This window comes from Balaenoptera musculus, chromosome 4 (assembly GCF_009873245.2).
Source record: "Balaenoptera musculus isolate JJ_BM4_2016_0621 chromosome 4, mBalMus1.pri.v3, whole genome shotgun sequence".
In the NCBI taxonomy this organism is placed as follows: Eukaryota; Metazoa; Chordata; class Mammalia; order Artiodactyla; family Balaenopteridae; genus Balaenoptera; species Balaenoptera musculus.
In genome coordinates, this window is record NC_045788.1 from 141,352,485 (window position 1) to 141,493,997 (window position 141,513).

A 141,513-nucleotide genomic window follows, 5' to 3' on the forward strand; every position below is an offset into this window, starting at 1 on the left:
TCCCAAGCTGATTCCAGCATTAGGACAAACCCACTGTTTCTTATATAATCCTTTTGATGCCTTTGCTTCTTATGGGTAAATATCTAAGAGTGGGAGTTTGGCTCATGGGGTGGATGTACATTTAATTTTATAAGACACTGTTGGGCATCTTCCCAAAGTGGTTATACTGATTCACCTCCCAATGTATGAGAGCTCCAGTGGTCCCACATCTTTACCGACAACTGGTGTTGCCATCCTTTTAAATTTTAGCCGTTCTGGTGGGCGTGCAGTGATCTCTTGTGATTTATTTGGATTTTCCCAATGACTCATGCTAATGACTAATGACATTTTTTCATGTGCATTTTAGACCTTCATATATCTTCCTATATCAACTAAAAAAATAAGATGGATTTTTTTGCCAGGTAAATTTTTGTGTATCAACATTTATTTGTTTAGTCCGTAAGACTAAGGATTCAGTAGGGTGGATATTTTTTAATCCTGACACAATCAGTTACAAATAAACAGCTTTTTAAACACTTAACTTTACTGAGGTATAATTTACACAGCCAACAGTACACCTGATAAACGTGATTCAAGGTAAGGTTTGAGGTTCATTTTTTTCCCTCAGATGGACATCCTGTTGTCCCATCATCACTTGCTGGAAAGACTATCCCATCCCCCATTGAATTTCCTTGGCATCTTTGTTGAAAATTAATCGACTGAATATGTGAGGGTACATTATAGGCTCTGCATTCTGCTCCGTGAGTCTATGCCTGTCCTCATATCAACACAACTACAGTGTCCTGGTCACAGTGGCTTTTTAGTGAGTCTTACAATCAAGTAGTCTAAGTCCTCTGCTTTCATTCATTTAAAAAAATTTTTTTTTGGCTGTTCTAGGTGCTTTGCATTTCCTTATGACATTTTATAATCAGCTTGCCAATTTCTTCAAAAAAGACTGCTAGGAATTTTTGAAAGAGTTTATACAGAATTAATATTATTTCTTCCTAAAATGTTTAGTAGATTTCACTAATGAAGCCATCTGGGATTAGAGTTTTCTTTAAGGAAAGTTTTTTCACTACAAATTCAAGTTCTTTAATAGATATGAGACTATTCCGGTTATTTATTTACTTCGATAATTTGTATTTTTCAAGAAATCTGTTAAAGTAACTTATCAGTTGTGTTGGCATAAGTTGTTCATAACATTCCTATATTATTGTTTAGTGTTTGTAGTATTTATACTGATGTTCTCTTTATAATTCCTCATATTGGTGATTTATGTCTTTTCTCCTTTTTTATTTCTGATTTTTCTGGCTAGAGATTTATCAATTATACTGATGTCTTCAAAAAACTTACTTTTGCTCTCATTGAATTTTCTATTCTTTTTCTATTTGCGTTTCATTGATTTCCACCTATTATTTCCTTTCTTCTTAATTTGGGTTTAATACACTGTTGTCTTTCTAGTGTCTTGACTTGCAAACTTAGATCAATTATTTGAGGACTTTATTCTTTTCTTATAAAAGCCTTGAAAACTATAAACTTCCTTTTAGGCACTAATTAGGCTGCATCCTACAAATTTTGATATGCTATAATTTTATTTTCCTTCTATTTAAAATATTTTCTAATTTTCTCTGTGAGGTTTTCTTTGGCCCATGGGCTGTTTAGGAATGCATTATTAATTTCCAAATGTCTAGGAGCGTTTCTTTTTTTATTAGGAGAGTTTCTACATAGTTTTCTGTTATCGATTTCTAGTTTAATTCTTTTATGGTCAAAGGATGGACATTACCTAATTTGAACCACTACATTTATTATGACTTATGGCCTGGCACATGGTCTCTCTGGGCGAATGTTCCATGTGTACTTGAAAAGAATGCATATTGCAGTTGTTGGGTGGAGTGTCTGAAACTGTACATTAGGGAAGTGCATTGTTACTGTGTTCTGGAGCAAAGGTGATATTGTTGCGAATTTTCTCTCTACTTGTTCTATCAATTATTGAGAGAGAAACATTTAAATGTCCAACTATAATTGTTGGTTTGTCTGTGTTTCCTTTTAGGTCTGTCAGCTTTTCCTTTATGTATTTTTGAAGCTCTGTAATGAGGTATGTACACATTTAGAATTGTTATATCCTCATGATGAACTTATTCCATTATCGTTCTGAAATTTACCCTTCATGTCTGGTGACAGTCTTTGTTCTGAAGTCTAGTTTGTTCATATGAACATGGCTAGTTCAGCTAATCTCATGTATAGCATATGCATGGTATATCTTTTTCTATTCCTTTACATTTAATCTATCTATGTTGTTATATTTAAAACGGGTCTCTTGTAGAAACGTATATTCAGGTTCTGCTTTTTGGTTCACTTTGACAATATCTGCCTTTTTAAGTGGGAATGTTTTGCCCACTTATAGCTGAGATAATTTAGGATATGGTTGGGTTTAAATCTATCATCTTTTTCCTTTTTCTTTCTTTTTTTTTTCCTACCTTATTTGATCAGCTGAGCATTGGGTATTTTTTAAAAATTGTGGTAAATTATACATAACATTTTAAATTGAGTACTATTTAGAATTCCATTTGCTCTCCACTACTGGCTTTTTAGTTGTGCCCCCCTGTTTGTTCACGCTACTGTTTTTAGTGTTACACTCTCTTGTATCTCTAATCTGTCACTGTCTAACCTTCAGATAACATTACACCACTTTGCCCAGAGTGCGAGAACCTACAACTGTGTGTTTTCCTTTCCATGTCCCTTCCTCTGTAATAATACGGTTTTCATACCTTTAACTTGTATACATATTAGGAATCCCACAATAAGTGGTCATCATTTTTTAAAGCAGATCTTTTAAAATCACAATTTAAAGAAGAAAATACATTTCAAATAAAAATATCATTCGTGCAAAATGTCAAAATAACACAAGTGCATTGCTTCTTTTCTTGCTTCCAGAATGTACAGTTTGTGCTGTGATTGCAGTGTTTTTACACTGTTATTATTTATTTGTCCTTCTCCCACCTTAGGCAATAAAGTCCTTGAGAGCGGAAACAGTATCTGTTCATCTGGTAACCTTAGCATAGTGCCTGAGGCTTGGAGGAGTTCAACAAATGTTCTACCGCTCGCTAATTTCCCAGCTGACTTGCTGGATGAAGAAACGACAAGACGACTGACATACAGATACTGAACAGAGATGGAGCACACTTTAGCAAGCAGACAGGTGTGCACACCACCTTCTAACTACTTATACAGATACCTTCTCCCCTCTATCCTCACTCTCACCATCAGCCTCCCATTCAAAATTTGACAGGCGGGAAGAGGAAAACATGGATTTCCGAAGCTCGCTTCAAAAAGACATGACGTCCCAAACTCCCAATCTAGGAGTTTGTGATTGACATGTACACACTGCTATATTTAAAATAGATAACCAGCAAGGACCTACTGTATAGCACAGGGAACGCGGCTCAATATTCTGTAATAACCTAAATGGGAAAATAATTTGAAAAAGAATAGATACATGGGTATGTATAACTGGAAAAAAAACAAAAACGACAAAGAAAGTGTTCCCTCCACTTTTATTGTTTGGAAGAGATTATGAAGAGTCAGCATTCTTTCTTCCTTAAATATTTTGTAGAATTCACCAATAAAACCATTTGGGCTTGGTTAAAAAAAAACAAAAAACAAAAACGACAAAAAACAAAGAGACATGACCTTAACAGGTCTCAGGTCAGGGCTCAGGGTGGAATCAGGCTTTGGCTACCTTCCAGGACCCCCTTGGATACGTCATTGTGTCTGGAGGCCTCAGATGTGTTTGTGTTGTGAGCAAAGGTGCCTGTGGGTGCGTATGGGAAGGGAGAGTGGGTCACTTTGCGATGGGCTCTAGTCGGCCTGGGAAGTGGCCTGGAGGAAATGCCTGCTGCTCAAGTCTCTGTGGTCCTGAATGCTCCCAACTTCATTGGGGAAACTGAGGCCCAGAGCAGCTACATCAATGCAGAGAGTTCTCCGCAGCTGAGCTAGAGCAGAGGCTGCTTAACAGTGCGGATCGTCTAGTGGTCTGGGATGTGGAATCATACCTGCAGATTTGAAGTTGTATCCTGAGCGCTTGCCGAAGCGGCTGGGTGACCCAGGAACGGACAAAGCTGGCTCACAGGGAGTTCTTCCAAAAATGAGGGTGTGGAAATATTTCTCTGCTCACATTTTGAATTTCGAACAATCAGAGCATTATGGATTTTACCCTGTTTGCTGACCTTTCTGTTATTTTCTAATTCTTAAAATGTTGGGAGAATTATACAAATGTTAACAATGTGCTTAAAAAAATTTCCACATAAATAAATAAAACCCCTGAAATAATATTTCCCCCTTCCAGCTAGTTTTAACCTTCTAGGAAAAAAACTTATCTCCAAGAGGGATTTTTAATGCATACCTAAAATTTTTTATAAAGCTAAAGAATTCTCTTTCAAATGTGAAATTAAGTTCAACAAGCTTCCTAAAACAAAACAAAAGAGAAAAAACAGGCTTCCTGTTTCGTATTTTATTTAGCACATATGTACGAAGCACTCATGGATGGGGTGATGACATTACTGTGGAATCAGGCGGTCGTGTTTCAGGCCCAAAGACAGGCTGATCACCGACTCTCTCTGGATTGATTCTGTCTTCCGGTGCACTGACGGTTAAGCCGTCAGTTTCCCCACTCGCTGCATCACAGCCTGGAAAGGCCTTTGAGAATAATGTACTGTGAGGGATTGCAAACTGCTTTTAGCCCAGGAGCCCACTGTCCAGCGATTCTGGTGGAAGAGGAGCCGCCTGGCCGCAGAGGGGGGAGGAGACTTGCGGCTCTGCCCCCTGCCCTCCAGCCCGGTCACCCGGCCCCAGCCTTGGGCAGTGACTGTTTGAAAAGCGCTGACCTAGTCCAATTCCTCCACTTCGCCATGGGGAAGTTGTGGCCCAGAGAGGCTCAGTGACTTGTCCAAGGCTGCACAGCCCCCTGTGGCAGAGCTGGTCTGGATCTGGGGTCTGGTGACTCCTGCGCCACTCTTGCCTTGTTCTCAGAGCTTTCCGCCTGCTCCGAGAAAGTGAGCCAGGTGTTGTTCTAGAAGTTCCATCAACTCTTCCAAAGTGAGAAGGTACCATTTAGTAAATTACTACTCGCTAGTACTTAATGACATCCTAGCACCTGGGAAGATTGATTTCATCTCATAACACTCTCTAAGTGTGAGCGAGAGAGAGAGAGAGAGAGAGAGAGAGAGAGAAGGAGAGAGTGTTTGGGGAAATAATGTAGAGCGCAAAGGTTTATTTGTACGTCTAAAATGTAGAACATTCCTCTCTCTATGGCCTGAATTAACAGCCAGTTCTGATTCTATTTTGGGCCATTATTAGCTGTAATTTCCTTAAAATGCCATTTCAAAAGCTATGATCATAAAAGGCTGTATTACTCAGGGCTCTCTCTGAGCTGCGACCACCTCACACTAGCCTAAGCAAAACAGCGTGCTTCCTGGCTCCGTAAGTGGCAAGTCCAGGTGCACGCAGGGCCTGGGAGGGCTCTAATGATGTCCTCTCTCAAGGCCAGGCTGGGGCGAAGGCTGGCAGAGCCCGGGCTCATCATCAGGGCACACACAGACAGCTTTCCCACCGGCTCCAGGGGCAGAGGCCCAGGAGGGACTCTGATTGGCTGGGCTGAGTCACATGAGCACGTTCCAACCAATCACCGTGGCCGAGAGGTAGGGGCTCTGATTGCTCAGAGCTGGACCACACGCTTGCAAGAAGTCAGATGGAGGGACTCCTTTCAGGACAGGGGCTGGTAACCTGAAGGGAGGCAGGAAGGGTGCTGGACACACAAAGTCTGCCAGAGTTAGAGCCTGGTTGTCAGCCCCTGGTTTGTCTCTGAAATTACCTTAAGAGGCCCACAAATCGCACCGTTCACTTTCTGGAGCAAGTCTGGGTACCCATACACATGTGTGTAAATATACATTGTGTTTCCGGTAGGAACCTTGTTGCCTGCTGTCTTTGCTGCCGGTGCTTTAATCCTATTTCACTTTCAGTCTGGTTGCAGGTAGAGCCCGCTTGTTCTGGCCACACACTCTCAACCTTGATTTCGAGAATTCAGGGAGATGTAGCAAAACCTCCAAGGAGGGAGCTTTAGCTCTGGAATGTCTTTGCAACTTATACGTTTCCCCCTGCTACCCTTGGTTACCTGAATTCCCTGACACACCAACCTTCATCCTGCCAGGAAGGCCTTCTGCAGGAGAAGCTACATGGGTATACCTGCTCTTCCCGGTGTTGATGAAATTTCAATCAACTAACAAGTTAAGAAGAAAGAAAAGAGAATTTTATTTGAGCCAGACTGAGGATTATAAGTACAATCTCTGAGGACTGTTCTGTCTCTTAGAAGTCAAGGCACAGTCATAAACATTTTCGAGTCAAAGGATCGTCCATCAAAATGACATATTGATATTTTACATCAAGTTTACCAAGGATACATAGCCCAGGTAAACTCGTACCAAGAAAAAAGCAGGTCACCATGACCCCCTATGGCGTTGAGAAAGAACTCTATTCTTTCAAGAAGTTACATTGCTGGTGTCAGAAGAAAGGAAAAAAAGTGGATCTTTACAGTTGAGCAGACCTTCCTTGAGGAGGTCGGTCAATGTGTAATGCAGAGGAATCCTACACATTAGGGAGGGAGGGAGGACGCCCAAACAAACACAGAGAGAGAATTGTATGTTTAATTTTTCTCGTCCTGCTTTAAAATATAAATGTTATTTCATCACTGGCAATGTTCTGAAAAAGTCTATGTTTTTCTCGAAGCTGTCAAGCCCTTGCGTGCACCCCTTCATCCTGGGCCGTCTGCATGCTGCAGAGACCTTGTGATCACCTCCCCATCACAACTTCTCAGAGCTTCTTAGCTCCTTGTGCCTTCTCTTAGCTGCCATTTAGATATTTTAATCTGATGTGTTTTTATAAACAGTGACCTCAGTGGCAGTTTTTTTTTTTTTAACATCTTTATTGGAGTATAATTGCTTTACAATGGTGTGTTAGTTTCTGCTGTGTAACAAAGTGAATCAGCTATACATATACATATATCCCCATATCTCCTCCCTCTTGCTCTCCCTCCCTCCCACCCTCCCTATGCCACCCCTCTAGGTGGTCACAAAGCACCGAGCTGATCTCCCTGTGCTGTGCGTAAGATAGATGGCTAGTGGGAAGCAGCCGCATAGCTCAGTGGCAGTTGTGAAGTTGGCTTTGTAAAGCAGGGGTGAGCTACTCTAGATCCTCAAAGCCAGGGACCCTACCCTGTGTAGTTTGGTGACTCCGCCCAGAGCCTGCTTCCCTGCACACAATGGTTGTCTAACTCCTGCGAATTGAACTCCGATACACACCTGACACACTCCCACTTCTTTCTGGAAGCCATCCTGCAGCTCCACCTCACAGCAAGTACTTTCTTCTTTGGGCCTCTACAAAACATTGATGCTTGAGCAAAGGCGGGTTAAAAATTTGTTATGTTTTGGATGCATGTGGGCACGTGTGCATGTGTTTTCATATCTGTCACGTGTTTGGAGACAGTGAGCTTGTAAAACTCCAGGCTGGGGACCAAGCATCCCCCAGCTTGCTATCCTCACGGTGCCTGCCTTGGAAGACAACTTACATCAGAGCCGGTGCTTGAGAAGTGCTTTTAAATGAACTCAAGACCTAGTTCAGCATTTACTAATGCGTCTTTTCCTTCCCGTGTTCTGTTTGCCCGCTCTGCACGTCCCCATGACAGATCAGAGCCCACATTCCCCGTCCGTCAGGCTGCTCTCGTGCCCTCTCAGCCCCCAGAGCCGCACAGACACAGAGGGGCAACGATGGAACTGCTTTCGTGATTCTTTCTAGAACCCTGATGTGGCGCCAGCTTTAACGTCCAACATCTGAACGTACAAAACCCAAGGGTAGTGAGGTATCCATGCTCTGGAAGAGCTCAGGGTTACTGGTGCCTTTCCTCCCAGGGACACTATGCTCCCCCAAAGTAGAGAAAGATGACCAGGTAGCTGGGGAGACTCTCCAAAGTCTCCCCCGGAACTCACGGTGAAGCAGGAGAAATACCTCAGTGATGTTCCTTATCTGTAAGATAAAGAGCCCGGGCCAGAGGCTCCCCACATTCCTTCCAGCTAAAAAGCCTGACTCTCAGGAGCACAGTCTATGGGTGCAGGATCTGGGAAGATAACTCCTAAAAGGCGTCCCTTAGGTGACGCCCTTCACCCAAATCCAATTCGGCTTCTTAGAAACATGGATCTCCTCCAGCAAAACAGCCTTGGTTTCCTTTTAGAAAACAGGCCATTTTTTTAAGAGGTTAAAATGTTCTTGGAAACGTTTTCACATGATTGCACTGGATGCTTCCTGTCAGCATTAAAGCTAAAACTGCACCCACTGTTTTTTTTTTCTCCAGTTGCAATTTTGACATCTTTTATATTGACACACTATGTCAATACGATGGTTAGATCTTCTATTTGGATTAAACACTTTGGAAGTGTTTTTTGTTTGTTTGTTTGTTTGTTTTCTTTTTAAGTTATGAGACATGGTTAGAGTGAGCAAAAACCTTACCTTATTAAAATGTCCAAGTGTCATTAGACACTGATAACCACACAGGATGAACCCCTTGATTTGAGAGGCAGATGGTCTGATGGACAGAGCCTGGACCTGCCCTGAGCTGACCATGTACCTGGACCTTTAGCTTTAAAAGAGCCATGTTGTAGAGGACAGGCGTCTTCAAATTCACCAAATGCTGCCAATTCGCCCTGCAAAGTGGTCGTGCCATTTTATATCCCCATGAAAATGTGCTAGAAAACCTGTTTCTCCACATGCTTAGGGACACGTGTTATCTAAAGACTTAAAACATTTGTCAATCTGACGAGTGTGAAATGGTATTTCACTGTTTTACTTTCTAGTTCCATGTCGGCTGACAAATTTGAGCATCTTTTCGTATGTTTATCAGATGCTTGAGTTTCTTCTGTGAATTTCTTGTTCGTCTACTTTGCACATGTTAAATATTAGATTGGATTTTTTTTTGCTATTAGTTTGTAGGATTTCTTTATCTAGTCCATGTACTCTTTGTGGTTGAGTTGTATACGTATGTATTTTCCTAGTCTGATTTTATCAAACTTGTATCAGCATCTTAAAATGAACTGTATAGCACTCCCTCTTTTTCTATTGTTTGAAACAATTTGTATAAAGTGAAGATGATCTAGTTCTTGAATATTTGATAAACTTCACCTGAAAATCTGTCTGGGACCCCTGGGAAGGTGGGAAAATTTAACTACTGCCTCAATCTATGTAAGGGTTTATAGGTTTATTCAGGCTTTTGTTTTCTTCTTGATTCAATTTTGGTGATTTTTTGCTTTTCTAAAGATTATCCATTTTATTGCTGTTTTCAGATTCATTGGATAAAGTTATTCATAGTATTTCTTAAATGTGTTTTTAATTTGCACTACAATTAAATCCCACTTTTAATTCTTATGAGTCATAATTGGTTCTCCTCCCCCTTCTCTCCCTCCTCCCCCCTCCCTCGCTCACCTCCTCTTCTATAGCATTCGGGCTATAGGTTTCTCTGTTTTCTTAGTTTTTACAAAGAACCCACTTTTAAGTTTGTTGATTTGTTGTTGTTGCTTCTAGGGTTATTTGACTGTTATTGTAATAGGGAAGAACAAATCTGACTCCGTACTGGATCTGTTTCTTTTACTTTAACCTTTGTATTCTATCGCTTTTGCTACAAGTTAAGAATGTTGCCTAGAGCCTGAAATATACAGGGTAGACCATTCTAAAGGATCTGACCTTTAAGAGTATAACACTTTTCTATTCACATAGAGGTAAAAAGTTGCAGAGCAGAGAATAACATTTGTCTCCTTAGAGGTTTATAGAAACATCACAACCAGACCTACCTGAACAACTGCAAGAACAGAGGATTCTGACGCCAAGAAGTCTGCAACAATTAACCACACTCCCTCCTATTTTAGTATAAAAGAGGCCTGAATTCTAACTCCACTCTGGTAAGGTGGCTCTTTGGAACACGAGTCCACCATCTTCTCGGTCTGCTGGCTTTGCAAATAAAGTCACTATTCCTGCCCCAACACCTCGTGTCTAGATTTATTGGTTAGCAGTATGAGCTTGGACTGGATAACATGATGAAATCTTGTGTTCTTGCTAGCCATCCATTCCGGTGGAGCCAGCGTCTTACAATTTCTATTATAATTTCCTAACTCAAGAGTCATTTAGGAGAACACTGAAATTTTCTAAACATTTTTGAAGTGTTTGTATTGTTGATTTGTAATTTAATTGCATTGAGGTCTAAGAATGTGCTCTGGATGATGGCAATTTTAAAAACCTGTTGAAACTTAAAAAAAAAACACTTCACTTATTGTTAATTAACCTAGTTCCATGTGCACTTGAAGGAATGAACATTTTCTGGGGCCACTGCTATGGGCAACTGGGGCTTGGCCCATCTGGGACCTATTGAGATGGGTGTAGAATTCTCCCAGACTTTTTGAGACAGGCTGGGATCCGGGACTCTTTGCTGCAATGCTTGTACCTGGATAAACTGTCTCCTCCAGGAACAAAATACAAAGAAACATCATGGGACTAAAAATAACTGTGTAATGTGCAGTTGGGGGCAAATTCTGGATAAAAGATACAAAAAGACCAAAGAACCCCAAAAGATACAAAAAGACCAAAAAACCCCAGCTGCCACTTCTGAAGATCCGGAAGCAAAAACAGGGTACTGGGCATGGCCCCTGCACTCAACACCACCAAAGGGGTGGGCAAATCACCTAAGCCACCCCTCCGGCCGACCCCTGGACACACCCCTACCCTCAACCCAGCTCACCTCCCCTTAGGGATGGAGCGGGCGAGGGAACCTGTTACTTGTTTTCAGTGCCATCATTTTCTGCCCAAGAAATGAAGGACTGGGACTCCTGGTTCCCACAGGGGAAATTACTCCACAGGGCGGTAGCCTCCTGTACTTCCAAGATGAGTGCTGAGTGGGATCCTGATGGCATCAGAGAAGACACAAGAGGTGTAGGTCTGGGAAGGGATGAGGTGAGGGCCGTCAACAGGAAGCTGAGGCCACAGCTGGCATCAGACGGCGTCCAGGCTGAACTGAGCTGTGCATAAGGCATCTGATGCAATTTGTCTAATGATTTATTAATGTCTGCTCTGCATTTATTAGTTCCTTCCTTCTGTGTTCCTTGGGTTTATTTGCTTGTTCTTTTTCTAATCTCTTATGTTGGAAACATTTTATTATTATTTTAGCCTCTCCTTTTTTTCTAACATAAGCTTTGAGGAGATATCTATATATTGCCATGGAATACTTTCATGTGAGGAAAAATGTAATGTGTCTAGTATAGTTCCATATCTATTTAAAAGCAAACAAATACTTTACATAAATCATATACACAGGTGCACACAGACAATTGCTTATTTTATGACTAAAGAGAAAGTTATGGAAGGATATTGTCTTGGTCTGCTCAGGCTGCTGTAACATGATACCATAGACTGAGTGGCTTATAAAGAACAGAAATTTCTTTCTCACAGTTCTAGAGGCTGGAAGCCCAGGACCAGGGTGCTGGCATGGTCGGGTTCTGAGGACAGCCCTCTTCTGGTTTGCAGATGGCATCTTCTCACTGTGTCCACCCAAGGAAGAGGGAGAGAGACAGAGAGACTGAGAGGCAGAGAGAAAGGAGAAAGCTCTCTGGAGTATTTTCTTAGAAGGGCACTAATGTCACTATGAGCACCCCGCCCCCATGACCTAATTCCCTCCCAAAGCCTCACCTCCGAAACCATCACATGGGGGTTAGGGCTTCAACATATGAATGTTGGGGGGACACAATTCAGCCTATAGCTGATATACACCAACCTTTTTACACTGGTGTGTCGTGTGTGTGATGGAGGTAAAGAGGGGATAAGTATTTGTTCATCTATCTCTATTTTGTTATAATAAGTATGTATACTTTGTCTTAGTTTTAAAAGCGGGTCTTCCTCTTCCTTTCCCCTCCTGAAAAATTCTGCCCTAAAGTCCTCCAGTGGGCTGAGCAGGGCAGGTCCCCTGGAGTGGGGACAGTGCCAGGGTTCAGAAGGAGGGGCTGGGGCCTGAGCAGGACAAGGGCCATTCCCCGGGATGGGAGGCATGGGGTGGGGCGTGGGGGCCAGAGCAAGGTGTGGGAGTGTCCTCGGGGTGGGAGGCTGCACGTGCAGCTTCGGTCCATGCAGGTCCATCCCACTTTCTGCTCCTGTGTCTTCAGGATTAATTTAAGGCTTGGAAACAGACATTCTCAGCCCACTCTGAGTCTGAATCGTTAGGAAAGATGTTTTGATGGTTCTGTGTAAATAAGAACATGCCTGTGGTGGGTGGCCAGGAGCACAGACCGTGGCCTTGGGACCAACAGGATGAGGATCCCGCTGCCCCACACGCTGTGTGCCCTGGACAAGCCATGGGCTCCTCTGAGCCTCAGTTGCCCCATCCATAAAATGGGGCTAATATAGGGTGATCAATTCATGCTGGTTTTAGCACTGAAAGTCCCACGTCCCAGGAACTCCTCTCCCGTCCTCCCCCAGTCCTCGAAAAACCTGACAGCTGCTCACCCTAAATAATACCCCACCTCTAGGTTGTCCTAAAGAGTGAAGTGCAGAAAACATGGAACCAGCCCAGGAAATGCCAGGCATGTGTCAGACACTTGGTAAAAAGAAATTATTATTTTCGTAATAATGGAAACTGCAAACATCTTCTACTTGAGAGAAAGTGTGAAATATTAAGATCTAGTGTACCAAACAGATTAGGGATTATAAACAAGCCAGATGATCAGAAGTGCATGTTTATATGTTTATATTTTACTTCACTCTGCGGGCCAGTGTCAAGCCGACGACCAGGGCACACTCCTCCCCCGCCTCCGGGGTGAGTACCGCCAAGTCTGTTTTACACGCAGCAGCTGTAACGGGGATCGATGCAGCGGTGACAGTACTCCAGGAGGGCAACCTGCCCAGTCGTCTGCAGTCTGACACCACCAGGCTGCTGGAGGGCTCGGGGGCCTGACTGCCCACATCCTTCTCCCCCAGGTAGAGAGGCGCTGCAGGAGCCTTAGCAACAAGGCCAAAAAGAGAAACCAGGGTATTTACTGTGATCAACCCTCTCAGCTGAGGCCCTAACAACCAGGCAGTGAGGAGGAGCAGGGCAGCCAGTCCTTAATCAGTTGGCTCCAGAATGTGCAGAACGGATCTGTGACCAGGAAGAGCTTTGTCTTCAGCCCAGAATTCAGACCTCAGAGCAGAAGTCAAATAAAGTTTATCAAAAGGGGCTGAGCTCTGTGTTTACTCATTTAAAAATTTGTCTTACCTTCCAACTATCATATTTACCTCTGTGCAACTAAGTATCTATCTGTCTATCTATCTATCTATCTATCTATCTATCTATCTATCTATCTATCATCTCTGCCTTTATCATCGATTCATATCTATATCTATCTATCTTTCATTCATTCATTCAGAAAGGTGTCCTGAATGTGGTTGCTTCATATGGGTTGCACTCACTTACATTAATAAAAAGGCATCTTTTTAATTTAAAAAGCATGAAAGATTTGCAGTGGATTTCAGTGGAGAGCTGACCTCTGCAAGGGTCAGGGAGCTAGCCAGCGCTTCCCACCGGAAGCTCTGGGCCCAGCATGCGCAACTCTGCTGGAGGGCCTGGTCATAGGCCATATGATTGCCCATAAGTCAACAGTCCCTGGGCTGTGCTGGAGCAAACTCTCTCAGGGAGCATCATGAACATTGAAATCTCCCAAGCAGCCTCTGCTATCCCAGGATTGATGCCATGCTCCCCTTGAGGCCTGTAATCACCTACATAGTGTAAACACTACATCGGGAGAAGGTCCTGAGCCTACACGGAAACCTACCGTATGAGGGGTGATTGCAGGTGAAAAACATTTTAAAACCACAATAATAGAATTTTAGCATTTTAGAGATAAAGCATCATTTACATTATGTTGCAGAACAATCAATAAAATAGTATTTTACTTCCCCCAATATATTAATATACACATTTGAAGGAGCATAAAGTATGTGAAATAAAATTACAGTAAAAATTCAGGTACAATACACAGTGGCCACAAATGCACTACGTAACTAAGTTTTTCTGGATACTGAAGAAAGACACATACAATTTTCAACAGTACGGATATCAGTTATCCAGGTTACACTTAATTTTGTGTACCCAAAAGCAACACCTTTCCCCCAGAATGTGACCACTTTCTTTACGTTGCATAGACATCATTTGGTGTAGAACATTTTTAGATTTCTGTGCCCAAGTAATGCTTCTATTATGGACTTCTGAAAAAGATCCAAGGGTCTGCTTGTATGTAAGAGCAAATCTTTCCAGGGGGAGTTCTAGAAATATGGCAGGTACTGACTTTCCCAGGGTGAGGGTAGCCCTCGCGGCAGACTGTCCCTGCCCCTTGCCTTGGCAGACATCACTAATCGATCAAGGCACCAGGCTTGCTGAACCTGGACATGGTATGACACGGATTAAGGTAATGACAACTTTACTGATTGATCCAACTCAGCCTGTGACATAAGCCCTAACTGCCCTTCTCCAGGTTAAACCCTTTGTCCTGATGGGGAGGTCTGGCTGGATTCACTTCATCCGTCCTTGCTTGTGTGGGGTATCAGAAAATTTAGCAGGACATGTAAGGCTCCCCCTGCAGAAATTGCTGGACCAGCTGATATCCTTAACGTAGGAAAGGTTGCCTCAGTCTGGGGCTCAGCTCTTCCCATCTTTTCCTTCCCCAGTTCTCCTCCCTGGCCCTGGGGTTGACGCCATAGCCTTGGACCACCTTCTGGGTAATGCTGGCCACAGTGCCCATGCACTGACCCCCACCTGGACCAGGTGGGTGCCCCAGGACCTGTATCACCGAACCACACCTCCTGGAGGCCGAGGCTGAACTGGGGACATTTTCTGACGCAGCGTTGTAGAGCTCTCTATACTGAGAGTTCCACATTTCAGTACCGTGAAGAATTGCAGTAATGCAACTGATATACAAATGAAACAAAAACGGGCTTTTATGGACGGGCCTGGGAACCTAACCCCCGCGTCTATGGGAAAATGCATTTGCAATGCTCAACAATAAGCCGGAGAAAGCCCTGGCACGCCCTGCCTGGGGCTGCCAACACTCCGGATGCAGCGTGTCCCTCGTGGACCGGAGCTCAGAGCTGACGACCTGAGGGAGGGAGCTGGGCTTAGAAACCCTTTCTCCAGGGCTGCAGCAGGACTTTGTAAAGAGAGTGTAAGATTCAAAATCTTTAAGTGGGGATTCCTATGATTCCAAAAGGCAAAAAGCCTTTGGAAGTTGATGTCCTGATAAGGAGGGCACATTTTCGTTCTGGGTCCAGGGTGACGGAAAGAGCACGCCCGGGGCACAGGAAGGCTGATATTGAATCACACTGTTACCCCGCGGCTGCCCTTTCAGCTCTGTTGGAAGAGGACTGCTTGCTGCTTGATAGAATTTTCTCATCTGTTCAGTGATCAAGGCCGGTTCTCACGGGTTCCAGACATTGCACGATGCTTCTGTGGCCCTGTGCACAAGTTGTCCCGTGCTCTAGGTCACCTTGCACACCCTGCTTCACCCGGTCCAGCTGTCCAGACCCAGACCCCATCGTCATCGCCCAGAGACCTGACTGTGGCAAACCCCACCCACATTTGATGGTGACCGCGTGGGGACTTGCAGCACATTAGGTGAAGAGCACCTGCGCAGACCCCAGCCACCCGACCTTCCTGCCCTCAAAGTCCTCTGGCCCGGGGGAGGTACTTGCTAGCTCTGCTTTTACCTTTCCTCTTGGCTCCAGGGTCACAGACAGCCTTCCCCGTGGCCACTGGGATTGTCCCGGCCAAGTGGGCAGGATCCAGGCTGTCCTGGTGAGCGGATTTGAGGTTTGACCAACATGCTTGTGATTTATATCAACTCACAGCCCTCAACCTGTGCATGCATGTGTGTATGTATGTATGTATGTTTGTACGTATCTGGCTATCTATCATCTATCTATTTTTCAATCCCAACTGTGTGAGAGATTCTTATGTGGTTTTCCAGTTTCCACATGCAGAGCGATTCCATGGATAGAGGCGGCTACAAGAACCTGCTGCTCGCCCCTGGGAGCACCTTAGGATCCCTCCTTCCAGGTTGGGAGTAAAAGGCCCTGCCCCCAGCTTTCTTTGTCTTCTTGCTGTGGTGCCAGGAGTTCTTAAGCCATTTCACCTTTGGCACATAGAGAACATACTCCGGACATTTTTTTTGGAATTGCAAATAAGGCAGTTGACTGGGGCTCATGCTTTACTTCTCATTTCTTACCCTGTGGTTCATCAGGAAAAAAACCACCCTCATCCTCATGTCCTCATGGGCCTGAGCCCATACGCCACAATTCTGCCCTCGAGTGAGTGACCTCAGACCACACGGCCACGTGGGACAGGCAGCTGGACAGACTTAGGCCAACAGGCCAGGTTAGGGAAGGAGGAGAGCCACCTCCAGCAGGGGTGCAAAGCTACCAGGGGTGTGAGTGGGGAACTGGCGAAGGGCTGTGAGAAAGATGGGGTGTCAGGGGGCCTCCAGGCCTCCGTCTGCCTGGGCTGCTCGCATGGCTCAGGACGGGCCCTGAGGTGTGGCCATCAGAGTTCCCTTTCCTGGATCCCAGCCAGAGGTCCTGATTCATGAGTCTGGGGCGACCTGGAGGCATTACTGTTTTTCAGCAGCCCCTCCTCCAGGAGATTCTTCTGGGCAGCCTGTTTTGGGCACGACTCACTACATTGTGTGTGGTCACCAGGGCAAGGGACAGGAGGCCTGGTCATTCTGGGTATGAGTAGTGGCGAGGCTGGGGGTTTACGTACCAACGACACAACAGGGAAAGGAGTCCGCAAGCTCACCTCCAGGGCAGAATTCACGACGACGCTATATTCGCAGGGAGCGCGACGTGGGCACAGCTTCTTACAAGAGGCCTCGGAACCCAAGCACATCTGGAGCCCATATCGGGTGAGGGACAGGTGTTCAGGCTGGAGACGTGAAGGGCAGCGTGAGGATGATGGGATGCTGGTGCCTGGCCAGCAGGGGGCCAGCCTGGTGGGGATGAGGTTGACTGAGTAAGATGGGGCCAGAAAGGCCCCAGGGACAGTGGATATCACAGAGCAAACCGCAGGCAGTCCCCGGGTCCACGGGGCCCTCAGCACAGCGCTCATGGCCTTGGTTCCAGGTCTGAATCCTTGCCTGGCATGGTTTCCCCCTTTACTCCCTACCAAGCACTGCTGGCTGACAGCCCAAATAGCGCTTCTAACCTCTTGTGTGGTTAAGAGTTGAAAACTTGGTACAACTGAAATAATAAAGTATCTGCATTGTGTCAAACTCTAAACTGTGCAGCAACTGAGGCATAAAAACAGAAACACCCTCAAGTTTTCCACGTGAGATATTTATCACACAAATCTCAGTGCCCACGTGGGGGCTTGTCTCTAACTAATCACAAACCTTTAGAGAATCCCTCAGGATCCTCCATCAACAGAAGCAGACCAAACCCCAGTGAACCAGTTATGGGAACCATGAGGTCACTTTGTTTTTAAGAGAACAGGGTTTGTAATGTGCACAGCGTGCTATTTTAACTAAATTGCCATGAGCGTCAATTTTAGGACTTTTTGAAAAATAAAGAACATTTTACTCAGATGGTGGGTTGTAACTGGGAGCGTTGACAATCCTCAATGTGGATGGGCCAGTTCAAGGAAAATGGTGAAAATGGTTTTAATCTCTAGACCCTGTGTTGCCCAAGACAGCTACCCCAATAGTTTCGGGGAGGGAAAAATGCCTCCTGATGTCTGGTGACTCAACACGATTTGGGTTATTGCACTGGTGTTGTTACTGCAACATGCACCTCCTGGCTTGGTTCCTGGGGATGCGGTCATAGACTCTACGGCAAACCAACCCAGACATCCAAACTGGTAGGTGAAAGGTGACGAACGCAACAGCCAGTGCGCAGAAGTCAGGAGACGTGTTTCATTTCTTGTCTGTGGAAACGGCTGGTATGTTTAGAGGCCAAACTTCAGAGAATGACCAGAGAAGAGAGTTAGCAGTCAAGGACTTCAAAATAACTCTGACAAATATGTTAAAAAATAGAGTAAAACATAGACAAGTTTGGATGCAAAGAACGAGCGTTTCATTGGAGAATTAGAATCTACAAAAATCATCAAATGGACTTTTTGGAAGTGCAAATAAATATCAGAAATGAAGGTATTTCAGATGGCTTTGACAGCAGACTGAATACAGCTGGACACAAGATTAGTATGTTTGAAGACAGATCAAGAGAAAATATACAAAATGAATCACAGGGAGGAAAAAAACACCCATGAGAATAGCCACATTTAAAAAAAAAACCTGAAAATGCAAAGTGATGGCAAGGATGTGGACCAGCTGGAGCTCTCACATTGCTGGTGGGAATAGAAATTGGTATAAATATGGAAAACTGGTTGGTAATATCTACGCAAGTTAACCGTGTTCGTGTCCCCTAATCTATCAATTTCACTGCTACGTATACTCTCCAGAGAAATGAATATTTATGTCCACCAAGATACATTTACAAAAATGTTGATAGCGTCTTTATTTATAATAGCCCCAAACTGGAAACAACACAAGTGTCCATCAATAGGAATATGGAAAAGTAAACTGTGGCATAAAGGAATGAACTATGTGTACGTACAACATAGGTGAGTTTCAAAAACATAATGTTGAGTGAAAGAAGGAGTACACCTAGTAGTATGTACTATATTCCAATTATACGAATATCAAGAATAAACAAAACTAATCTATTGTGATCGAAGCCAGAATACTGTTTACCTCCAAAGACAAGAATTGATTGGGAAAGGGCACAAGAAACATTTTCATAGGTTGGAAATGTTCTATTTCGTGGTTGGTGAGTATACAGGTGTATAGATATGTGACTACAAGTGAATAGATATGTAAAATTCACCAAGGTTTACATTGAAATTTGTGTTCTTTACTTAAAAAAAGAAAAGAAAAAAATCCTTCTCATAGGAAAAAAAAATTTGCAATTTCTGGAACCAGACCTGACTATTTTGGATATGAGATTGGTACTTTTTTGCTGTGTGACCCCAGGCAAGTTACATAAGCTCTCTGTGCCTTATTTCCCCATTGTGAATAATAATAGTGTCTGGCTCATGGAGTTGTGATGAGGATTAAGTGAATTAATGGCTCTAAATTTCAAAGCACGGTGCTAGGCACCTAGTACGGCCTCCAAGGCTGGTAGTCCTTGTTACCAGGTGACGGCTAAGCTCTTTTCAAGCTCATAGGTCTCAGATACTTCCCCAGCTCACTTTTTCTCCACTTTGCAGCGATAATCACTGGCTAGAACTATCATGATATGATACTATATAAGTTATTCTAGACCTTCTACTAGGAAATACTCCGTTTACTTTTTTTTTTAACATCTTTATTGGAGTATAATTGCTTTACAATGGTGTGTTAGTTTCTGCTTTATAACAAAGTGAATCTGCTATACATATACATATATCCCCATATCTCCTCCCTCTTGCCTCTCCCTCCCACCCTCCCTATCCCATCCCTCTAGGTGGTCACAAAGCACCAAGCTGATCTCCCTGTGCTATGTGACTGCTTCCCACTAGCTATCTATCTCACATTTGGTAGTGTATATATGTCCATGCCACTCTCTCACTTCGTCCCAGCTTACCCTTCCCCCTCCCCGTGTCCTCAAGTCTGTTCTCTACGTCTGCGTCTTTATTCCTGTCCTGCCCCTAGGTTCATCAGAACCACTTTTTTTTTTAGATTCCATATATACGTGTTAGCATACGGTATTTGCTTTTCTCTTTCTAACTTCACTCTGTATGACAGACTCTAGGTCCATCCACCTCACTACAAATAACTCAATTTCATTTCTTTTTATGGCTGAGTAATATTCCATTGCATTCATGTGCCACATCTTCTTTATCCATTCATCTGTCGATGTACAGTTTGTATTTTTTACAGATTTTTTTTCCCTGTAATTGATATGTAGTCTCATAGCGTTGTGGTCGGAAAAGATACTTGATATGATTTCAATTTTCTTAAATTTACCAAGGCTTGATTTGTGACCCAAGATATGATCTATCCTGGAGAATGTTCCATGAGCACTTGAGAAGAAAGTGTATTCTGTTGTTTTTGGATGGAACGTCCTATAAATATCAATTAAGTCCATCTTGTTTAATGTATCATTTAAAGCTTGTGTTTCCTTATTTATTTTCATTTTGGATGATCTGTCCATTGGTGAAAGTAGGGTGTTAAAGTCCCCTACTATGATTGTGTTACTGTCAATTTCCCCTTTTATGGCTGTTAGCATTTGCCTTATGTATTGTGGTGCTCCTGTGTTGGGTGCATAAATATTTACAATTGTTATATCTTCTTCTTGGATTGATCCCTTGATCACTATGTAGTGTCCTTCTTTGTCTCTTGTAATAGTCTCTATTTTAAAGTCTATTTTGTCTGGTATGAGAATTGCTACTCCAGGTTTCTTTACTCCGTTTACTTTTATTATTATCCTGTAGACCTTGATGAATTACAGTTTTTGCTGTAATTGTGTTCAATGTGTGTTATTAAAAATTCCACCATGTTCACAAAGGCAAAATCTATCATCTGACTAAACGTGGGAAGTACCTAGATTTTACACTTGGTCAATCTGTAGACAGACAGGTAGTGGGTGCTTTTTTATGCCAGTAACCTGGGAGGGAGCAAAACTGCCCTTTAGTAACCTCACTCGCTTCCTGTTTTCTACAGTAACAATTACACTGGGCAATATTATTACACATATAATTGCATCATGCCTATTGTATAATAATTCTCCTTGTAGTATGAAATAGAAACTGAATCATGGTTTGGGGTTTGGGGCTTTTCACATGTCTACAGTGGTGACAGCTCAAACCTGCCCTACATAAGGCAGGGGCTTCTTCCCTTTATTAGTTGCAAGATAAATATACTTCACCTCAGAGGGGTCTGTTTTGCAGCAGAAGGGCTCCTTGGGAAGTGTTTATATCTAAGCTGTGGGTAAGTCACTGACAAAATGCATTTTACGAAAAAATGTTTAATATAAATTCATGGAGTAAATGTAACTAACTAGATGTGTATCAGGGAAAATATGTCATGTCTCCTAGTACACGCAGCCAACAGGAATTTGGAATTTAAACTTTGATGTAAAGTGTCTGCGACTTAAGTCAGCCAGTCAACAAATATTGGAGAGCCTCCTAGGAGGCAGGTATCTGCTAGATGTTGGGGACCAGTGAGAAACAGTCAGAGTGACTCCATCCTCTGGATCCAGAGACCAGTGGGGGACAGAACAAATGTGTAAATTCAGATGAGTTAAGAGTCAGCAAAAATATTTTTTTCCAGGTGTATTGAGAAATCATTGATATATAACATTATATTAGTTTAAGGTGAACAAGATAATGATTTGATATAGGTATAGACTGCAATATGATCACCACAATAAGTTTAGTTAACGTCAGTCACCTCGCATAGTTACAGATGCTTTTTCTTGTGATGAGACCTTTTAAGATTTATTCTCTTGTCAATTTTCAAATATACAATACAGTATTATTAACTCTAGTCACCATGCTGTACATTAGATCCCCAGGACTTATTTAACTTACAGCTGGAAGTTTTTACCTTTGTCCACCATATTGATGTCTTCATATTTAATACTGAAATGTGTCATTCTGAGGTTGGTGACAATGTTCCTTTGTACATTTATCCACATATTTTTTCTTTGCAGGATATCCCACACAGCAGTTCATCATAGGAGGCAAAGAAGAATAAAGCCACTTGGCCAGATGGTGAGCAGTGAAAGCAATGGAGGAGGGAGGAGGGAGAAGGGGGGGAGATGGAGGGTCAGGGTCTCAAGATGTGGAAAATGTTAGATGCATACGAAACACCCTCTCTTCTTGGCTCCCAGGCACCTTAACTACCCTATCTTATTTCTATTATTGCTTTTTAATTTTTTGGCCACACTGTGTGGCATATGGGATCTTAGTTCCCCGACCAGGGATTGAACCCGTGCCCCCTGCAGTGGAAGTGTGGAGTCTTAACCACTGTACCGCCAGGGAAATCCCCTTAACTACCCTATCTTATTCAACCACCACAGTGGTACCCTTTTTATTCCCATTTTACCGATGAAGATGAAGGCTTTGAGAGGTTAGGTACCAGCTCAGCACCACAGACAGCCAGTGATGGGGCTGCCATCCCACCCACCGCTGTCTGCCTGCAGATGCCTGGGCGTGGGTGCGCGTGTGCACGCGCACACACACACACACACACTCAGAGTTCTAGGGAGGGGGAAGAGCATCATCCCTGGTCTTCACCTTCTCAAGCTGACAGTTGACAAAGAATGGTCACAAACAGGCCCTTGCCCTGCAGACCAGTTGTCTGGTTCTGGGTGAGCTGAAGCCCTCTCATTCTGGGTCCTCTCCCTGTTCATCACCAAAGCTCCTCCATGCACTTTCTTCCTCCTCACACTCCATGTAAGTCCCCCCACTGCCAGAGTGGCCTCACTCAGGACTGTCCTGCGACTTGAAAAAATTAATGTTTGTACTTTGAGACAGTTGTAGTTGTAAGAAAGAACACAGAGAGATCCCAGGTAGCCTTTACCTTGTTTCCCCCAGTGGTAACACTTGTAACACTGTAGCACAGTTTTATCACAACTGGGATGCTGACCTTGATACAGCCCAGACACAGAACATTCCACGCCCACAGAGATGCCTCCTATGGCCCCCTTATAGTCACATCATCTGTGCTTCCACTCCAGCCCCTCCTTAACCTCTGACAGTCACTAACTTCTTCCCATTTGTATAATTTTGTCATTTCAAGAATCTTACATCAGTGGAACCACACAATGTATAACCTCTTGGGATTGGCTTTTCCATGAGAATTCTCTGGTGATCCATCCAGGTGGTTGCATGTGTCAATAGTTGATTCCTTTTTATGGCTGAGTAATGTTCCATGGTGTGGATGGACCAAACTTGGTTTAACCATTCACCTGTTGAAGGACATCTGGGTTGTTGGCAGGTTTTGGTTATTACACATAAAACTGCTGTAAACATCTGTGTACAGATTTTTGTGTGAATGTAAGTTTTTGTGTCTCTGGGATAAATGTCCAGTAGTGCAATGGCTGGGTCGAATGGTAGTTGAATGCTCAGTTTTTGAAGAAACTACCAGACTGCTTTCCAGAGTGGCTGTATATTTTACGTTCCCACCACCGTAAGGTACTGGTGATCCAGCTTATCTACATACTCCAATTTGGTGGTGTTGCACCATTTTTTATCTTAGCCATTCCTATAGGCGTGTAGTGTCATCTAATTGTGATTTTAACTTGCATTTCTTTGATGGTTAATGATGCTGAACTTCTGTTCATGTGCATATTTGCTGTATGTATATCTTTTTGGGTGAAAAGTCTATTCATGTCTTTTGCCCATTTTCTAATTGGATTGTTTGGGTTTTTTCACTGTTGAGTGTTGAGAGTGCTTTATACATTCTAGATACTAGTTCTTTGTTGGATATGAGGTTTAGACCTATTTTCTCCCAGGCTGTAGCTTGTCTTTTCATCTTTCTAACAGCGTCTTTGTCCAAATCAAGGTTTTTCATATTGATGTAGTTCAATTTACTAATATTTTATTCCATGGATCATGCTTTTGATATTTAAAACCTCCTTGCCTTGCCCTAGATCCCAGATTTTCTCCTACTTTTTTCTGAAAAGGTTTATTGTTTTACATTTAAATCTGTGATCCATTTTGAGTTAATTTTTACATAAGGCATGAGACTTAGACCCAGTTTCTTTTTCTTTCTGCCTATGGATGTCCAGTTGCTTCAGCACTATTTATTGAAAAAGCTGTCCTTCTTCCACTGAAGTGCTTTGAACCTATGTCAAAATCAGCTGGGCATGTCTGTGTGGGTACAGTTCCAGATTTCCTATTCTGCTCCATTGATCTTTGTGTCTCTCCCTTTGCCAATACCAAACAGTCTTGATTCCTGTAGCTATAATTAGTCTTGAAATCAGGTAGAACAATTTCCCCTACTTTATTCTTCTTCCGTAAAAAATGTTTTAACTATTCTAATTCTAAGGCAAAGTCTTTTCCAAAAATTTTAGACTACTCATATTTATGTCTACAAAAAAAATGTTGGGATTTTGATAGGAATTGTATCAAACCTATATATCAATCTGGGAATAACTGACATCTTTACTATGTTAAGTCTTCCAACCCATGAACATGATCTGTCTCTCCATTTTAAAAGATTTTCTTTGATTTCTTCCATTACCATTTTGTAGTTTTTAGTACACAAGCCCTCTACATGTTTTCATTAAGTTTATTCCTAAGTATTTACTTTTGTTTGAACAATTGTAAGTGACACACTATTGTTAATATCGGTGTCCATATGTTCATTGCTAGGATATAGAAATAAAATTTATTTTTGTACATTTATCTTATATCCTGCAAGCTTGCTGGTCTCACTTATTGTTCTAGGGGTGTTTTTGTTGATTCTTTAGAATTTCCTACGAAGACAAGGATGTCATTTGCAGATGGAGACAGTTTTATATTCTCCTTTCCAATCTGTATGCCTTTTACTTCTTTTTTCCTTACCACAGTGGCTAGAACTTCCAGTGCTGTGTTGAATAAGAGTGGTGATTGCATTATTCTTTTTTTTTTTTTTTTAAATTAATTAATTATTTTTATTTTTGGCTGTGTTGAGTCTTCGTTTCTGTGCGAGGGCTTTCTCTAGTTGCGGCAAGCGGGGGCCACTCTTCATCGCTGTGTGCGGGCCTCTCACTATCGTGGCCTCTCTTGTTGCGGAGCACAGGCTCCAGACACGCAGGCTCAGTAATTGTGGCTCACGGGCCCAGTTGCTCCGCGGCATGTGGGATCTTCCCAGACCAGGGCTCGAACCCGTGTCCCCTGCATTAGCAGGCAGATTCTCAACCACTGCGCCACCAGGGAAGCCCTGATTGCATTATTCTTGATCTTAAGGGGAAAGCATTCAGTCTTTCACCATTCATTAGAATGTTAGCTGTAGGTTTCTTATAGATGTCCTTTATCAAGTTAAGGAAGTTGCCCTCTATTCCTCTTTTCCTGATAGACTTTTTTAAAAAAATAATAAATGGGTGTTGAATTTTGCCAAGTGGTTTTTCTTCATCAAATGGCAAGATCATGTGATTTTTCTTCTTTACTCTGTTAATACAATGTACTACATTAAGTGACTTTCAAAAATTGAAGCAGCCTGGTATGCCTAGAATAAACCCCACTTGAGCATATACTTAAGTTTTAAAATATATTGTTGAATTCTACTTTCTAATATTTTGTTAAGGATTTTTGCATCTATATTTATAAGGGATATTGGTCTGTAGTTTTCTTTTTTTCATACTATAATTGTCTGGTGCCAGAGTAATACTAGCCAAATTAAATGAATTGGAAAATATTCCTTCCTAAGCCATCTGGGCCTGGAGAGTTCTTTATTTGGTGTTTTAAAATTATTAATTTAATTTCCTTAATAGTTATAGGGTTATTCAAATAACCTATTTTATGTTCAGTGAATTGTAGTTTTTTGAGGAATTGGTTCATTTCATCTAAGTTGTCAAAACTATGTGTGTAGAGTTATTGATACTCTTCCCTTATTACCCTTTGGATGCCTGTGGGATATGTAATGATATCCCCTGTTCCATCTTTAATATTGGTAATTTGTGTCCTCTCTCTCTCTCTCTTTTTTTTTTTGTCAGTCTTGATAAAGTTTTGTCAATTATATTGATCACTTCTAAGAACCAGCTTTGTGTTTCATTGACTTTCTTTAATGTTCTTCTATTTTTAATTTCATTGATTTCTGCTCTTATCTTTATTATTTTCTTTTGGCTTATTTAGCTCTTTTTTTTTCTACATTTCTGAGGTGGGAGTTTAGATTATTGATTTGAAACTTTCAGATTATTGATTTGAAACTTTTAGATTATTGATTTGAAAAAGTTTCATTTGGATCAGAGAACACACTCTGTATAATTTCAGTTCTTTTATGTTTGTTGAGGTTTGTCTTATGGCCCAGGATAGAGTCTGTCTTGCTATATGTTCTAGGAACATTTGAAAAGAATGTGTATTCTCCTGTTGTTGGGTGGAGTGTTCTATAAATGTTATTGGATCCTCTTGTCCAGTGGTGTTGTTGAGTACTTCTATATACTTGCTGATTTTCTGTCTAGTTGTTCTAGCAATTATTGAGAGAGAGGTGTTGAAATGTCCAACTGTAATTGTCGGTTTATCTATTTCTCTTTTCAGTTCTATCAGTTTTTGCTTCACATATTTTATAGTTGTTTGGTTCATGCATATTTAGAATTGCTATATTTTCATGGTGGATTGGTCATTTTATAATTATATAATGTCCCTTTCTATCTCTGGTAATTTTCTTTGCCTGAAGTCTACTTTATCTGGTATTAATATAGCCATCCCTGATTTCTTTTGATTAATATTTGCACGATACACCATTTCCATCTTTTTACTTTCAAGCTGCTTATAACATTATATTTGAAGTGAATTTCTTATAGATAGTATGTAGTTGGGACATGTTTTTAACACACTCTGCCAATCATTCTGTTTTTTTTTTTTTTTAAAGCAAGCAAATTTTTTTTTATTAAGTATAGTTGGTTTACATAAAGGGAACAATTTTTTTTTTTTTTTTGATGGACATAGTGGTTCTTTTTTATTTATTTATTTATTTTTGGCTGTGTTGGGTCTTCGTTTCTGTGCAAGGGCTTTCTCTGGTTGCGGCAAGCGGGGGCCACTCTTCATCGCGATGCGCAGGCCTCTCACTATCGTGGCCTCTCTTGTTGCGGAGCACAGGCTCCAGATGCGCAGGCTCAGTAGTTGTGGCTCACGGGCCTAGTTGCTCCGCGGCATGTGGGATCTTCCCACACCAGGGCTCGAACCCGTGTCCCCTGCATTAGCAGGCAGATTCTCAACCACTGTGCCACCAGGGAAGCCCCATTCTGTTTTTTTGATTGATGTAGTCTATTTACATTTAATGTAAGTACTAACACGGTACGCTTAGGTATGCATTTAAATTTTTGTTTTCCCTGTGTTCTCCCTTTTTCAATGCCCTGCTTTCTTTCTTATGCTCTCATGTTTATTGTTATCTATATAACTCCTTCTTGGGACTTGAACATTTTTAAAACTTCCATTTTGATTTATCTATAGTGTTTTTGAGTGTACCTCTTTGTATAGCTCTTTTACTGGTTTCTTGGTATTTTATTACATATACATGACTTATCAGTCTACTGGTGTTATAGTTTTATAAGTTTGAGTGCTGTGTAGAAATCTTACCTCCCTTTATATGTATTTACTCTCCTTTGTTTATAATATAATTGTCTTAACTATTTACACACATTTAGAAGCACATCAGAGAGTATTACACTTTTTGCTTTAACCAGCAAACAAAATTTGGAAAATTCAATAGCAGAAGGAAAATCCACCTTACTTACTCATTTTCATTTATAGTGTTCTCTCTTCCTCCTTGATGTGCAAAGTTTCCTTATTTTACCATTTTATTTATGTTTAAAGAACTTCCTTTAACTTTTCTTTTATGGTATGTCTACTGGTGACAAATTCTCTTAGTTTTCCTTCATCTGAGAATGTCTTGATTTCCCCTTCATTCCTGGATATTTTTCCTGGATATAGGAATCTGAGCTGGCAGGTTTTTTTCTTTCAACAGGTGAAAAGTGTTGCGCTAATTCCTTCTGACCTCTATTATTTTTAATGAGAAATCTGCTGTCATTGGAGTGGCTTTTCCCCTCTGGGTAAGATACCATGTCTCTCTCACTGCCTTCAAGACTACTTCTTTGTCTTTAGTTCTCAGAAGTTTGACTATAGTGTGTCTTGTTGTAGATTGCTTTAGGTTATCATGTTTGGAGTTCACCCAACTTCTTGAATCTGTAGGTTTCTGTCTTCTGCCAAATTTAGGAAGTTTTTTGCCATTATTTCTTTGAGTACATTTTCAGCCTCCCAACCCCCTTCTGGGACTGTCAGATCTTCTGTTAGATCTTCTGTTATGGTCCCACAGGTCCCTCAGACTCTGCTCAATTTTTGTACAGCCTATTTTCCCTATGTTATTCAGACTGGGTAATTTATATTGTTCTACTTTCCAATTCATCGATTCTTTCCTTTCTCCCCTCCATTCTGCTGTTGAGCCCATCCACTGAGTTTTTCATTTTGGTTATTGTATTTTTCAGTTCTAAAATTTCCATTTTATTCTTCTTTACATCTTCTATTTCTCTGCTGAGACTTTCTATTTTTTCATTTGTTTCAAGTGTGTTCCCAATTGCTCACTAAAGCATTTTTATGATGGCTGCTTTTAAATCTTTGTTGGGTAATTGTGACATTTTTTCATCTTGGTGTTGGTGTCTATTGATTGGCTTTTATTTTTTTTCATTTAAATTGTGATTCTCTCTCTCTCTTTTTTTTAATGTTTCTGAAAAGATCTTTAGTCCAACAGGGCTCTTTATAGCAGTTAATTTTTTTTTAACATCTTTATTGGAGTATAATTGCTTTACAATGGTGTGTTAGTTTCTGCTTTACAACAAAGTGAATCAGCTATACATATACATATATCCCCATATCTCCTCCCTCTTGCATCTCCCTCCCATCCTCCAAATCCCATCCTTCTAGGTGGTCACAAAGCACTGAGCTGATCTCCCTGTGCTATGCAGCTGCTTCCTACTAGCTGTCTATTTTACATTTGGTAGTGTATATATGTCCATGCCACTCTCTCACTTCGTCCCAGCTTACCCTTCCCCCTCCCCGTGTCCTCAAGTCCATTTTCTACATCTGTCTTTATACCTGTCCTGCCCCGAGGTTCTACAGAACCATTTTTTTTTTTTTTTTTAGATTCCATATATATGTGTTATCATACGGTATTTGCATTTCTCTTTCTGACTTACTTCACTCTGTGTGACAGACTCTAGGTCCATCCACCTCACTACAACTAACTCAATTTTGTTTCTTTTTATGGCTGAGTAATATTCCATTGTATATATGTTCCACATCTTCTTTATCCATTCATCTGTCGATGGACACTTAGGTTGCTTCCATGTCCTGGCTATTGTAAATAGAGCTGCAATGAACATTTTGGTACATGACTCTTTTTGAATTATAGTTTTCTCAGGGTATATGCCCAGTAGTGGGATTTCTGGGTCATATGGTAGTTCTATTTTTAGTTTTTTAAGGAACCTCCATACTGTTCTCCATAGTGGCTGTATCAATTTACATTCCCACCAACAGTGCAAGAGGGTTCCCTTTTCTCCACACCCTCTCCAGCATTTATTGTTTGTAGATTTTTTGATGATGGCCATTTTGACTGGTGTGAGGTGATACCTCATTGTAGTTTTGATTTGCATTTCTGTAATAATTTGTGATGTTGAGCATCCTTTCATGTGTTTGTTGGCCATCTGTATATCTTCTTTGGAGAAATGTCTATTTAGGTCTTCTGCCCATTTTTGGATTGGGTTGTTTTTTTTTTGATATTGATATAGCAGTTAATTTTAGAATTAAAATGAGCAAAAATTCAAAGAGTCATGCTCCAATTATAAATCTCTGTTATCTAAATTGTGATTCCCTTGGGTTTTAGATGATGAATGATTTTTTATGGAAACCTAGATATTTTTGGTATTATGTTACAAGACGCTAGATCTTATTTAAGCCTTCTGTTTTAGCTGGCTTCTTCTGACATCACTAGGGCAGGGGAGGGAGAAGGAGCACTGCCTCATTACTGACAGGTGAGGATAGAAGTCCAGGCTCCCTGTTCAGCCTTTTTTGACATCCAAGGGAGGGACTCCTCGTTACTGCTGGGAAGGGCTGGAGTCCTGGCTCTCCACCTGGTCACCACCCACACCTCCCTGGCTGCGAGAGGTGGACCTCATTACTGCTCCCCACATGCTATCCACTGGCATCATGGCTTGGGGGGTAGTATTGTGTTCTTGTTACTACTGAATGGTGGTGAGAGTCCTAACTCTGCTGGGTCTCCTCAGCCACCACCCCCGTGAGAAGGGGAGGGGCTCCTCATTCCTGCCAGTAGGGGTGTGGTCCAGACTCCCTGTTTGGCCTGCTCTGACACCATTTTAACTGGGGATGGGGCAGGTTTTGGTGCCTCATTACAGCTTGAGGAGGGTGGACATCTAAACTCCCCCTTCATCTTTGCTGGTGTGGGTGGTGTGGGGAGTTTATTGCATGGTATTTGGCTGGAATAGAGCAGTAATTGGCTACCAATTTTCTATAGTGCTAGGCTGCTCCTTTTCTATTCCCGTGGTGAGAGAGGACAGTCTTTTGTGGGGGCTTTTGTTGTTCGTGTCCATTGGCACTTCCAGGTTATTGCTTTCTTCAGCGGAAATTCTGAAGACTATCTATGTGGCAAAAAGAAAACCCGGGACCTCATCATCGTGTGCTTCCTTGGGTCCCAGGGTCCTGACCACCCTGCCTTCTCCTCTCCACCTTTCAGAGTCTCCTTGGGTTTGCTTGGCATAATGTCCAGAGTTTTTAGTTGTGTTGGGGGGAAGAAGAGAGAAAAGCATGTCTACTCCATCTCCCTACTAGCTTGCCTGTGACTTTTAAAAGATTGAACTTGGACTTCTTGTAGCTGCCTCTCTTTTTGAAATAGGTTTGGGTTATTCTCAACAAACGTTTGGCAGCTGTAAAAAAGTGGAAAATGTGCTCAGCTGGAGTCGGGAGAGCTGGGTCCTTGCCTGGGCATCATGGCCCTGGGCAGGTTTCAAACCTTATGCTCCATCTCCTTATTTTCTGTGGCAGGAAATAATTTGCTGAAATAATCTCTGACACTGATTTCCCTGCTCAAGCTATTTTCCCTTCCCCTCCCTTAAAAAGTAGCCAAGACTTTTTTTTTTTAAATTAAATTGATTCTCTCTCACCCTGGGGACTTTTGAGTTGCAGGGCTCTGCCCAGAAGTTTCCAAGCATGCAGAAGATAATCTCCCTAACCAGACTTTTGCTTTCAAAAGCCAGGGCTCAGCAAAGTGACCGCCAGGTCTTCCTGGAGGGGAGGGGATGGGATGGAGCTGGGGCTCTGGAGGGGAGAGGCAGGAGGTAGAGGAAGCATTTTCCAGGCCTGGAGAGGGGAGAGGTGGGTGGGCAGACGCCAGGAGAGCTCAGTTGTCTTGTGGAGGCAAGAGGGCTTCTGCCCGTGGCCAGGATGCTGAGCACACTGGACTTGAGCTGTGGTCTTTGGAGGCGTGGAGAGTCTCTTTGTGTCCCAGGGGGCATGGCCTGTGCTGCATCTGTGGCTTGGGAATCAAATTCACACGTGTTCCGGTGATGGCATCTGCCCTCCGATCCCGCAGGGGTAATGCATGTTACAGCGTTTTTCAAACCATTAGATGGCATCATCCAAAGGATCTGGGTAGGGGTTGCTTTGTAGGATTGAGCACATGGAGTCTGAGAGGGCAGCTTCCCAGAGGACAAGTGGGTGCCCAGTGGCCTGGGGGTTCCAGCTATGTCCCAGCTGGGACCTTTTGTGGGGGATGGGAGGCCTCTGGTAATTTTCCAGGGTCCACCTCTGAGACTTCTCTCCTAATCTTCAGCTTTGAAGGTCATCTCATTGCCAGATGCTATTCCCTCTTCATTTGTCTCCTGCATCTTTCCCACCACTCTGTGTTTCATGCTAACAGAAGAAAGCAGAAATAATCTGTTTGCAATGGTGAACTTGCCTCTTGCTAACCTAGCTTATGAAATACTTACTTGCCTTGTCCTCTCCCTCATTCATCTCAACCTTCCTTCTTACCTTCTGGGCTCTTCCCTCTCTCTCCTTCCACTCTGCGCTGCATTCTCAGCCAATGGCCCCTCCTCTGCCCCCACCTCCGGGCAGGCTGGGGAGGGAGGGGCCCCTCTCTGGAGCTGGGCCGGCGCCCACACGTGATGGAAGCAACTGGGTGGAGACAGAAGCTGGAGGAGTCAGGAGGGCCAGCAAACTAGGGATCAAGCAAACCACAGAGAGGGAAATAACGTTACTTTAAATTACGCCAATTTACAGAGTCCCCATTTAGTGTGTGACTTGACCTCAGGCTGTCACCCTCCCTGACGGACTGTCTCTGCGTCTGTCTGCTCAGCTGCTCCGCTTTCTACCCTTTCCCCGTCAAGGGCTAAGGCACCTATTCTTACCACTTAAGGGTCTTTTTTCTCTCCCTCCCCTCTCTTCCTTCTTTCCTGTATTCCTCCCTCCCTCCCTCCCTCCCTCCCTCCCACCTCCTCTCTCTGTCTTTCTCATTCTCTCTCTCTCTTCCTTTTTAAAAGTGGAGGCAGTGGCTTCTTTGTGAGCAGAGCTAGAAAGGGCCTGATGGCCACTAATTCTCTGCTAACACAAGCAAAGTATCAGAGAAGCCGAGAAGGCAGGGGCCATGACCCGAAGGCAGGTCTCCAGCCCAGATAAGGGCAAGTGTCCCCCAGCGAAGCCTCTGGTACCTGTTGTGTTGTCGTGAGCCTGGGGATATAATAGGGCAGGGTTCCTCCCCACCCCCACACCTCCCAGGAGTCCCCACCATGTCTCCCACCACTGCCAGCCTGGGGAAGGGACTAGCCCCTCTTTATTACTGGCTGTGGCGGCACCAGATTTTGCTTTCATTTGACTGAAAACATTTACTTTCAGAGTCAGAGCTTTGGGTTGGGGTCGACGTGGTGAGAGGAGCTGGGGACGGGGCAGGGGGACCAGGCTTCTGTGGGTTTTTATTTTCCTCTGGGAAATGGTGGGGTACCAGAGAAGTTCCCCTGAGGGAACATTGCAGGGCAGGCACTTTCCACACTGGGGGCTTCATGCACACTGGAAACAGCCAGACTGGGGGACCCAAAGGGATGGGGGTGGGAGGTATCAACCAAATAGCTGATGAGCCAGGACAAAATCCCTTACCAGGCACCGTTCTTGGGGCTGGAGATCCATCAGTGGATGGACATTCCTGCCGGTGTGGAGCTTACATTCTCAAGGGGTATGGTGGGCAGTAAGCACAATCAATAGTAAATTAATTATGTGATATGTGATGCCTAGATTACAAGGGGGCATAGCATTGGGGATGAGGCAGTTTGGGGGGATGCAACTGCAGATATCAAGTCTCTAGGGTGGGACACCTGAAAGGCTGACTCCAAAAGGGCTGGACCGCGGTAAACCAAGAGGCCCCTGTGGCACCAGTTTACCTCTGGCAGGGTCTCCCTTAAACTACACAGCGAGAGTTCCTCTAACGATTTACAAAATACGTTGAGCTCATGGAACAAGTTAAAAACATACCCAATTTAGATAAGAATGTCAGCTTTCCAATCTCTCCCCGTTACTGTCTGACCACACCTGAGGCCTGGTTTCCCCCATCTCGTCCACCCTGGGTTCCCAGCGTTGAGGCCAGATGCCAGTGAAGCAGGTATTTCTGTCTGCTGAAAGGCATGGCTGAAATCGTAGGTCTTGGAAGGAAAACAAAGCTGAGGTTGGTGGAGCTCTGCAGTCGAACAGAAGAAAGTCAGCCGAGCAGGGTCCACTTAGGTTAATCACTTAGGTTAATTCAGAGCTGGCCACCCTGTAATCAAATAAGGCTCAAGGTCAAATTATCGAAAGCCAGATCACCCAGATGTGAAGAAGACTGTGTTCATTAGATTTCTTCCTAGCCAGCTGGGAGCGGGGAGGCCGGAAAGCCATGGGATGTGCCCAAAGGTTCCTCTGGAGGGATCAGAGACCTTTTGTTCTGGACCTCCAGTGCTGGGGCCATCCAAGATGCCAAGCCATGCTCACCCCCTGTGGCCAGCTCCCTGCAGAAGTACACCTGGGTCAATCCACAGACCTGCCGCAAGGCCACCTGGACATCTGATTTACCTGAACCCGCCACCCCTCCCCAGGCACCAAGAGCAGAATCCTTGCACCAGAGACGAAGTCCTCAGGGTGTCCCCTCCATTTCCCAGCCTCGGGGGCTGTATGTCTGGCATAGATAAATTGGACACTCCTTAACATGGGATTTGGGGGATAAAGTGCAAACCAGGCAACTGAAACTACACAATTACAAGGAAAGTGAATTGAGTTGGCTGCTGATTGAGTCCACTGACCTGCTTGCTCCCAGGACATCAGGCAGTTGGTTCTGCAGCATGGAAGCAGGTCCTTACCAACAATTTGAGGGAGCAAATGCTCATTAGCGAGGGGAGGAGTTACCTGGAGTAGGTGCTTGGTTGTGGACCCCAAGTTTCACAGGGGACACTGAGAAAACGAACTCACAGAGAGAAAGGTGAACAGGAAGAAGGGGCGTCTTCTACAGAACAATGTCGGAGGGACCAGGCACGATCTGTCCAGGGAAGCTAAGGCCTGGAGAGAAATATGGCGCCATGATTGAAGAGCTCAAGGCCTGTTGTGTGGAGGCAGGGCTCACTGACACGGTGGAACACAGAGCCCTCGGGGCGACAGGGAGTCCCATTAGGCACAGGGACCGCTCCCGGCAATGACAACTACTTCAAACTGGTACGGGCTGCCCTTTGAGGCAGAAAGTGCTTTCCCACTGGACATTCTCAAGCCCAGCCTGGTCCACCTGCCTGTGATGTCCTGTCGAAATTCCTGTTGGGGTTGGGGTCTGGACTGGGCAGTCCTGTGATGAGGCCCTCTTATGTTTGCCTGCTTGGCACCCACATTGGGCTCTGAGTTCCCCAAAATGGTCTTGAGGAAGCACCCATGTCCCAATCTTTCTGCATGTTTCCATTAGGGCCGGCATTCCCTTTGGCCTGTTTGGTTCCCTGGGATTCAAGCCAGGCCAGTCAGTGTTTGGTTCCCCCTCACTGGGCATCGTGGCTGGTTGCCAGCTGATGAAACCCAGTTCCCTAAAACCAAGTTCCTTTACCAAGTTTAGGATTCATCTCTCTATCCAAAACTTTATCTCCTTTCTGTCCCCTCTGACCTCAAGCCTGGGCTAGCAACACTGGTCACCAGAGTCAGATGCTTAAGGTTACTGTTGCCCATAACATCGTTAACGTACTTAAATTGCTATTACAGATTTGTCATTAATGTAGAAACTCAGGTTGTTTCTCCAGGGCAAGGTGAGCTCACAGACCCCTGAGCCGGGGACCACCTGGGACACCCTGACTCCCAAAACCATGATTCAGAAATGTCACAAGAAGAGGATTCACCCCAGTTTCTTTGTTCTTCCCCTTAAACACATCCCCTAACCCAAAGACCAGGTGGGAGTGGCTCTGAGGCTTGTCTCCCCTTCCCTCGCTCGATGCCCTGCAATTAATGCTGTACTTTCCTTCACCACAACCCAGTGTCAGTAGATTGGCTTTGCTGTGTGGCAGGCGAGTGGACCCGAATTTGGTTTGGTAACACTGATGGGATGCAGGCTTGGAGCTGCCAGGAGGGCCATGGTGACAGCCTCGCGGAGCAGAAAGCCAGCAGATGGAAGGCAGAGCCATGGAGAGAGCTAGAGATCAAGGGATGAAAACCCAGAATGGGTGCTTGGTCCTGGCAGGCCTGAAACCAGTGCACCCTGAGCCTTCCCTTTAGCCATTTGGAGCAGAGTTTTGGTCACTTACAACCAAAAGTTCCAATAGCAATGTCACAGATCCGACCTACTTTACCATTTGCTTATTCTCAGCTTTGGCGCAAGGGGGATAACATTGGTAAGGATTGGAACTGGAGTGCTAGCTATGTGCCTTGCACAGCGCAGAGCACTTGACAGGCACTATTTCCCACGTGGCTGAGATGATTATTACCCCAACGTATAGATGTATAAGTGGGACTCTTTCCATGCCTGTAAGTGGAAAGCCAGCAGCTCAAGCCACGGCAATAAGGACCCACTTTATCACTGTCTGCCCTCTCTGGCTTCATCCTAGGCTCTACGTATTGTCCCCCTGGCTATTCCCAGGAGCCCGGCAAGCATCGCCTTACACTTCTGGTTCCTGACCAACCACTGAACAGATCACATGGTGTAGAACTGGGGGCAAGGGGAGTTCCAGAAGGAAATTCTGAACACATTCCTAGCAGCATGGAGAATGGATATTGGGCAGAGAATAGATGCCAGTGCAACAGGACCACACTGTCACTTGTCCCAGCCACACAGCTGGGCAGTGACCAGCCGGGTTCTCATAGAGAATCTCTCCCCGGCCGTGTTCTGTGTCTTTCTCCCCTGCTTTATGTCCCATCTGCCCCTGGAGCAAGTGGTGGGCTTCAGTGCCGGCCACCAATCCTGGGTCCCAGAGATGAGGCACCTCTGTCTCTGCCTTTTGGCCTAAACTCTCCCAGGGAGGTTTGTGGATTTGAATCCTCTTTCCAGAACACTCAGAGTTTGTTGGCCTCCCTGTTCAGCATGTTTAAGGCACCACACAGCCCCGTGGGCCCAGCATGTAGAGGGTGGCACCTGGAAATGCAGCAGTCAGATTTCCTAACAATAGAATAGAGGTAATGCGTGGACTCTTCAAGTGAACTATGCAGACAAAAGCAGGGCCCTCTCCCCCTTGAAATCATTCATTATACTTCCTTGCCCTCCTTTGATTTGAGGGGAGAATTTGCCTGTGGTCATCAGGCTGTGGTGTGAAGTCCTCCTGCCTGGCATGAAAAGCCGTGCTCTCTTTCTAGGTGAGGAGAAGGACAGGGGCTTTGCTCATCTGAGGGGTAGTGGGGAGGGGCGATCCAGGTGTGCTGGAGGGGAGAAGAGATGCATTCCTACCTGCGGTCCCCACATGCAAACCACTGAATAAAAGCATTAGCCTCTGAGATTGGGAGTAAGGAATGTCTTATCACCATGGTTACCGGGAAATGGTCCCACTTATATATAATAAGGGCTTTAGCAGAGGCCAGGCCATCTGATGCTCCCATCTGGGGCCAAATGACAGGGTGCCTGAAGTGTCACTCCTTCTGAAGTTACATGAACACAGCTCTGGGCCAGGTGCTGGGCCACGTACTGGGAACATCGTGTCTGAAAAAAAAAAAAAAAAGGCTTTTCTCTTTTTGTTGGGGTCGGGGGGTGGGAGCCAGGGGAGGACAGAGGCCTGGGCATCTTCACCTAGTCACCCCTTTGCTACGCAGCACTTGGCTCTGCGTCTGGCACACAGCAATGCTGCATTAATGAGTGAGTGTGCTGCCTCAGTATGGGGGTACCACCCCAGATATGGAGCTGCAGTGGCGGGGGAGGGGGCGTTGGAGCGGCCATCTCTCCTTTAGTTCTCACGCTCCTACGTGGCAGAGAGATGCCCAACAAGGAAAAATGTGCCCCTCCACCCTCCCCCGCCAGACGCCTCCCCTGGCCCCCCCTGGCCCAGCACTGCAGGCTTTGAGGTAGCAGTTCTGGAGGGGGACCCCCACTGACTGACCGCAGGGGGCCCGGGGTCGCTGGCCCAGGCCCCGCGAGTTTCCGAGCTCGGCGCCTCCGGGGCCGGGGCGGACCCTCGGCACCTGCCAGGCCAGGGGCGCGGGCAGCGGGAGGAGCGGGACTGCCTGGAACTGGGGCAGCCGCGCCGCACAGGAGCAAAACAAGAGCACGCGCACCTGCCGGCTCCGCCCCGCCCCTGCGCGCCGGCCAATCGCGGGTCGTGGGCGGGTCCGACGCGGGCGGGTCGTGGGCGGGGCCGGGGCCCCAGCTGCGGCCGGTGCCGGAGCCGGAGCCGGAGCCCGCGTCGGGCGCAGCCGCCGAGCCTGGGGCGAGCGCAGCCTCTTGCCCGCCGCCCGTCCCCGCCGCCCGCAGCCTCGTCCCCGCCGCCGCCGCCCCCGGGGCATGGCCTGTCTGACGGCCGCTTTCTCGGTCGGCACCGCCATGGTGAGTGAGCGCATCCTTCGGCCCCGGGGCTTGGTTCTGTTCTCTAGAAGAATAAGAAACGCACAAAGACCCGCACCCGCACCCTGACACCTGTCCCCCGAGCCCCGGGAGAGGCGCCCGGCTCCCATCGCCCCCCGCCCTGGCTACCTGGCTCCTCGGGATGCCCCTTGCAGCCGAGGATGCGGGGAAGGCGGAGGGGCCAGGAGAGGCAGGGAGGAAGGAGGCCAGCAGCCTCACAAGTGTACTGATGGCCTTGACCTCGTCTGCCTCCGGGTGAGGGGCCTGGGGACCCGGAGTGTACAGGCGCGGGGCGGCAGCCTGGGCCAGAGGGAAAGGGGGCCCCATCCCTCTGCCGGCGCGAGCGGCCAGAGCCTGGGGAGCGGGCGCCTCTCGCGCTACTCTCCGGAGCACCGGCACTGTCTCCCCAGAACAAAAGAGAGAGGCGGTGGAGAGCCGGAGTCCGCGCTGCCCCTTCGCCCTCGGGGACAGCCTCTCCCGGACCTGCTCAGGAGGGGGCGGCGGAGTCATGGGGAGGCACATGAGGGGCGAGCCTGGGTACCTCTGGCCACATTTCTGCACCCTGTAGAGAGAATAGGGTGGGGACAGAGGCACGCATCTCACTTCTCCCAAGGGTGCCAGCTCCGTAGGGGGACCACCGGCTGCAGGCGCATTCTTTGCTAGACACTCTTACAGTAAGTGCTATTCCTCTGAGTGGTCAAGAGTCTCCTCTTGCCCCTTTAAAATAGCTCCATAAAGTCACATTAGGGGAAAAAAAAAAAAACTAACCATCTTCTCACCCATCCTAGGGCCTTTCTATGCCTAGCACGCCGACAGTGCAGTTAGGCACCTCTGGACTGATTTCAGGTCATCTAAAGTACAAATAGAAAGCATTCCGTATTCCAAGCCCTCTCGCCCTCCCTATCCATCCCCCTTCTATCCTTTGTCTATGTATTTACTATCCTGCTAGTCACTTCCCATGAGCTGTAACCCCACCATGCACATCGGGTTTTCACCTCCACCCCTCGCCTTTATTTCATTTTTAGCATCCTGTATTTGAAGTCAGCAGGGCTCAGCAGGATTTGACCGACAGTTACCTCTTGCCTTGAGCTCAAGAAAAAAAAAAAGTAGCCGGGTTTCTGCGCATGCTCTGCTCTGACAACTGCATCCTATGATTCCAAACAGGTTACTGTAGAACATACCGAGCCTCGGCAGCTCATTATATAATGATTTTGTGTAAACCGATAGAATGGGGCCTCGGACACATTAAGGAGGTTGGTAGAGCAGGAAAAAGCCAGGGGCAGGGGGACCCACAGGCCGGGTCCCATCTCTGGGCATGTTGTGCCTTTATGACTTAGCTTCTTCCATATAAGAGGGATCAAAAAATAAAAGAGGCAGTCCCCTCCTCATGACATTTGCTTTTATCTGGTTTCATGTTTGGGTAACACTTGGCCATTCTTCATTTTACCCGTGTTCATTTCTTTGGGATTCCTAAATGATGGTGGTAATGGAAAATGAAGGAGGTTAGTATTGTTAGTTGTGGGTAAAGAAAGTTTCAGGTCTTGGAGGTACTGGTAACTAACTCTTGAAGCCCTTTCAAAGCTGCAAAAGTAGCTCATAGATGTGGGACAATAATGAAGCAGAATGTTTTAAGGTACAGGTGTTTCTATGTCAAGATATTTTGGATGTTACGTTATGGTTTGAGACAGCCCCAGAACTCAGGTGTTTCGTTCGTGTGGAGGTGCTAATGGCTGAGCTCATTTTTTCAGAGAATGTTGTTTTGTGTGAAAACCATTCTCCCTGAAAACCTTGTGCTTTTTTTTTTTTTTAAACAGAAAGCCTTATTTCTTTTTTTTTTTTTTTTAATTAATTAATTAATTTATTTTTGGCTGTGTTGGGTCTTCGTTTCTGTGCGAGGGCTTTCTCTAGTTGCGGCAAGCGGGGGCCACTCTTCATCGCGGTGCGCGGGCCTCTCACTATCGCGGCCTCTCTTGTTGCGGAGCACAGGCTCCAGACGCGCAGGCTCAGTAATTGTGGCTCACGGGCCCAGTTGCTCCGCGGCATGTGGGATCTTCCCAGACCAGAGCTCGAACCCGTGTCCCCTGCATTAGCAGGCAGATTCTCAACCACTGCGCCACCAAGGAAGCCCTGCTTTTTTGTTTTTAATTTAAAAAATTCTACCTAAGTCATAAACAGAGCCCTTGGGAGATACCCAGGATCCTAAACTTTGCTCTGCGGTCCAGCCCGGGGCTGGCTGCCGGGTGTGAGTCTGGAGAAGGTGCCTTGGAGGATGGAAGAAGCACCCACATGGTGTTTCGGAATCCCTGAGCTGGGCCGGGCAGGGCAGGCAAGGGCTCCCAATGGGACTGTATTTGGGGCTGTTAGAAGCCAGATTTTGGAGACAATGAGGTTGGCATTCTGAGTGACCATGCCAGTGACACCTACCCTTTGCTTAGTTAAGGGCGTGACGTTTGGGTTCTTTTCCCTTAGGCGGTGGCCTTGAGGATTCTGGACCAGTATGTTTTCCTCTCATGTGCCCAGGGTCCCAGGGAGGGATCTGCCCTTCAACTGCAGGGTCCGCTGGTCTAGGTGGGCACCGTGGCTGGCAGCAGTGAGAGAAGTGAGAGAGAGCGCATGCCTGGAGCCTGTGAGTTCCCCTTGGCTCTCCTCCCTTCCCCAAGATGCTGTGGGGAAAGTTTCTATCTCCAACTGGACTTCCCTGGGTAAAGGAGAGTGAAGCAGCCTCACAATGGCTCAGGGGCTCTCTGACCATTAGAGACCCTCCCCAGCTAAACAAGCATCTCAACATATTAGCATTCAAATTGAAATCAGTGCCCAAGAAAATATTCTTAACAACAGCAGGCAGAAACAGTCCAGATAGGGTCTCCTCTGCATTCAACACCTATGAATGGACTCACTAGTATTTACCACTTAATATGCAGCACAAATTGTGTGTGGAAGGGGAGGTCAAAGAGAATGCTTCAGCAAGATAGGGAAGCAAACAAAGAAAGGGAATGAATGGGGAGGGAGGGTGTATTTGTTTCATCTTTAATGAGCTCAGGAGGCTGAGGACAAGCTAGCTGTAACCTGCATCGCCAGCGGCTCTCATCTGAGGATGTGTTTCCAGAGAGCTGGTCTATTTTGGGGTGACAGCCACTGCCACCCATCAGACAGGATTTCAGGATTTTATTAATTGTACACCCATGGCGGAAAGGTGGGTGATGGCATGCACCGCTTTGGTGTCGGTTGCTTTGCGGGTATAGGGTTGTGTGGTTTCCCCATTCTCTTGTGGATTTCCCTGTAAGGGCTGGGGGCTGGGGTGACTCAGGGTCCACTACAGCTTGCCTACAGAAAGCCAAGCAACGTCCCGGCGCTGCTGGGGACTGTTTGGGAGGACCCGTGCCGGCAGGGAAGCCGCACAGAGCTGGACCCCAGCTTGGCTACTCCTTAACGGTGGGGTCTCAGGCAGGCGAGGTGGTCTCCTTGTGAAATGGAGCGGAAGAGGGTCATACCCCACCCGGCCCCCTCCCACGGAGAGCTGTGGAGACAGAGGAGGAGTAACCTGTGTAGTCTGGAGTTTAATGAGCGCATTGTAATTGTGCGTTGCTGAATGAATAGTCGCTACTGTTCATAATTGCTTACCTACTACGCGGGAGGTATTATAATGCAAAACTGTAAATATAAGTACGGGCCTCTGGCTTCACTCTCTCGCTTCCAAATCAGTTTACTCCCCCAGCTTTGTCCCACTGGCCCGTCCACTTGTCTCCCTCCCCACTGCCCCCCGCTGGTGAAGGCCACGCACCCTCCCCACTGCAGGCTGCTGCAGGAGACGGTTCTCACCGGCCCGCTGGTCTGCTACTTCCGCCTTGAGATGCCTCCGCGGCCCCGCAGAGACCTCGGGATAAAGTGCACATCCCCTAACAAGCTTTGCAAGCCCTCCACGGTGCGGACCCCGTGTGCCTCGCTAGTCCCACCTTGTTCCAAAAGCCCCTCCCCCCCGCCCCAAATCAGAGCTCCAGCCCCTGAATTTCAGATCTCCAGCTGTTCCGCTCTCTTGCTGCCGAGCCTTTGCACATGCTGTTCCCTCGCAGGGAATGTCGGTCGTGAACGAGCACCCCTTCCCCACCCCACCTCGCTAAGCTCAGCTTACAGTTTATTTCCGCAGAAACACCGTGTATCCCCACCCAGGGCCCCCACTGCATTGCGTGACCCTCGTGGGTCCCTGCATCGTCTTGTTCTAGCTCTTGCCCCTTGGTATTGAAATTGCTTGCGGCCCAATCTTGGACTTGAGCTTGCTGAGGCCACAGGCCAGGTCTGTCTGGCTGACTACTGATCCCCAGGGCTTTATCTGGGCTGTGAGTGAGTGAGTGAGAGGATAGATAGGCTTGGAGTCTAGACGGGCAAGTCAGACCCTCTTCATAATCCAGGTCTGGCATCTGCTCCAGCTGGCAGGTGGGTGGAGTCATGGCTGTTCGTCCCTGTATTCGTGTAGGTTTCATTAAAGAGGGAAGACCCGACCTGTCCCTGGGCTTCCTCGGGGTGACGCGAGTGTTGGGTGCTGGGGGAGGGTGTGGATGGTCCAAGGTGGTTGGAGGTGGAGGGGGCCACGCCCTGGGGAGGGGCTGCTGGAAGCTCCCGCCCCCACCTGAACACAGAGCAATTGGCTCTCCCGGCGTTAGAGCCAGTGCCCCGGCAGGACGTGGGTCCGGAAGCAGACGTCTCACCTTTCCAGGTGGGGGTGAGGATGGACTTTGGGGACCAGGCCTGGAGCTAACTGTCTCACCCATTGCTCTGTCCACTACCCACCCCGCCCCCAGCAAAGCCAGGATTTGGTGCTTCCGGGGGCCCTGTGGAGTCAAACGGGGTTATAACCCTGGGACAGCAGCTCGTGTTCCCCAAGAGCAAGACAGGTGGGCCCAGGGATGGCATTTGGTGCTGCTCTGGGTGCTGGAGCTGCAGGTGCACGTTCTTACCCGCAGGTCAAAGCCAAGAGCGTGCTGAGCTGGGGCAGGGTCTCCGGTTGCTCCTTCAAGGGGCCCTGACGCAGAAGGCACCAGACGAGCCCGGATGCAGAGGCCACGCCCTGCAGCGCCCTCCCGGGAGCAGGAGAGGCTCGATCTCAGCCCAGGCTCTGAGGAGGCCCGTTGTCAGGCTAAGACAAACCTCCCCAATTATGCAGAGGGTGCACGAACCTACTCCTGCTTGTGTTTGAAGCATTTCTCATGCTCCGTGCCAGCGGCAAACCAAGACTAATTTTGTCAGAGTTTTACTCCGCACTTTAATTTTTAGCCACAGAATGTTAGAGTCAGTGAGCTAAGACTTGATGCGGTGAAGCTTTCCAGAGGTAGGAGATGCCTGGGAGGTGTGTGTCTTTTTCTTAAACAGCAAAAAGCAACATTTTCAAACAGCACAAGAACCGGAAACCCCTGTGCCCACAGCTCCCCATCCCCCTATTTGTGTTTTAAAGATTCAAAACCTCCAAATCGTCCAAGGTTTCCACGATGGAAATAATGTGCAATAGTAATAATGGAAATCCTCTTCAAGGATGCAGTCACGTACCCTCAAGAGGCCACTCTAACGCGGGGGAGGGCTTGTTCAGGTCCCTAGAGTTGCTGGAGTTTATAAGGATGCTTATGGATGATCCAGTCTCTGGTTTTGTTTTAGCTTTTTGTTAGAAACAGTAACAATCAAAAAGCCATCAACTTTAAAGAAGTACCTCACAACCTGTGGAAAAATAACAGTATGATGTTATTTAGAACAAATAGCAGTATGGCAGTGTCTCCCCAGTCCTACGGCCATCAGAAGGGCCTGAATTGTCACAGGTGGGTGTCCACGGGCTCTCTGGATCAGGCTGACTGCCTTCAACAGTATGGAGGAGTGTCGCCAGAGGCCCACGCTTTTGGCACTGTGGAATGTTCTGTCTTGATTCAAGAGGCAGCTGGAAAAAGCACAGCACATTATTCATCCACCCCAGGGTTCTTCTGTGTTTTGGAGGTGCCTGAAGCATATTGACTTGTCCAGCGTTGCCAAGCCATTAGAAAGGATATTCCTTTCTTTGCTTAAATACCTTTGGTTCTTGGCTTATCTGTAACAGTTCAGTGGGCTCCCATGGAAGCTTGAAAAGCCAGTGTAGCTACGTATTAGGTATCCAGGTGATGCAGTGGAAGAGGCCCCTGTTTTTTAAGTGACTCATACCCTGGGATCACTTCTGCCCCTCACTTGATCATAGAGCTCAGAGCAAGTTCCTTAAAATAGTCTGTGCCTCAGTTTCCTTGTCTGTATCCCAGAGAAAAACAAATTAACCTTTCCAACACTTCAGTGCTATTATGAAGATACAGTGAGAGAGGAGAGCTGTAAGGGATTTGGAAAATTTACAAGGAGAACACAAAGGCCATCTCCTACAAGCCCCATCGGTCCAAGTGGTATCATTGCTCTTGAGAAATGTTTATGAGGTTACGCCAGGAAGGGACTAAAAGAGCTCATTGTAAAGCTTTTTCAGTTGTGCATTTCTTAGCAGCCTCATGCATTTTCATGGGATTTTTTTAATGAGTGGACTGTAGGTAGATCATTTTTAGGGTGGCTGGTGTTTCATTCTTTGAGACAGGTGATGTGTTTATCAGTTTTATGATCAGATGTTATGATTCCTAAATAAGACGGTAGATCATAGTTTATCTTTAGCACGTTTTTAGTAGAAGAATAAGTGAGGGCTGGGGAGGAGGAATTCCTCTAGGTGAGCATTCTTCCTGTGATGCTGAGGGCACCGTGGAGGGTGAGAAGCTTCTTGGCCCTGAGACTAATGGTGAGTACCTGTGGTCCTTCCCGTGATGTAACTTATACCTGCCCTTGGTGCTTCCTCCCCATCTTTCTAGAATGGCACCAGTTACTCTGCAGCAATGACAGAGCCCAAGTCAGTGTGCGTCTCTGTGGACGAGGTGGTCTCCAGCAACAGGGAGGTCACGGAGACGGAGCTGCTGAACGGACATCTGAAGAAAGAGGACAACAATCTCACAGAGGCCCAGCGCCTCTCCTCCCTGCCGCGGAGGGCGGCTGTGAATATCGAATTCAAGGACCTTTCCTACTCGGTCCCAGAAGGCCCCTGGTGGAGGAAGAAAGGTAGGGCGGGGGCTGCTGTGTGCATCCAGAGGCGCAGGCACCTCGGAGGAAGGAACAGGTTGTTTGGGAAGATCTGGGTCTGGAAGCTGAGGGGCTGATTTCTCTTTCCAGACTCTGGCTCTGCTGTGGCCAATGTATGTAATTGCTTTATGCCCGATTTTTCCTCACTTATGATATGAACAGATCAGATTAGATGACTCAAGATTCACAGCGTTTGTTTTTTTTTGACTGAAGTATAGTTGATTTACAATGTTGTGTTAGTTTCAGGTGTATAGAAAAGTGACCAGTTATACGTATATATATATGCACTTTTCCAGATTCTTTTCCATTATAGGTTATTACAAGATATTGAATATAGTTCCCTGTGCTATACAGTAGGTCCTTGTTGTTTATCCATTTTATATATAGTAGTGTGTATCTGTTAACCCCAAACTCCTAATTTATCCCCCCCCCCCGTTTCCCCTTTGGTAACCATAAGATTGTTTTCTATGTCTGTGAGTCACACACCGGTTCTTAAACTCTGATATGATCACAGACTTTGACCAGGGTCCATGTGTGCTGGTTTCCTGTCTGCACTCGGAGGGTCCTCTTTACTGGATGCTGTTAATGTTAGTCTTTCGAGATAGGACTCTTTTTTTAATGTTTCAGAGCAAAGTGGAAGCCAGGTGTTTCCTCCCAAGCTTGAAGTGTTGAAAAGTAACCAGTGACCTATAGTAACCTCTCTGGAAACCAGTCACGTATGTTTACAGATCTTGAAAGGACTGTCTCATGGGGGGCGTTGGTGGGCTGTCCATAAAAACAGAAGAGATGATGGAGCAGGTGGGACTCGGAGGTCTCCGGAGAGCCGCACACACAGGAGTTTGCCGCCGGCCTGTTGCATGTTAATGGGAATTGATGACTGGTGGTATTTTGAGTTTTCTTAGCAACGTGGATGCTCCTTTGCCAGCTCTAGATTTTCAACGTGTGTAGAGTTAATGCCTCCCTGGGTTGGTATTTCTTTCTCGAGCCTGACTGACTTCTTCCCGTGGAACTCACCCCTCATCCCCCCCTGCTCCGTGCACCCTCCATCTGTCCATCTTTGAGGGGGGGTGACTGGGAGAGGACGTGTTACACATCACCCAGAAACAGTGGTCCTCAGTTTCTAATGAATCATTTAAAACAACTTGAAAATCTATGAGGAATTTGGAACAAAGTGACTCAGGTGCCCCCGGAATATCCTGGAATATTGGGGTTTAGAGTTCTCAACTTAAATCTAGATTCAGTCCTTCTTCCTTTTTGAAGAAGACCCACCAAGACTCACTTGTTTACTTTTCATCTTTCTGCCCCTTATTGCCTTCATTTTGCTTCCTACTCTCTTGACGTGAAGCAGTTGAGACGGTTGGCATGGGCACCCTGGAATTCCTTGGAGCCATGATTTTAGAACCTTGATTGACTGGTCCCTGGGACCTTCGAGCCAAGCTGGTTGTGGGATGATTTTGTGTCTGTTTGCACAAATGGGAACAGATCCCAAACCTTCTCAGCGGCTGATACTATAGCATTGTTATCTGAGACTCAACATTTTCAGAGTGTGCCGGCCTGTTTTGTTAACAAAGAAATTCTGTGAGAGGCTCAGGGTTGGGCCCATTGGTTTGAGCCTCTTGAAATTTCAACATAAGATTCCAGCCTTTTCCTTCTCCACTTGAACAAAGATCTTACCGAAAAAAATGCACTGAGTGACCAGGAGGGTGTTGTGAGGTTTTGGCCTGATGTGTCTCTGTAGATAAACTGAGGCAGACATGTGGGCCACGTGGGCAGGTTTCTGTCCACGTGTTACGTGTGGCCTTAGAAACGTGGTCCTGATGCTGAAAACGCTTGGATGGGTATCCTCTCAGGTGAAGGCTTGAAATGCAGAAATGCACATGTTTGAAAACCATGGCAGAATCTTGGTTTGAAATCCAACCCAGCAGGTGTTCACCTGGGGCTGCCAGGTGAAGAATATCATTTCCTGGTCAGGTGTGCGGCTTGCCCACCCTATGTTCTCTACATGTTAGAACTGGTCACACTGATTGTCAACGGTGAAGGCCTCTTAATTAATGAGGGAGGGGCCACTACTGTCCATGGCCGGTCGCCTCCTAGGAAGCCCCGCCCAGATGGCTGCCGGATAGACACTTGCCCTGCAGTAACCTCTGTGGGCTCAGGCAGGGAGGAGTGGAAAGTGGGCCCCAGGGACCTGCCTGTGAGTCAGAGATGGCTACGGCTGGAGAGGAAGTCGGGCACCATCAGTCTGGTGTGTCCAGGTTTTTGGTTTCTCAACCAACGGGGCCTGACTTCTCTGTCTGGCTTCCTGCTGGCCTCTTTCTCCGCCCCAGCGCCTGTGTCCACTTCCCTCTCTGTACCCCTCCTCCCGAGCCGCCCCATCGTTTCCTTTGTTCTTGGTACCCTCGCAGTTCAGAATTTAGATGGTTTATCACTCCCGCATACCTTGAGGGTGTGGGATACTCGTCCACCTTTGCACTGAATAGAAAGGAAGCCACGTGTGAAGGGCTTGCCCCGAGCCTGAGCTGGGGGGTCGGCCGGGGGCTGGGTGGTGGTTTCCGACTCTGTGGTCCGGCTTGGGCCCCCGGGCAGCGCCTGGTGCAGGGCCTCAGGGTGCCAGGGTCCCCACGGCCATGGGGAAGCTGTGCCCCTTCTCCAGGCTTGGTGCCCACAAATGCTTGCCGAGCTGGCAAGCATTTCCCTTTTCTCTTGGTGGCAGTTTTATATTTTGCTTCGCCTCTGTGTGATGCCCAGCGTGATGCCAAGTGTGACCAAACTTTGGGGCAGGAGCTTTTGTTCTTACTTCTCTGACCATATTCTGTTTTTCTGTCTGTATCAAGTCATTAGTGGGTTTTTTTGTTTTTTTTAATTCAACCTTATGTGCTGAGCTCATTGTAATGACCACAGTGAAGTGTGTAGTGAAGGACAAAGGAGCCTGAGGGCTGGAGTGATTCGCTCAAGGTCGGAGCCAGCAAGGTCCGCCACCCAGCCGTCGGATTCCTAGTCCAGGCTTCTTTCCATCACGAAGACACTGGGCCACTCCAGTAAACTCTAGGAAAGCCTTTTTCTCCCAGAACATGGTGCTACAACACAAACTCAACACAGAATGCTGTAGCAAAGCCTGGCACTGGGATTAGAATAATATTAAAAACTCCTACACAATTATTTTAAAGAAAGAAGACGGAGAAAGAGAGCTTCATAATCCTCAGTAGAAAGGTCATAAGTGACTCCATAGCAGTATTTTTAAGAAGGCAGTGTCAGGCACTGATTCTTTATAATTCTTGAGCTTGACAATTGCCAGGCATTGACTTCAGCGTCTAAGAAAACATCTTGTATTTTCAATTGTAGCTGCATTTTCACCATATGATTAATGATGTCTTGAGAGGAAAAACTGGATCGTATAATAGATTCCTAGTAGACAACATAATTGTGAAAGGAACTGTTCTCAGGAGAAAAAAAGTACACCCCAAGGATGATTTCCCTGGCTTCTGATACAGTAATGACTTTCCCTCAAGGAATTCACTCACGTAGCCTAAGTTGATGGGACAGATGATTTGGAACAATGTGGAGTCTGGTGCCGTTACACAAACTATTGTGTCGAGGGACGTAGGGGAACAATCTGGTTTGATTGTCCTCACTCACCACAGTGTGACTTATTTTTGAAAGCAGCTGTTGCTGCCTGGATGGTAGACACTGCGTTGGTGTTGGTAACATTTAGGACCCCTTGTGAAGAAGAGAATCCACGTTGTGAAATGCTGAGGTGGAGCGGAGAAAATTCTACACTCAGACAGCACTCTCTGTCTTTCAGAGCTCGCCCACACAGTGGAGTTAAGGGGGTACTCTGTCCCCCAAGGAGACTGGAGCCATTTCCATTTATACAATTCAAGCAGTCCTTTGGTCCAGTTGGCTCAGGGGCCAATTCTGTCCTTCCAATGTGTGGAGTACACGAGGCTCAGAGATATATCCCGGGTCACAGGAGCAGGGGTGGTGGGACGTGAAGGCAGGTCTGGGGGGCTTGAGGCTAGGACCTGACAAGACACCTAGTAAACATCCGGCCCTGACGTGGGCACACAATGGGACCATGATGGCACGGATGTGCCTTACCCCGTTTTACAAAACCACTGGGGGTGGCCTTGACTGTTACCTCTGACTCATTTCCCCTTTAATCGGCCTGCTTGGATGTCAGTCACCTCTGCCTTTCACAAGGACCCATAAAGAGGTTTCCTAATCCCATGGAGACGCTTGGCTGTCCTGTCTCCTCCCCAGGGAGGTGAGGTTGGCACGTATGGCATGCTTTGCACAAACAGGTGACATGATTCTTAGAAATGAAATAACACCTCCCAAGATTACCTTGTGGGTTGAGAACAAAAGTAATCATATCTGAGGGTTTGGAGAGTTTTCTTTACTCTTCCCCAGCCCGGCTGGGGCCTCAACACGGTAACACTCCGATGGAATGGGACAGTACCTCCTACTTTGAAACCGGACCCTCCAGCCTCATCCTTGCCAAATGCCAGGATGGAGTTAAATATTCTGGGCAGCCCCACATCAGATTATCTGTATTGGTTTGCTTTGAGCTATAAAAATGCATTGGAACACCCTTCTCAAATTGAAGTTTGCTTTCCCTTAATTTCCATGGCAATTTCACAAGCCCTGCACTGACAGCCTGGCTAAAATGAGTAGAATGTGCCATTAAAATCCCTTGCAGTGATTCCATTAAGGGAAGACTGGATTCCAACCCAGCGCTGGGTGACTTGATCCAAGCGGCTGGGACAGGGGTGGAGAGGGAAGGCCAGAGAAAGGGGGACTATAGAAATCCCAGAGCAGAGAGGGGGCTCCAGAGGGTGGGCTGCTCAAGTGCAAAGGTGGGTTTATGCTCCCCTAGCATGAATGAATTACTTTTGTACTTCTTGGAAACCATCATGCTAGGGTGGGCTTTCTTTGGGGTGCAAAAGAAATGGCTTTTGATACTGTGCCTTTGTCTCTATTTGAGGCTGTGACTGGTCTTATAGTGCAGTGTGGCAAACCTAAACCTTGCTTGCCAGGGCTCTCTGCTTGAGGCTGGGGATTTACACAGCCCAATGACCCCAGGTCACCTTGGTGAACGCAGATGGCTGGAGAGCTCCTCCCATCCCCTCCGGGGCCAGTTCTCAGGCTCTCAGTGGCTTCCTCTCAGGCCCATTTGGTGATGAGGTCTTCTGAAATAGTTCTGTACCTCCGTCTTATATGCTCCGAAAGAGGCTTTGAAAAACTGTGGAGGATGGGCTCTCAGGACAGATGTATGTAGTGTGACCATCTACAAAACCACAAAGGGTTTGCTAGTTTACAGGCAGAACTTGAACATCCAAGGGGTCTAGGCGCCCCTTCTCCAGCCAGCCCCCTCTCTCCCTTGGAGCACGCTGCATGGAAGCCAGGCCTTCACCAGTTGGGACCTGGAATCAGGGGTGCGTGATTCAAGTGTGGCTCGATCAGGCTCAACAGCCCCCGTAGACACGGCACAAGTGGCCCTGCCGACACTCACTCTCCTCCTTTGCTTCACTGTCAGGCCACCCCCATCGCCTTCCGATTGACAAGGCACAGTAACACGTTGCTATTTTTCCAGAGAGTGTGCCTGGTCTGGAGACATCTGGTCTCTTCAGTGTGACTTTGCAGGACTGTGTTCTGCTCAGTGGGGGGTTGGTGTCACTGTATCACTTTTCAAGGACATTCTCGGACACTCATTTTCACCTGCTGGGGGGGTGCCCTCCTGCCTTCCTTTAACACCCCCAATATGCTGGCATCTTGAAAACTTCACATGCTGGAACTAACGTCCTCTCTTATAAACCAGAACCGAATCCATCAAGGCCAAGAAATAACACAGGGTGACATTCTGCTGAACACGAAACCATTTCTTTTGTCTATCAATTGGCAGAAGAACATGTTTAGTAACCATACACCTGCTCTATTTGAGTTCAGTTCTAGAGTCAACAGATTTGCTTATTTAAGGAACAAAGGTAACCACGTGGGTCAGATTAAAAAACATTTGGAAAGACTGAACCGTACAAACCAAGGGTTTGTAGAATGGAGGTACATGCTCTATGAAACCCTTGCTGATGGAGTTCCGAAACCTTTATAGGAAAGCTTACGTTCAAATAAAATATCTCTGATACTGAGTGTTTTTGCCCCTAATTTGAGAAGAGGCATCAAGAGGAGTTTTCAGAGTGAAGGATGGAGGCTGATGAACCTGCAGGGACCCGGCCTGACCCACAGCCCTTAGTTTTACTTCTCACCTTGTCAGCTGTGTTGTCGTTAGTCACCTTTGTGCTTGTGGGGTAAATGGCATTTGGTGTCAAAATTAAGACATGCCAGAGTGATTTCAAGACTGTGATTATGTCCAGCTGAGACCTATATTTAGAGCCTGAATCTTGGAGCCCAAAGGGGCCTGGGAGCTCCCTCATCTGACCTCTCACCCGTGGAGCAGTCCCTCTCGCCCCGCGACAACGGGCGGCCAGCCTCTGTCTGGGCAGCAGCCAGAGCCTGACATCTCCCTGCGTGGCCAGGTCCATGTTTGTATAACTCTCATTCTTAGAATTCTGTCTGTTGAGCTGAAATCTCAATTCGAGTCATGTTCATTTGTTGATCCAAGTTCTGCTTTTTGGAATTCTGCAGAACGCGTACAATCTTGGTCTTGAAATGAGCTCACGAATTGGGAGGAGAAAAGCCTAACCATGTACAAAACAGGTACATCAAGATCCAGGGCTACCTGGAAAGGAGGAAATAAGAAGCCTGTGGTTCGTGGAGGAGATGAGGCTGGAGTCCTGCTTTGGGAGTAGGTACCACAGTGGCATCCCTGGGGGCAGGGCAGTGAGCAGGGGCCCCTGCTGGAATGTTCTTGGTCTTGGTTGTGAACTGGTAAGGGTGGAGATCAACGGAAAAACAGAACCTGAGTGACTCTTTCTGTTTCTTTTACTGTCATAAGGTGAGCTGATGGGCCCCGACAAAAAAGTCCCTCGCCTTGATAGCTCCACTGCCTATCTTGAAAGCGAACCTTTTAGCAGGAATTTTATGGGATTTCTCAGTTTTTATTTCTTCCCTCCCACTTTTTTGGTGGGAGAAGTGTCTATTTATTTCTTAATTAAAAATAACTGTTTACTAAGCAAATGCTGTTTGCTTTAGCACATTGTCTCATTAAGTGTTCCCCGGAAAGCCACGGGGCATTATCAGTGTGGACATTACCCAGGAGGAAAGGAGGCTTAGAAGGAGACAGATCTCAGGTTCAGGCTTAGACCGCGAGTCCTAACGACCTGCCTCTCAACAAGCTCTGCTGAGAACCCTTCTCCCTTTTGTCATTTTGCAGGTCCACGTAAGATGAAATGTTTTTCTCACCTTTTCTTTGCGGATGACAGACACAACCCCAGACCCCGGCGGCAGCTGGGGTGCCACAAAAGCCCTCATCTGCTGGGGAAGGGTACCCCCAGATTTCCTTCATGAGCTGGGCTGGGGGCAGTTTTGGCTTCCATCGTGAATCAGAACTCCGTCCAGCTGGCTGGGGTCTGTGCGGGGCGCCTCTGCTCGCCCTGCCTCTCCAGGACGGGGTTATCGGGCTCCCTGTCGTCCACCCCTACGTTCCTTCCAAGGGCGACCTGACCGGCTTGTCTCGAAGGAGCGAATTCATTCTGGCCAGTCCCCACCCCCCACCCCCTGCCCGCCGAGAGGGCTCTTCCGCCGGCTTTAAAAATGGAGTAAAAACCCATCTCTTTTCTTGGCCGGGGCGGACGCTGACTCTGCAGGCATGGGGCCCAGGGCGACGTTTGCGCTGTCCCAGCCAAGCGGCAGGGACACACCTGCTTTCAGATATAGATCTGGCTGAGGGTCCGGCAGAGGCTCCCTGGAGGTTTTCGTGCTCCTCGGGAATCCTAAATTTTCAATGGTTGAAAGAGAAGAGCACGGCCGGCCTAGCTGCGGGCCGGGCAGGTGTGCCCCGCTGCGCGTGCGCAGTGGCCGCCGGCGCAGCCGCCGCCGCCGCCCGCGCCGGGGTTACTACCGGTCAACGCTCGCGGGTAACCTCGGCGGCGCCGCGCGATTGGCTGCGTGCCGGGCGCTGTTGCTAAGCGCGAGCAGAGGATGCCGAGCTCCTAGATCCGGATGCTGTGGCCCCTCCGAGCCGGCCGGGGTCTCCGCCTACCCCCGACTGGGGCTGCCCTGTGCACAGCGGACCCCCGGGCATGCACTCCCCACTGCTCCAGCCCAGATCCGACGAACACCTGGGCCCGGAAAGTGGGAGAACCTTTCCAGTAGCCTAATTTTGCTCTGGAGGCATCACTAAAATGCATCTGAGGAATGGAGATATTTCGTACCCAGTGATTGTTATTTTGATGTCTTTAAGCATAATTGGGAAACTTCACTGGAATAGAAATAGCACATAGATATTTAGAAAGGCTGTCCTCAGGAAAGTGGCTGGCGTCCTGTGCAGTGAGTGTCTCAGTCCTTATCGCTTTCATCAGAATGGGGAGGCTTCAGGAATTTTCCAGACTTCTATTTAAAGTGGCAAGTGGGGCCATTAGGTCAGGTGCATGCGTTTCCTGTGAGACAACCGATACCTGAATCCTCATGAAATATTCTTGTTTTGCTTTGTTTTAGGTTCTCCCCGTGGGTGAAGTAATGAGAGGCAGGGCCTTCTGGTTTGGGCCAAGCAGATGAAGCAGTCAGCGTTTACAAATGACCAGGGTGGATTTTGGAATCCTGGAATTCCCTTAGGAATCTGAGTGGCAGGTCCAGTAAGTGGGCTGGAATCCAGAGTGTCACGCTGCAAGGCTGCCGCTTCCCTGATCCCTGCTGACTCACTTCCATCCTGGGCGTGTTAGCGAGGCTTAAAGAAATAGCAGCTGAACTTTAGGTGTGCTTCCCGTAGCATCCAGTACACATCGTGTGTGTGTGTGTGTGTGTGTGTGTGTGTGTGTGAGAATCCATACATGCGATCATGAATATAAACGTGATTTCTACAAGTTGGGCTCCGTTCCAGCGCCTCAAAGGCCTGGGATGCCTTGATGGAACTGGAGGTGCCATGCTTTGCCTCTCCCTGGGAACCAGGGTCTTCCCTAGACACCCAGGCGGTCTGGTTCCTATGGGCTGAGTTTAGGTGAGTTATGAAACGTTCAATGCCATCATTCATATGGCTCCTGACCAAACACAAGAAGACCGGGAGCTAATGATTGTTCTTATGAGAATAGTCTTGGGTTTTACTTGGTTGCTTATTTGATTTTGTGATTGTACAGTTGACATTTTTATAAACCTACCTAGAAATTATGGTTCTCAAATCTCTGAGACCCACTGACCTGAAGGTAGGATACAGGAATCAGAGATGGTGGTGGGTAACTTTTACACATAAATTCCCTCTTGTGTTTTCCTGAGGTGCTGCCGGTGAGGTGGGTGAAAAACCTTTGGAATAAAGAAGGAAGTGCACATTTATGAAGCTGAGACGTTCCATTGCTATAAACAATAGCAGTGCTTATTGCCAACACAAGAACAGACTATATCCAAAAGCTGGTTGAAAAGTGGGGAGCCCTTACATTTACTTTCACATTTCATGAGAGTCCCCATTGAGACTTGGAAAGGAAGCTTGTGGGTTTCCTGTTTCTAAGACCTGCATGTCGGCCTGTCCAGAAAATGGCTATGTCCTAAATGGTATGAGAGGGCGCTGTCTAATCGTGGGCTTCTGGTCTACCCTGTAAGTTGTCACAAATGTGCTGCATGCCATGGTCCAAACCCCACACCCTTTCCTCGTCTCTGATTTTTGTCTGGCTTAGAGAGGAGGATGACAACTGTCATCTTGTCACTTTGTCTCTTCTTAAGAGTGTTCTTAGTTTCAGGATTGGATAAGTCTCGTGTTCTTAGTTTCAGGATTGGATAAGTCTCTATAAGTCTCAAAGTGCTTAGCCTGGCCGAAAGTCTCTCTGTGGGCCCTTTCCTGCTTGTCTCTTTTCTCCGCAGCCACTCTGCATGTGCCAGCCAGCTGGACCGCCTGCTGCAGAAGGGTCTGCTTACCCAGTATCTGTGTGTTCTCTGCCTGGGCCACACCCTCTGCCAGGAACCCTCCCTGCCTCCCCAAGCTGGCGGAAAGCCTGCCTTCATCCATCCTTACCTCCGGGGCCAGGGTCCTTCCTGGGCACCTCCCTACTCCTCTGCCTTACGATCATAGAACTCAGTGCATGATTTTATGTGTTTCTTCTTCTGAGCTTCCAAGCAGGGGCTGTGTCAGTCACCCCTCATCTCTGCCACCTACCCCAGGCTTCACTCAGAGTCGGCACCCTCTAGGTGTCTGCCAAATGAATGAATGAAATAACAAAAATCTGAATCACAGTAGAAGAGCATATGCTTTTACCCCAGAAGAGGTCTTAGGAGAAGTGGGGAGGAAAGGCAAGAGCCCCGAGGAGATGGAGTGTTTTGATCTTCCCTTGCTGTGTCAAGCCCGTCAGCCATCTCTGACTAGCATGTAGGAAGTGGTTTCTAGGTGCTGCTTCCTTGGGGCAGCTCAACTGCTGGCCTCAGCTACAGCATCGTGGGTGGGCAGGCGGGGTGCCGGGCAGTGCGGAGAGCCTGGATTCTGGGTCAGGCAGCCTGCTGTTGAAGCCTGGCTCCACATGGTGTGGGGGCCTCGGTTTCTCATCTGCAGAATGGGACTGATAAGAGTGCCGGTCTCAGAGGGTCGGAGTGGGGAGTGACTGTGACCCACGTGCACACAGTGGGGCTCAATGCTTTTTAGTGTGTGGGTCAAAGGTCTCTGAAGGGTTGGGTTCTTGGCTTCATTAAAGATTTGGCATAATGATAAAATAATAATAATAATAACACAGCTCATGCGCAGTAACTTACCCCGTCTTCCCAGCAACCCCATGGGAAGGTTTGCTTATCCTTGCCCTGTGGTTCAGAGCAGTTAAGTCCCTTGCGCACTTGCCCAGCAGCACAGAAGTGCCGTCTCTTGCACAGCATCCGGGATCTCTCATCCAAATGCCTGGAGCTTCCTGCCCTCCCAGAGGGAGACAGCTGACAAGCTTCCCCAGAGTTGTTCTCCGAGAGAATTTCTATACTGTTCCTTCTCTACCGTGCCCCTGGGTTTCCTGCTCATGGCAACAATTAGGACTAAATCAACCGAGCGTTTCAGAGATGTGAACAAATGCCTCTTGTTAAGATGCATGTGCTTTCGTGGACCAGCTAGGTAGAGTTTATTCTATCTGGGGGTCTTCCAAGAGCTTTAGGTTACCACCGGAGGAGGGTTGCATGGTCCAGACATTTACATGGAAGCATCTACACTTGTCGTTACTGGATGGAAATTTCCACCGTTGGAACGAAGCTCCCCACAACCTTACACTTTAGAGCTTGGCCTCAGGAGTGAGGTTTGTGTAGGTTACCTTAGGAGGATGTGAGATTTTATCAGGTGCCGTGCATTTTAGTCTGGTGGCTAGACTTTGACGACTGAACATTAAGGATGTTGTACCCACTGCTCCAACTGGCAGCCGCGGGGGTGTCGGTGGTGAGCGAGGTCTCAGCGTGGCAGCGGCATGGCCAGCACATGAAGGCTGTTCTTGGATTTGCAGATATTTAACGTGAAATCCCACTGGCTGTAGTTTTGTAGAAAATGTATTTTCCTTCCTTTACAGTAATTCTGAATTAATATGTACCAGGAAGGAGACTAAGATGAATTGAATTGTATGTGGGGATTAGTTAACATTTTCCTTCTTTCTCTCTCTGTTTATTTTAATAAAATGATTCCCGGTCTAGCGCCTTTTAGCAACATGCACTCAGCAGAGAAGGGGGTGGGGCTGGAAACGTGGCCTCCAGACTAAAAGAGTCAGGGTTCAAAACCCGGCTCTACCGCTTTCTAGCTGGGCAACTGACTGAGTCACGTAACCTCCCTGTAGAAAGGGAGGTTATTATTAATAATAATAATACCCATCTTATTGGACCAAATATCTTGATACAGGTGAAGCTCTGTGCCCAACATGTAACATTTAATAAACAGTAGCTACAGTCCTTATGAATGGTATTATATGGGATATAATAAAATAATAATAGCCTAGAGTCAACAGGATGTTATCATTCTAAAAGTAAGTTGGGGGTAAAATCTGAGGCTTTAGAAATAAAAGGAGTGAAGCTGCTGCACAGTTATGGTGAATGTTGACTTAGATGAGCGCTTCCTGGGCGCGAGGGAGGAGGGGGAGGTGTTCGGGACCTCCCGAGGTCACAGGGCTGTAAGTCTTGTATTAGAGGGAGGGTCCAGCCCTGTGTACCTGCCTTGGGCTGCGAGGCCCCCCAGTGGGCAGAGGAGGATGGCAGTGGTGTGACCAGCCTTGCCGGCGTCCCCACCGCCTTGTCATTGACGAGGGAACCACTGCTGGAGAAGCGTGAACGACACATTCAGAGTTCCTACGAGGGCCACTAGGACCCCAGGCTCCTCCTCTTTGTCCTGCATCCTGTCAAAAGCTCCTTTGACCTCCCAGGTCCACGGGCATTTTGAATGAACTTGAAACGTTAAAATATTTCCTTCTTTCACGCATGTGCCCTGCAGCGTTGTCTTCATCGAGAACGAGGTAGTGTCATCAGAGAGAAATCTGATGAGCTTGGAGGCTGTGGTGTGGGGATCTTGCAACCAGGGCTCACCTCCGGCCCAGATTAAGCCTGCTCTGCGTCTCTGGGGACAGCAGACGGCCGTGACAAGTGGACACCACACTCGCGCACGCAGGGCAGTGCGGGGTGAATCCGCTGCTCTGGGACTTTGTCAGCATCGCGGGGGTGGGGTGGCCACGTGGGCAGACTTCCCAGCGGGAATCAGGGGCCCGGGGGCCTGCAATGGCCAGGAAGGGGCACGTGGATCTCTGAGAGCCCTGCCCACGTCCAGAAGTGACTGGACGCGGAATGCGAGCCGGATGACCCGGCTGGGCCACCAGGTTTCATGAAAACCTGTGCAAAGTGGGCCTTCTTGGTTCACATGACGTCAGTGAGCTTGCTGTAGACTGAAGGGGGACACATCAGAGCTGTGTTTCTGGGGGGAGTTTGAAAATCCGTAAGGTTTGATAATGTTACACTGTTTGGTAAATTATTCCGGTGTATGCAGAAGGCCCCAGGGTGCTGTGGTCACTTGTTTTACAAACGTGCCTGCCATGGACAGTACAGCGGAGCCAGATACATCCCTAAGGAACGTGGGGCAGTGAGGTTTCATTTTATTTTGTGCAAAATTATCAAAGCATGTGCTATTCTTACTACTATATTTGGACTTTCTGCGTTCCCATGAGGGATTAGTGGCTTTTCAAAAACTGTGCTGTGAGAGGGGAGGAGGGTGCTGGAGCAATTAAGGGCAGCAATGCCTGGTACCCAGAACCGGATGGTCAATCTGGGGATGGAGAGAAGTGCCGAGAGGTAAGGGGTGAGTTTGCTGCTGGGAGAAGGCCGACCTCTCGGGGGGCTGTTTCACACCTCACACGTCCACAGCTGCTCTCAGAGCTGGTGAGGGTGCGACGGCCCAGGAGGTGGCACTTTGGCTGTTTCATGCCCCCAGAAGCTGACGTGGCAGGAGTCCATCACAGTGAGCAGCGGTCCCAAACCGAGTGAGCACCAAAGTGGCCCGGAGGGTGACCGGTCCCCTGCCCTGCCCCGAGGCTCTTCTTTGGGGGTCTGAGGCTGGCAAGCCTCGGTGTGTCCTGCAAGTGCCGAGTGACACTGATGCCGGCCCGGGGACCCTGCTCTGAGAGCCGCTGGGGTAGAGCAGAGAAGCTGGCGGCCACTTGAGAACCACACTTGACCTTTTAAAAGCCGGAGCCGGAAACGGCCCTGCCCACACAGTCGGCTTCCCTGGGGATGAGGGTGGTGGGACAAGGAGGCAGACCTCACTTCGTGGGAGATGCAGGTCCAGGCATAGCTTCTGAGCCCCCCACTCTGTGGACTCGGGGAGCCTGCAGGCCCCTCCCCTCCACTGCGACCTGTAGAAGTTCACTGTCCCTCAGGGCGTCTCTGTGCTTCCAGATGCTGGATAACAGGGCAGGAATGCCTGGATTCAGCAATTTGTTTATTTATTCATTTTTGGCCACGCCGTGCGGCTTGTGGGATCTTAGTTCCCTGACCAGGGATTGAAGCCGGGACCTCGGCAGTGAAAGCGCAGAGTCCTAACCACTGGACCACCAAGGAATTCCCAGGATTTAGCAATTTATACCATTATTTAAGAGAGCACAGATTGTATTTTTATCTTCATCTGATCCAGAGAACCGTGTTCTAGGTACCCATCCCTGTGTGTGTGTGTGTGTGTGTGTGTTTATTCATGCTTCCTGGTTTGCAGTATCATCTGTGCGGGATAAAGAAGATAAAGTTTCCTTCTGCTTATTTGCAAAACCTGGTCAAGCCCCCAAGTAAAGCTGTTTTGATCTCTGTCACTGTCTGACTTATCCCCTGGCCAGTTCCTCTGTGAAATCTGGGGAGAGGGCTGGTGGCAAGGACTTCGCAGCACTGCCCAGACGGACGGTGGGAGCGTGGTCGGCGGGAGCCAGACGTGCGCACTCCTACCCTGGCTGTCCTCTCTCCTTGTCTGTAAACCTTATCTTTGACTGAAAGAAGAATTGTCCTCTTCTGGCTAAAACCGCACAGCAAGTAGCAAAATCATTTGCAGAGACTGGAGCCTGCGGTCAGTCTGGGGTGGGGAGAGCACGGCAGGAGCAGCTGCGGGGCTCGTGGGTGATTAGGATGGGGCACTGGACCTGAGCCTCTCCGTCCCCTCCCGGTGCTGTGTTCTGACATGAGCCTGTCTGAGCCCTTCTCTTGGTATCTTGTATGTAGTGATACCGGTCACTGCAGAATGAGGTCGGCATGTCCACAGTCCTCTGCAGCAGCTCCAGGGACCAGATAGGAAACACGGGCAGCTGATGCTGTCGCTGATTTGCCAATCAATTGGCACGTCTGAGAGGCCTCAAAAGTCTGTCCTCTTGCGCACCGGGTACCCACAGTCTAACGGACGGCATTGTCTTACTTTGTGATCCCCACTCTCTTTCTGGCAAAGAACTGGAGCCTCTTCCTCGTCTCCCAGATGGCAGATTCTGAATTGCAGGGATAGTAATTCATGAATTTTAAAAATTCTACTTGGAGCACAGAGGTGTCCTAGTGGTTAGAGCATCAGCTGGGTGATTGGAAGCCTTCTTGCCTCTGTGCTGAAGGGAGGGCCTGTTTCCAGGAAGTCCGTTCCCCCGACACAAAAATAATTGACTCTACAAAAAGCTTGGAAAACACCTGCTGAGAGCTGACTGTGACCTGCACCCCTGGGGAAGCACCTTCCCTTTGCGGGGGGAGGGGGTGACCTTAGGCAGAGAAAACGCCAAACTTGCTGGAGGAGCTTCAGGTTCAGAGAGAGTCATTCTGGGAGGGGGAGGAGAAACCAGAAATGTGGGCGCCATCATTTCCCGACTCACTTGTGGAGGGTGACCTCCAAGGAAGACTACCCTGTGCCTGGCAGGTCCTGAATCCCCCAGTCACTGGCCCAGCTCTGCCCTTCAGGTGCCTCCTGAAATTCAGCCCCATCCTAGGAGCTGACTTTCTGGAGTGTGTCCCCTGGGGCTGCCTCTGGGCCTCCTCCAGTGAATTCTAGACACCCTGTGCTTTGTACCGGAGAGTGTAGGATGAAGCCGACTTTAGGATCAGAAGACGTTTTTTTTTTTTCTGGCTGCATTGGGTCTTCGTTGCTGTGCGTGGGCTTTCTCTAGTTGCAGCGAGCGGGGGCTACTCTTCGTTGTGGTGCGCGTGCTTCTCATTGCAGTGGCTTCTCTTGTTGCATAGCACAGGCTCTAGGCGTGCAGGCTTCAGTAGTTGTGGCACATGGGCTCAGTAGTTGTGGCTCGAGGGTTCTAGAGCGCAGGCCTAGTAGTTGTGGCGCACGGACTTAGTTGCTCTGCGGCATGTGGGATCTTCCCAGGTCAGGGCTCGAACCTGCGTCCCCTGACTTGGCAGGCGGATTCTTAACCCCTGTGCCACCAGGGAAGCCCCAGGGTCAGAAGACTTTTGAAAGTCCATAGATGGAAGAACCAAAGAAAAACGGGTTTATGTAAAAGCTTGAGCCTTTCCGTTGGTTTGTGTATAAGCCTGATTCATAAGGGAGACGTTGGTCTGGGGTTTTTGTAGTCATAAAAATTATAAAGACACCGGAAATTGCATTTTTCTCCAGTTGACTTTAGGCATTCGGGCCAGATAAAGGGATTACCCAATGAGGGAAGCAGGACACCTTCATCCTGATTTGCTTCACGACAGTGACATTGCCTGGACGAGGCGCTCTCGTGAACACTGGGGTCCCCTCATTTGTAAGCTGGGCCACACATCCTGCAATCCGGCACAGATGAGATGGCCAGCCAGGGAACAGGACAGATGGCAAAGCAGAAGCAAAGACAAGCTGAGTCCCCTCGTGGGAGGGAGGCATGGAGAGATCCGGGGAGAGGGAGTGGGCTGGACAGGTGGGCGGACGTCCCGTCAGGGCAGGGATGAGAGTGGCTCAGTGGTTCCCCGTTGGGTGGGAACTAAGCTCACTGGCCAAACTCTGGGGGAAGCCAGGCGATCCAGCATTTCCCGTCTGTTTCTGAGCACCCCCTTTCTCGAAGGCACCTCCACATCTGAGCGTCTTGTTGGAGCTCTGACGACTGGTAGACGGGGCTCAAGGCAGGGAAAGTGCTGGTGAGGCAGCATGAGACACCTTGCCTGCGTCTCTTCCACAGAACGTCCCGGAATAAGATCAGGGACAGCATCCCTGGGCAGGAGCATCCCAGAGAGGCCAGGGCAGTGGGACACCTGTCACCGGAGGAGGTAGCAGCTCTGGGAGGGGGGACAGGAGCCGATGGCCAGGGGGCAGGAGGTCGCTGTCTCACCAAGTAGCTCCCACCTCTGGGCAGCGAGCACTGGCTCACCTGTCAGCTTCCAGACTTGGGAGGTGGCAGGAACTGAATTTGCCATCCAAGCGCTTCCGATGAATTAATATGGGGATTTTTAGAGGCTGTTGCTCGAGGGGAAACATAGTCATCAAGGGATGTAAGATAGCTTTTAAAAGGAATTATTACTATCGAGACATTTTTCACCTAAGATACTGGCAAAGACAATAAAGCTGTTCTAATAATTTGCCTGTGAATGAATATTTTCATAACTGAAGCTCAGTCCAGTGCAACAAGAGTAAACAGAGCTGCTTTGGCGAAGAGAGAAGTCATCAGGCACGGCTTTTCCTCACTGGCATAAAGGGATGAGATACAACTCCATGAGCTTTTTAGTTTCTTTTTCATAAATTTGCCTTGCAGAAAGGAAGAAATGTAACTTCAGGATACAAGAGCATGTGCATATATTTGTGCTTGTATTTATGAATACATTCATGTGTGATTATATTTATATATGAGTATTTTTTTAAGTTAGGAAAAGCCGTTAAAGATTCCTGCAGTTCAGTCTTCTCATGTTATAGATTAGAAAACCAAGTTGCAGGTTGAGAGATTTTTGGTTTAAGATAAACCAGCTTTTGAGATCAAGTCCTATTTCTGCCACATCTAAATTTGTGTCATATACATGTATTTATTTTGTTCTGAGTGAGAAAGTGAAGTATTGATGATTCTTCTGTCAATACTAAAGCCTCATGTAACCAGATTAGGATAAGTCAAAAAAAATCAAACACCTACAATTACAACAGAGCCACAAAGCTGTAGCCTTGACCCTGATTTTACAATGACACTGGGGAAACCTTGTACTTCAAATTAGTCATGAACGTCTAAGGTAAGAAAGTGAGGGATTATAAACTCTCAAGAAGCAATTTCTAGCTGAGCCTTTTCCTACTTCTTGTTGAGTTTGCTTCTTTCTCAATCTGAGTAATTTTCAAGGTAGAAAATATTTGAATTTTTTTTCCATTTCATTTTGCGGGATTAAGCATCTGTTTGTCATTCAACATGTTTTTATTTTAATTATCTGTTATAAGCAAAGTACTTTTGCTAAGTATTGGGGAGGAAAACGTAGATGAACATGGCCCTCAATGAGTTTCTCTTTGGCACGGAGAAAGTCTCTGGGCATTGGGAGGGGGGACTTGGATGACCTGGGAAGACAGGGCACAGATGCAGTTGGTGAGGAAGAGGGGGCTGGGGACCGAATGTCCAGGGGGAGCAGAGGCCGGCAGCCTCTTTAGAACAGAAGGCGGGTGGGAGCCACACGGAAAGACCCCGCTGAGGACTTGGCTGTGGAGTTGAGATTTGGTGCTGGGAGAGGTCAGTGGTACCTGGTGATGGAAATGGGCTTTCCGGAGGTTGCCTGATCAGGGTGCAGGGTGCCTGGGAGGAGAGAGGCTGGAGGCCCGTTAAGGGTGTTTCACCACAATTCGGGTGAAGATCTTGGACTCGAGTGTGATGTTGACTGAAAAAAAATGCACAACCTAAAGGTTGAGAGTTGATTATTTGGTGAACTTTCTGAGGACTCACGCCCGCGTAGGAGGCAGCCTCCCAGATGGATCCGAAGAGGTCAGGGGGGAGCCAGGATATAGAGGAGTTTTTGCAACAAAACCAGGTAGTTGGACCATCAAAAGATTACTGATAATTAAAGAAAACCAGATATCTCAAGTTAATGCATTTAGCGCTTTTCTATGTATGGGAAGATGCTAGAGTCTGGGCTCATGGAAATCGTTCCTTGCATAGGCACCTTAGCTCTCTGGGGCCAGCGTCCTGTGCTTTCCCATCCTGAGTCCCCTCAGGATGCAAGGTTGGGGTCGCCTGCAGGGGTTGCTGGCTTCATGGCCGCAACCTCCTTTGTTTACTCATGTGGCAGGTGACATTCTTCATCCACAGTGACAACGGGGTAGTGGGTTGAATGGTGACCCTGAAAAATGATGACTCTATGTTCTAACCCTGGACCCTGTAAATGGGACCTTAATGGGAATAAGGGTGTTGGCAGGTTTATTAAGTTAAGGATCTGGAGGTGAGATCATTCTGGATTAGGGTGGACTTGAAATCCAAGGACAAGGTCTTAGGAGAGAAAGGGACACTCTGAGCTCAAAGACACAGGGACACAGGGCAGAAGGCAGGTGAAGACAGAGGCAGAAATTGAAGATGCGGCCACCAGCCAGGGGGGCATGGAGCCACCGGAGCTGGAAGAGGCAGGAAGGACCCTCCCCTCGAGCCTTTGGAGGGAGCGCGGCCCTGCTCACAGCTTGATTTCAGACTTCTGGCCTCCAGACTGTGAGAGAATACATTTCTGTTGTTTTAAGCAGCAAACTTTGGGGTAACTTATTGAGGCAGCTCCAGGAAACGACTACAAAAGAAAAGAAGGGATCAACATTTTGACAAAGAACCTTACTGCGGAGCGTTGGTGAGGATGTAGAAGGAGCATGCTCTTCCAGACCGGCCCTTCTCTTCCGGGGGCGTGGAGGGGTGCAGCCCCGGAGAACATATCTGGCTCTATGAAGCCAAGTCGAAGACGCATACGCTTGGTGACCCAGCACTTTCCCTCCTAGGTGTGTGCAATGCAGATATGTTTTTCGTAATAGCAGAAAGACTGGAGACAGCCCAAACGCTCATCGAAGGAAGAGTGGGTAACAAACGGTGGTTAACTCCACGGTGGAACATTGTAGAAGCGTGAAAGAAAATGAGCACAGTCATACCATCAACAAGAATGAATCTTACGGACAAAATAAAGTGGAGAGGAGAAAAAAGCAATTCTTGGAAGACACACATTATGATACCATTTATATAAGTCCCCCAAACATGCAAAACTTACCAACATTATTTAAGGATAAATACAAATGTGATACAATAGAGACAAAAGGGAATAATACAATTCAAGACAATGGTGACATTTGGAGAGAGGCAGGGGACTGAGATCAGGAGGGGCACAGCGTGTGTCTTCATTTATTTGTCTTCTTTAAACCTCACAAACATGCAATCTGCGTTAGAGAATTAGTATAGTGTCAAGTATGGGCTTAGAGCCCGACTGCTTGGTGTTAAGTTCTGGCCCTCCACCTGTTAGCCATGGTACCTTAAGAAAGTTATTTTAGCTCTCTGTGCCTCAATTTTCTCACCTGTAAAGTGAGGATATTAAGGTCTGTACCACATAGGGCTGTGGTGAGAGTCAAAGTTAATACGCGTGAGAGCTCAGAAGAGTGCAGGGTATATATAGTGCGTCTGGATACGCATCGGCTATCGTAGTTGTCATCACATCATCATCGTCATCTTGTAAATGTAAAGTACACTGAAATTAAAAAAAGGAAGGGACGGGACCGTGCAGAAATGAGGTGAGTGCACACGGGGACGGGGCGGTGGGGATCCTGTCAGCCTGGGTGACCAGGAACCACAGGAGGCAGTGACACAAAATGAAGACAGAGGGGTGAGGCCTGGCAGGAGCTGGTGATCCTATTTGGGTGGTGGGCGTTCTCCTGGGGCGAATCCCGCCACTCTGCTGGCCGGTGCTGTAGGGGCCCTGTTGAAGGCGTGTTCCCAGGGGAAAGCGGGGGCTGGAGCTGAGCTGGGACTAGCGGGGGTTTGGCTCTTCTGGTCACATTTTGAAAGCATTTAAATGGACAGAAGGCAGCTTGAAACCCTGTTCGCCCTCCCCGTGCTGCTGGGCGCTGCATCGTCCTCTGGTCTCCTCGGGGCTCCTGTGGATGTCCTGCACCGGGAGGGTGGCTCCGGGCTCCCCAGGGACAGGCAGCTGCCTGCAGTGGCGCTCAGACGTTGAGAAGCCACACGCAAGCTCGCTCCTTGGAAGGGGCGCCTGAAGACGGGCACTGGGGCGTCCGTGGGAATGAGTCAAGGCCATTCGGGAGAAACGCCTCCTCCTGGCCTGCTCGTGGGTTCCCCCTGTGGCTGTTCTTGGTCTTCTGGGGTCACTCATGGTGTCAGCAGAAGGCACGCTTGTCTGCATCAGGGTCTCTCACACGGTACCGTGAGCTCAGGCCGGTTCTATGCCTCGTGTTCACCGAACTGAGGGTAACACAAGCTTTTTTGTCTCTCTTGCAATTGTACCTTTCCTCCTATCATGCCTGATTGCTGGCTTGGGGATTTGTTCAGGAGTCAGACCAGGGAACAGACAGCGGTGTGTGGAAGGCCTGCTCCCGGTACCTGGGAGGATTGGGCTTCCAGGGGGAGACCCGCCAGCCACCTGGGAAGGGGAACCACGGCAGAGCTAATAAGTACACTGCTGCCAGCGATAGATGTGATCGCAACACAACGTCGATAATAGTAACTAGCGTGATGAGCACCCACTCAGTGCCAGGCTCTGTCCCCGCCTGGCACACGCTGCCTTATTTACCCACCTACAGCCCGGATGGAGCTGTACCGCCCTCCCCTTGAAGGTGAGGAGCCTGGGGCCCAGGGGACTCTGTCATTGGCCCAGGAGGGAGGCGGGCATGGGATCAGCTGGCTTGCCTCCAGGCCTCCCATTTTGACTCTCCAGGTGGTGAAATGATGAATTGGCAAATTGAACAAATGGATGAAAATGGCCCAGTTGCTTGGAGGAAGAAGCCATTGCTTTAGGTTTGTGGGGGGCGGTCTTTGAGACCCAACCACGGATGGAATGCTTCCCAGTCCTCATGTCATTTCATCTTCCAGCAGCACCCAGTGGTAGGGGGTATGTGTATCCCCAATTTATGGATGAGAAAACAGAGGCTCACAGAGCTACATCAAGTTGCCCCAAGTCCCGTGATACGCGAGGGGTGGGTTTAAGATTTGAGCTGTTGTCACCCTATAAAGGTCATTCTCTTCCTCGGGGGCCAGGAAACTGGTTTGAAGAACAGGTAAGCAAGGTTGAGAGAGGACGGTGTGCATATTCTCAGTGGAGGAAGTGCACCAGCACGGGTGGGTTGCGGAGACCCCAAGCAGACCAGCCCGGCATGCAGGGAAATTGAGGCAGTGGGTAAAGGGGGGTAAAGGGAGATGGGCCTAGAAGGGCTCACCTGTACTGTGGAAGGAAGGCCGTGAACCCCAGGCTGGGGCACGTAGAGTCGGTCCTGGAGGGAGATGGGGGGCCCCATCCAGAGGGAGCCTTGAGAGGCCCAGCATCCCACCCGGGAGCCCCACTGGTCCAGGATGTGTCCCCGGAGCCCGTCGAGGACACATAACGGACACACAGCCAGCCCTGTGTGCAGCGTTCTCTCCCCAGGACACAGGGCAAGTTCACGAAGCAGGTGGCAGCCGCCTCGGCCAGGTCACTGAGCTCTTGAAAATTCCCATTGTGGAAATACAGCAGCTCTCTGAGCTGCTGCGTCTAGAACTGCCCCCCAAATGCTCCCGCACAGCAGCCAGTGGCTGAGCCAAGCATCTCCTGCCTGGCTACTCGGAGGCGCATCCGCTGGGGGGCTGCCGGTCTCTGAAAAATGTCATTAACGTAAACATTCGGGGAAGCGCCAAAGCCCAGTGGTGGTCAGCCAAGCCCTGCTTCCAACGTGCTCTGCACCTGCCTTTGTGTGCGTGCTGATTTTTGCTTTGTTTTCTCTTTCTCTTTCACAGTATGAATTTGGGGCCAGGAGTACAGCCATTGGCTGTATCAGAGCAGTGATCCCGGCTCTCGTGAAATAGAGACCCCCCTACTGCGAATCGGCCAGCGGGGCTGGGAAGCCGAGCTCAGAGGCACAGAGCTTGGGTGGCTGTTGGGTGCGGGGCATTTTGGCTCACCTTCTGGGCTGTCCTGTTCGAGAGTCTTACCTGTGCCTTTCTTGAGAGTCTGTGGCTTCTGGTTGGGGTTGCACTGTGATCTTTCTTTAATAGAAGGTGGCTCCGATGTCATTCAGCTTTGAAATGCGTCCCAAGAGAAAGCTTTATTCATAGATGAGTTGTTTGGGGACCTGGAGCATCTCCCCGGCTGGGTGACTGCGGGTTGGAGGTGACCTTTCCTCCCTCCTCCCGGCAACCTTGGATTTCAAGGTTCACCGCTTGGATTTTAACCCGCTTTGGGGACGGGGTTTGGGAAGTCATTGGAGGGAAGGCCACCTCTCGATGTTGTCCCAGGCCAGGTGGTGGCGGCAGTGAGCGAGGTTCAGGGGCAGCTGCTGCTTGGGCGCAGCAGTGGAAGGGACTTTTGTGCTGGGGCTGCCACCTGTGTGCTCTGCCTTCCAGAGTCCCCGCATGCCCGCATGTGACAGCGACACGTGGGGACGGGTGTGGCCAGAGCTTCAGGAAGCAGCAGACGAGACATCTAAATCCAGATCCCAGCCTGGGGGCAGCTGGTCCCCAGGGAGTACGCCTGCTCTGCCCTGAGTCTAGGGCTGGTCACTGCTCCAGCGGGAGACGCCAGGGTCGGCGTGGGCATGTCAGCCGGGAGCACAGGCGAGGGGCAGAGACCACAGCACCTGTCAGGCAGGTGCCCAGAGCAGGTCGCAGGATCAGACCAGGGGAGTGCAGGTGCCCCCTCGGCGGGTGGGGAGTGGGCCAGAACCGTGCCGGGCTCAGCTCAGCAAGGCCTGGGATGCAGCCCACTGCATCGTTTGCTCACAGAGCCCCTTAGGATCCTGGTAGGGAGGGAGGCCCCCATCTGATGGGACCCGTCGGGCAGTTGCAGCCAGCATCCCACTGTCCCCGGGCCAGGAGCCCGCCTGGGAGGAGCTGGGCGCCACCCTGGGTGCTTTGACTTTTTTCTGGGGAACACGAAAGGGAAATTGCATTTCAGCGACTCTGCCGAGTGGCCCCTGACGTGCCACTGTCCTCCAGGTCTGCAGAGTAGTGGGCTTTGAAGGACAGGCAAGCAGCTCTGTGTTGCAGGGGCGCATTTTAAGGTGGTGGGTTTCCCAGCAGTGTTGTGGGATGAGAGGTGAGAGGAGGTCGTGTGCGCCCCCTTGGCGGTGCTGTGGACACAGCATCATTGTGCACGATACCTACTGACGTGATAATGGCCAGCGAAATTCAGAGTGCTTAGAGCCCCTCAGCAGAAGGATGAGAGGCTGTTTCTGCTCGGGGTCGGGGCAGAAGTGGAACCTGGAGGGGCACTGGGTTTGTGGGGGGCGGGGGCAGGCAGACAGACTGACAGGGACCCCGAAACGTGAGGGAGATTGGGGTGGTGAAGCGGGGAGAGGCTCTCAGGAAAAAAGGATGGAAAGCATCCCTGAGCTATGGTCAGGGGACCATCTTTTTTTTAAAAGCGTGGGGACCCACTGTGATTGGGTGTCCCTGGAGGTTTTGTGTGTTTTTTAAAAATATTTATTTATTTAGTCTGTGCCAGGTCTTAGTTGCGGCATTCAGGATCTAGTTCCCTGACCAGGGATTGAACCCAGGCCCCCTGCATTGGGGGCGCGGGGTCTTAACCGCTGGACCGCCAGGGAAGTCCCCAGGGGACCATTTTACGTCCATTAAAGTCGCGCCTCGGGAGAACCGTCCAGAAAGCTTGCCGCCGTGTCTGTTGCCCTGTCGACTTCCAGAGCGTGAGCGCCTGCTAAAAATCCAGGGGTCCGTGTTCACAGCCCGACAGATTGAGCAGCTGTTCTGAAGGCAGAGTGGACTTCCTGCTGTAACATCCCCCGAGGGTTGGCAGTGGGTGACATGCTCTCTGCGCGGTTTGGGGACAAATGACAGTGTCCTCATTTCACGAGTGGTGTTCCCTCCCCGTGACTCAGAAGCCTCCACATGTTATGGTCGGGTCCATGTTGATATTTTTAAGCCCAGCTTCCCAGACCTGGTTCTTGTTGTTATTGTCAGTGAAAAAGCCCCCTTTCAATTTCAGAAGGTGCGAAAAACAAGAAGAGGTCTGAGCTGTGGGTGTGGCTTTACCCCTTAATAAGGAGAAGTGAGGCATTGATGAGCCGCCCCTTGGGCATTAGGGGGAAGAAGCAGGCGGGGGAGAAGGAAATGTCACCGGTGTTTGGAGTATGGACCTTTGTCCTCTTTGCCTTGAGCTTTCTCTTGGAGAGGGAGGAAGAGGGCTCTGGAGAATAAGGCTGTCTGTTCTCACCAAGAGCCCCTTTCAGCTCCAAGGGGAGACTGATGGGGAGGGGGAAGGGGGAGCGGGTAGGGGTGGGGAGTGCAGCTGGGCTTATCTGGTCAATGTTGGCATCTAGAGGAAAAGCACGACTTTGGGTGCAGAAATGGACCTGCTGTGTTGATTTCAGATTGAAGTTGACGTGATACTAGGAGATTATTTGGCAACCTTATTGGTGCTTTTGGCATAATTTAAGTAATCAGAAGGATGTTTTTTTCTTCATCGTTCTAGCAGGTTTAGAAACTTGTGAAAAAGACCAGTTCTTCTTTTAGAAGGATAAAAATACTGCAGTGATACAAAACTGCTTCATGCCTGACAAGCAGATGTGAATAACTCCCGTCTATATTTTAGTATCTGCACTGGGGCAGGGGCTCCACTGCCAGTGTGCTGATGAACTAGCTGCCTGTGGGGCATGGGTGTGTGTGTGCATGGTGTGTATGTGTGTACACAGTGTATGTAGTGTGTGTACATGGTACGTGTGTGTACATGGTATGTGTGTACACGGTGTGTGTGTACATGGTGTGTGAATACACAGTATGTGTGTGTACACAGTGTGTGGACAAGGTGTGTGTATGTACACAGTGTGCGTGTGTACACGGTATGTGTGTGTGCATGGTGTGTATGTGTGTACACAGTGTATGTAGTGCGTGTACATGGTATGTGTGTGTACACGGTATGTGTGTACACGGTGTGTGTGTATACACGGTGTGTGTGTACACAGTATGTGTGTACATGGTGTGTGTGTGTACACAGTGTATGTACACAGTGTGTGTATGTACATGGTATGTGTGTGTACAAGGTGTGTGTATGTACACTGTGTATGTACATGGTATGTGTGTGTACAAGGTGTGTGTATGTGCACAGTGTGTGCATGTACATGGTATGTGTGGGTACATGGTGTGTGTGTACACAGTATGTGTGTGTACACAGTGTGTGTACAAGGTGTGCATATGTACACAGTGTATGTATGTACGCAATATGTGTGTGTGCATGGTGTGCATGTGTGTACACAGTGTATGTAGTGCGTGTACATGGTATTTATGTGTACATGGTATGTGTGTACACGGTGTGTGTGTACATGGTGTGTGTGTGCACGTAGCGGTGCACAGCATGTTGTCTTGGCATTAGCATCAGAGCTGCTCTGAGCACCCAACCCAGGAGTGCTGGCTTGAGGGGGCTGTGATTCCAGGTGACCTGTGTAGCCTGGGTGACAGGAAATGATTTCCCAGCAATGTCCCATCAGTGTTCTCTGGGACCCTGAGCCACTGAGAGACAGTGGTTCTCATGGTGTAAACAGATGCAGGTCCTCTCCTGGGGAGGCTGGGGTCAAGGTTCCCAGGCAGCCCTGTCCCTCCTCACAGAGGCTGACCAGCCTCTTTGCACCCAGCAGCATTTGGAGGCATTCTGGAGCCTTCCAGAAATGGGCTCTGGCTCATTGAAAATGATCACAAGCCTGAGCAGCCAAATCCAGGATGTTAACCCTGAGGTGGGCGCCCCTTCCCTGCAGATGCGGCAGGACACATGTGGCATCCTCAGTCCACGTGAATGAGGATGGTGGTCCAGCTGTTCCTCCTCAGGTGAAGAGACACTGATGTCACATGGCTTGCGGTTCCCGGGATGCGTTTGGTCCCAGTTGCATCTCTAGCGACCACTGCTTATTACATCATCTACCTGCAGCTCCTTGTGACATTCTTCAAACACGTGATCTCGTTCTATCTTCACAAACACCCTTAAGGTCAAGTACTCTTTCCTGCCCATCACCAGGTGAGGAAGGTGAGTCTAGGAAGCCGAAGAAACTGGCCCCAGTCACACAGCAAACTAGAGGCACAGCTGTAGGGCGATGGAGGGGCCCCTGGGGCCAGACCGACTCCATCAGAATTGTTTCCAAAGCTCCAGGAAGACTCCACATGCAGGCGATATTGGGGACCACGGGGCTGGCGGCTCTGCAGAATTATTTCCCATTCAGTGTCTGGTCTGAATTATCTCTCGTTGTTTACGGAGTTATTATTAAGGAGGCACAGGGCTGGTGAAGAGAGACGCAGCTTCAAGAGGACACATGCTGGAGTTTGCTTGGTGCTGGGGATAGATGAGCTGAGACCTACTGTCCGTCCCCCCTCCTCTAAGCAGCCTCATCCCAAAGCTTGTTGCTGGGCCAGTGTGAGGGCATAGACACCGACTGCGGGAAGGCACAATGCTGGGACATCCAGACTCTGGCCGACCCCTCCCTCAGGCCACCCACCCGCTGTGCTCATGCCCCCACTGTGGATACAACACTCCAGAAATTGGAATGTGTTTAAATTCGTGGTCAAGAAGAATTTCACACACATTAGAATGTGATGGAACTGGCCACCAAAACGCCTGCAGTCCAGAGGTGCTTCCCTGCATGGCGAGAGTGAAACCAGCTATCACACCAGCAAAGGAGTTCTCGAAAATGACGCTTCATGAGGATGGAGCATGTGCATGTGGGCTGAATTGCTCCATGCCAGTTGGGTACAATGGACAACACTGGCGAGCACAGGAGACATTTACACTTCCTCCCAGAGGCGACTGGACAACCAGAACACGACTTGTCCTCTCTTGAGCCGCCGAGGCAGCCTCTTCTGTGTCCCGCAGTCCCACTTCCCTCTCCCAGCATTCAGCCGATGTTCCCTTCCTGGTTTCCAAACATTGAGAAGGATCCGGAGTGATTCGTGCTCACCACATCAGACAATCCTTTGATTGCCGTAATTTTCACATCCCATGACATCGACGTTAATTTTCATCAGCCGGGTAGGAATGTCTGCCTCATTTCTACCTCTCAGCAGAGAAAATACACAGTCAATGAGCACAGTTCCGGGTAGTGGAGAGCCAGTGATGTGTGTGGTATGAGGGCAGTGCATTGGGGTTGGGCAAGTCTTCTTTGGCACAACTAGGAAATGTCTCACTCTAGAATCCTGTGAGTCTGCTGTGCAAAAATTTACCATTTAAAAAAAAAATTAAAGACACACATCCATTTGAAAATAGTCAGTGATCTGGGTTTATTGCCTGGCTCTTTGTAATTTGCTTGGACTCCCTTGTTTCTTTTTAGTTGTCATTGTTTAGAACCAACTGAAAAACATCTCTGTGAAATGAAAAACCTGCTTCATATTGAGGAAAGGCTCTGGGCCAGACTCTGCACGCCGGTAAACTTGGGTTCAGTCTCAATAGCAACGTTTGCCGTGAGCGTTGAGTCTGCAGATGGAATTCCGTGTCTCCGGCCCTTAGGTTGGGACTCTTGGCCGTTTCAATGAAAGCCCACACCTGAACCTCAGCTGACATTTGGTTGTCCAGGGAAGAAAGCCCCATGTGACACACAGCTGGTGAATTCTGGGTCTTTGGAGGGTAGACCTCTTCTTTCATCAGGGGAAACTGAGGCCAGGATGGTGGACGGCCTGTGCGTGGCCACTGTCCAGCCATGAGCACGGCTGGGAATGAGGCCCGGGCTGCCACCCACCCCTGTGCTCCCCCCTCTCCCGAGGTCCCCACTGGAAACTCCAAGGTCGATCATCTTTCCTTTCACATTTAATTGGACAGAGCTTAATCGGCTTCTTTAACCTCATTATGAAAAGCCTGCACTGGCTTCGTGCCCACGTGGGCTGCACAGGAAAGTCTGAGAATGACCCTGGATTGGAGAAGGACCCCTGGAAAAGCTGCAAGATGGCAGCTCTCATTGCCTCTAGAACATTCCTTCTCAGGACACTGCCCCTTGTGAAGGCTTGCTGGCTAAAAAGTGCAACTTTTACATAATGTTCATGTAGGAAGCAGGAAGTTATCTTCAGAGGGAAGTGGTCCCCCAGGGAGGACCCAGGAGGCCTGGCGGGGGCGTGGCTGGTGTGGGCAGTGGGAGGCTGGGCGTGTTCGTTTCGTGTGGCTGCTATAACAAATTGCTGAAAACTAGGTGGCTTAAAAACACACACAAGTTTACTACCTGAAAGTTTCGAAGTTCAGAAATCTAAAATCAAAGTGTTAGCAGGGCTGTGTTCCTCTGCAGGCTTCAGGGAAGAATCCCTTCCCTTCCTCTTCTCCCTCTGGAGCACCTGCATTCCTGGTCCAGTGGCCTCCTCCTCCACCTTCAAAGCTAACAGAGTTGCATCTTCCAATTTCTCTCTCTTGTTCTCTGCATCTATCGTCATATCTCCTTACTGCTGCCTCTGATTCTCCTGCTACTTCTTTCCCTTGTAAAGACCCTTGTGATGATTTTGGAACCCCCAGGATAATGCAGAATAATCTCTCCATCTCAAGATTCTTCATTTAATCCCATCTGCAGAGTCTCTTTTGCCGTGTAAGACAACGTATTCACAGATGCCGAGGGTTAGGATGTGGCCATCTTTGGGGACTATTATTCTGCCCCACCCCCAGTGAGGCAGACCATGAATCCCACCCCTCCTCCCTCTGTCTATCCACCCACCCATCCATCCTTCCCTCCCTCCTCCCTCCACCCAGAGCTCTCCTCACCCTGAGTCTCCAACAATCTGGGCCTGTAAACAACCCTGGGGGTTGCAGTTGGAGATTGCTCTGAACGTGTTCCTGCTGTTGACGGGAAAAAAAAAGCGCAATGTAAGAATTGTGAGTTAAGTTTTATTTGGGGCAAAATGAGGACAGCATCTCAGATAGCTCTGAGAAGCTGCTCCAAAGAGGTAGGGGGAAGGTCAGTGCATATGTGGTTTTGGTGAAGGGGGAGTCCATGCAATCAAGCACATATTTTTTGCAGAAGGTTCTACTAGTCTTGTGAAGGTTACTGCTAGTCACGAGGAGCAGATGTCAGCATGAAGGATTTTAGTGCTTTTCTAGATAACGAGGAGATGCCAGAATTGGGCTCATAAAATCTTCTCCCGAAAATATCTAACTATCTGAAGGCCTGTTCTGCCAGTTTTTCCCAGAGCACAGAGTGCCTCATTCCCGTTCTCCACCCTGAACTCCTTTCAGGCGGTGTTGAAGGTCAGTGGCTGCAGTGGCTCATAATTTAATCCTTGTAGAGGTAGATGGCAAGTGACAATTTGTAGGTGACACTGCTGTTCCTGGTGAGCTTTGGAGACACGGTCTAGAACATTCTATCAGAGGAGGGGCCACTGGAGCAGGACAGCTGCAGCACCTGCTCTCAGGACATCTGATGAGGGCTGCCCCGCAGGTGGCCCTCGAGGCCGTGGCTCCGGTGGTGCCCCTGGCAGCGGCTTCATGTCCCACTGGGGTGGCACAGTGGAGAGTCTGGGAGGGATGGGAGAGCAGCCAACCCAAAGCTTTCCTAGCGGCTGGTACGCCCGCAGGCTGTCCCCTCTCTCTCGTGCTGGCCGAGCTGGCGTCATTCACTCCGGAATGCTGGAGAACGTGCCGTCCAGAGCTCCTTGAGGCCCAGGTGACTGCTCGTCCTTGTTTCTGGGTGTAAAGTGGGCACCTTGCTCTCAGACCCGCCTCAGCCCTCCTGTTCTGCCCCGAGAACTGGTGCCCCCTCCTTAACTGGAGGGATAACGTGATAGGAAGTGGCTGTAGCTGGTGCTGGACCTCACCCCGCCCCAGGGTCCTAGGGCAGGGCCGGCAAACAATGGCCTGGGGACCAAACTGACCCACCGCTTGGTTCTCTGAGCAAAATTTTATGGGACTATAGTTACGTCTGTTCGTTACATCTGGCTGCTTTTGTGGCAAAACCACAGAGTTGAGTGGTTCTGACAGGCTGTGCATCCTGCAGAGCCTGAAATATTGATGATCCAGCCCCTACAGGAAAGCGTTGCCAACGCCTGGTCTGCAGGGTTTGAACCTTGTCGTTGCTGCCACCTGACCGGTCATTCAAGGAGCGCTTCCTGGAGGCCTCCCTGGTAGGGGCGCCGTGCTGGCCTGGGGACTATGGAGGTGACCGGAGCCAGTGTGGCTTTTGAGGAGCTGGCCATTGTCTGGCTTACCTAACTGTCACTCATCTTGTGAAATTGGCAGGATTGCTGGAAGCACGTCTTTGCGCCTGTCAGGCAGTTGTACGTGCGTTTATTTACTTATTTATTTTATTTCTTTGTTTTTGGCTGCGTTGGGTCTTTGTTGCTGTGCGCGGGCTTTCTCTAGTTGCGGCGAGGGGGGGCTACTCTTCGTTACGGTGCACAGGCTTCTCATTGCGGTGGCTTCTCATGTTGCGGAGCACGGGCTCTAGGTGCGTGGGCTTCAGTAGTTGCAGCACTGGGGCTCAGGAGTTGCGGCTTGCACGCCCTAGCACGCGGGCTTCAGTAGTTGCAGTGCATGGGCTCAGTAGTTGTGGCACGCGAGCTCAATAGCTGTGGTGCACGGGTTTAGTTGCTCCGTGGCATGTGGGATCTTCCCGGACCAGGGCTCGAACCCGTGTCCCCTGCATTGGCAGGCGGATTCTTAACCACTGCGCCACCAGGGAAGTCCCTCTGTGTGCATTTACTGCGCAAGGTCATGGCCTCTGGAGGCACTGCTTCCACGCTGTCAGTCCCCCTGCAGTGAGGGTCACTGTATCCCGGACGTGTTGTTCTGTCAACACCAGTCATGCCAGAGCTCACAGGGCAGGAAGGGCAAAGGATTGCGGTTTCCTGGACCAACCCGTGGAGGAAGGTGAGGACCGTGTGTCACCTCTCGGGTAAAGCCGGTGACACGGGCCGCATGTTTAGAGCGGACGCTTACTTCTACCCTGAGGTGAGATCTGGAGATGGGGCAGCCATCATTTCTGGGAACTGGCCCGAGTCCCATAGCTCGGTGGTGGCCGAGCTGGGACCAGACTCCTCCCGAAGGGCCTGAGATGTGAGTTGTCAGCACTTGACCAGCCAGGGTCTTGTCCCTGGATGACACATGAACTGTGCTGAAAGCGGGAGGTGACTGAAAGTCACATATTCTCCCCTCCCCCTGTTCCCTCTGAATGATTTTGCTGTGGTCCTTTTGGAGTTGAGACATTTAAAAAGAGCTTGCTTGCTCAAATATCTAAAAGCTCGCTATTTGCAAGGAGGCGGGAGTGTGGATATGCGTGCGTGGAATCCTGGACAATTAGAGACCTGGATCTGAACCCACCCACCCACCTGACTGGTGACACCAGAGGTGGCAGCAGAAGGCAGGACGGGGGTCTCCTGTGCCCACCCCTCCCCCTCCCCAGCCCCGCTTCTGCCAGGGAGCCAAGGAGCTGATGGCAGGAAAATATCCATCAGCAGAAAGAAAAAACGGAAAGACATCCCGGGAACGGGGAGAGCACCCAGAGGCCGGCGTCCCTCGATTCGACGTGGGCTGCTGGCCCCTCACCAGTGTCCTCCTGCCCCCTCCCCTTCCAACACGGAGTCCCCGAGCACCGTCTTCAGACGGTGCAGGGCACCCCCAGCCCGCCCCGGTAGCTTAGGGTCCTCCTTGTAGCTGCAGGGGGTCTCGACAAGGAGGCATCCGTAGGGGTTTCGGGTGTCCCTGGTGGTCAGGTGGTCAGTGCTGACAGTGATCTGTTTTTTTACTTGGAAAACTGACCTCCTGGATGTGCAGAGATGGGGGTGGGGTTAGAGGGGGCGGTTCGGTGTGTGCTTTAGCCTCTCCTGTGTGAGAGGGGGTCTCCCATTGAGGGTACGAACCAGCGGGATCTGAAACTGTGTCTCGAAGCCTGGCTGATGGGTGTGGAGACCCTGGGGGTGGATGAGAGGGGACCAGGTGGGGGATGGGAGGGGAATCTGGGAGGCCCCCTCCCCGTCTCCCCTGCAGGCCGGCTTCTCTGCCCACTGGGGACCCTCCTCTGTGATGAAACTCACCTCTTTGCCACGAGGCTCAGAGGAGGAAGGTTCTGTGTGGCCCAGTCACCTCTGTGAGCTGCACACGCGCTGGCTGTGGTCCCTGTGGTTTACGTCCAATATTTTTATGGCACACTTATCCCCCCAACGCCGCCGAGGGTCCCAAGGGCAGAGCTGCCGCTGTGGCATTGGACCTTCAGATAGCCTGCCTGGGAGGGTGCCCACGGGCCAGCCCGGCCCCGCTGCGCGGTCAGACCACTGGCCTCTGTGCAGTGCGGCTCGGAAACAGACTGACGGACCCTGGCATCTCCCTAGAAGAGCTGCCCCTTGTTACAAAGACCGCAGCTTGTTAAAATGAAACCTGAGTGAGCAGGCCACTGGCTGGAGTCTGAGGGACCAGCCGCTTATTATTTTCTGCAGGTAATGGGGTCGGGGGCCTAACGGTTCCCGAGGGGTTCAGGCAACAGGCCCCAGGTTGCCGGCGACACTGCTGCTCTGCCCCTTCTTCAAGAATCTGTATGTGGCCCCCGCCAACCCCGCTCCTGACCGTGAAGGCGAGAGGGGTTCATGAGAAGCAACCACAGGGAGCGTCCCCGTGGGCTGGAGACTGGACATGCAGTGAGGGTCCTTAATAGAAGCGGGGCTTGAGTCCCCCGCTCCGGCAAAAGAAGCTTCCCACACCCTGGCAAGAAGTGTTTGGTTTTCTTTCTTTCCTTTTTTTTTTTTTAAACTTGAGGACATTTCATAAAAATGAAAAAGAAATTGAAAGATGAGGGACGATTGGACGAGTCAGGAGCCCTTTGGACGCACAGAGGGATCTGGGGAGCTTGGCTTTCAGAACATCTTGCCACTGGGAGAGGCTGCTGGCACCCAGGTGGCAACCACGGCCTTCGGTGACCAAGGGCATCTCATGTTTTGGGGAAGGAAGGTGTGTGGTTTCTTCCCATCCTCTGTTAAATATTTCATGCAACAGCAGACTAAATGCGCATTCCCGAATTGAGCTGACCTTCGGGACTTACTGGGAGCAGGCCTGCACGTGGAAGGAGGGACGGGTGAGGCTGCCTGGACCCCCCGGCTGTGCTCCCTGGGCTGGCAGAGGCTCCTGGCCGTTCTGGAGTCGGGCAGAAGTGGTTGGAATGTTGGCTCCTCTGCTGAGCCGCTGTGTGGCCTCAGGCAGGTCACGAACCCTCTCTGAGCCCTTGTTTCTCCTCTGCGCAATATGGAGAGGCACCCGGGACTCAGCCTGCTGTGGGGCGTGGAGGGGAAGACGTCTCAAAGCTGGCCTGTGCTGACCTTGAGTGAGGGCGCCCAGGGCTGGCGCTTCCCGAGGGTGGGGCTGCCCCCCGGCCCCTCCTTCAAGGGCGCGTGTCTACAGTGAGAAGATCCATCCCCCTACCCGACCAACCTTACAGAACCTCGGAGGTGTTGACAAGGACCGTTTTTCTTTAAAGCGCCGTTAGCTGACGTAGGAAATGTGACAGTCGCTCTCTCTGTTTCTCCCTGGTTTCCTGACATACGTTCTGGGCAAGAATCAGCTCATCCCAGGAACTGCTGTCTGGCCGGAGGAGGGCAGGGGCCACACGCCCGCAAACAGGCACTCACCGCCGGACACTGGGAAGTGGTTTCCCATCTAAGGGGTTATCCTTGACTCGTCCGTAGCAAAGGAGGGGTGTCTTCATTTCCAAGGGAGAAAATTATCTTTTTTTTTTCTCTGTTTGGGAAAGATGTGTTCCTCTGATAAACAATCAACGCCCTAGGGGTTCTATTTAAGATTCAAAAGCAGTTACGCACTGAACGGATGGGACCTGAGGGGCCTCCAGAGGCTCTGTGCCTCCTGCTTCTTGATCTGGGGGCTGGTTCCGTGGGTGGTTCTGTCTGGGGGCGTATATTGAGCCGTGTGTACACTTAAGACATGTGCACTTTTCTCTGTGTATTCTATACTTCAATAAAATTTGCATCAAAAGTGATTACTCAGAAATGATGGAATGTGCACATTTTGATTGCTGTTACGTAAGAGTTTACTGGCGACTGGGCGTGGGTTTATACTTACAGGATGTGAGACACAGGGACACCACGGCCCCTCCATAAGGCAGTGCCCGCCCTGTGAGTTGATCTCAGAGACCATCCAGACAGCTGGTCCTCCGGGAGCTCCTGGCCGTTTCCTGCTGGCCCAGCATTCGCCAGAGGGGTCTGGTCCTGTTGGGGGTGGCTTGGAAAGAAGTGGCAACCAAACGGCAATGCCCGAGGCAGTGGCTTTCACTCTGAATTCACTTGTGCAAAGAGTTCACCTTCTCATTATTAACGTCATAGACGCTTTCTCAGTGACCACTACGTGCCAAGCACCGCTCCACACACAGGACACGGTGCTTCAGGAGGCTGTTCTGGTCAAGTCTTCGTGGAGCTGGTGTTCACGGCCTCTAGGGGCAATGCTAGGTCCAGGGCGCAAAAGGAGGTGTGCGTTGGGGGCAGGTATCAGGCGCTGGGCTCCTGTCGGGCACTCGGTTTGGCGCTAGCAGGCGGGCGTCGCCTTTAGAAGAAGTAGCCTGCTCAGATGTCTCCTTCATTCTCGAAACTCAGGATGTCTGGACAGGCTTTTTCCGAACTGGTAACATTCTAAAAGTAAGTCACTGCAGGCATAACTAAGAAAGCCCTTCAGTTTCACTTAACGCTAGCTGTTAATAAGCATCTTTATCTCCATGTCTTAATAGACAATTACAGCCCCACCAGGTGGGTGCTGAATGGACATGTGGATTTTCTGTACATGTCACAACTCCCCTTGAAAAGGATTAGATCATGGACAAGTCACTTCCAGTTGGCTTCATTTTCGTGTCACTTGCGGGGTTTATGGAGAAAGCCTTTACCGGTTTTACCATCGTGGTTTTCCTTCCTGATGCCCACTGGGCAAGGCACAGGGCCGGCCCGTCCACCAGCTCCGAGTTTAGTGGATCCGTGGGATAGTTTGAAATGCTGTGGCATGTCTGTCGCTCCCCTTAACAAAACACACCGTGCGTTGCAAGGGCATTTGTAAAGCGGAACCCTGGAAAGCGAATCTTGCTTCTCACAGACTATTCTTGAACACCAAAGACGAACCAGGCGAGATGGTCCTTGGGCTGCCCTTAGGGCCAGTGGGGCTGCGAGGATTCTCAGCCACGCCTGCTCCTCTGCATCGGGCCTCTCTTCGCCCTCAGACGCATGGTCCTCCCGTGTGCTGGGTACCTGCTCTAGCCACCCTTCCAACAATAGTATTTCCTCCAGATGTCCGGGTGCGACTGGTCTTTCAGCCAGACCCAAACATCACACTTTACTTTTGTCCTCTTCCCCAGGAAGACCCCTCTCAACATCCCCTAGATGTAAAGCAGCGGGGGCTGTGAGACAAACTGACTGATGGGCATTCGTGGCCCTGCCTCTCAGGAGGTTTCCGTGCTTTAGATCCCGAGGGCTCACTGTCCCGACCAGAAGAGCAGCCCAGGACCAGCACCCGTGTAAACAAGCGCCCGCAGCACACAGAGGAGGCGGCTTATCCATTACGCCAAGAACTGGGCTGAACAGAGCTTATGGCGGGAAAGTAGGGCTGGGGGGGCGGAGCATCTCCATTTCCTATTTCTATGAGGGGACAAGCCGCGAGGCTCTGCAGTGAAGGACGATCTCCTTGCATGAACACAGGGATGTCCCCGTGTTCACAAGCTCAGCCCCAACGAGAGAGCCCCTGACCAGCTCCCAGGCCCTCAGCCCGGTTCAGAGCGTGCACTGTCTCCTCGTCCCATCTCTGTGGGTCCGGGAGGACACAGGTGGACGGACACCTTCTGGACTTCTGAGTCCAGTGCCACTTTAGAGATTCTTCAATCCCAAATGCAAGTCTGTCGTTTGAAAAGAAAAACAGGTTTGTGATATTAGAGAGACACCGCCCGAGAGGGGGGGCTGCACGTGAGGACGCTTCTCAGCTGGCCGGCCTTGCATCACGTCACACATACTCCCTGCCCCTCGCTCCGCGTCCCCCTGGGAACCCACGCCCCTCCAGAGCAAGAGCTGGGGGGCCGGTAACTCGCTTGGCTCCACGTGTATCACTTTAGCTCTGGGGTCCACAGCCAGACCCCCGACTCCAGTTTGCTGGCTGTAAATGACAAAACCGTGGTCTATAACCCCGGTCTGCCTGCCTTGTCCCCTGAAAGGCCTGACGCTCCCCCAACTCCCAGACCCATGTCTGTTCCTGGCGTCCTGGCCGTGGGTGTCACAGCCTGTGGGAGCTCCCTGGCAGTGTTATTAGCCGGTGCCCCCATGTGGACGCCAACACCACGGGTCACAGTGAGAGCAGCAGCCATGGGCCCCGCTGGAGGGAAGGGACCCCTCAGATCCCCAAGGTGAGGCTGTCCTCAGGCATCATGACCCAGGGGCAGGCTGCACGTGGCCTCTAAGTGGCCAGTGGTCACCTCAGCCATCCATTTCCCTAACCGGGCGGCTCCCGGTTGCCAGGGGACCAGCTGGGGATTGGCTCTGAACTAGGGGAAGAACAGCCTAAAGGAAGGTTTGCTCCGGAGTAACCCCGATGCCGCCTGAACCCCCAGGAGGCCAGTAATGAGCAGATGCCCGGCATTACTGCTCCCTCAGCGATGTCACACAGGTCCCCTGGGCCCGGGGCCGGAGCACCTGGCCCCCCTCCACAGAGCTCCATCCCATGAGGAGCCCACGCTGGGGCTTGGCCCTGCAGAGGAGGGGGCCCTGCTGTCCCCCAGCTCTTCCCTCCATCTGTCCACCACGTGGCAGACATGATCTTTCAGGGTCCCCGACCCCCAACCCTGGTCTCCTTTGGCTCCCCTGCCGTGTGTTTGCCCACCTGCCATCACCCACGTCCCAGGGGTAGGAGTCTGACTCACGTGTGGTCCTGAGCTGCTCCCCCAGGCCCCCCTGCCCCCGTCCGTCTGCTCCGCGGCCCCTTCCCCCCCCAGCCGGGGGTGACCGCCGCTCCCCCCGTAACGAGTCAGGTCGCAGGGCCGCGTGCTTCCTGCCTTTTGCTTCCGCTTCTCTCTGCCTGATTGAAAGGTCCTCAGGGACGTGCCATCCAGATCAAGTTGGCAGCTGGTGACAGGCTGGGTGTTTAGGTTGTCCCATCTGTGAAAGACGAGAGGCGGCTGGGAGGAGACTCCCCAGACCCAGGCTGGGGCTCGAGTAGACACACAGGTTTGGGGGTCCAGGGAGCGACTAGGGGCAGAGCCCAAGACCAGGGCTCAGTCAAGGGCTCCACAGGCCCTTTCCTCATCAGGCGCCTTTCAGCTCTGTGTGGGAAGCCAAAGTACCGCTTTCGCCCGATTCTGATCATTTAAGGGTATGTCCTTGGAATGTTTCTCAGGGACTGAGAAGTGTTTCTTCTTTTTTTAATTTAATTTTTATTTTATTTTATTGACTGCGCCTCACAGCATGCGGGATCTTAGTTCCCCGACCAGGCATCGAACCTGTGCCCCCTGCAGTGGAAGTGCAGAGTCTTAACCACTGGACCGCCAGGGAAGTCCCTGAAAAATGTTTCTGAATTAGGAGTCTTTAGATGAATCCAGTTGCTTCTATTTGATTCTTTGTAGCTCATTTGAGCAGTCTGCTTGAGAAAAAGTAATGTGACTCCATCTGGCACGTGTAGTTTTTTTTTCCTTTCACAAATCTCTTGGATGGAGATTTGGCAGAAAGTCCAAAGCAATGTGATGCAACTGCAAAATGATAAACTTTGAATTATTAATGAATTATTAATATATGAATCATTTAATTATAAAGTGATGATTTGTGAATAAATTCTATACAAATAATTTATACCGGTAGAGATGAGAAATAGAACATTCATACATGAAATAATAAATTAATCACTTAATTGATAAAGGCATGAGTTGACCATTGTGGTGGGTGGTGCAGCCTTGGGTTAGGATCTGTTCACACTGGCTCTGGGGTCCTGGACAAGTCGCCCAGGCCCACTGGACATCCAGTTCCTCAATCCGAAATGAGAATGGTGGAGTCCTCGTACCCTAGATGATGTCCACGAAAGGGCTTTGTGAACTCTAAAGCATTGTACGTGCACCGGTACTTATCACTGATACACCCATGACATGCAATCGAGGAAGTAGGCAGAGGCATCCAAAAGACCTGAGGTCCATTTTCTTGCCCAGAACTCAGCATTTTCAGAAATACTATGGCAGGGGTCCCCAACCCCGCCCCCCAGCCAGGCCGCAGAGCAGGAGGTGAGCAGCGGGGGAGCGAGCGAAGCTTCATCTGTATTTACAGCTGCTCCCCATGGCTCGCGTTACCGCCTGAGCTCCGCCTCCTGTCAGACCAGCTGCGGCGTTAGATTCTCATAGGAGTGCGAACCTTACTGTGAACTGCGCATGTGAGGGATCTAGGATGTGCGCTCCTTATGGGAATCTAATGCCTGATGATCTGAGGTGGAGCTGAGGCAGTAATATTAGTGCTGGGGAGCAGCAGCAAATACAGATCATCATCAGCAGAGAGGTCTGACTGCACAGAGACCATAATAAATCAGTTGCTTGCAGACTCATATCAAAAGCCTATCAGTGAGTGGCAAGTGACAATCAAGCTGCGTCTTATGGAGTAGACTGAACATAGCAACACACTTCGGGTGTCACTGTCTCCCATCACCCCCAGATGGGACCCTCTAGTTGCAAGAAAACAAGCTCAGGCCTCCCACTGATTCTGCATTGTGGTGAGTTGTATAATTATTTCGCTATATATTACACTGTAATAATAATAGAAATAAAGTGCACAATAAATGGAATGCGCTTGAATCATCCCGAAACCATCCCCCCCGCCATCCGTGGAAAAATTGTCTCCCACGAAACCAGTCCCTGGTGCCAAAAAGGTTGGGGAGCGCTGTACTATGGTGTGAAAAACCTTGCCTTTGGCCTTGTTTCTGCAGCCAAGTGTACTGCGTGTTTGCCTCTGCGGTACTGGGGGCAAAACCAGTGAGTCCTGGTTTGAAAGTGAATGTGATCTGCTTTTCACAGGATACAAGACCCTTCTGAAAGGAATTTCTGGGAAGTTCAACAGTGGAGAGCTGGTGGCCATCATGGGCCCTTCCGGGGCTGGGAAGTCCACGTTCATGAACATCCTGGCCGGATACAGGTGAGCAGACCCTCGCCCAGCGGTCAGCCAGGGGCCAGCAGTATGAATGGTCCATCCCGTCACTTCTTAAGGCTCTGGGCAGGCTCCCGGGAAGCCTGAGGGGTGTCTCACATTAAGAGGCTTTGGAATCTGTGAAGGGAACAGAGCTCCGGCCTTGGGGGCGTCAGAAGGCAGCACCTGCTGGTTGTCACCTGGTGGACGCTGTGCTCAGGAGAGGGAGGTCCTGGGGCAGAAGGGCCGGGCCCTACGGGACAGGAAGTAATGGAGGGGTCCAGGCTGGGGAGGGGGACGGCAGGAGAACGCTGAGACAAGTACGAATGAAGGTCAAAGGTAAGATGAGGCATTTTCAGAAGAAAAGCAGCAGCGTCAGGCTGGGGCCCAGAGCTCATGCGACTCTTGCTTGTGGCCATGTTAGCTGCTTCGACGTTTGGAAACCACAGCTCTCGACATCCTGTCCGGTGACATTCATGTAAGAATGATTTGAAAACTGAATCTTCAGAAGTGTTAACAAAACGCTCTCTTAAAGCCAGTTCTCTTCAGATCTCATGGCTTCCATTTGGTACTTCAGCAAATACATTTTAAAAATAACTTCATTTGCTGGCAAAGAAAGATAAATTCCACTCCCCCCCCCTTTCCTTAGGACTTACGAATTACTCTTTAAAGATGAAAATTAGGATTTTTAAAAGTCTCACTTACGGCAGATTCCTGTCTGTTGTATTCACTTCTAAAGGTGAGAGCCAAACTTCCAACACCCAGCGTCATGCTGGGGACACGGGAGGGGAGAGTAGCTTCTGTTTGGTGGGAGCAGCCGTTTCTCAGCTCATCCCACATCCTCAGCTGCTGTCCAACCTGCGTGGCACGTGGCCGTCCTGGAGCCACAGATGGCAACCTGGAGACAACTGAGCTCCCAGCCTGGTTCCCTGGAACGCCAGTTGATCTCACCCATTCCCTGGAGGAAGAAGGGACCCACCACAGAGCCCACGGTCACAGCAGTGGGCTGGAGGAAGTTGGAGACCAGATATAACTGCACTGGTCTCCACAGACCCTCTGTGTTTCTGTTCTTCATGGCATGGAGGAGGCAGGGCTGGAGAAAGGGGATCCTTAGTAGGATGCCCATGGCTCCCACTGTGTCCCTGGGCTGAGATGATGCACCCAGAAGAGCATCGGGCCACAGAGATGCCCAGTGGGTCTGTGGGTGAGGGAGTGAGCGTGGCTGGCGGGGCCGTGCCCGTCCGTCTCCACAGTACACATAGGATGCCCCGCCTCCACTGTGGTCAGAGAGAACCACTTCCCATCGCTTGGCCGAGGAGGCTCAGGGCGCAGACCCCCTCCTCTTTGAGCCGCCTGAGCCCAGGGGGCCTGCAGTGGTCCTCCCAATCAGCGTCATAGTCGTGCAACCCCCAGGAACTGGTTCTGATGTAGTGGCCACACCCCAGACTGAAGATTCTTGGCCTCTGGGGCCTTTGGGGCGGTTGGTGTAGCCTCGGCTACACACAGGATTGTTCATACGCCCACCTTATAAAACCCTGCAAAACCAGAGGTGTGCGTGAGACCTCGTGGCTGCGTGTAGGAGTGTCCATGTGTATCTCCATTGGTTTGGTCCACAGGCGCCTGTTACGAATGTGCTATCCCAGAGAGGCCCCACGCTTGCCTCTCCCTTTCCACGCTGAGTGTTTTCTTCGTGCAGTTCCCTCCTCTGAGTTCTGGTGCTGTTCTGGACCTCCTGTCCCTGCCTGGCTTGGTGTCCCTACTGGTCCAGTGAGAAGATGCTGGGGGGCGCGTCCTCTCTCCCCTCCCCAGGCCCTGGAAGAGGAGGAGGAAGAGGTGCAGGAGGGATCGGGCTGACGCGTCCTCTTGCTGGCCTTGCAGGGAGACTGGCATGAAGGGCGAGGTCCTCATCAACGGCCTCCCGCGGGACCTACGCTGCTTCCGGAAGGTGTCCTGTTACATCATGCAGGACGACATGCTGCTGCCACACCTGACCGTGCAGGAGGCCATGATGGTGAGCGTCCTGGGGCCTGCAGTCCCTCACCTGGCCGCCCCCCCACTCCTCGCATGAGACAGCGCGGCGCCCAGCACCCTTCCCTCACACGGAGTCCTGGCACCGGGTGTGCTATTTGGACAGCTTTGCCCAAGGCAACCCCTCAAGGCCCTGGGTTCTGTAGACCCTGGATGACGAAATCGAGGTCAGGTTTCTGAGAAGGTTATTAACCTGGCTGATGTGAGGGACCGTTTCCAGGGTGACCACAGTCCTGTGTCCCAGCTGAGGCTCTTCCCTTCTCATCAGTGTTCTGTGGCTTTGGGCCCAAGTTCCAGGCAGTCTGGTGCCTGGGTTAGGGCCCCGAGGGGCTCGTCCTCTGACTCACCTGCCCGCCAGGTGGGGGTGAAACCAGAGTTTGCTGCACACCGGTTGGGTCCCAGGCCTTCACCTTCACAGCCCGGCACAGTCATCAGACGTGTAATCCTGCAAAAGCACACGAGCAAGGGCGCCTCCGAGAGTTTAGCAGTTAGTCCGGGCGTCCTGTACAGTGTGGTCCAGGATGGCCTGGCCCAGCTGTGCTCTTTGGACAGACCGTGACCCAGCCAAGTGCCAGGGGGACAGGGGCCACACTGACCCACCGTGGGCCACGGGAGCCACTAGAGAGCCTCCCAGCCAGAGGAGATGGGAAGGTCAGGGGGCCGCCCTTGTCCGTCACGGAGCGTGTGCGCCCGGGGCTGCCTGCTGTTCTGCTGCCTCGTCCACGGCACGAGGCGGTGCCTGACCTCTGGGCCTCTCCTGGCACGTTTGGGACCTTCCCAGCTGGTCTGCCTTGTACTTGGGCAGTAGATGGGCATTCCTCTTGGGCTACTACGAGCGAAGTGTTGCCCTGCGCTCTTGACTCGGATGGGGCAAGGCTTCCTCTCTGGGGGGTCGCATCTTGTCCGAAGGGCAATTCCAGGAGATCCTTAGCTGAGCAAAGAGAAGCAGGGAAGGTGTCAGGTACGTGATCTGCCCTCTAACGGGCTCCCCCAGCAGCCATGAGCGCCGGGCACCCTGACCACGTAGCTTCTCTGGCCTCCAAGTGGGCATACTGATGGGGGCACAGGGAGCTCAGGAGACATTTGAAAATAGGGTGGTAAAGTTAGGAAATACAAGATTTCTACCGACCCTGTGGATTCCTTAATTGCTACTTCACCTTCATCTGGGGTGACCAGAGTTTGGCTTGTCAGAGTTACTGCATGAAGTCCTTGGTTACTTGTTTGAGAAACTTCACTTTGATTTCCAGCTCAATCACTGCTTTCTTTTGCAAACAAGATTGGTGACTCCTGCTGTCACCTCCATCCTCCCCCAACCTGTCACCAGGCTCTGCTGTGAAATCCATTTATTTTTCAGAGTTAAAATCAATTAGATTTTGATTTTGAGAATTTCACGATTCCTTTGATAAATACAGTTAACCTGAGTTAATGAGAAAGGGTACCTTTCACTCTGCAGCGTCCCGTCCCACGTGTAGGGATATTGGCCACCAGCCATTGGGGGTACATTTCCATGTGCTGCTTCTGACCCGCCACCACCAGGCAAGCCAAGATGTGACACTTGGTATCACATGGCTGGCGGTTGGCCCTGTCTGACTCTGGGACCGTGGCCCTTTGGCCCCTCGCCCCTGCATCTTAGTCTCTCATGGAGCCTCGGGACAACCTCACTAGCTCACCGGGTGGGCAGATTCTAACCTCACCACTGTGCTGATGAGGAAGCCAGGGTCCTTGCTTCCCAAGGTCACAGGCGTTGGCAGAGAAGAACCAAGGCTGATGCTGGGCACGGTGATGGTTACTCAGGGTTTCACCAAGCAGGGTCAGAGGCCCCATGGTGTGCTAGCAGGCAGGATCTCAAACAAAACAAGACAACACAAAACAAAACAACAGCAACAACAAAACTGGAGTTCTTATATGTACCACTTGCCAATTTCTGTGGCATAAATACTCCGCTATGAATAATTATAAGCTATCAGTGGTTTAGCAGGTGGCTTCTGAAATTCCTGAATATGGACCAGTCGGCTTCAAGCCCTCGATGCCTGGGGATTCCTCATCTCTCAATTGCCCACATCTAACTTCCCTCGGGGCACAGCACAGAATGCCCTGAGGTAACAGGGTGCATCCCAGGCTTCACTGCTCTCCTGGACCTACCTCAGTTAACCAAGGAAGCTTGGAAGCCCAGACCTCAGAGGATTTCCTCCGTCATCTGGCGGCTCAGCCCCTGGGGCACTGGGCCTGTGGTCGCTGAGTGAGTTTGTCCTGTTGCCAGCCACCTGTTCTGATTCCACACTGTTGCCTTCATCCCCTGCAGGTGTCTGCACATCTGAAACTCCAGGAGAAGGACAAAGGCAGAAGGGAGATGGTAAGTGTGTTTGCTTAGGCCACAGGTGGTCCAGAATTGCATGAAATCCACTCAGCGCACACGCGTGAAGGGGCCTTTGGGGGCTGGTTGAGTTTGTGGCTTGGCCCCGGCTGTCCTCGTGTGGGTGACGGTGGCATCGCGGTGTGCGCCTGGGCTGGCACACACCCGGAGTGACCACGCCGCCAGAGGCTCTCAGACGCAGACACACGGACGCAGGGAGGATGTGCAGGACACCGGCCTGAGGACCCAGCCTCAGGGTTAGACCCAGTGTTCTGCCCTTTCAGTGTTTAATACACGTTGTGCTCCATTGTTTCTTGGTTTTTTTTTTTTTATACAACACCAACAATGAAGATGCTTAATCATTCATTTAAAAATAACCAGAGTCCACCCCGACACATTTGCAAGAAGAAACTGTGTTCTTACGTGTTATTAACCAGCCTTTTAAAAATAACACAGACAAGTTTCTGGGATGATGGAGATCTCCTAATCCTTTTCATTGCTTGTTTCTGCTTCCCTAAAACCCCAGGGAGCACGAGGGTGTTGGGTAAGCGGACCCCGCAGGGAGCGCCGGAAGCCCCGACTTAGTGGGGAGGCCTGGTTTATATTTACACATCCCTTCACGTTTACGCGTCGTCTAAGGGAAACTCAACTCAACCCTAACCCTGTACTTCTCTGCAGAGGGCTCTGCCGCTGGACTGAACGAGGCCGGGAGCATCCCGCAGGGCACCTGCGCACGCTTCCCACCGGAAGCTCCCAGCTCGGCTGGGCTGACCCCTCCTCCCGGTCCTCAGCGGGGTCTGCTCCCCCCAGAGCCCATCAGCGGGACTGTGTGACTGTCTAAGCAGAGGTCTGCTGCTGAGGGCACGCCCTGACTCATTTCCCTCCAGCCCCTGTGTGTGCCTAGGTCCTGGTTGTTTACTTCTCGAGGAAACACAGTAGAATGGAATGTTCCAGCAGGTGGTAGAATGTTGCGCACCTCCCTCATTTCCCAGAAAAGCAGCCTCAACCCTCAAGAACCCCCAGCGAGGAGCCTTCCTCAGTTCTCCCAAGGCCGGAACATTGTTCTTTCTGATTAATTTTAAAACAAAACCAGCCTTCAGGGCGTCACTCTTGAGAACCCGGGACCAGAGGCCGGCACAGGGTGGAAACGGGAGGAGCTTACCTTGACCTCCACCTCCAGCATCCTTCCGGTGGGGCTGAGGGCAGGTGGGGGTGTGGTCTTCGTTCTGCACCTTCCGCCTGGGTTCCCGGGGACCGCTGGAGACGTGTTGTCCTGGGAAGGCCAGCGGACGGTCCACGCGAGGGAAAGTGTGCCTGAAAGATGGCCTTTTCTGGGCGACCGCGCTGACCTGCCTTCCGGGGAAGAGGCAGTGGAGCTGGGTTAGGGAGAGGCCAAGCAGGATTCAAACCCAGATCTGTCTGACCCGCCTGCTTCCCGGCCCGTGGAACCGCTATCCCCTGACTCTTCCCGTCACCAAAGCCACATTTTGTCTTGACCGTGCGAGTAACTCAAGAGCTGCGGTGGAAATTTTCTTCCTTGTGAGTTTCTTCTCCTTTTGGATGACCTCATCTCCCCAGAGAAGCCGCCGGACTGGGGTCCCCCCACTGCCGCCAGGAGCTGGGACGATGGCCCAGTGAATGCTGGCAGGGCCTCCGTGGCAGGCTGTCCCCCGAGAGGTGAAGCTGGAGTTGGAGGCAGGGAGGGCCGCTGCCCTGGGAAGATGCCGGGATGGACCCTGAACACTGAACACTGCGGCGGAAACCCACGCCCCAGCCTGCACCGAAGTCCACTGACCTTCCTGCTCCCCACGTCGATACCGCATCGATGACCGGGAGCAGCCGGGGAGGGCTCAGTGCGCAGCGGGCTGTTTATATCTTGGTGCCCAGGGTGGCATCGGCAGGGCCGCTGAGGGAGGTGGGGGCAGCTTTAAGCGGTTTCCTCGGCTTGCTGCTGAATCAGAGACCTTCTTTGCCTGTTTACAAGTGTGAAAGGGGCTTCACCCCTTCTTTCCGAGAGGCCCGGCCTGCGTGATTGTGCCTACAGGAGCTGTGTACACTAGTAACAGTGTCACTAATAGCTGCCTTCGAGTAAATGCTTACTGTGTGCCAAGCATCTTATCCGCTGCGCTGAGTCCCCTACTTACAAACGAGTTCTGTTCCGAGAGCATGTTCGTAAGTCCAATCTGTTCATAAGTCCGACAAAGTTAGCCTAGGGACCCAACTAACATGATCGGCTCTATGGTACTGTACTGTAATAGGTTTATAATACTTTTCACAGAAATAATACATAAAAAACAAACACACACAAAAAATAAAACATTTTAAATATCACAGTACAGTACCTTGAAAAGTACCGTAGTACAGTATAACAGCTGGCACACAGGGGCACGTTCGCATCTTTGAAAGTTCGCAACTTGAAGGTTCATATGTAGGGGACTTACTGTATTACATCAAACCATCAGGGAGGCCCTCCCCTTTGTGCTGGTCAGACACCTGGTCACTCGTCCACCTATGTGTTCACTGATCCACACTTTCTGCAGTGCTTATCCAACATCTTCCCTGACCTGGGCCCTGAGCGGGGCTTACAAGTGAAGGGACTTGACAGGTGACCGGCAGGGGGCAGGACCAGGACTCCAGCCCGGGACGGGCTGGCCCCAGCACTGCCTCTCAGCCTCCTGGGCTCACGCTTGCCGAGCGTCTGCCGCCTTGGCCAAGGGCAGGCGTGTGAGTGGGCTTGGGGAGGCAGCTGGGGGTTCCACGTGGGCCCTGTAGGCGGCTAGGTGGGCAGGTGATCCCTGACGCCACTCTGACTCCACTGTCCCCCAGGTCAAGGAGATCCTGACGGCCCTGGGCCTGCTGTCTTGCACCAACACGCGGACCGGCAGCCTCTCGGGCGGCCAGAGGAAGCGCCTGGCCATCGCGCTGGAGCTGGTGAACAACCCTCCGGTCATGTTCTTCGATGAGCCCACCAGGTAAGCAGGAGCCATGGAGGCAGGACCCCTGCCCTCCCTGCCGGCAGGAGGGGATACCTCCTGAATCCCCTCCCCTCCCTGCGCAGACCCAGCCGGGACACTCTGAACGCGGGGTCTGGCTGGGGACCGCAGGCGTCTCACGGTGCCCCTTGCCTTGCAGCGGCCTGGACAGCACCTCCTGCTTCCAGGTGGTCTCCCTGATGAAGGGGCTGGCCCAGGGGGGGCGGTCCATCATCTGCACCATCCACCAGCCCAGCGCCAAGCTCTTTGAGCTGTTCGACCAGGTACGTAGGCCTTGCTGTGATCAGCCCAAGTGAAACCAAATCCCGGTACTCACGTCTTCCCCTTAGTTCATTGGGGTGTCTTCATTTCTGAGTGGCTTTAAGTGTTATGTTTCTTAAGATTTTGGCTCCATAAGCAGCTCAGGTGGCAGGACCAGAGGGGGTAGGAAGAGTTGGCCAGTATCCTCTCTGGGGTTGGTGTCCGGCTACGGGGTCTTGGGCGAGTCACTGACATTACTGAGGCTTCCTTCCCCACCCCCTGGTGACAGTGGGGGAGTACTTGCCATACAGAATTAGATAGCAGGTTGTGATATTTGGACAATATCATCTCTTTTATAAATCTTAGGTTTTGATATTATCATGAGCAAAAGAAATGTCCCAAGGAATGAAATGTGTATAGCTCCAAAGTCTTTCCTAAGCAGGTGGTTAGCATGAAGGGAAAAAAGCAACATAATAATAATTCCTGGTCATCTGATATCTTCTGTCTTCCCTGACTTATCATGGATTTCCCTTTGAACTTTGAGACCTTGGGAGGTAACATAAAGCTCTCCTGAGAGAGAAATTGATGGATTGATGGATGGGTGAACGAATGGCTGGATGAATGTATGGGTGGTTGGGTGGATGGATGGATGGATGGATGGATTGAGAGTTTCTCTTGCTTTACAGAGGAAGGCGGAGTTGATGTTTCCCTTCTCCTTACTCTTTTCCAGCTTTATGTCCTCAGTCAAGGACAGTGTGTGTACCGGGGAAAAGTCTCAAATCTTGTACCATATTTGAGGGATTTAGGTCTGAATTGCCCAACCTACCACAACCCGGCCGATTTTGGTAAGTAGAGCCTTGACCAGCCGGAAAGAAAAGAAAGGGGGTCTTTTTTATTCTTGGTGGGTTTCTGCTTTTACCTGAAGCCTCCAAATCAAGAATTACTTGAATATTCCACAGATAGCTCAAGTGCCATACTGAGGTAGAACTTTTAGGACCAAGTCAAATGAGGTTTTGTTTCCTCCAGATAAAATACCTGGGAACTACAACAAGGGATCTATTGTTAGGAGAAATATTTCCTCATACTTTACTCTGTGATGTTTCTAGTCTAAAGGAAGTTATTTCTGAAAAGAAATAACCTTAGAAAAAAACCCTTTTGATTAACGGAGACGTTAAAATGCTGATTTAAATTTTGACCAAACCCAACAAAAAAATGTGGCCCTGGGAGTCCAGACACCAGGCTAATGGTCCGAGTTACTCCTCCTGACTCGGAGGTCCTGAGGCTGGCGCTTCCGTGCTTTGCAGCTTGTGATTTATGGGCTCCACCTCCGGTGCCCCCGGGGCTCCTGCTCTGGCCTCCCCTCTTGGCCCAGGCCCTCCAGAGCACTGACACCGACGTCTGAAATCACTTTCCCACCGGATCTGCCCATTGTGCGGCACACACATTTACCTGCAAATGACAGCCTTTTCAAGTCCCGTACCTCCGTCTTCCTCCTGTCAGATCTGCCCTTCCTCACCCTGCTCTCCAAGCGGGAGACCTTGCACCCCCCTTGCCTTCTCTTTCTCTCGAGCTCATATTTACTAGACCACCAAGTGCTCAAACACCCCGACCCAGTCTTGTTCTCTCCCTTTGCCACTGTATCCGGGGTCCCTTCCTGGCCATCGCATCCTGCTTTCCTGGCACTGCTATAACAAAGCACCACGAACTGGGTGGCCTAAAACAAGAGAAATTCATTTGATCATGGCTCTGGAGGTCAGAAGTCAAGGTGTCTACACGGCGAGGCTCCCTCCTAAGGCTCCGGGGGAGGGTCCTTTCTTGCCTCTTCCAGCTTCTGGAGGCTCCAGCATTCCTTGGCTTGTGGCTGCACCCCTCCAGTCTCTGCCCCTTGTCTTCCCACGGCTCTTTTTCTGTGTGTCTCTGTGTGTCTCTGTGTGTCCTCTCCTCTTATTATAAGGGCACCAGTCTTTGGATTCAGGGCCCATCCTAAATCCAGGATAATTTCATCTCAAGATCCATAACCATAAAATTACATCTGCAAAGAACCTTCTCCAAATAAGGCCACGTTCTGAGGTTCCAGGTGGACATGAATTTTGGGGGAACACCCTTCAACCCACCACAATTCTCCGCCTTGGTCTCCTGGTCACCAGCCTTTCTCACTCAGTTGTTTTACGCTCAAGCATCCAGACCCCGCATTCTCTACATGTCATCTCCCAAATAGTGTTCCACAAGACGCTGTTGCTGGGAAATGCTTCTCTCTTAAAAGAAGGGGGCTCTGACGAAGCAGAACCAGAGTGCCGTGAGCTGGAAGGACATGAGGGCCCGGGGAGAGGGGGAGGAGGCTTGAGCATCTTTAAAGGCGGGGATGGATCAGGTTGGTAGCTTCCTAGTCGTTCAGGAGCGAGGACGGTCGGGGACAGGTGCTGCTGAACAGGGAAGGGCAGTGAGGTCCGTGGCCTGCGAAGAGGTGTGAACCTGGAGAGAAGGATGACGGGAGAAGGAACAGGGCACGTGGGGCTGCAAGGGGGGCCCAAGAAGGGGAAGGTGTGCCCTTCTGGTGGCTTCTAGCTCCTCAGTTATCACACCTGAGGAGAGGGGGAGAGATGAGGAGAGAGTGGCCCTTTGGAGGGTGGTGGGTGTGAGTGACCAGCAGAATGGTCAGTGCTGGCTCTTTTGGTGTCATCGATCATGACGTTCTGGTGAGGACAACCTCTCCTGGTGTGTGACCCGATGGAGGACGGCTTAGCCATCACCCTGGCTCAGGAAACAGATGGCTGGTTTTGCCAGAGGGGGGCGTCCCTGGGGGCTTTGCATTAGCAAGAATCTTATTCAGGTGAGGGGCTGGGACCCACACCAGGAGGGACAGGATGGGGGAGAGGAGAGGGCAGGTGGGAGGACAGCAGGAGCAGCGGTCGCCAGGGGGCGTGTGGAGCCAGGAGAGAAGGAGCAGCGTGGGGCCTTGGACAGTTTGGGGTGCAGAGGTGTGACACCGGGGCCAAGGAGGGAAGGCGGAGGAGATGGTCCCTGGGGATCTGAGAGGTGGGGCCCGTGGTCCATGATCTCTACGTCCCCAGGATGCCGAGCGCACCTCCCTCAGGACCCCCGGCACTTCTCCTTGGTCCCAGAGAGCTGCCACGGTGCCCATCACTCACCCCCGCCCTGGGAACTGCCTTCCCAGCAGGAATCCTGCTCCCTTCTGCTCTCCTCCCAGCTCCAACCCTGGTGCTTGAATGCCCGTGGCCGGCACTCAGTACATATTGGACAAATGAATAAGTTAACAGATGCAGGAGCTCATGACTTCCCGGGCTCTCCGACATCACAATCCAGATTTGCATTTTCAGGCTCCTGACGTGATAAATGGCCTTGCTGGGCGTTTAGAGCCAAAAGAACATTGGTCACTAAATGGTTTTTATCATATCATTAGCATCATCACACAGCATCTACATAATCAGTTAAAAATATTCCTGCTAGATGAATGATTTTGCTGTAAAGCAAAGAGGCCCACCGTTCACGTGAGCGATGCCTAGGGTGACCTTGTCTGTGTCTCATGGTGCAGTCATGGAAGTCGCGTCCGGTGAATATGGCGATCAGAACGGCCGCCTGGTGAGAGCCGTCCGGGAGGGCATGTGTGACTCTGAGTACAGGAGAGAGCCCGGAGGTGATGGCGAGGTGAACCCTTTTCTTTGGCACCGGCCCTCTGAAGAGGTAAAGCAGGCAAAACGATTGAAGGGGTGGAGAAAGGTAATGCAAAGCCCCAGCCCCCAGCAGCACTGCACGCCCCCTCGTGCGCCCGCTGCGTGAGAACTTTTCTTAGCCGAGAGGGGAGGCGTCCCAGGGCTGGGGTCTCACCCCTCCTCCCTCCTTGGTGTGTCCTCAGGACTCCACTTCCATGGAAGGCTGTCACAGCTTCTCTGCCAGCTGCCTCACCCAGTTCTGCATCCTCTTCAAAAGGACTTTTCTCAGCATCATGAGGGATTCGGTAAGGCGGTCTGCAGTACTCTCCGTGGCAAAGGAAGCTGTAGGGTCATTTTCAAACACTCCCCAGATGCCAGTGGCTGGGACAGTAAATACTTATGTCTGGTTCGTGTAACGTGTTGTGGGTCATGGCCTTGCCCCACGAGTCTTCTCTTCCTGGGACCCAGAATGGAGGACCGGCTCCTTTCTGGAACATGGCAGAGGGAAAGTGCAGGAGAAACCAAATTGCAGCCCTTACAGCTCTGGCTCCTGGAGGGAAACGGTCACTGGTGCTCACATGCCGTTGGCCAAGGCTGACATCGGGAAGTGTGTTCCTCCCTCCAGAAAGCTCCGCCTGACACAGGGCATGGCGGGTTGTGCAGACACTTACAGGAAGGAGTTGGTGAAGGACTGGGAACCATGACGATATCCACCCTTTCGAGGGGATGATATGACAACCTGTGTAGGGGGCTGAGTGCCCAGGGCCCTCTGGGACCCAGTTCGAAAGACGTAGGGGCTGGTGGCCACCAGGTGGAGCTCTGCACGGGTGGGCCTGTCATGTATCCATTCTTTGCCCCCTTCACCACCATCGTTGTCCCTTTTCCTCCCCTCTGAAGGTACACTGCCCTCCCTGGTTTGCCACTTTTGAAGGGGATTTCACAAAGGATAGCAATTCCTACTGTTTTAACAGCAGTAAAATGCTTCCATGCGTATGTGTGTGTGCGTGCTCACGCGAGCTGGTTTAGGGTCGGGGGATTGTTTCGTTGGGGGAAGGGGCAGGACAGAGCTTGTGCTCCGCCTTGGCCGCCGCCTCGGGGGACCTTGGCCGCCTTGTTCTTTCACCGCCCACCTCCGAGCTTCCGCACACCTGAGTGTGAACCGCATCTGCCCCCAGGTCCTGACGCACCTGCGGATCACCTCCCACATTGGCATCGGCCTCCTCATTGGGCTGCTCTACTTGGGGATCGGGAACGAGGCCAAGAAGGTCCTGAGCAACTCCGGCTTCCTTTTCTTCTCCATGCTCTTCCTCATGTTCGCAGCCCTCATGCCCACCGTCCTCACGTGTGAGTGCCTGGCGGACCCCACGCCCACCTCTCCCTCCTTATCTGCCACTGAGGCCATGGCTTGCTTGGCCACGAACACATAGCATCTTATGTTTTTAACTACCGTTTTCTTTGTTGACAGGTGTAGGTATTATTGTATTTTCTGTTAGACAAGAAAATACATGCCATGTTTAAGCCAAAGAAATGAACCACTAGGAAGACTTGTAAGCCTGGTGGAAGGCTGATGAGATATTTCTAAAAGGTTTTCTAATCAGGATCCCCTTAAACGCTACTGCGTGAGCATTACCTCGTTCAGTTAAGACAACCCTGGTGCGGCCAAGTTTGTGAATGGGTAAAGCTATTCTAGGTGGATTTCCATGCAATTCTAGACTATTTGCAAAGTAGGCTGCCCTTGGCCACTTCAGGGAGACAGTGTAGAAAGCTGTTGCTTCACCAGCTCTCCAGCCTAAACACCCCCTCCTGGCAATGCCTCCTCCTTAAATTGCCCTGAATTTCCAAGAGCAGCTTGCGAGGTCTTGTCCAGGAAGGGAATCACGAGTTACAGTTGCTCAGTGAAAATAAGGGCAAAACCGTAGATATTTGCACCCGTCACTACAGCGATGCTCCCCACTTGGATTCTCCCCTTCATGACGCTTCCGTTCTAGAAACGATGGGCAGTTTTTCCAGACGGGTAAATCATTTCACACCTTTGCATTCAAACTTCAGGTGCTTTTAGTACTGCATGGTCCACAGGGAGGTGTAGGACAGGTTGGGGCTACAGAGGGCTCGGCAGGAGACCACCTGTTTGAGGTGGTGATCCCACTGCGATGTCTGCCTGACCCTTTCCGTTTTCCCGCCCCCTAGTTCCCCTGGAGATGGGAGTGTTTCTTCGAGAACACCTGAATTACTGGTACAGCCTGAAGGCCTACTACCTGGCCAAGACCATGGCCGACGTGCCCTTCCAGGTATGTGAGTGGCAGTGGCAGGATATGAAGAGGGGCGGGGGTTCTCCAGTACCCCAAGTGGGGGAGAGGGAGGTATGGCTTGCAGGAGAGGGTGACAGGCCCTGTGTTTCCAGATCATGTTCCCCGTGGCCTACTGCAGCATCGTGTACTGGATGACGTCCCAGCCGTCCGACGCCGTGCGCTTCGTTCTCTTCGCGGCCCTGGGCACCATGACCTCGCTGGTGGCGCAGTCTCTGGGCCTGCTGATCGGAGCCGCCTCCACGTCCCTGCAGGTACCAGCCGAGGACGCACCCCAGGACAGGCCTCGCTTCTCCACCCTGGCCCGTGCGACCAGGGCTGTGGCTCTGGTGGGGCTCAGCACCCGCTCCTTGTGACCCTCCTCCTGATTCTGCCCTAAGTTCCTAGACTGGCTTCAGTAGGTCGATTGACCCCCCAGGGAAGGGATCGAGTGGTCCTGGCTGCTCAGGATGGGCAGATTGACAGCAGCAGGTGCCCTTGTGTGGAGCCTGGGGCACACCCGGTGCTGGTCCCAGTGCTTTCTGAACGTCAGCTCATCGAGTCCAAGCACACCCGTGAGTTATGTGCAATGCTCCCCATTTCACAGATGGGGAGACTGAGGCCCAGAGGGGCAACGTGATTTTGTCAGAGTCGCACAGCCGGCGCAGAGGCCAAGCTCTCAATGCCTACGTTTTGTTGCCTCTGCGGGATCCACTCAGCTGTCGCCTAGACGCCCCCCTTTGCACCCCATGCTCCCACCCTCCTGAGCCCCTCCTGGTGTCCCTTCTGGATGCCTGGTACCACCCACCCGCAACCTGCCAAACCCGCTGTGTTTGCAGTTTCTGCACCTCTGGGGCTTCCTGGTGCTCAGGCCAGTCCGACCCTTAGAAAACAAAGCCAGAACCCTGGGGAGTCAGCACCACCGTGGCCTTCTGACGCCCCCCTCCCCGGCGTGTGATGGACTCCTTCCTGTGTTCAGAGCCTCTGGGCGGTACCCTCATCTGTGGATGGGAATAGCAATGGCATCCACCCCACAGCCGACAGCCGTAGAAAGTGCTCAGCCCACGCCAGCTGCAGTCAGCACCCAGGGAATCGCGCTCCCGACCCTTCCTCCCTGGAACACGCTGACGTCAGGTCCTGGGGTGCTCTGCCTCCCTCCCAACCAAGCGCCCTCACAACCATGTCCAGCATCGTGCTACCCCTGCTCTGTGGGGTTTCTACTCTTTTTTACCTTCTGTCCCCTCTTCTGGGCCCAGCTGGGCCTCTGGGCACAAACCCCAGCCCCTCCCTGTGCCAGAGACCAGCCAGCTCGCTCCCCAAACAGGGTGCTTCTCTGCGCCGTCCTGGCCCTGGTGTGACCCATCCTGAAATCTCTGACCCTTTCCCAGCTGCTGGCGACTGTCCAGAAACATGGGCTGTGGCCTCTGGGCCACCTGAGGAGGAGGAGGTGGATGGGAGTAAGTCCCCTTTGTGTCCCCTCTCAGGTGGCAACCTTCGTGGGCCCCGTCACAGCCATCCCCGTCCTCCTCTTCTCAGGATTCTTCGTCAGCTTCGACACAATCCCCACCTACCTGCAGTGGATGTCCTACATTTCCTACGTCAGGTAACGTGTGGGGGCCCCTTACGACTCAGGGACTTTAGGACGACAGAGGGAAGGGACTTGGGGACGTGCAGAGGCTCACAAAAGCCCCTTGTTCGCTGTCAGCTAGATGACGGCGTGTTTCTTGGATCATGAACCCAAAGAGTATCGGTGCCTTTTGGTTTTTTTCCTAGTTGTGCATGCCTCACACACATACACACTCGTGGCTCCGTGTCCTGCATGCTTTGGAGAGCTGCCTTGCATATTTCCACCTTTTAAGAACTTCATTCCTCTCTGGGATAAACACTGCTTATAACAAGGTTCTGAACTCTTAAAACCTTAAAAAGCAATCCATTGGAAAACAGGTCACGTTTCAAGCATCCTAATATTCTTGAACAAGACGGTTCTGGTGCCTCAGCACTTAGGCGATCAGCTTTCACGCTCTCGGCTCAGAGGTGCTTCGGCACGTTGGCCCTTGGCAGGCGGGGGCCGGTCTTTAGAGCTTTTCTCCCCAGCCGCAGCCATTCCACGTGACAGCCAGGGTCCCCAGTTGTGAACAAGCTTGTCTTTTCTAGAATGTCAATTCAGACCCAGGTATATTGTCCCGGAGAACAAAATCAAAACAAAGCACTTGTACAGAGTTTCAGCCATCGGTGCACTTTCCAAGACCAAGAAATCAGAAACCCGTGTCTTTCTTCTCAGAATTAGCGTTTTTGTTCTGATGATGCAGGGCTGGAACAGAATGAAAGGTGATGCAGAAATGTTTTATTTAAATGCTCCCCAGTCCTTGGAAAGCTATCGGACCCTTTATTATATTTAACTGTTAAAAAAAAAGTATGATATCAGAAGTAATCAAAGCACTTTTCCATTCGTAAAACCCTTGAACAATACCTACTCTTGGTTCAATTTGTTTTTTTGGTGTTTTTTTTTTGTGGAGACTTTGGAGGAAACAAAATTGGAAAACACGTCATCAAGCCGTTGAATGGATTTATCTTAGGAAGCGGTGGAGCGGTTAGGAAGTGTTCCAGGGAGAAAGATCTCCGGGGACGGAGGGGAGCCAGGCTGAGGATGGGGGGATGGTGGTGGCACCTTACCCTCCGCAGACGTGGGCAGAGGCAGGGGTGAGGGTTCCTGAGCCCTCCTCACGCTGGCACTTCCCTCCTCAGGTATGGGTTTGAAGGGGTCATCCTCTCCATCTATGGCCTCGACCGGGAAGACCTACACTGTGACATCGATGACACGTGCCACTTCCAGAAGTCGGAGGCCATTCTCAGAGAGCTGGACGTGGAGAACGCCAAGCTCTACCTGGACTTCATCGTCCTGGGGATTTTCTTCATCTCCCTGCGTCTCATTGCCTACTTTGTGCTGAGATACAAAATCCGGGCAGAGAGGTAAAGCACTGGAAAGCCAGAGAGAGGAAAATTGGACACAGTGGCCAAGGGCCACTTGCAGAACCTGTGGCAAGCCCGGGCCCGAGGACACAGACACTCCTGGGACCCAACCCCTGGGACCACGTTTGGTTGTTGGGCGTCCAGTGCTGGACATCGCCGCCCTGCTGGGTTGGGCCTTCTCTCCATTACCCTTTCTAGCTGTAACTAAGAAGAAGATGTAGAAAGGTTTTTTTTCCCACGTGCAGGATTTTAGAATACCACCCCTCAGGCAGAATTTAAAACTGCAACAAAGCTGGTGACGAGGGGGTTCCTCGGCAAAATTCTTCCTTCTGACCAGGGAGCTCTGGTCCTGGACGGGGGATTCAGGCAGCTTCCTGGGGATCCCTGTGCAGTCAGACGTCCAGGGGCAGAAAGGCGAAGCCAGGAGCCGATTCCATTCTGTGACTGGTGTTTTCGTAGTTTCACCTTTCTACGGTTTGTCTCTTTTTCCAATGAGGTCATTTTCCAAGCCAAAAGTTGATAAATTTCATTCATTTCCAGAAGCTGTACCTTTTTAGTACTTGGTGAAGAAAATTATTCAGGGTAAATATACTTTGTTTAGAGATGAGAGGGGTTTGACTTGATCGCTGAGCTGGTCTCATTTACAGACAGAACTTGGGAAAGACGCAGATGCCGGCTCCAGGTTGAAGGATGACCTTGGAACCGTATGCACTAAGCCGTGTGGAAGTCTTTTAAAGTTACACAGAAAGTTGTAAGGTGAAATTGGCCATCTCTTTCAAAGTCTTTTATTTTCCCCATGCTTCTTACTTTAAGCAAAATATATTGGTTTTTTTCCTTCGTAATTTTCCAAGCACCTTAATTTTGCCTAAAAAAAAATTCTGGAAAATCAATCCTGTTGATTTTTTACAAACATTTCTCTTCCCTGACATATCACATCAACTACCTCCACTGAACCTGGGGAAGCTGGGCTTAGAGAAACTCCAGGTGTGAACGTTGTGGTATCTGCAGGTGTAGCCCGCAAAAGATGCACCAACTGCACAGGAGGAAAGATGCTGAGATTTCCTGAGAATCCAAGGCCTTTGCCAGAAACTGGCGAAGACTTAGTGTGGCCGAGGCATCTGGAGCTCCATCAGATCATGCACTGAGAGCCGTGGGAGATTCCATCTCCCACATCTGGTTTCCATGGCATCTCAGCGGCACCTTCACCTTCTCAGCGCCGGGCTAGCATAGTCTTTCCAGACCAGAAACTCCTTTCCAGTGATGCAGTCACATAAGTAAAATCCCTCTAGCACAGGAGCAGTGGGCATATCTGCAGGGTAAACGGCCTTTGAATTCATGGCGGGCGCCCGTGTGCTTGTTGGCGGCAGTATGACCCCAGGGTGGAAGGGGACTCTGGCCAAAGAAGGTCCTCGGAAGGAAAACGGAATCGCTTTCCCCTTCTAGAATGCCGTGAACCTGGAATCAGGGTCTCCTAATGAAAGACTGTATTTTTTGTGGACAGATTCATTCATCTCCCCGAGCCTCAGTTTCCCCACCTGTAAAGAACAGCACGAAATCGTCCTCAAGGTCATGTTCAGCTCTGAAAGGTTCTGAGATTCCTAGGTTGTGTTCCAGAACTTTTATTTCCTATTTAAGAGAATGAGGAAGGTGCAAATTTTACTCACACGTGGATTTGATTTGCAAGTGCTTAGGGGCCTCTTTTTCACCCTTAGATCCCTTTTAGTAAACACAATTGAGGTATTTTAAATGTAAATTTACGTTTACCTGTTTTACACCAATGTGGCGTTGCCTTCCAGATTAAGTTACTTAACCAGGGTCAAACTTAGCCTTTATAAAAAGTCTTTATTCAGTTTCAAGATAGACTTGCCTGTACGAATGTCACACGTAGGAAGACACACATGGGAACAGCCTGGTGAAATAGAGAGTTGGGAAGAGGAAAGGTCCTGGACCATGCCTCAGAATTACATCAGCTGAGGCCAGTGTTGAAAGATTTTTCCCTCCAGGTGAGTCCTTCCGGTCGTGGGTCTGTGAGCCCAGGAAGGACATGCACACGGGTATTTTTTAAAGGATGCCGCCTGGAGTGCAGGGAGTACACTGAGGTCACCACCGCAGGATAATCTGATTAGGAGGACCTGAGGCCGGGTCCAGTGAGGATATCGACCTAGGAAGCTGCCTTCGTCACTCTTCAAGTGTCAGCAATGCCCCTTGCCCCTCGCTCCAGCTTTCTCATCCTAAACCCTTGGCAGCCTAGACCCAGACGCTGCAATTTGGATCTCCAGATGCTTCCCCTCTGCTTTTTGCCGTAGGGAAGATTGATACAACACCTTACTGCACTGGCCCAAGAAAACATGCAAGTACCTTGTTGATTTTATTTTTCTAAGTAGGTGTCGTTAAGAAGTGGGGCGGGGGTGACGTGCCGTCTTTCATACACTGGAATTTAAACCAGGCCGACTTCCCGAATCTACTCCTTTTAAGTAATTTCTGAATGTAATGACTCGGATCTTCCTTTCGTCTCTGATTGCGCTTCTTCGTTTAGAAGGAAGGAGGAAACATTGGATGAACAACGTGCAGCCTTTCCAGTTGTTAGTAGAGATGAAAGTGGAAGTCCAAAGACGATCACTGTTAATGGAACTGGGGAGAGGAAGGGCCTCCGCTGGGTTCTAGTGCCCGCTCCGCGGAGGCGTCAGGGCCTGGGTCTGCTGACCAGCCCTGTCTCGGGGGCCGTGCACCTCTGTCCACGTTCATAGCATTTTGTGCCTCCGTTTCTTCTACCCTTGCTGGGTATCAGCTCAAGAATTAAATGCTTCAAAAGCTCCTGTGTGGGTGACATGAGAAGGAAAGAAATCAGGTAAATATTTTACATAGAAGATGCTGGAAGCATCAGCATCAATCACCTTGTGGGGAGGGGGCCTTCAGAACCAAGAAATAGGACTTAAGCTTTTAGGTAAAAACTCATCCTGGAGACCCACAAAAAGGTCATTTTCCCACCTGAGAAAGGCACTGCCAGGAGGTCAGGGGTGGGCTGGATCCATGGGATAGAAAGCCCTCCGGTGGGTTCACTGAGGAGAGAGCAGCTTGGGCCTCAGTGCCCCGAGCACCCTTCCTTGCCGGGTGGCAAGGGAGCTGGCTGGGTGCCTTACCAACGCCTCTGTTCAATTACTCACTCAGCAGACGTGTGTTGACCCATCCCTGCATGCTTGGTGTGGCCCGGGCACAGGGGCTTGGAGCTCAGACCGGGCTCGCCCTGCAGTGCTGGCAGGCCGTAGGGGATCTTGTTCTACAGACGCAGGGCGCCGAGGCTGGAGAGGGTCCGTGAGATGCCGGGTCCAGGGCCAGGAAAGGGCCCAAGTCTGACCCCAAATTCTCTGGTTTTTGTTTTGCCGTATTGCCTCCTGTTCATAGTGTGCAAATGTACGTGAAAACGCTTTGCAAGGTCTGAAGTGCGGTACTAGGTTAGCTCTGGACTTGCTGTCACCAAACGGACAGCTGAGATGGGGGGTAGCCTGCGCCCCTTTCCTCAATTGCCTGGCGTAGGGGTGTCCCGAGCTGGCCTGGGGGTCTAGCTTCTTACCCCCCTGTCTCAGTGGAGAGGTGCCTTCCTCTGCCCTTGCTCAGCCTTGGCTTCTTAACTCAGCATACCTGTGGGCTGGCTGGGGCCCGAGAGGGGCTGGTGTGTGTGTGTGTGTGTGTGTGTGCATGCGTGCGTGCCTATGAGTGTGTGCATGCACACACGTGTGCACACACACAAGGGCACGTGTCAGCTCGATCCGGGTATGTATCTCATAGTATCATCTGTGGTGTTTCTAAATCCTCCATCGTCCTTTACTGCAAGAAAGAAAGAGAAAATTCCCTCACTTCATGCTTCCCGAGCAGATAAAGTGTAGTCAGAACCCAGTAAGTCTTTCAGCAAATGCCAGCTCAATTAGAATGCGACAAAAACCAAAACAAAACAACCCAGCAGGGCGGAGGGTGGTGCAGCGTGTATGGCTATAAAGTTAGATGCTCTGAAGAAATAAGACTGCTAATAAAATATTTTATATAAAACTTTTTACTTGTGTTCAGTGTTAAATGCTTCAAATTCAAAATAACTGGCTTGAACTGTACCAGGTAAAGGGGATTTTTAGGTTGTATTTGGAATATCTTTGCTGTACGTCTAGCATGGGTTCTGGTTCATTCCTCAGTGTTCTGGTCTAACACCCCATTGTCAATAGTCACCTTTCTCTCTTGGTAACTTTCATGTTTTAGGTTGAACTGTCTTAAAGTTTTGTGTTTTTCCTCCATTTTCCAGCCTCCTCACCTATGTCTTCCCTCTTGTTAATGTCGGCCGGGGCTTTAAGAAATGCCCAGAGCCCAGATGCACGGGCCCCACGTGTGCCTCCCTTGCGATGGTCCCCGGGAACACGGGCCCTGGGCGGGAGGACCTAGGAGCCGGGTGTAGGGTGTTGTCTTAGCTCAGCTCCCCAACTTCGGTGGGTAAAGTACACTGAGCCGCGCTTCCGAGAGCAGCGTGCTTAGGGCCAGGCTGTCATCCCGGCTTGCCTTCCTCCCCAGGGACACAGGGCAGAACGCAGTGCTGGGCCAAGTCCCAGAGTGGACGGCCCCTGCAGTCCCGCCAAGTGACAGGGAGAGAGGGTGCGGGGAGCATCAGAGAGCGCCCTGGGGTGGGGCAAGCTCACGAGGCTTCCTTGGCCTCCGCTCTGCACCCCTCCTGCCCTGCGGACCCCGCCCTTCTTCTGTGCAACTTCCATTAAGGTCGTGGTCCTTCAGGTCCCTGCACTTGGCCTCCGCCTGCCTCAGGGAGATTCCCCGGAGAGAATCATCCTCTGCCAAAGCCAGATGTTCCTGACGTCCCTGTTGGCGCCTCCCTGGGACCAGAAGCAGGAAGAAGTCGGGGAGCCCCGCACCCCCATTGCACAGTCTAATTTTCACACCTGCAGGCTCCGCTCAGCCTGTGCTGAAAATCCAGCCTCCTGGGCAGGAAGTCGGCGTGAAGGTGATGCACTCACGCCCGTCCTTCTGCGGGCCTAGCCTAGGTTTTCTGTTAACTATCGCGTACCCTTCCCTTCTTCTCCCCATCTTTAAGGAAACGAGGGTTTAGCATTAGCTTAATTTTTTATGTTACCTCTGAACAGTCCACTTGGAATCATTCCTCAAACTGACATTCTGTGGCCTGGTCAAGCGGGCCCTGAGGCCAGCCAAGGAAGCCAGGTTTCTACAAATGACTAAAGTGAGCATAGGTCAGGCTCAGAGCCCCTGACCACTTCCCTGTTCTCAAAATAGTCCCTTGGTGTCGAAAAGGAGAAAGTACCCCAGGCACACTGGCCATCACATTCTGTCCAGCCAAGGGGTCATCACTGGTGGGGGCATGGCTTCGGGGCTTTTCCACAATATAATGACCATTGTAAAGCTGAAGGGAAAGGGACAGAAGCACAAAAGTGCCCTTGTGTTGTCACAGGCCGGGTCTGAGCCCTGCTTTGGGAAGGAGGGTGGTGGGTTGTGCGTACACAGCTGGAGGGCCCGGCCCACCGGTTCCCAGGGAGACACCCCAAGCCAGGGACGTGGCCACAGGCACGTGTGTTTCTCCCTGGGGTTCGTGGTTTGACCCAGATGTTGGGAACGGCATGAGCCCAAACCACACAAGCGAAAAATAGCAAAGCTGGAAATGATTACATTCAGCTGAAGTGTTCTCTCAGTGGCGTCGCCCCACCCTCTGCTTGGTGTGTCTGAATAAGCATGAAAGAGAGCCCTGTTGATCACCTGTGGGCGCCTTTGGCCTGTACTTTGCACGTGAATCTAACCGTGGCCCTGATGCTGTGTACAGTTAAATGGTATCTCCTACGTTCACTGATGTTCGGACGTCTGATTCTGGGGAACTTGTAAGCCACCTGCTGGTACCTCTGCAGGACGGGCGTCATCCCTCACCTGCAGCGGGCACCTGAGCTGGGACGGAGATGCTGAGGCTTGGCCGGCAAGCGTCGGAGTGATGAGGTGTGACCCTCCCTGCCGCCTGCTTGGGGGCCAGTTCTCAAGTCCCCCAGGGCATCTCCTGGAAGGAGGGCTCAGGGAGCCCTTGCTGCCAGCACTGGGCGTGGAGTGTTCTTTCATCTCCCCTGCCGTGAGGTGATTGTCCAGCGTCAGCCCCTTCCTTCCATCACAGCCCTGGATCGGCACGGTGGAGCTTTCTAGAAAACGGTGTTTACCCAACAGGGCTTTGCTGAAGCAGAGGAAACAGCAGGTTCATCCATTTCTGGGGGAGAAGTTACCAAACCTACCTCCGCTCTTGGGGCCCCAGCATGTGCTCCCTTGTGCTGGGTGGAATGGATCAGGCCTTGAAGGGAAAGGCTGAAAGTCATGGGTACCTGGGTCAAGGTTAAGGTCCCTATATTCATGGGTTCCTGGACATCCCGGGTGCAACCTGATCTGAAAGGTACCACGGTTGGTTTCTCTGAGAATATGTCAGTGGCCGTGGTAGATACTTTGTTTTTATATCTTTACATGTTTTCACAATTCTGTCATCATGTACCTTGGGGGTCTCTTTTCCACAACCTTTGGGACACGGGTTGTCCAAGCTTCATCATAAATATCTCATTTCAAGTCCTCGGCCAGTGAAAAATGGTAGCCGAAGGTCCTATCATCCAAACTGCTAACAAAATGGACCACCCACCTCACACAAGGAGTTTTCTGTTTCTCTAGTCAAATGCTCCCTGGGGAAGGGGGTGACCAGAAATGAGTTTCTCCATAGAATGTGTATGTTTAAAAAGTTAGCGTGTGTAGCTGACCCCCTTACCCGGGTTTGTTTTTCCTTTGCAGACATAGTGGCTTAATACCTGCTCATAGCTGAATCTGAATCGCTGCCTTTTACTTAATGGTTAGCTATTTAACATTTTTCCTTTGTTCTTCCTTCCAAAGCAAGAGTCAATGCAAATAACATTTTAAATCATCGTGTAAAGATGTGCATATATCTGTATATCTAATATGTAATTATGTAATGTCTGGTTTTTATAATGCTGTGTGTATAACCTTACATTGATTTAGCCACATGACTTTAGGAAATACTGTGCTTGCATGCTGGGAGAGGTGTGCACTGTCCCAGATGAGAATGACATCTATACATACGTGCACATATATGTGTGTGTGTGTGTGTGTGTATATGTATATATATATAAAATAACAGCGGCTCCCTTGGGTACTTGTCTCCTTGGCTGTTTCCCTTGGGTCTATTGGAACATAGACCCAAGCAGACCCTAAGATGTGAGCTTTCTGACTCTACAGACCATGGTCCTGCTTTGTATATTTCTGCAGAGATCTCCTTAGAAAATTTGTACATGCATTTTTTGCAGACTTGAACTTTGTTTTCTGAAATTAGATGCCATTTATGAAAATGTGACATAAATCAAAATAAAGCATCGTTCTTTTCAGATTTCTGTTTCTTTCTCCGTTTTGCTTTCAACAACATCAGCCTGCAGACCAGCCAGGAGAATTGGGCCTGGGGTCTGGCGGAGCCTGTGGGGAATCTTTTCCTTCTTGCACTGCCCTCTCTTTTAATGAAAAGGTTCCTCTGGTACGTGTTACAATGGCTTTGGATGAAATTGGGAAGAAAACTAAGAGTGATGGTGGTGATGTGCAAGCCCCGCTTGTTAGGTGATGTGGTAGCACAGGGTCAGGTGCCTTTTATATGTGGTCTCATTTCACTGCCATCCTTGGGGCCAGCGTGTCACTGCCAGCCCATTTCACAGGCCAGGGAACTGAGGCTCAGAGAGATTAGACAAGTGGCCCGAGGCAAGTGGTGGAGGCAGAATCCAGACGGTGACAGTAGCCAGGGAACCGGCGCTCCGGCCCCTGCTTCGCACTCCCTCATTTGGAAGAAGACACTGAGGAACTGACAGCGAAGAATCCACCGGGTCACAGGAAGTGGCCTGGGGGAGTCTGTGCCCCACACCCAGGGGAAATTTCTCCCAGGCGCTTTGCTTAGGGTAGGGTGATGGGCGAACATCCCCAGGAGTCAGCTTTGGGGGCCTTTGTGCTGTCAGGGCCCCATGTGGGTCAGCACTGGGGTTCAGGCGTCACTCTGGGATTAATCACCTGGTGTGGCCGTAATGGGGTTGGACTAGGTTACCTTTGCAGGTGTGGAGGAAGGTGTGCGTGCAGGGACAGGACAGAGAAACCACACTGAGGACCTGGCGCCCCCGTTCCTTCTCCCTGCCCAGGCTTCTCTGTCCCTGGATGCTGTCGTGTGCTCCCAAACCACCTGCCACCTTCCCCACCAAAATCCCCACTCCTTCCCCACTCCTTCCCAAATGATCTTTATTAGAAATTTTAATTTACAAATGTTCTGCACACTTCTTTGAACAAATAATGCAAAAGTTAGTAATCTCAGCCCCAAACCATCCTTCCCCAAGCCCACCCCCTCGAGGTAACCAGAGCTGACGACCAGACGGCAGGTTCTCACCCAGCCCCTCATCCCACCAAGAAAGACACTCTTCACGCCACGCTTCCCGCCCCTCACCCCAGATTGCCAACAGCGCCCTGGGCCAGAAGATACAGCACTCACGCCTTCGTCAGAATGTTCCAGAATCCGTAGAGCCATGTCCCTTCTGAGCCCTGCTGTGGTTGTTTCTACCATAACAACCATGCTTCAGTAAGTCTGAAAATTTGGAAAACATCCTTATACTTATATCCTTACAACTTACCATTTAAACCACAGAAGCTTTTCTGGAAACTCAAGTGGAAGGAAATCCAAAATGCAAAACAGGCACGCAGAGAAGGTCTCCCACTGGAGGTGGAACTGCAGACCCCACGGGTGCCCCCCACTCTCACAGTGCTTTCAAGGCAGCCCCATCCAGCACCCACATGCTGCCTCTGGTCCCATGTCACCTACACCAGGACGCTTCCCCCTGGCCTCTCCCAACCAGGCCATTCCTGCCCCAAACGGGATTCCCCTACGGGGCACCTTGGTTTAGGGACCGTCCATCCACCTGTTGGAGACCTTGTCTAAGTTGGCTGTGGCCTGAGACCCTGCCCCCCCAGTCCTTCCTTCCCCGCCCCATTCAGTGGTGTCAGATCAGCAGTGAGATCTGAGACCTCCTGCTGCACCCGTTTTCCTCCCTCACAGGGTCCCCCCACCATGAGTCTGCTGACCATCTGACCCTGTGCGGGTATCTGAGTTTGAAGCTAAATCCCTCCTCTCCATGCCACTGAATGTTCAAGAATTCTTGGAATAGCATGATAAATTCCAGTGAATTTTCGACATAGTCTGGAACAGTGCAGAGGGAACCATTGCCAAATAAGAAATGTTGAAGCGACGCTCTTACAGACCAACCGTACTGACACAAGAGGGGGGAGAAGCATATAAACACCCCAAGAAGTTATCAGTAGGTTTAGTGGCCATGCTGTGTGCTGGGGGCTGGTGGGGTGAAGCCTGGTGTTATCTTCCTTTTCCACCAGCAGCACTGGGGTTCTGGCTTCTCCTTGGCAAGTCAAAGCTCTCATTCCATGGTTTCTGGAAGGTTCTACAAATATGCACCATTAGGCAGTGAGGAAGGTACTTGATATCAAAGTGATCCCTGGATCCCGTGAAACTCAACTGATCATTTGAATTCACCCTAAGCCACTTGTGGATTCAAATTTTAGGGACGCACTGACCAGGAGGTGTGGAGGTTTAAGGGCGGTGTAAAGGCCACGTGGGCTGCGGGCAGTCAGTGTCAGCTAAGTGCCTTCAGGGGGTCTGAAGTCCACCGATGATGATGATATTAGACGCAGCCCAGCAAAAGTGGCCAGCCCACCCCGGGTTTGAGTCTTAGCAAGGCCGTGTCCTTGAGCGAATTTGTCTCAGTGTCCTCATTGGTGAAGTAAGGTAAATATCAAGTTACTCACTGCACTCTGGATAAAAGAAAAAAAAGTTTCCGGTCCACACTGTAGTACTTCTTATCCCAGAATTTTAAAATCGGTTAGCGCTCTCTGGGTACTTAATTGACATCCGCTGTCCAGAGCCAAGAAGGTTGTTTAAAATTCCCAAGGGAGACAACCCCCCCCCCCCCGAGAGACCCCCATCGAGTCACAGAGAACGCAAGGACAGAAGAGGGCTCAGTGGGATCATCTGCTGGCTCCTGGCAAGCCAGTAATTAGAATAATTATTCTAGTTTATCGGCATTTCAGTGTTTCCTTTCTAAACCTAGCCAGTTATTATGGACCTTTACACAAGGTTGGAAACATATTAACTATTTAATTTCCTTATCCCAAATCTATTGTGACTTACAAACTGAATTAGATGGGAATGACCATTGGGAGGGGCTATGCTTCAGCCACAACCTTCTAGAAGGGCTGTGAACCCTCCCCGCCTCCTGCTGTTGGCCTGTCCTCACAGGCTGCCTCTGGGCGCCACTCCCTGACCAAGTTACTGTAGGGGTCCATGGAGAGTTTCCTCTTCCGGAAATGAAAATGGGGATGGTGGTACCCCTCACCGCGTGGGCTTTCGAGGAGTTAGCAAATCTCAAGCACTTGATGGGTGTCTGACGCATGCCAAGTGCTTGATCATCTCATTAGCTTTGATTATCTTTACAGATTCCTCTGGGTGTCCGCCAGGGACTCCTGGCTGGCTGCACCGTGAGATGTCCGTACCTGGGGGAAGGATAAAGGCAGAAACCACCCTGCCCCCAACACAGAGCACCCCGGGAACCGCACCTCCCCAAGTTCCTTCCACCCCCCCAGATGTCACCCTGAGATGCTGGGCTTCACGCAGAACCTTCGTGTGTCTGCCCAAAGGGTGAAACGAGAGGCAACCACACCGTTAGGGCAGACACACAAAATGTGGTACACACGTGTTTCAGCTTCACCCCAAAATTCATTTGCGATGTGCACATCAGTGACTTGAGTTTTCTCTATTGCTGAACTTAAAATCCCCACCCAGGTACTTCGGGGCAAATTCCATCCCGTTCCCTGCTGAGCGAGCTGGGGCTTGCTGGGGTCCGGGCTTCCATGCTGGGCAGGGTTGTGTGGACCTCCGCAAGCCCCCCGCCCCCGGGCTGGCGTGCACCGAGGTGGGGTCCCGATGGGACACTCTCCCAGACCCTTCTGGAACCTGTGGGTTCAGCGGGGCTGCTTCCAGCTCTCTTTGGCAGGACACACAGCAGACCGGGGTCCTCACTGACCTGAGGGCACTGGAGTCTCCCACCACCCCCACGCATCTTCCCCTCCCCCCCACCCGGAGGCTGCCCCGTCAGGCGTCCAGGCTGGGAACGGAGAAAGAGCCCCCTCTACTGTGAGAGCTCAGAGCTGCTGGGGTGGGTGAGTGTCTTCGGATGCTGGAACCAGATCTCCCTGCACTGCGTGTGACCCTGGGGTCCTGACCTAACCTCTCTGTGCCTCTGCTTGTTCACTTGCGAAAATGGAGATGATCATCCGTACTTTGCTGTGGGAATTAAAGGAAGTCAAATGTGTAAAACCCCGCAGGGCTGCGGCAGTGGGCACTAAAGGAGGGTGAGCGGCTCTTTCAGTATTTCTAGGGGGAGACAGGGCGCTTCCCTGAGACGCCCGCCTCTCTCTCTCCCCACCCACCGGGCCCAGAGGACATCTCCGGAGGCGGAAAATGAAGGGCACTGGGCCATGCCTTGGGTTAGACTTAACCACGAGAGAAAAGAGAATGAGAAAAAATTCAAAATTCTCTGCAAAGACGGAGTTTTCCCTGAATCGGTGGACACTGGGGGTCAGCTTTGCTCAGCCTTGCGTATGCTGTCAGCAGGCAAGGTAGCTGGCGGGTGGGGTATCGTAATAAATCCTATCTAGGAGGCGGATGGCTTGAAGCCAGGCTACCGCTGGGATTGCAGGAAGCCATCATCACTCAGGTCAGCCAGCACAGGGTGCTGATGGCCGCTGAGGTTTGGGCCAGGTCGGACGGGGAAGTAGGCTTGCTTGTGTCCGGCTCCGTCGTGGTCAGGGTGGTCCGGCCTGATGGTGGTCTGTGAGCACATTTATGAGACTACCACAGCCTCCCACACCGTGTGGCTAGGGCGAGGCCTGGGATCGAAGGGGGTGCCCATAACTCAGTAACGATATTTTAACGTAATTTTTTAAAAAGTGGCCTGGCGGGGTGCCCACATGTCTGTGGTCTTCATGGCTCAGGGGACAAGTGAGCCACCGGTTTTGCTCGTTTATGTTGCTTTTACCGCAGGCTGGAGAGTGCAAGTCTCAGAGCCTGGGCCAGCGTCTGCCTGGACAGGCCAGTCTCTGGAGACCTGGTCCTTCCCAATGTCACAGCCCCTCACAACTCACTTCACATCCGTTGTCAGGTGTCTGCCCTGCACAGATGGGCGTGCCCAGCTTCTCTGCCCGGCTGGACATCACTGGGGCTGTGCTCCGCCCTAGACACCCTGACCTAATCACCAGACTCTGAGATTTTTGAAAACTCCTTGGGTGATTCTAACATCCACGTCCATTGTTTCAACCGCTTGTGAAGCACTGGCTTTGGGGAGGGGCTGGTATTCCCGTTCACCGGGACCCCAGGGCACACGGGGCCAGGCTTGCACGACGACCCCCCCCTGCCCCCTGCACGAACAACGGAGCGAAGGTTGGGGAGAGAGGTGTGCGCCCCAGGACGGGAAGATTAAGGCCCACCTCCCCATCCTCCCACCTGTGGACGATTCTCCTGAGCAGGGATGAAGGTCTCTCCAGTGTCTGAGTCTGGCCTGGGGTCTTCCCAAGTCCCCGGGAAAGCACACTCGCAAGACGGGACCCTGAACAGCCAGCAAAGGAACAGAAGCCGCCGTCTGGGGCCTGGGGGTGGGGGGTGAGGACCGTCTCCGATGATGGTGTCGGTGGCCTTGACACAGAAGCAGTGGCTCAGATCTGACCACGGGAGTGACGGGTGGGTGGTGGCAGCAGAGTCTGTGAGGGGAGATAGCAGCTCCCCTGGGCCTCGAGCTCCATCCAGAAGGGCGGGTGCAGGGGCCTGGGATGCTGGGGCCTCTGAGGTGGTGTCCCCTCAGCGGGGGCTTTGAGATGAGTTACTTATCCTACAACAAAGGTAATAATATCTCACTTCTAGGATGTTCATAGGATCTCACTCTAGAGACCTGGCCCAAAGTGCAAGCTTAAAAACAAAGCCTTTTGTTTCGAAAAGGAGCCAGTGTCTCTTTTCCAGCGGGAAGGATGGCTCAGACCCAGAAACCCCCCCTCCGGAGGCTGCGCTGCTTTCTGGCCCCCGTGCGGCCTAAACAAGCCCTGTGGTAGAATCAGTAGAATTGTCTGTGCAACCTAAACAGAGTCCTGTCAGCAGAAGGAGAGCAGGACACTCAGCGTGGACAGCTGAAAACACTCCCGGTGTCCCTGGAGACCCTCCCAGTGTCCGTGGAAACCCTCCCGGTGTCCGTGGAGAGCTGCGTGTCCCCAAGACTGAGGGAGGGGACAACTCTCCATCTCGGGGTTACTAAGACTTCATGAGCGTTCGTGGTGACACTTGCTCATTTATCCACAAAGCTGCATCCATTTTCAGAGGAAAGAAGCAAAAGGAGGCCACCCAAGCTGTCACAGATGGTAAACTCGACTTACAAAGAAATACCAAAAAGTGCCAATTGGTAAGATGGTTTTATTGGCTTTCTCTTCGCCAAGAAAGACATTAATAATCTTTTTTTTTTTTGGAACCTACATTTGAAAGGATGTTTCTCAAGTGACACTTAGAAGGTGGCTTGCCCTTGACCTTGACCTGACCCCGTCAGGTCAGCACTAGATGTGAGGTTTGCTGCACCCTCACAGCTAGGGAGCTACTTTGGGGCCCTTCCCTCCTCCCCAGGCCTGGGGGAGACCCTCTGCTGGGAGATGCTAAGACACCCTCCGCTGCCCACATCTGTGAAATGCTCAGAAGGGAGAGAGTGACTCGGCAGAAATAAAACACAACAGCAGGAAGTCTCAGCAAGACGTGTCCTCATGCTGAGTACGGGAGCTTTATTCTTTAAGGCATCAGGCCTCGCACATTAGGGGTGACGCTTGCCGGGAGCAGGTGATAGAACAGGAGCGGCTCTAGCACCAGGCAGAGAGTCCCCCTCCCACCCGTCCGGCAGCAGCATGGCCTCAGAAGGTGCATTCTGGAAACAAAGCACAGACACGCATTACCCTGAGCCGTCTCGTCCCTGCCCTCCCGCTGCCCCGCTTCTCCAGCTCCAGACAGGCTCCAAGGTCAGCGCCGTTTGCTGCTTTCCACACCAAGTCCCTGGGGAAGGGTTGAGTTCCCCCCGACCCTCGTGGGACAATAGCCACATGCCCCACGGGGACCCAGGTTGTCGGGGCAGATGGCACTGGAGACGGGCCCAGGCAGGGCCACGGCCAGAGTTCAAGGAAGTGTCGTCTCAGGCCGAGGAGCCGGCAGAGCGGGGACGGCCAGCGCAGGGGCGACTCTCCCTCCTGGGCCCAGAGCCTTATCCGGACCTCTGCCGGGTTTGCTGGGAAGGGGAGGAGCCCCTGGACAGTGGGCGGGGGCCCCGTGCTGATTAGGGAGCCGGGATCAGGCTGAGATGCGGCCTCCTTTGTCGTTGCTCGAGGACGAAGGGCAAGAGTGGCCTCCCCGGGTGCTCATTCCAGGAAGGGGCCTTAGGTAGCTACGTTCATCTTAGACGGTGAGCTGGCACCAGGGCTGCCAGATGGCTCACGGCCACCTCCACGCCCCCCGTGTGATGGGTGAGGCCTGGCGCCAAGACAGCAAATCCCCCGTGCACAGCCTGCTCCTGACACGCGGTTCCCCAGGGGCTGTCCTGCACCCCACCGCTCCAGCGATGGAGGGATGAGCACCTCGTGCTGGGGGCAGGGGTGGGGGATGGCAGGGCGGGGAGAGGTGCCAGGACTCCAGCCCAGCCGACAGCATGTCGCCAGTCGCAAAGGACAGGGACTCTGCAGGGGTCGTGTGCTGAAAATGACCTTGAAATCCGCCCAGCTTTCCAAACCTACGTATTGTCCATTTCTCTCCAGAGTAGTTTTTAAACTAGTTCCCTCTCCATAGGGCCTCGACTTTGAACACGTTTCTGGAATGATTAGAGTTTGCACAGAACTCCTCGGCCAACTGACAGCCGTGGCGCAGGGGGGTCCCACCCAGGGCCCAGGTGTGTGTGGCTTCCTGGGGGCCCGGAGAGGTCCCCCGTGCACGTGGGGCTGACTCACCTGTCTCCTGCAGGGGCTTGAAGCACCAGGGCACCCCGGAGATGCTGGAGTCGAAGCAGCAGCCCCGGTTGTTGCACTGCTCGGGGGTGACCTCGGGGTAGCCGCAGTCTACCCTCTCCTTGGCCGGGACCTTGCACTGGTTCGGCGCTGTCCCAAACAAAGCCCAGTCAGAGCACTTGCTGGCTTGGGGTTGGTCTACCGGCTGCACTTTGCAGGCCTGCACCCTCCCGCAGCTCCTGAGTTCAAAGGCTGTGATCTCACCCCTCCCATAACCTGTGCTTGTCTGCGTGTCGAGGACACTCTCCCCTTAAATGTTTAAAGAGAAACGTTCTGTAGGAGATCTGGCTGGCTGCCTGGTGCCTCTCACTTGGGTGCTCCTAGCACCCTGTCAGGAAGTCAATAGGGCCTGGATTCCTTCCAGCTGGGAGGTACCCATGGGAATCCAGGGCCCTTGAACCCGGAAACAATGTTCCCCTTCATTGTCTTATCAAAAAAATCTCCCCCTTAAAACAAAAGAAGGCGGCGGGCATTCAAAAGGGGAAATCACAATGCGTGTTATTTTCTGCTTCTTCTCTGCATCTCCCTACCGCCCCCCGTCAAACCTTCCCTGTACATCCTTGGGCCTCTAATATTCATTTTCCAAGTAAGTCTTTATGTCTGAAGTTCAGCAAAAGTCCACTTTGCCTCATTTCTTAAACTGGATTTTTCCTTAGGGAAATAGAAATCACGTGACATCTCAGATCCTCTCTTATGGCTGCCAATTCATAATTCCTTATTCTACTGCTTCCCAAACTTTGCTCACATTGGGATCAGCCGGGGATCTTGAAAAACCACTGATACCTCCTCCCACCCGGAGACTCTCTGATATAGTTGGCATATCCTGGGCTTTGAGAGTTTTAAAATCTTCCAGGTGATTCTGATGGGTGACGAGTTTGAGACCTCTCAGGAGATAACTGCCACACCCTGATTTCTTCACACCCTGGCTAATGGAGCAGCCACATTCCATGGGAACTGCGGTGCGATGGCTAAATGAAAACTGTGTTTGTAGGTATGGAAAATGTTCTGGAAGTGATCGTTTTCATTTGTCTCTTCTTTTTGTTTTGCGAATGTGCCAGAATAATGCACAAAGACCTATATTGTAATTCGGAAATCTCCAGCAAGGATGGCAGTGGGAGAGTGGGCTTCGGTGTTTGCTGCCAGCCAGGTGGACCTGGGTTCCAATCCTGATTTCCACACTGCCCGAGAGGGTCAGTTATAAACTTTCTGAGCCTCAGTTTCCTTGTCTGTAAAATGGGGACAGCAAGACCCAATTTGTAGAGCTGTTGAGAGAAAATGTGTGTGTCTGGTAGGTGGCAATTATTAAATTATTAAGGGACCTGGTCACTCTCCTCAAGCCACAGGAAGCCCCCAGCCTGGCTCTTCCACGTCCCGTCCCCTCGTCATGTGCTCCCACCCCGCCACCCGGCCCCTCCTCCTTCCTGCTGAGTGGGAGGAGGTCAGAGCGGTACTCACACAGGCCCACGTACTGCCCAGTAGAGCTGGAGGACACCAAGGCCAGGACCATCACCAGCAGCCAGAACTTTCTGGCCTCCATGGTCACGGGCGGGCTCTGGGGACCCGTCGGCTCAGAGAACATGCCACGTCGGCCGAGAAGACTCATTTATACCCCTGTGTTTACAAAGGCACTCCGGATTCTGTTTGTCTGGGGAGCCCTTCCCTCTAGGTCCGGCCCCACCTGCTTCTCCCCTGCACAAGATGGTACAACCCCCAGAGCGTCGTCCATTCCAAAGGGGAGAGGCTGCTTCCAACCCCACTTTTTTGGTAGCAAGCCAGCGGTGGTAGCAGATTCCAGTTGCCTGTGAATACCTCTCTGTCAGGGGGCAGGGCCATGTCAATGCCTGTGTTAGCCTGGCTGGGAGAAAAGGATAAAGACTCAGCATGGGGCTGGAGGGCAGGGTCAACAGGCCTGGGCATCAATCCTGCAACCCGCCCAGCAGCAGGCCACCAGGGTTCCTGCTCAGCGACAAGAGCTTAGCTTAATCGCAGACCAGCCTCGGGTACTTGAAAAGACAGGTGACGGCGCAAGTGTGGTATGTGGTGCGTGCAGATTTCACAACTCTTGAAAGGTAGAAGTTGCTTTTCTTTCTTTTTTGCTTTTCTGCAGCAAAAAAATTGTTTTTATCATCAGCTACACGTTAACAAATGTATTAAATAAACTTATTCAATACGTTTTCATAAAAATATAATACCTGCAGCTGGTTTTTATTTTTTTAAATATTTTCTTGCTATGGACCATTTTTTTTTTTTTAAGTCTTTATTGAATTTGTTACCATATTGCCTCTGTTTTATGTTTTGGTTTCTTGGCCAGGAGCCATGTGGGATCTTAGCTCCCTGACCAGGGATGGAACCCGCACCCCCTGTAATGGAAGGTGAAGTCCTAACCGCTGGACCGCCAGGGAAGTCCCTGCAGTAGGTTTTTAAAATCAGACAGTACAGAAGACTCTCCCCCTTTTGTATGGCACTGTCCATGTTTAACACGTTCTTAGGTGTTTTCCAGAATGTTTTCTGTACATTTAAGCACATTTTTAACACAAAGGCGAATTTACACCTTGCCCAGCTGGCTTTTTTTTTTTTAAGTGAAGGTTATATCTTGGAAATTATTTTATAACAGCATATCTAAATGAGACGGGTATAATTTTACCCATTTTCTGGAGGAACAAACCAAGGCTCAAAATGTTGTTACTGAATCCAAGCTCATACTGCTGGACACACAACAGACCAATAAATCGAGAGACAGGTTGGGGCAGGAATAGTGGCTTTATTGGGAAAGCCAGCAGACACAGGAGAGGGTGGACTCGTGTCCCAAAGAAGCATCTTACCCGAGTTAGAATTCGGGCTTCTTTTATTCTAAAAGGGGAGGGGGTGTGGTTGTTTGCCTCAAACTTCTTAGTGCCGCCAGACCCAGACCTTTGTTCTTGCAGCTTTCCACGCAGGTCTAGTCACCGCGTTCCTGTAAACTTCCAACAAGACAAGTGTTATTCTCTATTGTGCAACTTTTTATCCCCGTGTGAATGAAAAGGGTTTTACCTTTAAAGGTCAAGCCTGGGAGGCAGAGCCTTGAGAAAGGGCTGTTATGTATATTTCAGGCTATAGGTGACATTCCGGTGCCCAGGTGAAGAGGCAACATGGTTAAGCACAGAGCACAAAGGTTAGAGCTGAGGGCACAGATCCCACACGGAGTCGGGTTTGTTCTTCTCTGTTACAGGATGGCTGTCAAAGGTTACCTAGGGGACCCGGCGGAGCTGGGATTCGACCTGCCTCTGTGGGACCCTGCGGTCTCCACTCTCCATTCAGGGTGCCCGCCCCGCCCTGCAGCTGGCTGACTGGGGAGAGAGGGAGCCCCTGGGGTCCAGTTATCATGTGATCTTCAGGCTTCCTTCCTGGCTGGGCTATTCTTCTCTCTGTTTAGCTCTGACCCAGGAACCGTGGGGTAGGTTTTGTACACCATCCCAGGGCGGATCCACCTGCTGGCCACACTTTAATCCCCAGGCGGGGGTACGGTGTTGGAGGGGGTCCCCAAACCACCCAGGGGTTCCTCCTCAGATCTGTCCTCCCCTGAGCCACCGACAGGGCCAGACTGTGCGTGCACTGGGAACGGGAACTCTGTCCCGCCGCGCGACTCCCCTGGCCCAGCCCTGCTACCCAGTGAGCCCTGGGGGAATCCACAGGCGGTGACACCGCATCTGGTTTGCTCCCCGCTCCAAGGCTTGGAGACAGAGCGGGTCCTGCATCGTTTTCACGCCACTTGCTCTGTTCCCAGAGGGAGAGAGTCGTCCCAGCTAACACATGGCATGATTGTTATGTCATCGTAGGGGAAATTCCTGGGAGCCTTTTCTGGCCAGACTGCTGCCACAGCCCCCGCCCTCCCACTCCCCACAGTAACCCCAGGCCAGGCCACGCTGGGGTTGGACCAGGTTTCAGGAAAGCACAGACCTCCAGAAACGGGCTTAGAAGGGACAGTTATTTGAAGGCCGCGCTGGCAGGGAGCCCGCCTGGCTGCCCTTGGAATCGCCTGGAGGGCCGGACCGGCGTGGACCCCCGGGCAGGTGACTGCGAGACCACTGAGTTCTCCCAGCAGCAGCGCCAGCCACTGCCTGGTGCTCTGCTTCAGTTTCACTCGGTGAATGTGGATGGAGCCCCCGCTGCAGGAGCCTGGGGCTTGGGGCTGAGGAAGGAATAACAAGGGGGCAGATCCCCATCCTGAAAGACTCCCTCACAGGGAGACGGGGGTCATCGTTACAATGATGAAGCCGCGAGACCTGGTCCCAAGCCTGGGGCTGCGTGACCTTGGACGCTTCACTTCCCGCCGGTGCCCCAGCTTCCCTGCCTGTCACACAGAGCCTCATCTGCAGGTTTGCCTGAGCTGGTGAGCCCGAACCGGGTGCTGGGGTCACACTTGACCACTTGCCAGCTGCGGTGCAGCAGCTACAGCGGCAGAGGGTCCAGCCTCGCAGACTCCAGGTCTTGATAGAAGCGGCGGCTGTGGGAAGGGGGGTGGGGGGGATGGAGCACAGGCTTCTTAGAGGGAAGGGGGTGAGGCCGGCCTCGGAGCCTCGAGAACTGAGCGCATGTTGCTGGGGGAAGTTCAGCCGTGTGTGTTCTCTTTGTTCTGTTCTGGGGACCCTGGGCTGTCCACCAGGGGCAGAAGATGGGGGCAGAGAGCCCATCCTGCCCTCCAGAGCGCACAGGCCCATAGCCATCCACGTTCCCCCGGGGGAGTTCAAGTTCCGGGAATGAAGTAACACCAGCGCCAGAGCGGCAGGCCCCAGGGTCACCTGTCTTGGCCCAGCCTTGACAGATGGCTCGCCCAGTGGTCCCAGAGACCAGGGTGAAGCGCTGCCTGGGCCGTCCTGGGAGCCTGCCCTGCATCCCTCCCTCCTTGGGCTTTGTACGCCGGTGCCCAGGGAAGGCGAGGACCAAGAAGCAGGCTGTCTGGCCCCAAGTGCTGGGGTTGCAACCTCCCACCTGCAGGATGCATGGGCCCTGGCACGTATACAACAAGCACGGACCGAACGTGATCACAGGCCTGGTACTTGTCCTGTAATGTTGGGCCCTGAGGACACCAGGCAGAGTCCTGCCCTCGGAGCCCGCAGTCCTGTGAGGGCGAGCCAGCCTTGAAGTGTGAACTGTGGTACGATGCCACAAGACCTGGCAGAATGTTACCCAGCAGGCTTCTCATCTGGGGTGAAATCTGCACTGGGTCTTGAGGGATGAGTAGGAGTCCACAGATGGGTGAAGGTCAGAAGAGCGTTCCAGGCAGTCACTATGAACTCACCACCTCACAGAAAATACAGTCAGGGCTATATACTCCATGTCACCTCTCAGCTTTCTAATATTGTCCCTCTTGGTTACTCAAGCCGGCAGAGAGCCACACAGAGATAGAAGGTACAAAGTCACATTGATCGACACACCTAGGGTAGCCCTGGGGCCACAGACCTCCCCAGGGAGCTTCCTGCTGACCAGCTGTCGCATCGCTCTGCAGCTGCCTTGGGTGTGGCCCTGCCCTCTGTGTTCTGTACAGAGTTCGCTCCAGCTGGCCCCTTCCTGGGGAGCCAGACCTGAGTGTGGATGCTTTGGGGACGCAACCACGGACCGATTCAGGGAGGCTCCTGGTTTACACTGAGGACAAACAGGGCACTTAGAGTCGTGCACATGTATCGCACACCAGCTGTGGGGGAGGGGTAGAGAACAGCGGGTCCTGAGTTGAGACAGAGGTTATGGGCCCGAGTACGCCCCTCATGGACCCTGGATCTCTTGCCCCCAGTCCTGGGCCAGCACCCATCATACCACATACAGGGGCATGTGACAGCCACTGCGGGTTTCAGGGAAAGCGGCGTCCGGCTCAAGGTACATATCCGGTGATGCTGCCACAGTGACCTCTACGTCCAGGGCTCTTTTGGGTTTGGAGCTATTGCGTCAGCCCCAGCTGCTGTGAGACCAAGGATAGGTTCCCAAGAACAAGTCAGCTGACGACCAGGGCACCCAAAGGAACAGAGATAAGTCAGAAATAAACAGAGCTGAGAGCCGGAAGCGGATGTGCCCGGCCGGGGGGGCACCAGGCCTCTCATGGACAGCCCTGCCTTTTGGACCCAGATGGCCTTTCTCTGCAGCTGGACGGGCTCTAGCAGGAAGCTGAGGCCTGGCAGCCACTGAGGTGGCACCTGGGTGTGCCTCCACTTGAGCCTGACGAACGCCAGCCCCTGGCCCTGCGCTGTGTCCCAGGAGGACAGCCATGGAAGACAGAGGTGGTCCCTGAGAGCCCCCGGTACAGGCGGGGCAGGACGAAAGCCCAGCAGCAGCAGAAGACCCCGAGGAGCCCCATCCTACCGCCAGCCAAGTTGGATAAGCCACCGTGCTCGTCTTCCCTGTGAATCAAACCACTGTCGCTGACTGACTTGCAGACGTGCTGGGTGCAAGAGTGTCCTCCCCAGATTCACATCCTTCCTGGAAACTCAGAGCGTGGCTTTATCTGGAACAGAGTTGTTGCAGATGTAAGTGTTTCAGTTAAGACGAGGTCAGGCTGGAGTAGGGTGGGTCCCTGGTCCAATCTGACTGGTGTCCTTCTAAGAGGGGAGGCGATGCAGAGACAGACACACAGAAAGGAGACGACGTGAACATGGACAGGCAAGGAGATGCCCTTGACTACAGGGACCGAGACCGGGAGATGCCGCTAAGATCCAAGGACCGCGGGCAGACCCGAGGAGACCGGGAGATGCCGCTAAGATCCAAGGACCGCGGGCAGACCCGAGGAGACCGGGAGATGCCGCTAAGATCCAAGGAACGTGGGCAGAACCGAGGAGCCCGGAGAAAGGGGAGAGCCCTCAGAGGGAGCCCAGCCCACCGACACTTCCAGCCTCCAGATTGTGGGAGAAGGGATTTCTGTGGTTTAAACCACCCAGTTTGTGATACTTTGTTATGGTCGCCCCAAGGGACACCTGGCTCTGAGGGTCTATTTTAACTTGTACTTTCTTGGGTGAGGGGCGGGGAGGGGAAGACAAAGCTAAAGATCTCGACAGTCGTCTTGAAAAGAGACCCTCTCCTTCCCCACCCTGACCCTCCCCTGGTGAACTGGATGAACTCTGCCCAGTGCCCAGTGCCCCCCGGCGCCTGGGACCCTGGCCCTCCTGCTGTGCAGGCTGCGACTCCACCCCTGTCTCGGGCCCCTGCCTTTGTCCTCGCTGTGCGCATGTGATTGTTGGTCCCTATGAATCACGGGCTATAATCAATCACCACGTGCTTGTTGAATCCCTTCCCATGCTTCCACACATCACCCAAATAATCCCCACGGGTCCTTTATTCCAATTTCCTTGTCTTGGGGAGGCTGGACCACACTGACCCGCAGGGAAGTGCAGGAGTCTCACTTCCCAATCAGGGCCTCAAGGGCCAGGGCAGGGAGCAGCCCACGCCAGGGGAGGCCCAAAGGGAGATGACCATGTCGTGAGTCGTCCAAACTGGGACATGTTCAGAGAGTATGGGGTGCTATTAGCGATTACGCCAGGATAGCAGGTGTTGGGTCCCAGGCCACCCACCAAGAGGGCACTCAACCAGCCCCTCACCGGTGGCAGTCACTTCTGAGTCTGATTTGAACAGCGTGTGGCTTTGATGGGGCACTGGCAAGGCGCTCTCTAAAGCTCTGGAAACAGACACAAAGCCAAGGGGTGCAAACATGAGTGCGTCATGGTCCGTCACGCTCTGACGTGCATGCTTGTGCACTGGCGGGCAGTGTGCATGTGGGTATGAGTGTGAATATCCAGCCCTGTCTTAGTGTGTTCAGGCTGCTGTAACAGCACCACAGACTGAGTGGCTTATAAACAACACTTATTTCTCACAGCTCTGGAGGTTGGAAGCCCAGGATCATGGCACCAAGGCCTTCTGTGGAGGGCCATTGTCCTGGTTCATAGATGGGCCTTCTTGCTCAGAGACGTCTGCACTTTACATGGCAGGAGGGGCTGGGGATCTCCGGAGCCTCATTTATAAGGCCACTGATCCCATTCATGAGGGCTCCACCCTCATGACCTCATCACCCCCCAAAGGCCATCACATGGAGCATTAGGATTTCAACACAGGAGTTTGGGAGGGACACAAACATTCAGGCCATTGCAGGCCCTAATCAGTAGTCAGTGAGCGGAGTAACCACACAGGGCCTGTGGGATTGCATCATTAAGTGTCTTTGTTTTCATTTCCCATTCAGCGGGGACCGATTCTTTTCCTTTTGGGATGAAAACTCAGGTGATCCCATGATCCCTAAAGTCACAAAACTTAGTTGTCAGGAAGCCTAATACTCAAACCTGACAAATACATTATGAATTATGAAAGACCATTGTGAATATAGATTCAAAAATACCTAACAAAATATTAGTAAATTGAATCCAGCAAGATACAAAAATAATGATACATCAGGATTTAGGTGGATTAATCTAAGGAAAACAAGGTAGGTTTAACATCAGATAATTAATGCAATTTACCACATTAATAGAAAAATGAAAATAAAAACATGCAATCATTTTAATAAATGCATAAAAAGCATTCAACAAAATTCACACCCATGCATGATAGAAACTCTCAGCAACTAGGAATACAAGGGAACATTCTTAAGCTGATAAAGGGTATCGGCAAAAGAAGCCCCACAACTAACATCGTACCTTGAGGTGAAATATTGGACATTCTCATTCTAAGATTGGGACCAAAGCAAGAATTCTCAATCTCACCACTTCTTTTAACATTATGATGGTGGCTCCAGAAAATGTAATAAGACAAGGTAAAGAAATAGTAGAGATCACGAAGGAAGAAGTAAAATTGTCTTTATTCACAGAAGATAATCTTATTTCCAACTGCTTGTGGCTAATATATAAAACCACAATTGATTTTTTATATTAACTTTGTATCCTATAACTTTTTTGTTTCAAAGGTTTCTTAGGATTTTCTAAAACAGCACGAATTGTGAAGGCACAGTTGATAAATATGACTCAATTAAAATCAAGACTACATATTTATCAGTATGTGACAGATGAGTAAAGAGTCAAGTCTTGAACTCGGAGAAGATATTTGGAGCCCACATAATTGACAAAGGATTGCTATCAAGGATACACAAAGAGCTCCTACAAACTAAGGCCACAAAGGACAAACATGGTTTTTAGAATACACAAATAGGAAGTGTAAGGTAAGGGAAACCTAAGTAGTCAATAAGGATGTGGAAAGAGGCTCCACCTCACTCATAATTGATAATTACAAAATAAACTAACATTAGAATGACATATCACCAAATGTTGATAAGGGTGTGGAGAATTAGGAACTCTTAAAGTTGGTAGGGCATAATTGACACATCCACCCTGGCAAGCATGTGGGCGATACCTAGGAAATTGAACAAGTCCATATCGTTTCGAAAGGAAGAAACTGGGAATAATATACCTAATTGCCTATCAGTAGGGGAATGCATTCTATGTTAAATTAAATGAATCAGACTTATTTATCAATAGAAATAAATTTCAAAATTTAACTGTAAAATATAAGATGAAAAGCCTGCATATTATGGTACCATTTCTGATTTTTTTTTTTTTTTTGGCCACGCTGTGCGACATGTGAGATCCTAGTTCCCTGACCAGGGATCCAACCCATGCTCCCTGCAGTGGAAGCACGGAGTCTTAACCACTGGATTGCCGGGTAAATCCCTACCATTTCTGATTATTTTTAAAACAACAACAAATACTATAGATTGCTTATAGATATGATGGGAATAATGTACACTGACTTTAGAATGACAGTTGACTCTGGGGAGGGAGGGGAAAAGGATGGGTTAAGGGGGCATTTTTATTGTTTTATTTCTTTTTATAAAATGAGAGGTATCTAGGCAAATAGAACCAAAGTCCAAGGTGGATAAATCTGGGTAGCACGTATATAGATGCCCATAACATTATATACTGTTAATCTGAGGAAAAGGGCTTAAAATATGGCAGCTTAAAATTTTCATTAAAAATATCCAAATAAATAGGGTGGTCCGGGAAGCAGGGAGAGGAAGGGCTGAGAGTGAGCAGGCCTGGAAGAGGGTCAGAACCCTGGGGACCTGGTTTGGGAGCCATTTGAACGTCCCATCCTGGATGCCCGGTCAATACCAAAGAGATTTATCTGCCCAGGGATGAGGGAGGGAACCACTGAAATCCCACCCAGCATCCAGCTTAAGAGTAAATAAAAGTCTCAAGTCATTTCAATTTTTCTTATTTTAATTCCTAGGTCCTTGGGCATCTGCAGTGCAATCCCAGCTTTCTCTGTATATTAGTAGATTTGCCAAATTCACCAGGTATGAAGACCCGGCTACATCCCTGGGAAAGGATGGACAACATTCGTGAGAGTGACTTGGCATTCCACCAGGGAAGCGTCCAGTAAGTGACCATGTTTTATACGATGAACCCCTGGATCAAATGTGCTCTCAGTGTGACCCTCACACCATGCACCAGCTTATCCCTCACCTCAAAGTACGTCAGAGAAAATAAGCTGGAGGTTGTGGTTCTGACTTCTTAGGGATGACCACTAAGTCGTTCAAAAAGCAAGTGGTTCCAGCAGAGGTGAATAAATGGCCCATTCGATTTCTCACTACAGTGCAGGATAAGAATGATCAGAATTGAAGGCACCTTACATCTCATAAACTGCAGCCATGTCTCACCCCTGGCTCTTTCCACCACATCCCCGACCGTTGTTGGCTCACCTGCGTAGAAAGTAGTTTGTAGGGAATTCAGAAGATGCGGAGAGCAGATCCGTCCTGTGAGAAATGTGTCGCCAAAAGCAAAGCCATACTGGACCATCAAAACTGCAAAGAGAATGTATCCGCTACCCAGACTGGAATCTCCGACTGATCCCTCGAAGCTGTCTACACAGGGGGAAAGGAGCTTTATCTGCATGGAGGAGGATTCCTCACGGTTGCCACCTCTCCAGGGCTGCTGCTCGCAGAGATTCTGGCTGGCTTGTGCTAAGGTGCCACATGGGTTTGAAGCAAGCATATCTCTCAGGTTGACCCTTCATACTCACCATCATTTCAATGTTTCAGAGAATGCATTTCCCTGGCTGTAATATATTCTCCTCATTAAGAATTCAGTCCACCAGGGAACTGAAAGCAAAGTGTGAGACCATCAAGAATGGCAACATCGACAGGCCAGAGCCTACTTCAACCGCCGAAGCCTCCCTACATGTAGCTCTTAGTTATAAAGGGGCTCACATGTTCTCAGGGCTCAGAATAGCCCTGTTTCACATATTAAATGTAAAGAAGCTAAAACCAAGGCTCATTAATAGATGATTCATATCCGCAGCACTCACATGATAGCTTGTGTTTGACTGTCTTGAGGGGTTTTACCAAAGCGTTCATATTTGTTCAACTCCCATAGGCCGATACATTATTCAGCAAAGAAAAATCAGTCAATATTTACTAAACATCCATCGTGTGCACAGCCTTTGGCCCAGATACCCTGGGAGGTTCCAAAGGGAGAAGATGATGTGGTCACAGTTGATAGGGAAGCTGTGGTCATGAAGGGAGCATCATGAACTCAAACTCAGATGCCTCATTACGGAATCCATGCAGCATTCCTTCTGCTGCAGCTACTTCCCTCCAGCAGCTCCAAGCGTTAGGAATATTTTGTTTAGATTTTTGGGGGGTATTTTACTAAGTAAATGGTTAACATGACATGAAAGACTCCATTGTACTCCAAATAGCTTATATCTTTAAAAGTACACACAATACAACAACTTATTTATTTTTCTATAATCCATATTTCTTTATTTTTACATGGTCGTATGTGTATTGAAATGGTGTAACATTGTCTCAAAGTTTAATTTCACCTTAGAATTCTTTCCTCCTGAAATTAATTGAAAAACTTCTATAGTCAACTTTGTGCTTTGTTTTCTATTATATATATACCTTTTAATTCTATCTGAATAGAGGTGAATAACACATAGACTTTCATGAATAATTAAATTAATCTGACATCGATTTGCGTAAGAGGAAGCCGTTATCATTCCCCAAACTTACTCATTTTTTAAAAAATTTATTTTATTGAAGTACAGTTGATTTACTCTGCTGTGTTAATTTCTACTGCACAGCACAGTGATTCAGTTATACACACACACACACACACACACACACACACACACACACATATATACATTCTTTTTCATATTCGTTATATTAGGAAGGATTGAGTGGGTGAATATGCTGATTTCAAAAATAAATTCAAAACAGACAGGCAGTCGTGTGGGAGGAAAAGATGTGTGAGCGTTGGGGCCCCGAGGTCTGCACATCACACTTCCTAACAGAGGATATATCAATATGAAAGATACAGGAGACCCTGAATTGGGCTCTGCCAGGCAGGGGGCCATGGAGGTGTGTTGTCCGAAATGTGAGGAAGAGGAAGATGAAGATGTAGCGAGAACACGCCTCTTTCCAGGGCATCAGGGCAGAGTGAGACAGCCCTGACACTGGAGCATACGTGGTGAGAGAGACCCTGGATAGCCCTGGGCAGAAGGGTTCCCAGCACTTGGTGTCCATGTGGCAGCAGCTCCAGGACCAAGCACAGTGGTCGTGACCTGGACCCTCCATGATGTCATCTTTGCTGTCGTGCAGGAACGTTGAGAGAGGATGGTCCTGTGGGATCTAGAGACGGAAAACTGGATTCAAGCTTTCGTGGGTGTCCCCCGGGGGGCATGATGGGCAACTAGGACGCCTTCCGAGGTGGGTATGAGGCTGGAGCAGTGATGTCAGGATAATCTAATGGGCGAAGCGTCATTTCCATGCTGGTTGTGGGTGGTATTGCCATCATTACAGGAGTCCTATACAAGGCGACTGCTTTAGTGCAGTTGTGACAATCTGGAGGTGCAAACCCTATAAAACCCTACCCTCTTTTTTTTATTTTTATTTTTTTATTTGGCAAGGCTTTTATTTACATCTGTATTCATCTCTGTTTCCTTCTTCCCTAAGTCCATCCCTCAAGACTCAGTTCAGCTTGACTTGGCCTCAGGGACTGGGTCCCACTCTAGGTTTCGTGCCCAGAGCAGCTGTCCAGTCCTGGACCAGACCCTTGGCACCCCCTGCCCTGCCAGCTCTTCTCCCTGAGCTGAAAGCTGCTGTCTGCTCAATTCCTTGACACCCCAGCTGCGGGGGATGGGAGTCCTCCCAGTAGGTGAGTGTGGAAGTGGGATGGGTAACGGAGGAGAAGGAAGGAGGTGACCTGGCCTGGAGCTCATGGATGAGGGGCCCTGTAACCGAGGGCTGTACCCTGAGGCCGGCAGTTAGCAGTCCAGCAGATTGCACAGCTCCGGGCGAGTGCCCAAAGGCTATTAAATGATTGGAGAACCATCAGCTGGGCCCTTGCTTATCATCCCACTTTTATAGACTCTAATAAAGCGAACTGAGAGCAGGCAGGCAAGATCTGTGTGCTGGGTGTATCTGCCTTAATGAGGGTCATTTGGACCATAATTCAATACACTCACTGCGCCAAGTTACCTTTTGCAGAATGATGTAGCCGTAAAGCAGAAAAATTCAGAGATTCTGTAGCTAGTAAATAACTGGTGGGGTGATTCTGAGGTTCAGAGTGATAAGGAATTGTGGAGGCAGGCACAGGAGCTGGGCTTCCCAGCCCTTTCCACTGTGCCCTTTTCACAGCAAAAAATAAAAACCCTCAAATGCTTTTCTAGGAATTACAAAAAAATAAGTCGTAGTAACTTTGTATGGTGTAGGATAAAGTGAATTGATATGAAAATATTTTCTTTTAGGTGTTTCCTTAAAACTGCAGTCATTTCTATTACAGTTGTGTTTATTTCTTAACATTTTTACTTTCTGGGGAGATTTGATGTTCTCTGTAAGATTTTTAAATCAATTCATCAGATAACTTCTCTGCTGAAGATCTGAAGATGAATTTTCAGTATTATTACTTTTATGATTTTTCTCCTCATTAGCTTCTTGTATTTCTTGACCAGTATTCTCTTGCTTCTTGCTTTTAACTAGTAGTCATTATGATTAAAAATTAGTCAATGTATTGCTAATAAATGTAAACTTGAAAACACTAAGGATCAAAAGTGATTTAACTGATGTGACATTAAGCAGGGGATGTGTCTTGACCTCAGTCGAAATAGAATTCAAAACAAAGCACTTACACATGACGAAGAGGGACACTTTATAAGCCACAATTCACAATGAAGGTATACCAGTTACAAATATCTTTGTACCAATAAGGGGCTGGGCAAAGGTATTCTACTTTACTAACCAGAAAGCATAGGTGATGCAGAAAGAGAGAAAAACACAGCTGATGTTGAGTTGGGAACACCATGCTGTGTTGATGGGGACACCATTCTGGGTATGTCATGTGAACAAAAATATAAGTAAGAAAAGATAGACAAACAATATAATCAATAAGGTAGGTCTTATGGACATACATATGTCGAAATTAAGGCCTGATAATACAACTGGAACCGAGCAGAACCCTGAAGCCCCTGCACCCTCCAAGTACAAAACCGAGTAGTTAATAATTAGGTCAATAGAGTCACAGACTCAATGTCTGATGCACATTCCTGAATTGCTTTTACAGATACTGTAACTGCCACTGGAGGGGAAAAGCTAACTGCATGATGACCAGACTGTAGCCATGACATAAGCTGCTTCATCTTCAGCAGTACTGAGTCTGTGGCCAGCACAATTCCAAGAACTGGTCTCAAGAGAATGGGATTAACATGATTGCTCATAGTAATCTATATTTTTGTGGGCATCAAAATAATTGTAGCTTGCTCTGCCCGTGTCTGTAAGCGGGCAACTAAAATTGTCAGCCAAGAGATGCTACAGACCCATGTTGACATCTTCCACTCTGAGAATATGGCATCCTATGTTAGCATGAAGAAGTGACAGAAGATGCACTTTTGCCCATAAGTTACAGAAGGCGGACATTTGCCCATAACCCTTTAGAACTGGAGTGACATCTGACAAGTGGGGATCTGTTAAGCAGCTCTTCTGCCCCTTTCCTGTTTCCCCTTTTCTGTTCCCCTCTAACCTTACAAAGAACCTAATTATAGGAATGAGATCACTAAGCAATTGAAACTAACTCCTGACGTGTGCTCTCCTCAATGCCCGCCATGCCGTGTCTGACCTGTTGATTCTTTCCCTAGATAAGAATAAGTAAGGATGAAGAAGTAAGCAGTCAAAGGGTGACCAGCTCTCTGCCCCAACAGCCCCTCAGCAATCCTGCAGACCACTTGGGCAAGATGACATCTGAAGAGTCATCCAGTCTGCGCGCAATGGAGAAGGATGCAGAACCCAACCTCCTGACTCCATAATTCACTGAGATTCCGCCCCTCCCCACCCCCCGGTTTTGTTTTCCATTAAAAACTGCAATGGCTGAGCAGAATCTCTGGAGTTGGTCTCTAGACACGAGTCCACCTTCTCCCCAGATTGCTGGCTTTTCTGATTAAAGCACCTTTCCTTTCTACTGGCACTTGCCTCTCGAATTATTGGCTTAGGAGCAGCGAGCAGCCGAACGTGGGTTCCATAACACAACTTCCTAAGTGCATGTGAAATATTCACAAAATTTAATCATATGTTTGTTCACAAAGAAAGCATTGTGTTCCATACGGTGGACATGTGACAATCACTCTACGGTCAAATGTAAAAAAAGCTAGAAAATAATGACAACATGTCTGAAGGTTCTTGCATAAGGAAATTTAAATATCTCTACTAAACACTTGTGGCTAAAAGATTAACTACAAACCAAAATTACAGACTTTCTTAAAAATCATGGTAATAAAAACACGACATTTCTGTATCTATGAAGAGTATTTAAAATAGTGATCAAAAGAAAATGTATAGCTTTAAACACATATCAGTAATAATGGAAGTAAATTCCCAACTCAGAAAGCTAGGAAAAGAATAGGAATGCAAGCCAAAATAACACAAAGACGAAGAAATTAATGAAGTAGCTAAGAGAAAAAGAATAAAGTAATAAATCAAAATCTTGGTTCTTTTGAAAAATAAACAAAACATGCAAACCACTAGCCAACTTAATAAAGAAAATGGAAAAAAAAAAGAGAGAGAGAGAGAGAGAAAAACCCAAATAAAAATAAGAATTCTTTGGGAAACACCTATTACAATAGAGGAAACTTTAAAAATTATAAGAGGCTGCTCTGAATAACTTTATGCAGCTAATTTTGAAAATCTAGATGAAATAGACAAGTTCCTAGGAAAATCACACTTTACCCAAAGTGATCTGGTAGAGGCATGAAGCTCAAATCAACCATAGAGGAAAGAAAGAACGTTATCAAGTTTTACAGATATGTTCTGTAAAATTCTCCATGCCCAGATGGTCTCACAGAGAAATTCTAACAAAGCTGCAAATACCAAATAGTCCCAATGCAACATATATTGTTCCAGAGAATTAAAAAAAAAGCAAAGGAAAATGCCAAAATTCACACTGAAAAAATTACCTCAAAATGTGTCATAAACGCAAAATATAGGATCTAAGGCTATAAAACTCCTAGAAGAAAACATACTAGAAAATCTTTGTGGTCTTGGATTAGGCAAATAATTTTTTCAGCTAGGGCACATAAAGTGTGAATCATGAAAGAAAAATTGAAAACATTGGACTTCTACAAAATTAAAAACATCTGTTCTTTGAAAGATACTTAAGGAAATGAAAAGGCAAGTCTCAGACTTGGAGGAAATATCTGCACAACATAAATCTGATAAAGGATTTGTATGCAGAATGGATAAAGAGCTCTTACAACTCAATATAAAGAAGACAAAACACCTTATGAAAACCGTAGGATTGACATATACACATTACCATATATAAAATAGATAACTAATAAGAACCTACTGTATAGCACAGTGAACTCTACTCAATACTCTGTAATGACCTATACGGGAAAAGAATCTAAAAAAAGAGTAGATATATGTATGTGTATAACTGACTCACTTTGCTGTACAGCAGAAGCAAACACAACATTGTAAATCAACTCTACCCCAATAAAAATCAATTTAAAATAAAAAGACTTGAACAGATGCTTAACCAGAGAAAAAGTAAAAAAAAAAAAAAGGATAAGCCCATGAAAAGATACTCTATATCATTAGCTACTAGGGAAATGTAAATTAAAGTGGAAATGAGATGCGCATCACATAGCAGCACGACTCAAAGTAAAAGCTAACAACATCGTGCTGGAGAGGGTGTGGGAAACCTCCGGATTCTCATGCTTTGTTGGTGGGAAGGCAAAATGGCACAACCATTTTGCAAGAAGAATTTGTTAGATTCTTATCAAGTCCAACAGAACAGTTGCCATATGACCCAGCGATCCTACTTAGAAGATATTTTCCAAGAGAAAAGGTATTTACACAGCCAACTCCAGACTCGTACACACTTGTCCCCAGCAGGTCTGTCCCTAACAGTGAAGCCCTGGAAACAACCCAAATGCCCATCGACTGGGGGCTGGTAAGCACACAGTGAAATGCCCCCCTGCAGAATCCTACTCAGCAAGCAACAGGCGTGGACAACCCAGATAAATCTCATAAAGAAAGATGCAAAGGATCATGCACAACGTGACTAAACTTACAGGAAATTCTAGAAGAGGCAAAACTATAGTGAAAGGAAGCAGATTCATTGGTTACTTGGGGCTGGAAGTGGGAGGAGGGCATTGACTACAAACGGGCATGAGGGAATTGAGGGGGGGAATGAAGATCTTCTATATCTTCCTTGTGGTAGTGTTTACACAACTGCAAACATTTTTCAAAACTCACTGATTCAGTTAAAATAGACAAATTTTATTGCCTTGAATTATACCTCAATAAGGCTAATTAAAAAAAAACAAACCACCTCAAGGTATAACAATTATCAGTATTACTGGTGTAAAGACAGTGAGCTGAATGAAAGGTCAATGCTATGACAAAATTGTGTCCCCAAATTCACCTGTTGAAGCCCTAACCCTCAATGTGACTGTATTTGGAGATGGAGCCTTTATGGAAGTAATTAAGCTTAAATGAGGTCATCAGGGTAGGGTCTTGACCTGATAGGATTAGGCCTTATAGCTTTTCCCCTCCCTGTCCCGCTCTGTCTCTATCTCAGTCTCTGCCTCTCTCTCCATGTATATACACCTAGGAAAGTCCCTGTAAGGACAGCCAGAAGGTGGTCGTCTTCAAACCAGCAAGAGAGCCCTTTCCAAGTTCCTAGGCTGCAACACTACATGCAGCATTTCTGCTTCGTGAACCCATATCAGTAAATTCAGCCTGATCCAACTTTATAAGTTTAGCAACTTACAATCTTTTTTAAAAAAATTTTTTATTGGAGTACAGTTGCTTTACAATGTTGTGTTAGTTTCTACTGTACAGCAAAGTGAATCAGCTCTACGTATGCATATATCCCCTCTTTTTTGGATTTCCTTCCCATTTAGGTCCCCACAGAGCACTGAGTAGTTTCCTGTGCTATACAGCAGGTTCTCATTAGTTATCTATTTTATATATAGTATCAATAGTGTATATATGTCAATCCCCATCTCCCAGTTCCTCCCACTACCCCCTTTCCCCCTTTACAGTAGTTATTGAGGCCAATCTCTGGACATAGGAGGCTACCTATTGTCAGACAAATCCCTGCCCCCTGGTGAAGGCGGGTGCGTCAGTCCCCAGGGTGGCCAGCAGAGGGCACTGGAGGACAGACAGCCCTGCGAGCATCCTGGGCCTGAAAGTTCTTCATGGGGAAACACCTTCCGTTCATTAAACCTGTGTCCTGAGACGAACAGGACACAGGACGGGCCTTCCTTCCTTGAAGCCGCGTTTCTGACTGTGTTAAATTAAGGTCAAGTCTTCATTAAGTGCTGAGCTCTCTTTGGATCCCAGGAAATAAATACAGAAGTTGCCACCCACGGGTTCTTCTGGAAACCCTGCCCCTCAGCCCCAGAACAATATCAGCCCAGGTGCCTGACACCTGGGCGTGTGTCTGAGCTGCCAGGGAGGCCTGGCTGGGCTGGAGCGGGGATCCGGCCCCCAGGGGCTGTGGAGTGAGGCGGCTCCTCTTGTCCCCACCCGTCTGGGCCGCAGGGAAGCCCAGGAAGCTCCCAGCATGTCCTGGAACCTCCCACAACTGTTCACACAGATGCAGACAAACCCTGGGGAAGGGACAGAGGCTGTGGAAAGGGAAGGGCCCAGGAGGTTGAAGGGGAGGGCTTGACCAGTGGGGAGGGGCACTGGGACACCGGGCACGGGAGAGGAGCGGTGGTCCATTGAGGGCGCCACCCCGAGCCCAGCCTGGCTGGAGGCACGTGTCACCTCACTGTAGCAGGACAGGCCACCAGCCAGGGGAAGGGGCACTGCTCACCACCCAGGTGATGCTTAGGTGTGCAAATCCCAGAAACACGCTGCACTCTGTGTGTGTGACCCTGAAGCGGTGGCCTCAGGGATCGCAGAGGACACTATGCTTCAGCCACTTTCTCAAGGCTGTGGGGTGCCAAGGCTCAGCATCCCTTCTGGGGTCCCCACCAAGTGTAGCGAGAGAGAAGATGAAGCTTCTCCTCATTTCACGGGAACGCTGCTGGCCAGGCCAACTCCCAGGGTGTTCCCAGGAGGGCCAGCAGTTGGGGCCCAGCCTGCTGTGGGTACGCTGTCCACTAGGACCATGGCATTAGCCAGGGCCACAGCAGGACCCCCGGGGAGGGGACCTGGCAGGGATTAGCCTTCCTGCATCAGCAGGGGCGACCACGGAGGGGCTGATGGTCGGGCACTGAGGTAAGGAGATCCCATCTGTCCCCCCCACTTAACAGGGCCTGGGACCATCGGGGTCAGTATGTGTGAATATAACAATAACTGGCACTAATCGTCATGAAGCCCTCGCCACGTGCCCGACACTGTTCTAACCACATCTCAGGAGATGTGGAGAACCTCCCCAAGGTCACACACGAGCACTGTGATATCTCCTGTTGTGTCCGCCCCAAAGACCTGGCCCATCCCCTCTCCTGTGACTGCCTCTCAAAGCACCTTCATTACCTGAAGCAGCCGGGCAAGGACCTGGGTGAAGCCCCGGAGCCGGGGGACCAGGACAGTGGGAGTGAGGGGCGGAGCTGCCGTCCCCTCCCCCTGCCAGACCCTCTGCACCCAGCCTGCCCTTCTCCACCATCAGCTATGTCCCAGCTGAGCCCAGCGGGGCTATGGGTGCCCCTGGAGGGCCTAGGCCCAGCAGAGGAGGGGATGGAGGGGGGAGGAAGAAAGGTCGGTTATCTGACGGAGGGGGGTCGGATGTCACCAGCTGCTGCTCCGGGGGCAACAAGGACACTCCCCATGGGCCACCTACAGAAGGGGGACGGGGATGGTCTGAACCACTCTGGGTGGCCACGCCGTTCTCTGTAATCAATGGCGCTGGGGCAAGAGGAGTTATCAAAATAACGTCAAACAGATTTAAATGGCCTAAGGATCCCCGCCCGGGGAACGCCACTGAAATTGCTTCAAAATCTAAAAGTCTGTGCTCAGTTATCGGAAGGGCCATCAGGAGCCGGCTGGGAAATGAGGGCGTCAATGCGTCAGAGAGAATGTACGAGAGGAGGTGGGATCGGGGTCGTGCGCGAGGACTCCTGAGAAAGAGCCAGGGCTCCCACACCTGCAGCCCTGGAACAGGAGGCCTGAGACCAAAATCTTCCACCAGACCCCACATCCAAGACAACCGGGGCCGCTCTGGGAGCAGCACAGCCCAATTCCCAGCCCGGGGGTGTGGGTACGAAGAATTCATGTGTCAAAGACCCTTTCCCCAATGTGCCAATACCAGGGCCGGCCTTGGCTCGGCGGGGGCGGAGGGCGGGGCTGAGTCGGAACAGGCGAACCACACGTGAGGACACGGCTCCCGGTGAGGGATCAATTCACTAAGCCCGCGCCTGTCTCCACCGGCCACTTGTCTCGAGTGTTTCAGACCCCGTGTTCCAGCAAGAGCCGTTGTTTCATGGAGCTTATGTGTGTGTTATCAGCAACATAAAGATGCAACAGTGACCTAAGACTGTATGGGGCTCCCTTCTCAAAGTAGGGGTCCCGAGAGGGGATGTGAGGCCAAGTCCCTTCCTGAAAGAAACACTTTTTAAAATTCCCTCCTTTCAATGCAAAGCCAGTGCCGCCTAGAAGGAGAGGCCCTGGGTTTCCAGGGTGACCATAGGCCCCTGGCTGTAGGAGGGTTAGGGAGGAGGGACAGGCCACAGAAAGTCTGGCCTGGGGTCACCCACCTGCACTTCCACCCTTGAGCCGAAGAATGCCAGGACCCCTTCACCCAGATGCCTGAAATATCTTTCACGCAACGACTTTCCCACAAGCTTCAGAAAAGCCTTGATGGAAGCTGTCAACTACCTCTTTGGAACAGCTTTCAAATCGCAACACGATGGACGCTGCAGCTGTGTGCTCCCAAGCCTAGGGGAGAACTCATAGGAGCTAATCTGGCACAAGCCCCGACTCACCTTTGGAAGAGGTATTTGGGTGCCTGGCACGAATTTCAAAAGCAAGTGGTCTGTGATGCATTTGTAAAAGCAAAGCAGTTTTGTAATTGCAATCTGAAATTATATGTTGCTGCAAGAGCAGCATATAATTTTTAGTATGATTTTTGAGGTAAAATCATTTGAATTTTTATACAGTGATTTAGTATGAGAGTTATAAAGGGATCATGGATTCTGAAATTCCTTACATGCAATACTTTTTCACTGTCAGAGTAGCCTGAACGTATTAGATGATTTCTTGCTCTTCTAGCAAATGAAAGAATATTAAAATTACACACACACTCATACTTGTACTCTCAACCTCTCTCTCTCTCTCTCTCTCACACACACACACACACACACACACACACACACACACTGCTATGGCCACCTCTGTGTCAATGAAGCCAAAATGAAATTTAGCAGAATTTAAGGGTTTTCTTTATTTGAAGAAATTGCATGCGAAGCCATTGAAAAGGATAAAAAGCAGATTAAGAAAACCCAGGAATTCGGGAAACATAAAATCTGCAACCGTAAGATGGTGCATATTCTTCTTTTGTTTCAGGACATCCAAGGAGCCTGAGGGGTTCTCTGAAGCCACTGCCTCTTAATAATGACAGTCTAGAAATTTAAACGCGACATGGTCGGTGAGGGCGTCAGAGAGCCAAGGGAGCCTGCGCTAGGAGGCCCCGTGGGTTCACGGGGCTACAGCCCTTAGTTCAGCCGTCCCTGCTGGAGAAGGAGCTGCCTGCGGGGCACCTCCCCTGGGGCCAGATGCCCTCTGGGAGTCCATTCTCCCCAGATAACTGGTAATTTTCCAGGTAGACACTTAGGTCACACAAAACATCACTTGGAAATTTCTGAAAGTAGAGGTCATGCTCTTTAGAGCACACTGATTTCCTCAAAATGGGAAGAGGCATCCTTGAAGGATCAGTGCATTCCTCCCATCTTTTGGAATACCAGGTCTTCCCTTGCTCTTATCAAACTCAGTGTCAGGGACACACTGTAACTGAGGGGTGGGGGAGGGCAGATGGGCTCTCTTGGGACTGGCGCTGGGGCAGGACCTGTCACTCGTGGTCACGGGAGAGAACAGAGGGGTCCACGAGAGAAGAGAACACATCTGCTTCACTCTGGGTCCCTCTCACTATGCCCAGCACAGCACGTGGCATTCAAAGCATCCAAAATAGTGACACCACCCGACTGTGCTGGGACCTGGCGGGGGGAGGGGGAGGCTGAGAAAGGGATGCTTTTTACAACCATCCAAAAGACACAGTGGGAAGGCTGGAGGGCTTAACGTACTAAAAAGAAGCTGTCGTTGTTGAGAACATTCTGGAATTGCCTTTTGAGCTGGTTCACAGTAAAGGTGGCTTCCTACACGAGTACACTTTTTCCTGAACTGGTCACCCACCGGGTCCAGGGGACTGGCCGGGATGGCATCAGGCATCCTGTCCAGCCTAGGACCTCCCCCGCCCCAGCTCCCACCGCCCTCGAGAATCATGCTTGTCCAGGAACCGGACATTACCGTGCACGGAGAGCGGGAAGAAGCACCAGGGCACTTGCGTGATGGCGTCGGAGAAGCAACACTTCCTGGAGGCGCAGTCCTGGGGGCTGATGCCTGGGTAGCCGCAGTCCTTGCGGGCCGAGACCTCCATGACACACTCCTCTGACTCTGCCGTGCGCCACCGGATTTGGGGACAACACGGGGACTCAGTTAGGCCAGCTAGCTAACCGGACACATCCATCCCATCCTCCCAGGGGAGCACCACTGGGCTCACAGGCTCAGGGTAGCACGAGGGGCTTCTGAGACTGTCACCCCTGGACTAAGAGTGGGCGCCAGCAGGTGGCCACCACTTCCTCCTGATGCCAAAAGTCAGAAGGTCTGGAGGGAAAATCGTCTCACCTCCCTGGACTTGACATTGCTCTGTAAAGTGGGGTGGCCCACTGTACCTCCTGTGGGGACCCTTTAAGGATGTAAAGCATTAGACCAAAGAATTGAAACCCAGCGATGCTTCCACTACCGGGAGAGCCCTGGCTACAACCAGCCAACCAACAGCCAGCCATCGGACCTGTTTTCCCCAGAGCCCGGGAGCCTCTGACCGGCAGCCTCGGGGGGCTGTGGACGGGAGGCCAGGGTCCCCAGTTCTACACACACGGATCAGCTCCTCACACAGACCTTCTAAACTGATAATAGGCACAGGCACAAAACTCACTCTCAAAAGGTAACTCAAGAAGATTTAAGTGAATTTCTTAACGTTTGGGGTCTGTTTGCAGTTATGTTAATAATGCCCTGATTTTAATGCTAATGTCCCTTAGAAGCTTCTTCAGGAGCCACAGCGAAGAGGGGCCTCAGAGTTGTTTTTTCTTCAAGTACAGTCAAACGGATTCCCACAAGTCTCCCCAAAAGGGCAAACGGCGGCTGGCCCTTGGGGTTCAGTGTGGACATGGGGGTCGGGGCACGTTTTCCCTTCCCTGGGGCTGGCCCAGGTGGTGTTGGAGCCCTAAGAAACCAGGTCCTGGGCTGCCAGCCGGGGCACAGGAGGGGGTCCCAGCTCTCCTGGACGTTACCTTGCTTGGGGAGGGGCTTGAAACACCAGGGGACCCCGGGGATGCTGGAGTCGAAGCAGCAGCTGGCAGAGAAGCACTGGTCGCTGGTGATACCCGGGAAGCCGCAATTCACCCTGTTCTTGGGGCTCAGGCGTGAGCACTGGCAGGGGTCTGCGGAGAGGCCCTGGGTCAGCCAGCCCCCCGCGCTCGCCCCCCAGCCCTCGGGCACATCCGGGGCCCCCATCAGTGCCACTCCCACCCTGGGAAAGGCCGGCTTATCTTGCTCGTATTTGAAGCAGCCAGTGTCCTTCGGAGGAACTGACAGGGCTTGGCTGGAAAGTGTTTTCTTCGTTTAAAAATAAAACCTTCTGGCAAGAAGGTGGACAGCTGCACTCAGGCCAAGGTCGGGATGAAAGTGAACAAGGCCGGGCCCCTAGGAGCCCTTAGTGGGCCTCCCAGCCAGCCCCTCCTGGAGCCCGCCCACCCGAGCCTGAGGCCATCCCACTGATCCTGAAGGGGGTCCTCCTGGGCGGTCTCAGCCCCCTCCAACGCCCCCCTGCTGCCCTTCCTGAGTGGCGGGAAGCGGGTGGACACACACGGGAGCTGGCTGCGCGGCTAGCACCCCAAACCTTAGGGCACCTTCCCAGCCGCTTCCCTTCTCAAGTTGACTCTTCGCCTGCTTTTCCTCTTTGGGGGAAACTAACATGCACAGAGACACCCCGAGGGGCAGAAAGCGCGGACCTCTCATGGCCTCCCTGCGCTCGGGGCACTAGAGGCCTCCCCAGGCTCGCTGGTCCGCATGCTCCCCACGGCCCCTCGAGGGCCTGAGCCCTCGCTTACCAGGTTTCTGGGCCCCCACCAGGGCACACAGCCCCAGCAGGAGGAACACAGCCAGGAGCCGGGCGCAGCGGGGTCCCATGTCCATGCTCAGCTGCACCCCAGGGCCACCAGAAGAGTTCACACTCCCCACTGCGAGGGGTTGTTTTATAAGATTCTCTCTGTTTGCTCAGCAAGCAAGATAACCTCCTCTCTCCCCGTGGCACCGACACTTTGGAACCTTTGTTAGGAAAAGGAGCTGAGATAGCTTGGCTGAAGGGCCAAGTGGTGACAGAGCAGGACTCCGGGCTCCCCGGGCACAGTCAGGCTTCCC

General features: G+C 50.1%; 3 protein-coding genes across 6 annotated transcripts; 1 reads left to right on the forward strand and 2 right to left on the reverse strand.

Annotated features, from left to right (window-relative positions):
• The first annotated feature begins 20,978 nt into the window (after positions 1 to 20,978).
• ABCG1 (ATP binding cassette subfamily G member 1) lies at positions 20,979 to 103,047 on the forward strand. 4 transcript variants are annotated; one of them, XM_036850707.1, is made up of 16 exons: positions 20,979 to 21,044; positions 21,769 to 21,829; positions 44,645 to 44,888; positions 84,523 to 84,640; positions 86,510 to 86,642; positions 88,962 to 89,012; positions 91,839 to 91,984; positions 92,145 to 92,268; positions 92,976 to 93,090; positions 95,799 to 95,983; positions 96,120 to 96,221; positions 97,092 to 97,260; positions 98,104 to 98,204; positions 98,318 to 98,476; positions 99,686 to 99,804; positions 100,947 to 103,047. In XM_036850707.1, exons 2-16 carry the CDS (start codon positions 21,827 to 21,829, stop codon positions 101,173 to 101,175), a joined length of 1,998 nt encoding a protein of 665 aa, XP_036706602.1. In that variant the 5' UTR covers positions 20,979 to 21,044; positions 21,769 to 21,826; the 3' UTR covers positions 101,176 to 103,047. The 4 variants fall into 4 exon arrangements, with proteins under 4 accessions (XP_036706602.1, XP_036706600.1, XP_036706601.1 ...); XM_036850705.1 differs by lacking the exons at positions 20,979 to 21,044; positions 21,769 to 21,829 and adding an exon at positions 37,634 to 37,778; XM_036850706.1 differs by lacking the exons at positions 20,979 to 21,044; positions 21,769 to 21,829 and adding an exon at positions 37,634 to 37,778 and having other exon boundaries at positions 95,799 to 95,947.
• Positions 103,048 to 115,086: 12,039 nt separating this feature from the next.
• On the reverse strand, positions 115,087 to 117,957 carry TFF3 (trefoil factor 3). The gene is made up of 3 exons (XM_036851177.1): positions 117,825 to 117,957; positions 116,313 to 116,459; positions 115,087 to 115,246 (listed from the first exon to the last, which is right to left on the reverse strand). The coding sequence occupies exons 1-3, from the start codon at positions 117,946 to 117,948 to the stop codon at positions 115,233 to 115,235; spliced, it is 285 nt and encodes a 94-aa protein (XP_036707072.1). The 5' UTR covers positions 117,949 to 117,957; the 3' UTR covers positions 115,087 to 115,232.
• Positions 117,958 to 138,242: 20,285 nt separating this feature from the next.
• TFF2 (trefoil factor 2) lies at positions 138,243 to 141,360 on the reverse strand. Its single transcript, XM_036851018.1, has 4 exons — positions 141,204 to 141,360; positions 140,385 to 140,534; positions 139,342 to 139,488; positions 138,243 to 138,440 (listed from the first exon to the last, which is right to left on the reverse strand). Exons 1-4 carry the CDS (start codon positions 141,286 to 141,288, stop codon positions 138,427 to 138,429), a joined length of 396 nt encoding a protein of 131 aa, XP_036706913.1. The 5' UTR covers positions 141,289 to 141,360; the 3' UTR covers positions 138,243 to 138,426.
• Between the last annotated feature and the right edge of the window lie 153 nt (positions 141,361 to 141,513).

Bases quoted from the DNA above. Each gene is read 5' to 3' on its own strand.
- ABCG1 (XM_036850705.1), top strand. From the start codon at position 37,737: ATGGCCTGTCTGACGGCCGCTTTCTCGGTCGGCACCGCCATG. The intron at 89,013-91,838 runs GTAAGTGTGTTT...ACTGTCCCCCAG, and splicing joins ACAAAGGCAGAAGGGAGATG to GTCAAGGAGATCCTGACGGC. The intron at 95,984-96,119 runs GTAATGCAAAGC...GTGTGTCCTCAG, and splicing joins GATTGAAGGGGTGGAGAAAG to GACTCCACTTCCATGGAAGG.
- TFF3 (XM_036851177.1), bottom strand. From the start codon at position 117,948: ATGTTCTCTGAGCCGACGGGTCCCCAGAGCCCGCCCGTGACCATGGAG. The intron at 116,460-117,824 runs GTGAGTACCGCT...TGTTTGGGACAG, and splicing joins TGGGCAGTACGTGGGCCTGT to CGCCGAACCAGTGCAAGGTC.
- TFF2 (XM_036851018.1), bottom strand. From the start codon at position 141,288: ATGGACATGGGACCCCGCTGCGCCCGGCTCCTGGCTGTGTTCCTCCTG. The intron at 140,535-141,203 runs GTAAGCGAGGGC...GCCTCTCCGCAG, and splicing joins GGTGGGGGCCCAGAAACCTG to ACCCCTGCCAGTGCTCACGC. The intron at 139,489-140,384 runs GTAACGTCCAGG...GGCGCACGGCAG, and splicing joins CAAGCCCCTCCCCAAGCAAG to AGTCAGAGGAGTGTGTCATG.